Here is a 144,179-nt window from a genome sequence, read left to right as displayed (position 1 = left end):
TGAAAGATGGGGTTGGTCATTCCGAGGTTTATTTTTCAAGCTTCAAAGGACCATGAAAATGGGCTCAGGGAAAGAAAATACACAGAAGGGAAATCTAAAAGTGGTCTTAAATATAAAGTTATTAAAAATTGATTTTTATGGAGGCCAGAATTTTATCTTCTAATTTTATCTTGAAAAACTGACCTAAAGCAGAAGGAAATACCAACTGTAAACCTTCCGTCTGAGCACCTTTCTGCAAACTTTCGAGAGGATCTACTGGCAGCATCTACCTTCACAGACGTCAGTGGCCATTTCACAATGCATCAGCTGGGTGCATTACAGTCTAGATGACTGGGGGAAGGATGGCATGCATGTGGCTTTTTTTACGTTCTTTTTTTATTGAAGTATAGGTGATTTACAGTGTTGTATTAATTTCTGTTGTACCACAAAGCGACTCCCTTACACCTATATATACATTCTTTTATATATTCTTTTCCATTATGGTTTATCCCAGGACATTAAATATAGTTCTCTGTGCTATACAATAGGACCTTGTTGTCCATCCATTTTATATGTAATAGTTTGCATCTACTAACCCCAGACTCCCACTCCATCCCTCCCCCACCCCTCTCCCCCTTGGCAACCACAAGTCTGTTCTCTATGTCTGTGAGTCTGTTTCTTCTTCGTAGGTAGGTTCGTTTGTGTCATATTTTACATTCCACAGATAAGTGTTATCATATGGTATTTGTCCTTCTCTGTCTGTCTGACTTACTTCACTTAGTGTGATAATCTCTGTGTCCATCCATGTTGCTTCAAATGGCATTATTTCACTCTCTTTTACTGCTGAGTAGTATTCAGTGCGTGTGTTTTTAAGGGAGCAAGTGATCCCAGCCCAAAAGGCATCAGCCTAAGTCTTCTCAGGGATTTTTCCCCCCAGAGAAGTTGTTCTTTGCTCTACTAACTGCTTCACCCTCATCTACCAGACCGTCCCATGGATATTATAACTTCCTCTGGACCCTCCCATCAGCTGTGCTTTCTGTCTCCACTTTTCACGCAGGTCATTTCCAAAACTAAGCTGAAGTCTCTTACCATCCCCATGATTGCAGGATCCAGAGGAAGACTCTACTCCAGCAGGAGATGGCGTTCTAGGCAGGTCTCATCCTATCCTTCTTCCTCTTCCTCCCATTCTTCCCCACTTCCTCCATCATTCTCCCCTCTCTCCCTCCATCCAGCCCTCCACTCTACGAACCCAAATTCCCACACAACTTATGTTGTTCCCTGAGAACCAGTCGTAAAGAAGCTACAGGATGAAGTGGCAGTTAAGACAAGATACTCTGACAACTTAGCATTTTACCCCAAATTCTTACAGCTGTTGGGGGTACCAACAGCTTGTGAATAAAATGAATTTTTTATAGACCCTCTCAAGATTTTCCTCATTCTGTTAGCTGTGTGACTGACCACCAGGCACCAAGAAATGGGAGACCCCATTTGTAAGCAGCATTGGAAAGTTTGGGCTCTTGTAGAGTTCTGCACAGTACCCAAGGCTGAAATGCCAGGATGGGCTCTCATCAAGTTCACTTTTCTCTCTCCACACCCCCTTACCTGGGATGATAAGGAAGACGGGTTAAGACTTCATTGGGCTGGTGTTTGAGTGGATCCGCTTGTTTTTAACATGTTACGGAGTGCTCTCAAAGAAGCAGGCAAAAAAGTTCCTCACTCTCTACTAAGCTTGCTAGTTACCGTTGGAATCAACATGCAAAGCAACAAACCACTGAAAAGACACGACCAAATCTGAGCATCACTAATTCTGAGCAATGAAGATGCCATTGTCATCTGTCCGAGGGGTAGGATAGTCCCAGCTAAATCTGGGGTTTATTCCCCACCTGCCTACAAGGGCATCAGAGCCACTCAGGTAATTTCTAGAGAATGTCAATACAATCAATCGATTCAGTCAAATTTTGAACAAAAATTTATCAGTCCAACTAGGCAGCATGTAGATCAAGGGAGAAAACAAGGTCTTCTCTTTTTTAATTACCAGTTTTCACAATAATTGAACATACTTTGATCTTTATTTTATCTCTTCTGTTTGAATGAATGAAATAAAAGTTATCAGAGATTATTCCATGCTAGATGAAATAAGTTTCACCTATTATTCCATGCTGAGAATAAGTTTCCTAATTCAATCTTTAAGATCAGATCAAATCATATTACGGCCTATCTCCCTATAATCTATCTCTATATAACCCAATGATCAAAACCCCTACTTTTCTATATGTTATATTTATAGCTGTGTAACTATATGTTTGTATACAACTATTTGAGCATGGAGAAAAATTAAGATACATTCTAGGTTGTAAACATTGGTTGGGGTATGATTTGGGAGAAAAAGAGGCAGAGAGAAGGATTTGTGAGTCGAGCAAAAAGACAAAAGAAAAAATGAGCTCACAAAATATTAACGTATGTGATATCATCCCATTCATATAATTTTAAAGTTTTTAATTCAATTTTTTTTAATGTGTATAATTTTAAAATGAAACAATAATGCAAAGGAAATTTTTAAGGAGAGAGACTATGGCCCTTCTATATTTGGGTAAAATTCTTGTGTTCCCCCCGCACCCCCTATTCCTGCCATCACAGAACTTGTAGGACTGAATCATGATTGCTTCTCCACTTGCCTCGAGAACTTCTCAGTGTGTCAGTAACATGAGGGTAGGGGCTGTATTATATCGTTCCCCCACAAACAGGCACGATTCCTGGCATACGGTAACAGATGCTCAACCGATTCTGTGACTGAATGAATGATTGACAAGGTACCCATGGGCAATGGATCCTCTAACACACCATGAGGAGACAGGTGGGTTATCCCACTTAACTTAAAAAAGGCAGGAGAATGATGTCACAGAAAGATTGTGAATTCTAAGAGTGCACCACAGATCAGTAACATAACATACAAATCTGAACATTTTTTTTCTTTCCACCAAATTTGGAGTGATTTTTCCCCTTTTTTATTGAAGTATAGTTGCTTTATGGAAAAAATGTAATATTTTTCCCTTTTCTAATTTCAGATCTGATGGAGATATTACTGTCCTGCTTTAAGAAGCAAATGACTTGATAATGCAAACATGAGCAAAAAGTCCACATCACTTCGCTTTGGACCAGTTAAACTTACTCGTCTTTTCCCCCTTAGTACCGCCATTGTCTGGTGTCATAAAAAAACTCAGAGGTGAACTCTTCCTCTGAACATAGAGTAAGAAGTCAAATTTTCTATTTCATGCCACCATTCCTAACTTCATCATTCAGGGCTTAGGCACTAACCTTAATACAGATGAGAAAAGAATTGTAGTAGCCCTCCTTCATTTAAAAGAACTTGCTGAAATAGACTCACAGACATAGAAAACAAACTCCTTTTTACCAAAGGGGATGGGAAGGAGATAAACTTGGAGTTTGGGATTCACATATACACGCTACTATATATAAAGTAGGTAAACAACAAGGACCTACTGTGTAGCACAGGGAACTATACTCAATATCTTGTAAAAACCTACAATGGAAAAAAGAATAGATAGGTAGATAGATCGATAGATAGATAGATGATAGATAGATAAATAGATGTATAACTGAATCACTTTTCTGTACGCTTGAAACTAACACAAATTGTAAATTAACTATACTTCAATTTAAAAAAAGAAAAAAAGAACTTCTGCCAAATTGTAATCATCTCTCAATATTGGTTGTGGGTGTCTATTTAATGAGAACCTCCTTATAATTTTTTTAGCACATTGTTAATTCACAAGAATTTATATCATTAAGGTCATTGAACTCTGTTATTTCCTATCAGCTATTAAAGAGAATGCTAATAATTTAAATTACTCCATGATCCTGCAAAAAGAAACAAAAAAAGTTGATGTTGTATCTCATTTCATTATATTTTCATTCTTTTGCCTTTTTAAAAACTGGACATCTTTATCTTCCATTAATTTTTTCAAGTTTTCAGTTGTTGAATTTTTCTGTGTAAAAAGTTACCATTTGATTGGGAAAAAAACTTTCAAGTTAAACGAAAAAATTTCCCAAAACATTCATGATATTGTTTTATTTCATGCCATAATTATTTAAAAGGTGATATTTATACCTCCACTCCCCTGGTCATCTTCCCTCTGTCAGGAAGTGAATGCAACATCATAAACACAGTTCACAGAAGCAAATATGTTTAGCTGTGTCAGATTCCATTGCTTTCCAGAGAGCTTCAGACGAGGAACATAAAAAAAGGCGACAATTTCAGAAGCCACTAAAATTTTATACTTAGCTTTGTGAGTAGGATTAACACATTTTAGCAAAACTCCATAAGAAATGCTGGCTGCTCTGCTGTGTGTCTGTCACAGCCACGAAAACTCCCAATATGTCGGCCTTCCTCATAAAGAGTAAGTATATTGTAAAACCGTTTACAGCCACTATAAAAATGTTTTGACTATTTTACCGAACTACCTGAGCAGGACACATGAAACTAGTTAAGGGGGAAAAAAAAAAAGATTCGCCTTTCCAGTCAAGCTTTCTAGAATTCAGGGGAGGGTGGAGAAGAGGAAAGGCCGTTTGCTATTAAAGTGGCATGAGCATCGTGTCTGCTATCACGTCTCATCAGAACGGAGTCTCCGTGGTGGTGGGCATTGTGGAGTGTATGCAGACATTAAACTATAATGCTGTACACCTGAACTTGATATAGTAAAAACATTTTTTATGTCTCTTTGCTTCTCATGGTTTATTTCCAACAGCAACTATAAGGGATCCAGCTCCTGGCTCCCATCTGAGAGAAGCCAAACATTTTACTGAGATGGTGTCCACACTACTATCTCTCGAAAGGAATGTGGAAGCCAACACTCCATATAGGACACTTCCAGGGATGTTCTAACCACATCCTGAGCCTTAAGAAGGTGTCCCTTTCTCCAGAGGATGCAGCCCCTTGGAGCAGTCGCCGAAGCTCAGCCCCTCTCCAGCCCCGACAGCCGAGCACCCTCGTGAGCATCTGGCCGACCTTGGCCTCGCACATTTCCAGCCTTATACAGCTCCTCCTATGCCTTTTCTATCCCATACGCTTGTGTGTTTACCAAACAGACTCTATTCTTTGTGCCAACCAGGAATCCAGAAGCCAGTTCTTATTTCATGTATATGGACTGAGAGCCAGTATATACGAGTGGACAATGTCCAGACCATATATAAAAAGAGAGCTGCAGCAACCAGCCCCGGACACCAGCCTGCCATCTGTAAGACAGACTCATAAGAAGTCAGATTGGGGCTTCCCTGGTGGCACAGTGGTTGAGAGTCCGCTTGCCGAAGCGGGGGACGCGGGTTCGTGTCCCGGTCCGGGAAGACCCCTCATGCCGCAGGGTGGCTGGGCCCGTGAGCCATGGCCGCTGAGCCTGCGCGTCCGGAGCCTGTGCTCCGCAACGGGAGGGGCCACAACAGTGAGAGGCCCGCGTACCGCAAAAAAAAAAAAGAAGGAAGGAAAAAGAGGGAGAGAGAGAGAGGAAGGAAGAAGGAGGGAGCAAAAAGAGAAAAAGAAAGGAGGGAAGGAAGGAAGACTTTATATCAGTTCTATTTTCTATATAAACCCTCCTCTCTTTCGGGTACCATTTCTGTTCACACGTACCTAATAACTCTGCAGTCAGATTACAGTGTGTATAAATTGCTCTTATTGAACCAAATGTGCCTACTTCCCCCAAATCAGCAGGATATCAACCCTTTTTCTCAGCACAGCAGAGGGTCAGATGTATTTGGTTTGAAACCCGACTCCACCTAGTGCTCAGCTTCTGAACTCCCTGAACCCTCACTTTGGCATCTGTGGTCACATGAGAACAGCGACCCCCACTCAGAGGGCCATTAGTGTATGATTAAATGAAACAAGTAGGTAAAATTCTGGCATATAAAGGGCAGTCGATATGTGTTCATTTCTTTCTCCACTCTGATTTTCTCACTTGATGTAGGCTTCTAAGGTCAGAATCCAGTAGCCCTGGTGGTGCAGGTCCTGCCTCACTGCAGGCGTCCAGTCACACAAATTAATGATAATGTTTCCTCTAGAGGAGCTCAAAGCTTAAAAGCTTTGATATTTTTGATCAACACCTCCAAAACAGGAAGCTACATTTTTAGGCAAATCCACCTCCGAGGATGAGGTGAGGCTACCTGACCTCCGAGAGGAAAGCTTGGCTCAGGGCTGTAGTCTTAGAAGCCCACTTCTCCCTGTGGACTTGATGTGTCGCCCCCCTTCCTTCCTCCCCTACTCCTCTCTCCGTGTGGGGACAAAGGCGACCCAGACACAGCTGGACAGATACAAGCCTCCGAAAGAGCTCAGCATTCCAGGGAGCTAAAGGACAGTAAAAGCAAAAATACTGCCCGAGGTGAGGATAACAGCGAAGGGCTGTCAGGGCATGAAATAGGCTGTGCGTGTGATTTCCAGAGAAGAGAGCCCAGAGGCTCAAAGAACAGCTTCTCTGACCTCGCCCCTCTCCTGGAGGACCTGCCGCCTCCCGGCTTTATTTACAGTGGCTGCCAGCAAAGGAAAGGATGAAAAATGGTTTAGGCAGTTTGGGGGGTGGGAAGGGAACGTGTGAGGAGGCAGAAGAGAGCGGAGAGAGAGTAACAGTGGAGAGAAAAGGAATTAAACTTTCATTAAATCAGAGAAGGGGGAGCTCTACTAGAAAACCATTTAAGTGAGGCCACGAAGGCTCCAGAGAGAAGCTTGAAGTTAGTCTGAGCAGGCAGTTCACCCGGCGTCCTTTCCAAATTCTCTGTCCATAGAATTAGCTCAGCGAGGCAGAAGGACCGAGGGCTCGAAGGAGGCGTGATCACAGGTCAGTGAACGCTGGCATCAGTCTCTCTGACATTTGCACACCTGGGAGCAGAGCTGCAAATATGCGAGCAGCCTTCTTAGAACCCTGAAGAAGTGCACTGTGAAATCTATCCGCTTCCATCCTGAGCACGGCCTTCCTGCCACTCTACCCGCAAGAGGGGTGCGTGCAGCTCAGAGCCCACCCATCTGGCTCAGGTTAAGCGGACTGCATCTTCAGATGCTCCCCAGGAAGTGATACGTGTGGGAGGCTCGGGAGGCGGAGACAGCAAACCGTTTCACTCGGATTCTGAGCGACACTTGTCTTTTGAGTGGACCCTGCAGGGAAAGTGACCCTGAAGTTGTCAAGGCAATGCCGAGCGAAGCCGGAGACTCACTAACCTCCAGAAACCCTAGGCAAGGCCCTGCATCGCCTTTTGAAGTCTGCCTTGACCCGATAGAGTTGAATCTTCCCTCTTCTGTGTTCCCATACCCTGTAATCCATACCCCAATTATATCATAGATCACGTTTATTATAACCTGTAGATTTGCATATCTGTCTGCCCAATAGACTGTGAGCCTCTCAAAGGCAAGGCGTATGCCTCGTTCAATGTTTTACCTCTAGAGTTTAGCACAGTGCCTGATACGTTACAGATAGTCAGTAAATGTCTGGTGTATAAATGAATTAAATCCAACAAATTCTAAAAGAGAGAGCCTCTTCCTCAATCGGTCCCCACTGATGCCAAAAGTGATAGGACTGGGCTTCCCTGGTGGCACAGTGGTTGGGAGTCCGCCTGCCGATGCAGGGGACACGGGTTCGTGCCCCGGTCTGGGAAGATCCCACATGCCGCGGAGCACCTGGGCCCGTGAGCCATGGCCACTGGGCCTGCGCGTCCAGAGCCTGTGCTCCACGGCGGGAGAGGCCACAGCAGTGAGAGGCCCGCGTACCGCAAAAAAAAAAAAAAAAAGTGACAGGACTGAAGAGGCCAATAATTAATCCACCTTTATATTTCCACTTTATATCTTTCGTTATACTTATTAAAGGCTCCCAACGTAATTTTTAAAAGTAAACTACAAATAGCAACAACTTTTGCAAAAGAGGTAGCAGATTTTTTTCACTTAAATTTATTTGTGCAGCTCCCCAAAGCAGCTGGGATTCCTAGAACTTAAATCAAGAATCCCAGTGTAGGAAGATGGGTGAAATAAGTGAAGGAGAGTAAGAGGTACAAACTTCCAGTTATAAAATAAATAAGTCACGGGGATGTAATGTACAGCATAAGAAATACAGTCAATAATATTGTAGTAACTTTGTATGGTGACAGAGGCTAACTAGATTTATCGCGGTGATTATTTTGTAATGTATAAAAATATTGAATCACTGTGTTGTACACCTGAAGCTAGTATAATATTGTAAGTCAATTATACTTCAATTTTTTTTAATTCCAAAATAATTTTCAAATCCGATAGTCCCTACTAATTTTCTAAGGCTGGTCTTAAAACTACAGAGTCCTGGGTTCCGCTCCAGCCTCACTGCGTTAGAATTGACAAGAGAAGGGTTTAGGAATCTACACGTTTTTAAAAAGACCAGCTGGCAGGGTCATTGTTAGGATCAGATGCGAAGCTATGAAAAAAGTGATAACGTGCTGGAAAAGTGCCTCAACCCTAATCATCCAGCTTATTCAGAAATACACCTTCCTTTGGCTCCAAGAGAGCATAATCTCTCCAAGCTGAGACTAAATGGGCATTTCAGTGCCTAGCAATACAGTCGGGAATCCCCCCCAAAACTTGCAAATGGAATGGTTTCCCAGTAGGCAACACAGGAGCCATGTGTGGGGTTGTAAATCTCATTAACACAGAACAGGGACAGCTGAAGAAGGCCAGTGAGAGGTCCCACCCTTCTAGAACCTTCCCGGGGCCTCATGAGCACCACCTGCCAAGCTGAGAAGTGAAGGACCAACTCTGCCATGGTGGAAAGTGCAGCATCTGTGCACCTGCAGACGTGGGAGAAAGGGGAGAGGTCCTTTCCGTGTTCTCTTTCCACAAACTGGTCACCTTAGACACAGTTCTAACTGCGAATCACCCAGTTCATTATTTCACTTAGTCTGGTTGGAGAAAATGTAAAACACGGTGCTCATGCTTCTCTCTTTGGGTTTCAACTGCATTACATATAAATGGTTGATATTGTGAAATTAATCCCTCCATCCTTCGTTCTCTGTGCAGCTCTCCACAGGCTGTGTCAATTGCTTGCTCCTAGGTTTGCCTGCTTACGGCTGACACCCTGTCACGTTGTGTGGGTTCTTCTGTAATGGCACCAGACGTTCCGGTTCTGAGAAAGTTGTTTTCATGGAACAGTCAGAGCTGCACTGGCAGCTGGAGGGACCAGCAGAGCTCAGCACAGCAAGGGCGACATTGCACGGGACCAGAATGTCTCAGGGAGGGATAAAGGTAACTTGCAGACAGAGATTCTAACAAGGTTAGTGTGTGAAGAATAATTTTTTTTTTTTTTTTTTTTTTTTTTGCTGTGCACGGGCCTCTCACTGTTGTGGCCTCTCCCGTTGCGGAACACAGGCTCCGGACGCACAAGCTCAGTGGCCATGGCTCATGGGCCCAGCCGCTCTGCGGAATGTGGGATCTTCCTGGACCGGGGCACGAACCCATGTCCCCTGCATCGGCAGGTGGACTCTCAACCACTGCGCCACCAGGGAAGCCCTGAAGAATAATTTTATAGTGACTAGGCTTGCCAGATTCAGCAAATAAAAATACAGGGCACCCAGTGGAATTTGAATTTCTTTTTAAAAAAATTATTTATTTATTTGGCTGCACCGGGCACACAGGATCTTCATTGCCACGTACGGGATCTTTAGTTATGGCATGTGAGATCTACTTCCCTGACCAGGGTTCAAACCCGGGCCTCCTGCATTAGGAGCACGGAGTCTAAGCCACTGGACCACCAGAGAAGTCCCAAAATTTGAACTTCTGATAAACATGTAAATATTTAGCTTGAGTATGCTCCAAGCCATATTTGGAACAGACTTATACTAAAAATTTATTTGTCTGCATTTTATCTGGACCATCACGATAGTAACAGTGAGCTCTCGTTATTTCTTTTCCTGGCGATTCTCAGGCTTGGCCACCCATTAAAAAAAAAACTAAAGAAATTTGAAAAATCTTGATGCCAGACCAATAAAACAGAAGAATCCTTAGAGGTGGGACCCAGGCTTCTGTGTTTTTAAAACTTCCCATGGGACCACTGTCAGACTTTTGGTTTTTAGCTAAAGAAACTGTAAGAGGGATAGACTAATCATTGCTGAGAGTTGTGTTTTGTTTTGTTTGTTTTGTTTTGCAAGCTTTCTTGAATTGGGATCAAGTTTGAGCATCTCATCGAATTCCATCTTACCAGGAAGGTATGAGCTACGATGTCTTCAATAAATAAACACTGATCGAGCACGGCGCATGGCACTAGAGAAGCAGAAATGGACAAGACACGGTTCCTGCCATCCTGTAGTGGACTTTTATCAAAAATCTTCCCAGGGAAAACTCTTTCCTTCCAAGGAAGAGTAAGGAAGTTCAGAATGGAATCTGAAGCATGATAGAATGATGTCCCCATGTATTTTTGGACACTTGATTTATGATAGAGATGACACGGAAGAGCAGCGAGAAAGAAAAAGAAGGAAAGAAAGAGAGAGAGAGAAAGAGAGAGACAGAGAGAGAGAAAGAGGGAACAGAACAGAAACTGTCACTTATACACCAAAATCCAGCACTCCTCCCTTCAGTCTGGACTGGAATGGCCTCAAAGGAAAAGGGAAGCAGGGATTGTGCAAGGAAAAGAGAAGAGAAATAAGTACCTCTTGCTGTCTCTGTGTCTAAGGAGGCAGACGCAGCTGATCCCTGAAAAACACCCCGATGTAAGTTACTGCTTAGCTGGGGAGCAGCCATTTCTAGAAATGGTCCTAACTCTCTCAGACACTGGAGTAACCCTTCCTGAATGATTGCTTCTCTGCGCTAATGTTGCCTTCACAGCCTGCAAAAGTGCAGCTTCCGAGAAGCTCTCACTTAACTAGGGCTCTTATGGGAAGTACGCCCCAACTCAAGTTACACTAATATGTATAGGGTTCTTGTGTAGCAGCTACTCACATGATAGGCTCTCAGAGGTTGTGGTCAGACAGACACACACCCTCAAATATCTCCTTGCGTCTAGCAGATGCCTCAAATTAGACTTCATTTCTCCAGCTGAAGGTTTGGTCAATTCCGCTCAAGTTTAATGCCATATTCGAGAGTAACATTTTTAGCCTAACATTTTAGCCTAAAATTAGCCGAACGTTTAGCCTGTATTTCTCACCAAGAATCATGGAGATGAAAGTGTTCCTAGAAATTACACTTCCTAGTTCAACCCTTTTATTGTATAAACGAGGATGTTGAAGCCCAAAGAGGTGACAGGGTTTCCCTGACACCTACCCCAGGACCAACTTGTAACCAACCCAGCACCAGTCTCCTGATTCCCTCCCACGGCTTTTTCTACTGTGAATGTCTTGGCTTCCGTGTAAATAAATTTAATGAGATATTTCCTAAGAGCAGAGTGAGGGAGATGGCAAGTAAGTGGGTATTGGATTCCTGAAATAGGTAGAGAGTCACAGAGAAAATGAGTAGACCCAATTCACGAATTTTGCCTAGGGCTAGACCTTTATACATTTAATATATGATCATAGTAATAATAGATCCACTCAGTCGTTCTTTTCTTCCAAGGGACTAAATTCGCCAGTTCTTTTCGATGGTCAGATAGGAATGATATTTGAGGGCAATGACATTCCATATACATCATGCCCTTGACGTCCCAGGGTGCATCTTCCTTGAGGGTTTTAATTCTTTAGCTGACTTCTAGTCTACTCCTGATTCTCACACCAATGACTTACACCCAAGAGTGTATATCTATTATAATTGCTACCTAAAGAGAATAAGAATTACAGATAAGTAATTTTCTTTTTCTAATCTAACCCCCTGGAGGCATTTTAGCAGCTAATACGGGTGATGACAGGCATTTCTGCTATAATTTATACAATTTCATTTTTCTTAATCATGGGTTTTAGTTCTCTTACGTCACCCACTTGAAATGGAAGCAGATTTTTTTTTGTCACTGCTTTTACATGTGTAGTCTCTCTTGCAAAGTGCTTAAAATGTCCACACGATTATGAGACATTTGGATTAGCATCATTTCTGAGAAAGCTTTCCTCTAATTACTTGCAAATCCTCTTAAAACAATTTATAAGGCATGAATTTAGGTGCTTCCATGGGACACCATATTTTCAGTATTTAAGAATACATGAGAAAAGTTACTAAGTGGGCCTAACGGTCCACTTATAAACCGCTATTTGCCTTGGCAAAGAAATTGGTGATTAAGAATGTATGTTTAACGTAATTTGTGTGGTACAACATAGAAGAGAATTTAGGGAATGCCTGGTGTGGGTTTGAATAATTCATTTTTGTGGTTCTCATATCTAGCACAATGCCTGATGCATAGAAAGATGTCAGTAAGTATTGATAATTTGCATGTAATATAATTAAGTGGTCATCAAATAAGGTAGGATTCTGATCATACCCTTAACCTTCACACCCACTCCTTCAAAGCCAATTCAGTTCAGTCAGCCTGACAAATCCAAGACAAGTTAGTGTTCTCCAGTCAAGAGAGTCCAGACCTGCTACAGCCCAGGATCATCCGAGACCTAGAACTGGGGACGGCAGCACCATTAATGGGTCATGAGATCAATTTAGTAGCTCAGCAAACAGGATTTTGTTGGCGTGGAATGCGATAGCATAGAACGGAATAGGACAGATTGCATCTCACTCTGGTAAGAGAAAGTACTGGTTTGTAAAACTGATTCCCTGGATACAATGGAGCTAGGTTATGTTGTAAAAGTATTTCTTCCTGTGGTTCAAAACAAGTTGAAAGCCACTGTTGTAAGTTGAATGGAAGCACCTGAAAAGATTAGCCCACATCCTAATCCCTAGAACCTGTGAATGCTACGTTATTTGGAGAAAGGGTCTTTGCAGAGATAATCAAGGTGAGAATCTCAAGATGAGGGCATCATTCTGGATTATACTTGTGGACCCAAAATCCAATGACAACTGTCCTTATAAGAGAAAGGCCAAAGGAGATTTGAGACAGAATCAAGAGGCGGAGTCAGTGCGACCATGGAGGCAGAGACTGGAGTGATGTGGCCACAAGTCAGTGAACACCGGGAGCCGCTAGAAGGGGAAGGAATGGATTCTCCCTGGAGACTCTGCAGGGAGCAGGGCCCAGCCGACACATCGATTGCAGACTTCCGGCCTCCAGAACTGTGACAGAATAATTTCTGTTATTTTAAGCTGCCCAGTTGGTGGTAAGTTGTTAACAGCAGGCCACAGGAAACTAATACAGCCGTTGATCTAAAAGACGCAAAGCCCTGGGTTTTTTCAACAACTCTAGAGCCAGCCCTGTCCCATCCCAGTCTACACAGAAACCCCAAAGTTACCCAGAGAATTAAGTTCATTCTTTGGTTACCCAAAACTCACCAATAGGGCTTCCCTGGTGGCGCAGTGGTTGAGAGTCCGCCTGCCGATGCAGGGGACACGGGTTCGTGCCCCGGTCAGGGAAGATCCCACAGGCCGCGGAGCGGCTGAGCCCGTAAGCCATGGCCGCTGAGCCTGCGCGTCCGGAGCCTGTGCTCCTCAACGGGAGAGGCCGCAACAGTGAGAGGCCTGCGTACCGCAAAAAAAAAAGAACTCACCAGTATATTTTTTTAAGCCATGGCCCTTTATGAGAAACATAAAAATTCAAGCCCCCACCATCTGATCTAGCCCAAGGGTGGGAAAAAGAACCATATACAATCACAGTCACCAAAGCCAAATAAAGACAACCGTTAGCCTGCTTGTTTCAGACAAGGAAATTGTATCAAGCTTAATTTTCTGTACAGTAGGTGTTTTGTTTAATTTTCCTAATATAAATTTATAATAATAGCTATGCTTTTTCAAACTTAAAGAATGTATTAGAAAATCACTATTTTTCTCTCCCTAGTCACTAGAGCCAGAAACGGAATTTGTCAAGAATGAGGAAAGATGGCTCCTTTAATAACAATATAATTCTTACTCCCCCTATACTCTTTCCAAGATTGGCCAAAAGAAGCGTTATTTCTAGGAATGTCTGGATATCAATCACCATAGGGCATGCTATCCACTGTTGATCTCACCCGTGGGCCCTGAGCAACTGTAAGATATCCAAGCTCTATGGTACATACTTTAATTGGAGCATGATAAAATGGAATTATAAGTGTTTATGATGAATCCATTTTTGTATCAGCGGTAATTAGCGCTGTGAACTGCCAAGGACCTACCCTAGTTGTAAGCTCCTGGCTTTCTTTGGATCTTTCCCAGATTTACATGAGGACTGCAGTGCATGTCGTTTCGAGGAACCAACACCTACTTGAAAGACGCAGGAGGCAAGACAGTCCAAATGTCATTCGTTCACTTAGTCATCACTCTCTTTCCATCGCCTTGTTAATGACTCTTTGCACTAGTTAGGACACCTAGCATAATGTTCTGTACATAGTAGTCACTGCATAAACATATCAAACCCAATTGAATTATATATTCTGAGATGATAGTACGAACTAAATATTAGGGATAATTATCAAGTGGGGGAAAAATAGAAGTGGATGTAAGATTAATTATGGCAAAACCATCAACCAGCTCACTGCATGTCTGGCTAGCGTGCTCTTTTCCCCTTATATCTAAGAGAAAAATCGAGATAAACAAGATTTTCAAACCATCATAGGCCTCCCTTAATAATAGGTTGGTTGAACTTCAAAGCCTCTCACCGACCCTAATCCCTCCATCCCCAGCAAGCCATGGCAAATTGAAACTCACTGAGACTCTGAGGCCTCATAGAGACAAACCACCCTCCATCAGGGAAATGTCACCGCTGGTGGCTTGTTCTCCTCATACTCGTGACACTGTCTGTAAAAGTGATTTGTGGACATTAGGATGGCTGTAAAGACGACATGAGAAACCCTTAGGAGTGAACTAAGACAAAGAGGAGGAGAGGGGGCTGGTAAGAGCTAAGGAGTTAGTAGGGGCAAGGGACAGTCACTCTAGGCCAGGAGGAAGCCACCTTCCCAGATGGCAGATATGAGTGAAACCATTTTTTAAATTACTACTCTTTTGACTTTTTAGACAAATAGCAGGAGATAGAACAGTGCAAAGTTACAGGAACAGACAGCCCTGAATTTGAAGATTGTACCCTGGATTCAAAGATTAAAGATGAACTCGAACCTTGAACAGGTGAATTCATTTCTCTAAGCCTCAGTTTTCCTTTCTGTGAACTTAAGACCACTGAGCTTCAGGTTGTTATTATTATTCATTGAGCTAATGTCTGTAATATGCTTAGCACAGTCATTGACACTGCACTTGACAAAGCATTTGTAAATGCAACCCCGTTCTTAGATATCCTGGGTTCAGTCTATCCTAGTGGCATCTAGGAAAAGTTGTATTATTAAGTTTTATCTGGACACAAATCAGCACATTTCTTCAGTGAGGATAAAGTGGCTAAACCGTACTTTCTCCAGCCCAGCCGACACACTGCCACCAGCTTCCTGAGCAAAGAGCTCTAACACTGCCTCTCTTCAGCTCAAAACATTCTCAGGGCTTCCCTGGTGGCGCAGTGGTTGAGAGTCCGCCTTGACGATGCAGGGGACACGGGTTCGTGCCCCGGTCCGGGAAGATCCCACGTGCCGCGGAGCGGCTGGGCCCGTGAGCCATGGCCGCTGAGCCTGCGCATCCGGAGCCTGTGCTCCTCAACGGGAGAGGCCCCAACAGTGAGAGGCCCGTGTACCGCAAAAAAAAAAAAAAAGAATTCTCAGAGTCCCTCACCCCTACCCTCCTTCACCCTCCCCCTCCTCATTGCATTAGAATTTCATTCAAGACAACATGGCAGGCTGGAGAAAGTGTCCCTCGGCTTAAATGTCAGTCCTGCCACTTAGTAAGAGGCCATCTCTAGCAAGTTCCTTAAGTTCTCACTACCTCAGTTTCCCCATCTGTAGAAAAGGAACAATAACACTTTACAAAAAGGGAAAATAACACTTATTTGGGGACAGCTGTTTCAGGGATTAAAAACTAGGACATCCTCAAAAGCAACTATCAACACCTGATCTAAAGCAAGCACTGGATGAATTTTCACCCTTTTGCTCTGTTCCAGCTTCACTCCGCATCACCCGCCTTCCATCCCACTTTCCACTCAGACTGAGGGCTCCGCTTCAACCTCTCATCACCTCTCCTTGGCTTTGCTTGCAGGATGCATTCTGCCTGGAGTACCCTTTTCCGTTCCTAAATATCCACATCCTGCCCGTTCCTCAAAACTCAAGTTAAACACCATCTTTCCCACAAAGGCTTGCCTCTACCCAGAAGAAATAATCATCTCCCCTCTGAGCTTCCTGGACGGTGGCCTTTGGCCTTATTGAAAACCTTCACATTGTCTTAACGATCATTGCTCTCAGTTCAATCACCCCAGTCTCTAAGGGCAAAGTATCATCTGCATCTTCTTCCTGGGCACACCTCAAGTGCTCGAAAACTATTTGTTGAATGAATGAATCAATCAAAAATTATGTGCATAGAAAGAAAAATTTATATGAAATATCTATGCTTAATTGATAAATGAGAAAGTGGGATGGGCTATCTTCACGGAAGCAAAGATTCTGCCTTCCACTTTCTTTGTGTGTGTGATTAAAAGAATTGCATGTGTTTACAAGCAAGTTTAAGAAGGTTCCCAATGCCTGCCTTGAATATTCCCAATAGTTTACGACCTCTCATTTCCTGTAAAACAGCAAATGAATTTAACTGTGCAACTTTCCAGCGTTTGACAGCTTTGGGGCTTTGTGTAAGAGAAATCAAAGCAATCAGTTATTTCATTAATTCAACAGTGGAAAATGTCAAAATATCACCTGTCTTTGCATACACTAGTGAATTGAATGAATTTTTCTCTTCTAATGTGTTCGGGGGTCACATAAACAACACTTCAAACCCAACTAAATATCCAGCTTTCTGAAAATTTATCTCTATGATTTCCTTAAATTTGGGGGGGTTTTATAATTTTTAAAAAATCTTTAGCATTTAAAAAATGAATAAATGTGACTATATCAAAGTTGTGAGTCAAAAATAATACTTTTGCGTCTCCCTCCCACCCTCCCTATCCCACCCCTCTAAGTGGTCACAGAGGAGATATGGGGATATATGTATATTTATAGCTGATTCACTTTGTTATAAAGCAGAAACTAACACACCATTGTAAAGCAATTATACTCCAATAAAGATGTTTAAAAAAAAGAAAGAAAGAAAAGTAATAATAATACTTTTTCTGGGACTTCCCTGGTGGTCCAGTGGTTAGGACTCTGTGCTTCCACTGCAGGGGGGGGCGTGGATTCAATCCCTGGTCAGGGAACTAAGATTCCCACAAGCCTCACAGTGTGGCCAAAAAAACATGAATGAATTTGCAGAATTTTTAGTAAGTGGAATCATGGGAATTAAGGAAAGTAAGCACTATAAGAATCAAAATGAACAGACCATTCTATGAAGAAAAGCCAGAATCAAGTTTTAAAGAATGTGACATGGGAGCGTGGAGCACTGTGGAAATGTTTTTCATGTGATTGTGGCGGTGGTTACATGAATTTATTGATATGTTAAAATTCATAGAGCAATCACCGAAAAGGAGTCAGTAAATTTTTTTTTTTCAGCAGCGCAGAGCCCATGTTTCATTTAATTATTTCTGTCTTTGTTCATTTTCTCTCAGTTTTGGAACTCACATCCTAGGCTCTCCACTGGCCACTAGAGTGATACTTGTCCTTTTTTTTTTTTTTTTTTTTTGCGGTACGCGGGCCTCTGACTGTTGTGGCCTCTCCCGTTGCGGAGCACAGGCTCCGGACGCACAGGCTCAGCGGCCACGGCTCACGGGCCCAGCCGCTCCGCGGCATGTGGGATCTTCCCAGACCGGAGCACGAACCCGTGTCCCCTGCATAGGCAGGTGGACTCTCAACCACTGCGCCACCAGGGAAGCTCTGATACTTGTACTTTTAGAGGTTGAGAAAAATAGCTAATATCCATCTTCGAGTGCTAAACAAACACTGAACAACATCTTTAAGCAACTGAAAGAACGTTCCTCTAAATTAAGCACCTTATAAAGACATTCCACTCTTGGTCTGTCCTGGTTCCACTACTGATCTCTTCCAAGTTTTCAGAGAAGTGAGCACCCAATAAACATTAACCACCAGACAAAGACAAGCATCTCTCTGTTCCAGAATACGCCTCTCGTTAGCTCTCCCTAGGATATAATCAGACCTACATTTAATATACCTGTAACAATAGCAAAGCACCTCCAGGTTATGATGTGAAAAGTATAAGTCAGAAATCATTCCAGCTTTATTTATTATGCTGTCATTTACTGTCGTGTGGTAAAGCCCAAAGAATCTAATTCCCTTTGCTACTGGGATTGTAGCAGCATGTCTTTTTTATGCAGATTTCATCTTTGAAAGATGCTTAAGTAGGCTCTCATTGTTACCCGGTGTCACTGATCTGGTCTCCCCACTGAGTTCTCACATGAGAAAAAGTGAATTCAACCCAAGATGTCTTACTGTGACCTTGTCATCTCTTTTGGTGTCTGTCTGAGATAAATTGAAATACAGTGTTTTTTATGTGAATCTGTTTACATCTATCCTTTATTACATACATTTTTAAACTTATTTGTGTTATTCACATGTTGACATCAGTGCCATGCCAGACCATATGAGGCAAAGGAAAACTTAATAACACTGATCCTGTTTAAAATTTTGATATTTTGTTCATCATGGATTTTTTGGCATTAATTCAAATTTTTTAAGATATTGCCTTAGAACATTATTTATCTTAATTACTGAGTGTTTTGGCAGCTCCGTACATTTGCAGCTGAAGAGAATGCCTCTCTCACCTCAACCTCGTCCCAGTACAAAAAATTTAAATGGAAAGTAATGGAACCACCTTAAGAAAAAATTCACAAGACTGAAAAATGTAACTTATTGATTCTGCCATTCAGAATTGTGTTTTGCCAATTGTATTCATTTCCTAAGGCTGCCGTTACAAAGTATTACAACCTAAGTGGCTTAAAAACAACAGAAATCTGGAGGCCGGGAGTCTGAAATCAAGGTGTCGTCATCACCTCGCTCTCTCTGAAGGCACTGGAGAGCGAGTCCTTCCTTGTCTTTTCCTGGCTTCTAGTGGGGCCGGCAATCTTGAGCATTCCTGGGCCTGCAGCTGCATCATTTCACTTTCTGCCTCTATCATCACGTGGCTTCTCCCTCCGTGTCTTCCCGACATCTTCTTAGAAGGACACCAGGCCTATTAAGGTCCTACCCTTCCCCAGTATGACCTCATCTTACTGAGCCAGTGGGGCTTAAGCCTTCAACACATCTTTCTGGAGGATGTAATTCAACTCCTAATACCAACCAAAACAGGTGATAACTCTTCTTGGAAGAGTTGGCCTGCCCGCATATCAAGTTGCTTGCATGGGATTGGTGTGGGGTATGGCCATGTGTTGTGACAAAGAAAGGTCTCTCTAGCCACCTGATGACCCCACCCTGCTCTCTCCATCACCCAATACCTTCCCTTCAGAGCCCTCCTACTCACGTACTCCTCCTCTGCTCTTACCTGTTGCCTGTTAACACCTGTCCCCTCTCACTCTGTGCTTACCTCCAGCACAGCTTCCTAATCCCCTGCCTCTTCTCAGTTCCACTCCATATCCATCTGCCCCATGGATGAAGAGCCTGTGGCCTCAATAGCCCATCAGTCTTTGACCAGCTCCATCCTGTTCTCATTCAGTTCATCTGAGCCTCCTATTCAACTCATCTGCCTAAACTTTGCTAAAGTTGGGTTGCGGAAAACTCATGTGAGATTCTCATGCCTTATATCCATCTTCTGATGGCTTATTTTCCTACTTCCATGGGGAAAATTTCCAAAACTCCTAATGCGAGCTACCGTCAGACTCAAGATTCCATGAGGGATGAGGGGAGCAGGAAAAGAGAGAGGGTTAAGACTTAGAAACTCAGCATTTGCCCATCAACCCCACACCCTGGCTTTCCATTCTTCCCGGACAGCCACCACCTTTGAGCAGTAAACCATTTGTTTAATCACTTCGCTTTTTCCTGACTGCTAGCAATGAAATGCTGCACTCTCTAAAATAATTTCCTGACTATTTGCTAAGATTCATCTCTGACATTTCATTAAATATGATCATTTAACTGTACAAGTACAAATGCATTTTTAATTTAGCTTACTGCAGATATTACAGATGTGGGGAAATGAATTCACATTGCTCTAGGACAAATATATCATTCACACATGCATGCGACAAAAGAACAAATTATTAAAAATTACTGAAACTTCCACGAAGATTTATATTTAACTTTCCCATTTTCAACCTCTGTGTGACTGTGAAAACAGATAGCATGTCACTCTGTCAGCCATGATTCTATGAAGAATGTGTGGGTGATCCCATAAGGATCTCCATCAATAGCCTTGTCTCTGTCATTGACACTCTGTGGTAGGAAAAGAGCTGCAGACGGTTTCAAGTGCAAAGTTAGGAGGTTAGCAGTCTTATCACTGAAGCAGTAGGTAATGTGCCTGCCCTACAAAAGCCAAACAGCAATAGGATGTGTGTCTTCTCTGCCATGTGCCGTAAAGCCCGTCATAACAAATGCCAAAGTTTTATTTAATAGGAAAGTGCTCAGATGTGAACTGACATTCTTGAATGTCTTCCTGGGATCTGTTGTCATTGAATTCAAAGCTGACTGACTGAGGAAAGAGCGAGCTTGGTTTGGGGCCTTGAGCTATGAAATCAAGAACTTACGAGTCATGAGCTAACACTTACTATCTCATAGGGTGTCAGGTGTTCCCACAGAATGTCCTTTTATTACTGTGGAAAGAAATAGGCTCCTTTTCAAAAATCTTTATGATATGTTTTAGACAGAGGACAAAAGCAATATAATAGAGGTTTGAAGCAGTTACCTAGAAGAAAATGTATCCCCAAAGTGGCAGTGAGAAGCTTGTTATTTCCAGATATCAAGAAACTAAAAGAATTCAAATATCCTTCACATTTAAGACACCAATATAATAAAAATAGTAGTGTCCAAGACATCTACTAATTACTTTCCAAGTCATCTACTAGTGATAAGATTTGAGGTTTGGATGGGACCTTGGACATCATGTGGATTATACCGAATTTAGTTAGTGTACAAACAAGAAAAAAGAAGCTCAAATAATTCGCATAGACACATACGAAATTGGTGGCCAAACCCAAACTAAAAGCCAGGGCACCCAATTTCTGGTCATCACGTGGTCCTCAAGGAATTTCTAAAGGCCAGGTAGGCAGGGAATGTAAGCCTCCCCGCTATAAGGATATTAGCCAGCTGAGCAATTAGCCATCAGCTGAATGACCTGCGGCTCATCTGCCCACATGGGCAGGGATACGAAGGGTTAAGTGACCATAGGGCATTAGAGGAATTTGCTTCATCAGACCTGTGGGAAAAAAAAAATCTAACCTCACAGACCTCCGCACTCCCAGTTTAAGCACTCTGTTAGCTGATGTCTCTGATGGTTAATTTTAAGTGTCGATTTGACTTTGGGGCATCCAATATGCCATGGGGTGTCCAAATATTCGGTCAAACATTATTCCGGGTGTGTCTGTGAATGTGTTTCCGATGAGATTAACATTTGATTCAGTAGACTGAGTAGAGCAGGTTGCCCTCTCTGATGTGGGTGGGTCTCATCCAATCAGGTGGCAGCCTGAATAGACAAAAAGGTTGACCCTCCTCTGAGTTACAGGGAATTCCTCCCGCCTGGCTGCCTTTGAACCAAGACATTGGCTTTTTTCTGCCTTCAGACTCAAAGTGAAATATGGGCTCTTCCTTCAGTCTCAGCCTAGAACTTCATCATTGGCTCTCCTGCATCTCCAGCTTGGCAATGGCAGATTTTAGGACTTATTCCTATAATCCCATGAGCCAATCCCTTATTTTAGGACTTATTCCTATAATCCCATGAGCCAATTCCTATGATCCCATGAGCCAATCCCACTCTTTCTCTATGGAAATGCATCCCATTGTTTCTGTCTCTCTGGAGAAACAACAGTGTCCCTGTAATCTTTTTTTTTTTAATATTTATTTATTTATTTGGCTGTGCCGGTCTTTAGTTGCAGCATGCGGGATCTTTAGTTACAGCATGCAGAATCTTTAGTTGTGACATGTGAGATCTATTTCCCTGACCAGGGATCGAACCTGGGCCCCCTGCATTGGGAGTGTGGAGTCTTAGCCACTAGACCACCAGGGGAGAACCCTGGCATCTTTAAATTTCACATCTTTTATAATTGCTTTTTTTTTTAACATCTTTATTGGAGTATAATTGCTTTACAATGGTTTGTTAGTTTCTGCGTTATAATTGCTTTTTTTAAATTTCCAACGCAGGAGAAACTTTAACTCAGGCAAACATTGTAGACACCCAAAGCCCAAAAGCGGTTTCAGAAATAGAAGACTTGCATGCCAGAGTTATTGGATGATGGTTCTAAAATTGATGCCACATAAATATCACACAAAAAAATCTTCTCACTGTGTCATAATAAGAAGGCTGTCATTTCCAGGCTCAGTTTACCGTGAAGCTGACCATCGCAATCATCTTCTTTTCCCAACAGAGGTGGTTTTGAAATATCACAGTGAGTGATCACACCACTTGCAGGATGCCTGGCACTGCCTCGGTCATTCACATTTCGTTTGGACTTTCTCTCTTCTGATGAACCAAAAGTCCTTCTCCCTCACCAAGCTGTGAAGGGGGATGTTTCTAGGCACAGTGTGTTAAAATACAATTGGGGAGAGGTGGTGGCCCCCAAGTTCTCTTACTTTTGAGTGGTGGCAGCATTGCCTAGATGCGTGATGAAGCAATTAGTCCAGCCAATAAGTGCTCTAATTCCTGTGATCCAGGCTTGTAAAATCCCACCATTTACAAGCATTATTATTCTGCTTACAAGTGATGGCACTGAGTGAGGCTATATGCCTGTGAGAACTCTGCTCGTCCACAGTGAGGGGGAAAGGCTCGCGTACCGCAAAAAAAACAAAAAAAGAGGTAACTATTTTCTTTTCAGGAAAGAAAAATAATAATGACAATAATAATAATAATAAATAATCCAATTCCAATTTGCATCTCAGTTTTCCTCAAATCTTTTTTTTTCATTGAAGCAGAGTTGATTGACAATATTGTGTTAGCTTCTGGTGTACAGCAAAGGGATTCATTTATATATACATATAGATTTTCTTTTTCAGATTCTTTTCCATTATAGGTTATTAAAGGCATTGACTCTAGTTCCCTGTGCTATACAATATGACCTTGTTGTTTAGGTAAAAGGTAACAATTAAATGCTGTTGCTGGGCCACAAATAAGAGATGTGCCCACTGAGTTCTACAGTGTGTTGGTACTTATGATAGACAGAAATCATCAGGAGAAGAAAAAATTTTCACTTACCCCAATCAAGTCAAATACCTTGTCATGTATCCACGGCTACATTTGATCACCAAAGAAATGACTGGCCCAGTCTTCTCATGACTGTTGTCCAGGAATCAGCCAAACAAAATAATCCTACTTTCATAAAAATTACTAAGATAATTTTTCTTTTTTTTTTTTGCGGTATGGGGGCCTCTCACTGTTGTGGCCTCTCCCGTTGTGGAGCACAGGCTCCGGACGCGCAGGCTCAGCGGCCATGGCTTATGGGCCCAGCCGCTCCACGGCACGTGGGATCTTCCCGGACCGGGGCACGAACCCGTGTCCCCTGCATCGGCAGGCGGACTCTCAACCACTGCGCCACCAGGGAAGCCCCCTACTAAGATAATTTTAATACAGGTGTTAGTACAGCTGAAATACCCTATAACGAGCAAGACATCTGTTTTCCTTTTCTAAAGTAATTCCTAATATAGTGTCCCAACTCTTCCCTAATTCTCTCTCTGACAAACCGGAGGAGGGGGTAAAAACGTTCTCCTGACCTGCTCTGGAAGAGGCACACAGCATTTGTAGCTTTCCTTCACTTCTCATATTTTTTTAAGAAGTGTTATATGTAATAGCAACGTTTCAATTATTTTTGCAATCCAAGCTCTTATTTATTCTTCACCCAAAAGTTCATATTTTAGTTTATCATACGTGTGAATCTTAGTTGCCTTAAGTTGAATGACTTAGAGAGGCAAGACCGTGTACATTTAATTCCATTTTTATGGTATTCTCATGCCACTTCACATACACACAGGTACCTAATGGCAGTGGAAACAGGGAGGATGCTGGTGAAGATGATGTTGATGAAGATGATGATGAGGACGATGAGGATGAGGATGGTGGGGATGAAAATGCTGACAAGGTTCACGGTGATGAATGATCAATTCTTCCTCTCCAGCATCTTCCACAAGACATTTTTCTATGGCCTTCAAAGGTCTTTCCTCCTCGGTGACACCAAGTTTCTCTAAAAGGCTTTAACTGGCCCTTCAGGATGATTTGGGATGAAAGAAAAGGAGAAGTTTTCCATAGCTCAGAAAAACTCTTGCATTATCGCAAGGAAGTTTGGCAATCAAACATCAGGTGGGGTAAAGGAGAAATTGCAAAAGAAAGATAAATCGTAACAAGCCTCAGATGACCTCCTCTGAGTAGAAGGACTGTTAAAATAGAACAGAGACATAAAGGTAAGAAGGTTAGGTTTTGCCAGTAAGTGTTCGAAACTTGAGTGTATCTGCGGAGATGCTGACGACACCGTCCGACAACAATGCTCTTGGCCTGAGAAGGCAGGGCTGGGCTACCTCTTCCCATCAGGCTGGTCAGAGCTGATTAGCCATGACAGGCAGCTCTGAATAATTGCTCTAATTGCTTCAGTGAGCCCTTTACCTCGTCCTAAGAAAGGAATCATGCCTCAGCCAGCTTCAGAGGCCAGACACCCCTAACCTGACATCTCTAACAAAGATGCGTTTATTTCCATGGAAGCATCATTTGATGTTGTTCGTCAGAAGCAGAGATGCGAGAGTTCAACCGAGACCTCAAAGTTGGCCGTAGGTAAGGGCCTTGTTAAATGGCTCGGGAGTTTGTATTTGCAGGTTGACTTGGTGTGATGAACAGTTAGTGGAGACTGCTAATCCCAAGAAGGGCAAACATATGTCACCCTGAATTGGGTTGTGGATTCCACTCTCCCGGAGAGCAGGAGATAATGAGTGCAGTGTGTCATCAAAACTTTTCATGTCAACTGTAGAACACATTCTCTCTAAATAGGAAACTGTCAGATCCGCTTAAAGCCGTGAGTGACAGGGACCTCTTTCCAGCCTATACCTTCTCATTGGAGATGCCAACTTACTTTAGACGGCTAAGTGGTGAGAGGCTTCACTTGAGCCTTGGTCTCCTATGCATTTGTTTGTTTTGCTACAAAATGAAACATAAATGATAAAACTTCTCAACCCTTGAGGAAATTTTCTGTGGCCTTCCCTAATACTTGAGCATTTTTACCTCACTACTCAGATAATTTCTACAGAAGACAAAATAATTTATTCTGAGTCTAAGCGATGCGTTACCCTAACTGTCCATCTAATGGCAAGGAATTTTCATGGAAGGAAGCATTGCATAAAAATCTCTATAATGTGTTAGAGACTACGGGCGCTCAAAGAGGTCAATCAAAGTAATCTTTTTGGGTAATGAGATCACCCGTCCATTCACCAATGTGCAGACTTCTCTTTATTATGGAATTTAGCATATCTTGTTCGAGATAATTATTTTTGTACCAGTGCCACCACATGAATTTGAGGTCCAAGAGGGCTGGAACCAGTTTGCTCACTGTATAATCCTAGTGCCTATCCTAGTACCTGGCAATCAGTTAAATTAACAATTAACTAAAGTTGTGCTTTTGAACTCATTTTCTTATTATATTGATACCATTCCTTTATTCTTTTTTATTCTCTTTCTTTCTCCCTTCCTTTCTTCCATTCTTCATCCATTCTATTGCATTTACTATGAAGCTAACGTAAGATTTTCCTTGAGTGTGTCAGAGAAAAAAAGTGAAAGAGGATGGATATTTATTGAGGGACTTACTATATGTTTGGTGGGTGCTAATTTTTTTCCACACAGTATCTCATTCAGCACTCACAAAAAATACTGAGAGGCAGCTAATATTATCCCAGTTGAGGAACTGGGGCTCAAAAAAGTAGGGACTTTCCCCTATGCCTACTCAAACTCCAAATTGCATAAGCTTTTCCCTGTACCAAACTGTGAGAAAAAAATAGGAAAGTTGTTCAACTGGAGTAAGGTAGAATATCTTCTAAAAATGTTTCAAAACTTCACCTTGATGCCAACCAACCTGAGAATTGAGTACAAGCTGATCACACACCCTGCAGTCCCCTCCCTCACACTGCCTTTAAAAACCTTCCCTGTATATATATAACTGAATCAATTTGCTGTTCACCTGAAACTAACACAATGTTGTTCATCAACTATATTCCAATATGAAATAAAAAGTTAAACAAACCAACCTTCCCTGAACCCTCCTACACTGTTGGTGGGAATGTAAATTGGTGCAGTCACTATGGAAAACAGTATGCAGTTTCCTCAGAAAACTAAAAACAGAATTACCATGTGATCCAGCAATCCCAGTCCTGGGCATATAACCAGACAAAACTATAATCAAAAAGATACATGGGGCTTCCCTGGTGGCACAGTGGTTGAGAGTCCGCCTGCTGATGCAGGGGACACGGGTTCATGCCCCGGTCCGGGAAGATCCCACATGCCGCGGAGCAGCTGGGCCCATGAGCCATGGCTGCTGGGCCTGCATGTCTGGAGCCTGTGCTCTGCAGCAGGAGAGGCCGCAGCAGTGAGAGGCCCGCATACCACAAAAAAAAAAAAAAAAAAGATACATGCACCCCAATGTTCATTGCAGCAAGATTTACAATAGCCAAGACATGGAAACAGCCTAAATGTCCATTGACGGATGAATGGATAAAGAAGATGTGGTATACATATTCAATGGAATATTACTAAGCCATAAAAAAGAATGAAATAATGCCATTTGCAGCAACATGGATGGATCTAGACATTATCATACTAAGTGAAGTAAGTCAGACAGAGAAAGACAAATACCACATGACATCACTTATATGTGGAATCTAAAACAAAACACAAATGAACATATCTACGAAAGAGAAACAGATGGAAAGAAAACACTCCCCAGAAGGGTGTTAGCAAAGGGAAGTGAGGGCAGGGTGAACCTTAATTTGAATCTTGTTTTAGAGAACAGACTTGTGATTGCCACGGGGTGGTGGGGGTGAGGAAGGGAAGGATTGGGAGTTTGGGTTAGCAGATGCAAAGTAGTAACAAAAAAACCCCCAAACCTTCCCTCAAAGCCATAAGGGAGTTTGGGTCTTTTGAGCATGAGCTGCCCATTCTCCTTGCATGGCTCCCTACAGTAAACGCTGTACTCTCCTTTATCACAACCTGGTGTCAGTAGATTGGCTTTGCTCTGTGTCCAGCAAACGGACCCAAATCCAGGTTGGGTAACACTTGCACGGGGCTGTGTGTTCACTGTGGCCGGCATGACAAGATTGCTTCCCATTTGAACGTGGTCAGGTCTCAGATCCCACTGGAGCATTTGGTTGACAATCTGACAGTTATCTCAAGAAAAGGACATTAAAAAACATAAATTGACATGAAGTAATTGCATTTTTTCTTCAGCACAGAAAGACTGCCTGGAAACCCCCTGCAGCTGCAAGACACAAAAGTAACATGAGCTTGTGCTTCTACATAAACCAATACCTTTTCATCGGGATTTTACTCCAGTCAGTGCCCAGTGCTCTGACTTCCACGCTGTGTCACGTGGGGAATGCACAATGTCATAAGCCACTCCAACAGGGAATCTGATGAATTGATTGCAAGATATTCTGCCTTTTGAAGGAAGCAGTTGGCTGTATTCATCTATGGATGAGAACCCTAGGCAAATTCCATTAACGTTCGAAATGATATTAATGTACCTTCTGTGCATACGTTGAGTGGTTAAAGCTGATTGAGTTCAGCAAGAAGCTAGAAAGTTTGGACCCTCACTTATAATTCATATGCCATGACTGTGCAGGGTTTTCATTTTTTATTTTTTTTATGTATACACCCAGTATTCATAAACTGCTTCAAATAGATTGGCAATAATAAATAAATAAACAAATAAATTAAATATCTAAAAATTTGGAAAGTGGAAAGCAAGCTTTCTAGGGAAAACATGCTTCTCTATGATATGGGAAAGTTGATTCTTTGGGGGCATTAGTTAGTAGCTTTCCATTTCATACTTAACTATAAACCTCCCTCTAAAGAACTTAAAGAAACCATTCAATCTCCCTTATAAATCTAGGTAATTATAAGTAACATGTAGCAGTAAATGTCATTCCTCTAATTTACTTGTTTACTTACTGGGACTAGTGATGTTTGTAGGAAAGACAACTAAGCCTTTCTCCTTAGCATAAAGAATCATCATCCAAAATCCTCTTTTCTGATTCTTTCAGCATCAAATGTTTCGGCCTCTTTTGTGTCCGCCTTCTCTATTTTTCTGATCAAAGTACCAGTTGTGCAGACCTTGTTTTATAAACTTACATTTACTGCTATCATAGGAACTACACCCATATCACATGATCAAAGCCCATTTCTTTAGCTGCTACTTCCTTCAATAGCTATTCCATCAGCATTCTAGAGACAAAACAACACAGCATGTTACTAGGAATAAACTAGATAACTAATGAGAACCTACTGTATAGCACAGGAAACTCTACTCAATGCTCTGTGGTGACCTACATGGAAAGGAAATCCAAAAAAGAGGGGATATATGTATACGTATAGCTGTTTCACTTTGCTGTAAAGTAGAAACTAACACAACATTGTAATGCAACTATATATGTAATGCAACTCCAATAAAAATTAATTTTAAAAATTAAAATAAAATAAATTTAGAAAAACAGCATAGCATGAGGATGCATGCAAAGGAACAAAAGAGCACGAAATATCAATAAGAAGGAAGCATTTTATAATCACTACCGAGAACCAACTCATATAAGATAGTAATGAATAACATGCAGGGAATTTTAACTAACAGGCCTCCAGAGCATACACTCATACAAGTAGATGCCAGGATCTGAATATTACAGCTCCTTAAATAGGACAAATATATTGATACATGCTACTTAAAAAAAAAAAAAAAAAGATTTTGTTTGCTTGAGTTTTGCAGACTTTTACTGAACTTTCTGTTCAGTGTCACGAAATGTCATAATTGTGTCCTCCAAGCTCCTGTAAACTGGATTCAGTGATTCCCACTCACATCTTGCACAGAACTTGTAATCAGATCAGCTCAAGTTGATAAGCATCTTAAAGCTAATTGTCCAGGTGCTAAATTCATCTCCATCTATTTATTGCAAAGCAATGAGTTAATGCATCTTGTTGGGGGATCCTTAACATGTCTCCCACTGAGCTTGATGAGGTTGAGATAAAAAGTTGGAGAAGGGAGAGAGATGGGGCCAAATACAAGAAGAGATCTGAGAGGGAAGTTCCCGGGGACAGATCTCTGTCTGGAGAAAGCCATCTCTCCTTTTTCTCCTGGCTGCCTTCTTATCCTCAGTTTTCTTATGTTACCTAAAAGCCTGGGAAGCATCCGTTTCCACACAGAAATCACTTGGATGCCGAAAAACCAAATTAATTACTGTTTTCAGGTTTTCCATTTCTATGGAAAGTTGAGATATTTTTAAATCCCATGTTTGGTATAATATTATTTTATGACATAATAGACACATTCATCAGACCAGGTTATGCTGGGTAACAAACTGTCCCCCAACCTCAGTGTCTTAAAGTATCACATGTGCCTTCTGATCATTTCTATTGTCCAAAACATGTCACATGAACATGGGGAAATTATGATTTCACCCCCAGAACGGCTGTGCATATTTGTGTATAATAATAAGATCTACCACAGTGATGGACCACTTGATAAAATTTTAAATGTATGTGTTTTAATCTTTAAGTTGAGATTTTTTGGTATCATAATTTATTTTTAATGGAGTGTGGGTACGAAAGAGTCCATAGAATATACTGAATTTCTCATTAAGTTAAAATAGAATATATGCCTTTGAGAGAAAATTTTAGTGTATATTACCGATTTCTATTTTTTAACAACAACAAAAAAAGCAAGTCTGCATAATGATCTTGGATGCCCACTTATGGCATAAAAAAAGGATTTTGCTGTGCTAGTCGTATCTTTCTTCTAACAAATACCTGGATGACTGTAATAGACCCCTCTGAGCCATCCTCTGCAGCACAGCTGAGTCACCTGCTCAAAAGGCAATCTAACTGGATCATTCCTCTGCTTACAAACTTCCGGTGGCTTCCCATTGACCGGCTGCAGTTACCATGGTTACTGTGGTTTCTCCAGCCCATCTGATGTGGTCCCAGCTTCCTCCTCAGCCTCATCTTTTGATGCTTCCAGCTCCACCTAAGCACACCTTACCCCTACCTTTAGTTTCTCGAATAAGCCTGCCACTGGGCCCCTCACATGCTGTTCCTCGTCTGAAACACACACTCCTCTTTTCCACCCCCAACTCTCAAAACCCTCTCTGCCTTGGCCTGGCCGACTCCTTCCTACACATCCTTCAGGTTGTAGTTTGAGAGAAACTTTTCACAGGAAGCCTTTCTCAGGAACCGGAGACTAGGTTCAGAGCCTCTGGTTTACATACCTCTAGCACTCGGTAATAAGTGCTCTCCCACCGCACTTAATACACTTTAGGCTAATTGCTTGTTTAATTGTTCAGCTCCTTCAACAGACTCTTAGGTGAAAGTACTGACAGAACCAATGGCCCATGCAGGTCTGGGGTCAGTTCAAAGAGATCTCAGAATTCAGGGACCACAGCATCCCCCAGCAGGCCCTGGGAGGATGCCCGAGACCCATGCGGGACCTACCATACTTCAGCAGATCCCTCTCAAGGTAAAAAGTGACCAAGGAGTGGACATCTCAGCTCCCAAGAGGATTCATGAGCGTTTCCCTTCATTCACATGCCATCCTGAGCAGAGTGAGTGGGAGGAAGTCTGTCAAAGGTCACTGTCTGAAGGGCCGTACCATCTTGGCCTTCTTCATATATACCCCCAGCACCAAGCACAGACCTGGGGCGTGGTCCTCAGTAACTCTTTGTTAAATGACTGACCCTATGAATAAATATCAGGTGACAGGGCTTCCCTGGTGGTGCAGTGTTTGGGAGTCCGCCTGCCGATGCAGGGGACACAGGTTCATGCCCCGGTCCAGGAAGATCCCACATGCCGCGGAGCGGCTGGGCCCGTGAGCCATGGTCGCTGAGCCTGCGCGTCCGGAGCCTGTGCTCCGCAACGGGAGAGGCCACAACAGTGAGAGGCCCGCATACTGCAAAAAAAAAAAAAAAAATCAGGTGACAATTGTTAAACCCCTATGAAATACGCAGGGCACATATCATTTGGCCAATGAGGAAGCTGAGCATGAAAGAAGTTAAGGGATTGCCCCAAAGTCACAAAGGACAAAAATACAGGGGCTCCTGGTTACTCCTGCAAACCAATTCTGTCCAGCTGGGTGCCTCTCTTAACAGACTGAATGTTTATATCCTCACAAAATTCTTATGCTGAAGCTCTAACCCCCCACTGTGATGGTATTTAGAGGTGGGGCCCTTGGGAGAAAATTAGGTTTAGATGAGATCATGAGAGTGGCGTTCCCATGATAGAATTAATGACCAGAACTAACTCTCTCTCTCCATCTCTCTGTCTGTCTGTCTGTCTCTCTCTCTCTCTCTCTTTCTCTCCCTGCCATGTGAGATGACAAGTAGGCAGCATTTTCCAAGCCAGGAAAAGGACCCTCCTTACCAGAAAGTAACCAAACCTACAGCATTTAGACTTCCCAGCCTCCAGAACTGTGAAAAATAAATGTCTGTTGTTTAAGCCACCCCGCTATGGTATTTCGTTATAGCAGCCTGAGCTAACTAATACAGGCTTCAAGTTTACCTTTAATTTACTTGAGTTGTTTATCACCACGTGATATAGCACCATATTTCATAGAATCTAAAACATTATCAATTGGCAACATGCACCTGTATTTTGTGTGTATCACTAAGGGGAAAACTACTTCCAATTCCACTGGGACACAATGCTTCCTTATCACATACAAAATAATTTTTTGCTCATTAACAGAGCTTTTTTAGACAGAATTAGGCATAGATTTCATCACGGATCCTCTTTGCCCAAATATTTTTAATAAGTGAAATAAATCAGTTAAGATTTTCCTAAAACTGGGACTTCCCTGGTGGCACAGTGGTTAAGAATCTGCTTGCCAATGCAGGGGACATGGGTTCGAGCCCTGGTCCGGGAAGATCCCACATGCCGCAGAGCAACTAAGCCCATGCACCACAACTGCTGAGCCTGCACTCTAGAGCCCACGAGCCACAACTACTGAAGCCTGTGCTCCACAACAAGAGAAGCCACCACTGTGAGAAGCCTGCGCACTGCAATGAAGAGTAGCCCCCGCTCACCGCAGCGAGAGAAACCTTGCATGCAGCAATGAAGACCCAACACAGCCAAAACAAAAATGAAAACAAAAGAGAAAAAAAAGAAGAGTTACAGTGAACTGATTTTTCTTACTTTTATTTATCTGTACTTTCTAAATTTTTAACATGACATTATTATGTCATTAATTTTATAATAAAAGTATAATATCTGCACATTTGCTTTCTTTTTATGTAGTCAAAGGCTAAAGCTATCCATACTGCAGAGGAAAAGCCAAATAATTCAATTATTTTTGCATTAACCCTATTTTCAATAATTTAACTTTTAAAGTGTCTTGATATAAGGTTTCTTAAAAATGCTATCTACAGCCTGAGGATCCATGGAAGGAGACCACATTAAGGTACTTTGGGATTCACCAAAATCTCTCTCTGCAGCCGAGACCTGGGCCCTGGCTCTTGTGGGCTTGGGCAGACTTTGTTCTCCCAGGCTCCGTGGTCTTCAGGGAGGCTCCCTGGACATCCCCAAATTCTCTATCATCTCATGGTTCTGAAGAGGGGAACTACAGGCCATCAGTGAGTCTATCCCATGTTATTCAAAAATGCATAAGGAAGCTAAGGAAATTGGGGGATATATTTCAGTCAAATAAATCAGCATCCCAGACTGCTCAACTTCAATCTAGACCAGGGAGGGGGTGGAAGGGGTGTTATGGGCTGAATCATGTCCCCCTCCAAATCACATGTCAAAGTCCTAACCCCCAGAGCCTCCGAATGTGACTGCATTTGGAGGTAGGATCTTTAAAGGTGATTAAATTAAAATGAGGCCTTTAGGGTGGGTCCTAATCCAATCTGACTAATGTCCTTATAAGAAAAGGAAATTTAGACATAAAGGCAGACACCAGGGATGCACACATGCACAGAGGGATGGCCGTGTGAGGACACAGGGAGAAGACAACTGTCTACAAGCTGAGGAGGAGAGAAGTCTCAGAAGGAAGCAGTCCTGCCGACACCTTCCGACACCTTGATCTTGAACTCCCAGCCTCCAGAACTGTGAGAAAGTAAATTTCTGTTGCTTAAGGAACCCAGTCTGATATTCTGTTATGGCAGCCGGAGCAGACCAATGCAGGGGGTACACAGTAAGTGACCCCATGTCAGCAGGACTCTTCTTTTAACACTTTATTTTTTGTTTGTTTTTAGCAACTTTATGCACTTTTATGACTCCAGACAAACTGCTTTGTATGTACATATATGGTTTTTAATTGAAGTATAGTTGATTTGCAATGTTTCTTGTTAATACAACCTTAAGCTCAGGAAGTTTCATCTGTGGCCTCTGAGAGCCTGTGCATGACAGCAAGTGGTGGCGTAAGTGCCTTCTACCTACGGATGGTTCCAAGGTTCTTTTTTAGCTCTTACTCTTAACCTTCCCCCCCCATACCACACCTCCAGGATTTGCTAAAACTTTGTGACCAAGAGACTGATTTGAAATCTCAAGTCCAGCTGGGACTCTGCGATGGCCCGAACAGATCAAGAGTAGGCATAGAAAAGGATACAGGGAATAGGAGGTCTAGAAAATAGCCCACCCAATTAATCCCATTTATAGATACTGTAATTCTAAGTTAGTTGTACCTAAGAAAATGAAAGTGAAAGCTTATAGCACTGGAAAAAGAAACTGACAGATTATTAGCCTGACACTCACCATTTGCGAAACAGAGATAATAGATTCATTATCTCGAGTCCCGCCCTGCCCCCATCCTTAACAGTGTGGGTTTGATTGCCCTCTTGCCTACAGGTAATTCTCCATCAAAATTAAATCTGTCAGCTAGTTCTCAATTTTATAAACTACACAGGCAGGGGGAGAGAGGAGGCTGGGCGGAGGCTGGCGCTGGGTCTGAGGGAGGTTGTCTTTCCCCAGGCTACCAGGACGCTAATCCAAAGTCCCTCTGAACCAAGGATTTGGAAATACGCTTACATTCACGGTCCCATAGTGACATCAGCTGGTCAGTTCCCAAACAACAGCCTAGCCAGGGAGGAACGGGCCCGAAAACAGTCATCTACAGCCAAGAATCACTGGGTAAATGTATTTTTTAAGCAGCTGCACAATAGCTAGATTTTCAAAGTGTCTTTTACAATGATTCTTCCAAATATGTAATATCGATAGCTGACGGTAAGTACAAATTTAGAAGTAAGCTTTCAGAAATGGGAGTTTAAAACCTTCCAGTGGCAACAAGTACGATAATCAACCCAAATAAAGTATATGAATTTTGTAGATCATGAATGGATTTTAATTTTGAAATATAAGGTCGAAACCAAACACAGTTTGAGATGGATTCTCAGACAATATTAAGATGTAAAGTGACTTTTTTTGGAGAGTTACAGTTATGCCAATTAGCCCGGGCCCAGCATGAAGTACAAGAAGATTAACAATTCAGGAGAGTGGGCATAAGAAAGTACAGTCAAGTCTATGTCAGTTAGACCTCTTTTGTTGGGTCACCAGAAGGAGGGCTTTGGGTAGGGATTTCAGCATGGTGCTCATAATTCCGTAACCCTGTGGTTTGCACTTTCTTTTAACAATACAGGAGATTGTGTGGTTGAAGCCAAACAAGAATGCAGGTATAGAAGATTGAGAAGAGGGTGAAGAAGGCTCTGAGCATCATGCCTCTACTTCACAGTGGGGAGCAGAGCAGAGATGAAGAAGTGTTCTTGGGATCCACAGAGCACAGTTTGAAAGCAACTGTCTATAACCTAATGGTCTTCTGGAGAGGAGAAATCGGAGGACCAAATATTAAACGAGATAATCTAGACACTCGGGAAACGATTTCTTTCTTAATTCAAGGTAAACTCATTTTAAAGCTAAAGGAAATATTAATATATTGGTAAAGAAAGAATAAGAAGGTTGATTAAAACTGAAGAAGCCTTAAAAATTTAGATATTAGAATTAGATATTGGCTGTTGGAATGTATGATCACAAAAACACAACCAATTACTCAATATTTCAAGTTGATTTGCTCACGTAGAGAAGCTCTTATGTGTAACTACTGCCCACAATAACAAAGATTTCTTACTCATTATCCATATCAGCTGTAGGTCAGCAGTTGTTCTATGTGCCTTGTTCGTTCAGATTCAGGCTGAAGAAATGCCCCATGTCTGGGGCACAGTAATCCTGTGGCAAAGAAAAGAGCTAAGACCAAACCATTCAATGGCTCTTGAAGCTTCCGCTCACATTTCACTGACCAAAATAAGTCAAACGTCCACCCCTGACATCAGTGGGGTAGAGAAGTATAATCCTCATGTAGGGAGGCACTGCAAGCCACATGGCTACAGACAGGGCTGAATAATGCTCTTATAGAAAGGGCAGAAAACAACCAGGGACAATAATACAATCAACCAGTCCACTAAACTCCCAGTGACTAGCACAATGTCTTGTACAAAGTAGATGCTCGATAAATGATTAAAATAGTTTGTGAAATGACAATGTTGGCCATGAATTCACATTAAATGTAGATCAGTCCATCTGTTCTGCTGCAGAGTTTTTCTTCCTTAGAGTGTTAACACAGTGATTTCCACTTTGCTACCGTAAATATCCTATTAAGAATGAATCTCACCAACATCATGTTGAGCCAAAAAAGCCCAGATGCCAAAAAATACTAACAGGCGAATGCATAAAGAAATTGTGGTGCCTCCATCCAGAGAACAACTACCAGCACTAAAAAGGAATGACCTAGTGATACACACAACAGCATGGGCGAGTCTCAAAATAATTATGGGGAATGAAAGACAAAAAAAAGAGTACATTCTGTATGATTCCATTTATAGAAAATTCTAGGAAATGCAAAGTAATCCATGGTGACAGAAAGTGGTGGCCTAGGGAGAGGAGAGGTAGGGTTGGGGGAGAGGGTAGGTAAGGGAACTTTGAAGGCGATGAACATGTTAATTATCTTGATTGTGGTGATGGTTTCATGGGTGTATTCATCTGTCAAAACCCATCAAATTGTACACTCCAAATATATGCAATCTACCGTATGTCAATTATGCCTCAATAAAGCATACAAAGTACTTTTTAAGGCATGCTTACCGGGCTTCCCTGGTGGTGCGGTGGTTAAGAATCCGCCTGCCAATGCAGGGGGCACGGGTTCGAACCCTGGTCCCGGAAGATCCCACATGCCGCAGAGCAATTAAGCTCATGTGCCACAACTACTGAGCCTGCGCTCTAGAGTCTGTGAGCCACAACTACTGAGCCCGTGTGCTGCTACTACTGAAGCCCATTCACCCTAGAGCCCGTGCTCTGCAACAAGAGAAGCCACCGCAATGAGAAGCCCGCACTGCAACGAAGAGTAACCCCCACTCGCCACAACTAGAGAGAGCCCACGCACAGCAAAGGAGACCCAATGTAGCCAAAAATACGTAAATAAAATAAATAAATTTATTTTTTTTAAAAAGCGTGCTTACCTCATGATTTATATGAAGTTCAACAACAGGCAAAACCAATCTCTGGTGGTTACTCTTAGGCTAGGCGCTGACTGGAAAGATTACAAAGGATTCAGGTGATGTTACCTTGAGCTGGATGCAAGTCAGAGTTACACAGGTGTGTTCTATTGATGAAATTTCACTGAGATGTATGTTTATGCCAGATGAGCTTTTCTGTAGGCAAGTGATATTGCAATAAAAAGTTTTTAAATATGCCACTATTTTTAAAATACATACTGATCATCTTAACAGTATTAAAGAAAGCCATCCTCATAAACAATTTATGACAGAAAAATAACAGTTATGTGATTGCCTTATTTATCACCTCCTTTGGAAATTCGAGGGCTGTGAGTGGATTTTTGTCCTGCAAGTCTCCATGACTGAGGACAGACCACAGAGACTAGAGACTCGTAGACTGTAGACCCTGGGAGGGAGCAGTTACAGGGACAATGGGGGCAAGTGTCAACACAGTCACCACGAGACCAGTGTCTGTCCCCAAAAATGTGCCAATGCTGACACTTCTGCTCTCTTTTGTGTCCCTAATTCTAATCACTCTTACCTTCATTGTCATCTTAGGCAGGGATGCAGGGAGATGCCAGGTATACACACAAGGGGTTCACGTGTACCCAAGAGCAAGCCAGCTATGCCAAAGCCCCACTGATGGGATAACACAATTGCAGACAGCTGAGCGAAGATAAGAAATGAAAAGACATTTTTATGAACCTATATTTTTCACTATGTAATATATTTTTTAAAAAAGAAAACCTTATTCCCATTGACCGATTACTTTAATGAATAAATATAATGTGCTGTCAATGGTTGGACGGTTGAAGTGGATTATATTTCCCTTGCTGGCAAGCATGGTCTTAAATAAAAACGAATTGAAGTTTCAACAACCCTCTGCCTCCCAAAAAAGAGAGAAAATCAGTCTGAGTTTCAAATGACTTTGATCTTTGTGTTTATTGTATAGATTACTACCTGGTCCCTATGAATGTCCCTATGGATAAAAACAAAACCAAGTGTCTCCAATTGTGTGTTTAAGTAATTTTAAAAGACAAATTTTCAAAATGCCATTGATCTATGGTAAAAACTAGTACTCTCTTCTCATGCATAAAACTTTAAGATTCCCCACTAAGCTCCATCTAATCAAAGAAAAATGAAAATAACCATAACCACTTATGATCACTATTTAAAATGTGAAAAAAAAAGGAGACAAAAAGAACGAACTGAAAATCGAATTCCACATCAAACAGCCACTCTACCCCGTGCTGTGCTACAAACTACATAGATAGATAAAGACCTGATTTGGGTACGAGAAAGTGGGGTGCTGCCCTAACTAAATCCTAGAACATATGCCAGTTTTCAGGACAGAGTGTTGGTAGAAGGCCTGAGGGCCTTCGAGAGACTGTTGGCAGAACCCTAATGATGGCCCCCAGGAGGCTGTTGGTGAGCTTAAAGGAAAAGAAAAATGTTCTAGGAAACTAGAGGAAAGGGGATCATTGTGATGCCATAGCCGAAAATGTAGTAACACTCTCGTTGTGGGAATGTGGAAATAGAAAATGCACTTCTGAAAGGGATAATCTAGCTAAGGAGACTTCCAAGCATAGTATGGAAGGTGCCACCGGCCTCTATTTGCTGCTACAGTAAAGGTGAGTAGAGAAATAAACTCAATAAACTAAAGAACTGCTAGATATAAAGGAACCAGGGCTTGCTAGGCTCAAAAATAAAACTTTCTCATTCCCAGCCTTTCCAGGTAGCAAACAGTGCTAAGATTAAGAAATACCTTTCGGACGAAGATCAAATCCAAAGTATGTCAGGAAAATATGGTCTAAAAATGAAGCCAAAGGTGTGATTGTAAAAGCTTTTGTTAAGATCTCAGAAGGCAGCACCCATTTCAAAAAGAAAAAAAAAGTCTAAGGGTCTTAAAACCACTGTTCCTTGGCTGCTTTCCAGGGAATCTAAGCTGCAGAAGGGTTTATTCAAGAGATTTCAATTCACCGAAAAACCTGTGAATTTTTAAAGTTACATTAGATTGAATTGAGAGCATAGACGGTACAACATGAAATGATGCCTTCAAATGCTCAAATTTCTATGGTTAGAAACCAGATAGAGAAATTATTCAAACGCTTCAAACATGGGCCACATTTTAGGGAAAAGGAAGGGTATTCAGAGGGTGGAGCAAAGAGCCGCAGTGAATCTTTCCCAGGCGTTCGAATTGAGCCCTAATCATGGAACTGCCAACACATGCCCAGCTGGACTTTGGAATTGTTACAAACCTGTAACTGCTGTGTGCCTTCACCTGTTTTGAACAGAAATGTCTAAAATGGTTATCCCATGCCTATCCCATCGTTGGGTGTTGGCTAAGTGGGGTCCAGATAACTTAGTTCACAGGTCTTTCTGTCAAAAGGAACAGTTCTCAATGAGTTGTTCCAGAAGAATAATGTTCAAACATCCTCATCTTCACCTGGACCAGATTTAAATGACAGGATACTGGACACTGACTTGGAGCCTAGTGTCATAATGGGATGATGCTTCCAGGCAAGTATAGTTTCCACGTAGGAAGGACTTGCATTGCTGTGACCAGAATGCAATCTGTGGAGACTCCAGCAGATTGCATTTTCCAAAAATAACTGCAGCAATAGTTTTAGTCCCACATGGTCTTCAGAACCTTGCAACTACTCTTCAAGAGGTAGAGTCTATTTCCCCTGCCCTTGAATTGGGGCAGCCTTGATCAATAGAATGTGATGAAAGTGATACTGTGAGACTTCCAAGGCTTGGTAATTTTAGAAGGAAATTTTTCAAAATATCATTGATCTGTATGAAAGCTACAACTCTCTTCTGATTCATTGTAGAAACGAAATGTCATGCAGTGGAATTTCCAAAGTGGATTCTGCTTTTGACAAACACTCGTAACCAATATCATAGTTTCCTGATAAAAGGGAAAGACTCAGTTGGCAAGTGATTTTTTTCCTTTTGCCCTTCTTCCTACCTGGAATGCAGATGCAATGGAGATATGGCAGCCACCTTTCAACCATGAAGACAAGGGCAACATGTTGGAATAACAGAACAGGAAAACAGAAAGAGCCTGGGCTTTTGGAGGCATGGTAGGGTGGCTATGTACTTCCATCAGCTGCTTGCAGACAGACTTCTTCTTATATGAGAGACTGAAATCCTGAAGAGAAATGGGCTGGTTGCAAGATGATAAATAGTCACTACTTTGCTGCCTTAGTTTTAGGGGATACTTGAGAGAGGGTGAGTCTATGTTGAACCAGAGAGAGAATGCCCTCCCTCCAAAGGGAGCAGCAGCTACTCAACTCCAGATATGTGTCCCCAAGCAGGAAAGGATGTTGAGTGTTGCCAGATTTTCCTGTTCTTAAAGGAAAGCCAGAAATCTGGATTTCTATGTAAAATTTCTTGATTTTAAATGTCGGCAACTAATTCAAGTTTTTGAAGCTGTGTAGTTCAACATCGTGCTGGATAAACAAACACATCTATAGACTGAGGAAGATTCACTGGCTGCAAATTTGTGGCCCTGTCGTTTCAACTACACAGCTTACACTAGGATGAAAGTTTGGCCTTAGGAAATGGATAATTGTATTTGCTTTATCAACGACTCATCGAAAAAAAATGGAGAATAAAGACGTGTAGTGGCCAACCTGGTGAGCATTGAACTTGGAGCCCTGGTATCTCCCTTGAACTACTCCCTGGAATTAGCGATGCAAAGCCAAAATGTACTGTCTTCCTGGAGCCCTTCCCCCTGGAATGGTGTTCTAGACTGAATAACTCAGACTCGGGGAAATATGCTGGTCAGAAGAGAAGGACCAATCTCAGTGACTATAGGATGGAGTTTTCTGGAAGGTCGACGGACAGACACATCATGGAAGTTTAAAAAAGAGGGGCACCTTTGCGAAATTGTATAAATGTGCAGATGGAAGAAATGAGATGAAGATCTGGGAATATCCATGAGGGTACCCTGAGCATCCTTCTGGGATAGGGACCAGTTCTTGAACTAAATGAAACAGTCAAATTTGGAACATAATTTGAGGCTTCTTTCTCTTGTAATTCCCTGTAGTTGCCTTGACCCTTTAGGAGATGTATAAGAAAACAAAGGAAGCGGGCAGAAATGAATGTGGAGCCTCTCAGTGCCAGGAGGCGGCCGCTGTCTTCAGGGGGCGTGCAGTGTCCCCTCCCGGCTCCCTGGACTGGAGTGACGTTGTCCATGGGAGCTCCTATCTGTGCACAGCAGTCACCTGCAAAGTCCCCAGCAGCTGGTCAGCCAAAATGCCACTGCCCAGGTAAAAAAATAAATCTTTACCCCTCCACAGGCACAAGGAGAACAAGGGACACTTATCAAGGCATCATAACCAGCAGAGAAATGAATAATAGTTGTCCACACCAAAGCTGGCAGAGGAGATGAAGAGGGTCAGTGGCCAAGAGGACAGCTCAGGAGGGGCACACATCAAAATCTTCTCTTTCAATTTATACGGAGAGACTGGCCCTTCAAGACAGGGAGGCTTAGCGTTACCTATAAAATGGAATCGTGGGACCTCGGGCATTATCCAGTCCATCAGTTTCTACATCCATTTTTCACAGTAGCACTTCTCTTCAAAAGAAATTGTATAATTGTTGAAGCTGGGTGACTATGAATAGGGATTTATTATATTATTCTCTCTGCCTGTGTGTATGTTTGAAATTTTCCTTATGAACTCCTTTTAAAGAAAGAGTGCATTGAAATTTAAAATACGAAACAAATTGAATGCATGCAGTTTAAACACCACCAAATTATTCTGTCAATATTCTGCGTACTTGCTAAGAACCATTTCCTAGGAATTGTTGGCAGATGATCCGTCATTGCTTAAATACCTACGATGACAAGGAGCACACTCACTTGGGACAGAGTTGGATGGCTCTGCTTGTGAGAAATAATGTTGAAATTGATCCAAAATTGGACCCCTTATAACTTCAAATGAGAATCGGACAATTCCTCCACTAACAAAGTATATTTATCCTTTTTGTTTTATTCAGTGTGGTTTCAAATAATCCCCCCCAAACTGACACAGTTCGGTATTCAGTATCACAGCCTTATATGCTACAAAGTCTGCTAGAGAGCTGCTAAGGGCTATGTTTTTCCATCCTCTGGGTTCAAAAAGATGTGAGCAAAATACTTAAGTAAAATTAAGATACCTACAGGCAAAACCTGACAAAGTGTTTCACACTGTGTTGCATAATAGATTGAGATTCTTTTTTTTAATATCATGGCACTCCATATCTTCACCTACCTGTCAGCTCCACATCATTTGTTATTAATTTAACACCAGAGAGCCTGGAAAGAGCTTCAAGCTAGTGAGAGCACACAAATCAGGAGCAAAGACAGCAAACCTCCTTGGAGGTTCTTGTTCACAAACTAACGGAGTTTAAAAAATGCCCCTCAATTTGGAGGATGCTTGATATGAAATCAAACGAAGTAGAAACATGAGCTTCAGTTGCCTAATTTAAACCAAAAACTGAGAATAATACATGGGCAGCCAGGTCATCTATGGAATTCCAAGCAGCACTGGAGGAGAAATTCTTCTCTTTCTGATTTTCTTTAGCATGTCAATTGCATGGACCTATTCCCAGCATCCTCTGATTCTAAGACAGGGACGTCCACGGGCATCTCAACAGGATGAGTCGGAGGAAAACATGTGTCTGGTTTGCGGACTGATTTTTACAGCAGTGCTTCCTCACTAAGAACCTCATCTGGCTTTCCACTGAAGCTTTGTATAAAACATGCTCGTCCTATATTAATCAAAGTCCAGTCTCAGGTGAGTCATCTTCATTCCGATACATGTCCAAATGCCATCACAAAAGAGTTAAAGCAAAATGACACTTGAGTGTCAAGTGCATGAAGAAGACGTTCCTCTACTAAATTTCCTAATCAAATCCCATCTACTTAGGCCGGTGTGCATATATACCCATATCTGTCAAAAGCCAAGGAAAAAATCCAAAGAATGACACTGACTGTAATGTGACAGCGACTAACTAGATGCTCATCAAACTTGTTTCCTCTTCTTCCAGTAGCAACCAGGATGCTTGCAGGAAACAGAATCCAACTCTGATGATTCAAGAGACTTTAAATGAAAGGACTATTTACAGAGGCATGGAAAGGATTGAGAAAACGCAAAAGGGTTGCTGAGGCATGCAGGAACTAGCAAGAAGAGAAAAGTATGACAGCCCCGAGCTTACCAAGGACTCTCAGATAACACAGGCTGTCTTCTGATTACCCCACAAATACGAGATGGACTCCCTCTCAATTAACAGGTTGGCTGTCTCAACGGATGCCACGTCTTCAGGCACCAAGAGAACTTGAAAGAAAGTCTGTTACCCACACACAAGGGACTCTGGGGAGAGAAGAATAGCTTCAAGCCCATCTGCAATGGCAAGAGCAAAGAGCAGAGCGTGAGTCTGGTCTTCATCATGCCTGGGGGCTAGAAGAGGGTTCCCATGGCCAGGCTGGGATTGCGAGTTTCAAACTTCCTTTTAGTTTTAAGAGCTCAGGAGGTGTATGGGGTTTTCTTTGGTAAAGTACCAGATTTCAGGGGTGGAGAGCGGCAGTGGTGGAAGCCTAAATGCTATCAACTGTCTAACATCAAAAACAGAGAACAGACTCGTGGTTGCCAAGGGGGTGGGGGAGGGCTGGACTGGGAGTTTGGGGGTGATGCAAACTATTACATATAGAACAGATAAACAACAAGGTCCTACTGTAGAGCACAGGGAACTATATTCCATACCCTGGGATAAACCGTCATGGAAAAGAATATAAAAAAGAATTATATATGTGTATAACTGAGTCCCTTTGCTGTACAGCAGAAATTAACACAACATTTTAAATCAACTATACTTCAATTAAAAAAATTTTGTATACATCAAAAACAGGGTTAGTTTGTATTGCACAGCCAAATAAAGGAAGGGAACAAGGTATAAAAACTCCAAACTCAGGAATTCCCTGGCTGGCCATTGATTAGGACTCTGCGCTTCCACTGCCGGGGGCACAGGTTCTATCTTTGGTCTGGTTGGGGAGCTAAGATCCCACAAGACATGCAGCAATGACTGATAAATCCTCCAATAACGAGGACGATGAGGAGGCGGATGCAATGAGATGATAAATGGCCACTTTCTGAGCCCAAAGCTGGTGGTTCAGGAAATCGGTGAACGAGGGATTGGGGGACTGGGGCGAGGAAGTGATTCTTCCTTTAGTAAATTTTTCCTTCTAGTAGTTTTCTGAGTCATTTTCATTCGCACAGACCTACCCAGCAGGCATGGATTCTCTGCTTTGGGGATTTTCACATTTGCTTTAAGGAAGAATGCTACCACGTCCTCGCAGTGTGCATGTTGGTCTCGGTGACCCATTGACCAGCATCATGTTCATTTTCTCATTCAGCCAATGAAGTGGTCAAGGGCCCACTCTGTTCGGTCTCTCGTGCCAAGTGCTGATGACTCAGTAATAAACAGGACGCCGTCCACATCCTCAGCAAATGCTTGCAATGGGCACAGAGGGAGAAGAAGGCAGTTTCAATACAGTGGAGCACTTCTTATGCAAGGAGCATTCCCAAGGCTGCTGGGAGAGCCCAGGCTCAGCCCCAAGAGAGGACCTGGGGTGGGGCGGGGTGTCTGGGGAAGGAGCATAAGAGATACTATAGTGAATTCAGTGCAGACACGTTGAGTTTGAGGCGCCTCAAAGACTTTGGAGAAAAGCCTTTTTTTTTTTTTTTTTTGCGGTACACGGGCCTCTCACTGTTGCGTCCTCTCCCGTTGCGGAGCACAGGCTCCGGACACGCAGGCCCAGCGGCCATGGCTCACGGGCCCAGCCACTCCGCGGCATGTGGGATCCTCCCAGACCGGGGCACGAACCCGCGTCCCCTGCATCGGCAGGCGGACTCTCAACCACTGCACCACCAGGGAGGCCCAAGACTTTTTTTTTAAAGTGAAGTATAGTTGATTTACAATGTTCTGTTAGTTTCTGGTGTAGAGCAAAGTGATTCAGTTATACATATATATACATGCTTTTTCATATTCTTTTCCATTATAGCTTATTATAAGATTATTCAATATAGTTCCCTGTGCTGTACACTAGGACCTTGTTGTTTCTGTTTTATGTGCAGTGGTGTGTATCTGTTAAGCCCAAACTCCTAATTTATCCCTCTCCTTGCCCCATCCCCTTGGTAACCATAAGTTTGTCTTCTGTGTCTGTGAGTCTATTTCTGTTTTGTAAATAAGTTCATTTGTATCATTTTTTTAGATTCCACATATAGGTGATATCATCTGATATTTATTTGTCTTTCTCTGTCCAACTTACTTCACTTAATATGACAATTTTTTTTTTTTTTTTTGGCCATTCCAGGAGGCTTAGTTCCCCAACCAGGGATTGAAACCGGGCCCTAGCTGTGGAAATGCTGAGTCCTAACCACTAGACTGCCAGGGAGTTCCCCTAGTAGGATAATCTTGAGGTCCATCTTTGTTGCTGCAAACGGCATTACTTAATTCTTTTTTATTATGGCTGAGTAATATTCCATTGTATATATGCACCACATCTTCTTTACCCATTCCTCTGTCGATGGACATTTACGTTGCTCCCATGTCCTGGTTATTGTAAATAGTGCTGCTGTAAACATTGGGGTGAATGTAGCTTTTCAAATTAGAGTTTTCTCTGGGTATATGCCCAGGAGTGGAATTGCTAGATCATATGGTAACTCTATTTTTAGTTTTTTAAGGAACCTCCATACTCTTCTCCATGGTGGCTGCACCAATTTACATTCCCACCAGCAGGGTAGGAGGCTTCCCTTGGAGCAAAGACTTCTTAACGCAGCTGACAAGACTCCTTCTGGGCTTCCCTGGTGGCACAGTGGTTAAGAATCCGCCTGCCAATGCAGGCGACGTGGGTTCGAGCCCTGGTCCGGGAAGATCCCACGTGCCACAGAGCAACTAAGCCTGTGCGCCACAACTACTGAGCCTGTGCTCTAGAGCCCGCACACCTAGAGCCAGTGCTCCGCAACAAGAGAAGCCACTGCAACGGGAAGCCCGCGCACCGCAACTAGAGAAAGCCCTCACGAAGCAATGAAGACCCAATGCAGCCAAAAATAAAAATAAATTAATTAAAAAAAAAAAAAGACTCCTTCTGATCCAGCACCTACTTGCTTGCCCAGCTTCCCTCTCCCCTACTGACCCGGGACAGTTCCTGCAAGAATCGCGTTCTCCTCAATTTACAGCCTCTGTATGTGCAATCCCCACCCCAACCCCACCCCCAGAACTCTCCACTTCCATTCCATCTCACCCTTCACCTGAAAAACACCTTTTCCTCCCTCTGGTCTCAGCTCAGACACCTTGACCCCCCAGGGAACCTTCCCTGACCTTCCCCAGTTCTCTGTGCTCCTGCCCTTCTCTCTGCTTCCTGCTCTTTGCCTCTCACATGATTCTAATGGTCTGTTTTCAAGCTTCCTCCCTCCAGACACCCTACACCTGAGGGATCATTTGTCCATGTGACCCTACCGCTTAATTCAGTGCCTGGTTCATAATAATGACTTAAAGAACCCTTGGGATAAATGCAGGACAAATGTAGATATGAGAGGTACCTGCAACAAAGAAATCAAAGCACGCATTGCACATGTATCATCTTATTTAGCACGCGGTTGATGGCAATGAAACCTGGGTTTAAAATCCCAACATCTTCTTCTAAAATAAAGTTCCCCTAGAACCGAACATTTGCAGATAGGCGCTGCTGAGAGCAATCTGATACAATCACGGTTTCTGGCATATGCGGCTCATTTTAACAGATGCTGATATGACATACAGAAAGCTGTCAGGCCTGCTCCAGAAAAGAAAATCAGCTGGTTTGTGTTCCACTTGACAAATTAATTTCCTTTGACATTTAATTTGTATCCCCAGGTACTGTGGATTTAAAACTTGACTAGGACAACAGCAGATTAGAGAAGTGTTCCATTTGACAAAATCAAATCATCAAGTTATTTTTATTATGAGCAAGGAGGTCTTCGCATGGATATTTCCAAGTCAAATATGCAGATCATCTAAAAATACGCATATTGACTATTGTAAGTAAAATACAACATTTCTCCTCATTCTTATGCCTAATATTGAGTGAAGGAAATACAGCATGTGTCAGCTCACCATAAAAACAGGGAAAGGAGGACTTCCCTGGTGGCGCAGTGGTTGAGAGTCCGCCTGCCGATGCAGGGGACACGGGTTCGTGCCCCGGTCTGGGAAGATCCCACATGCCACGGAGCAGCTGGGTCCGTGAGCCATGGCCGCTGGGCCTGCGCGTCCGGAGCCTGTGCTCCGCAACGGGAGAGGCCACAACAGTGAGAGGCCCGCGTACTGCAAAAAAAATAAAAATAAAAAATAAAGTACCAATTGTGGGCTTCCCTGGTGGCGCAGTGGTTGAGAGTCCGCCTGCCAATGCAGGGGATAACGGGTTCGAGCCCTGGTCTGGGAAGATCCCACATGCCGCGGAGCACCTGGGCCCGTGAGCCACAACTACTGAGCCTGCGCGTCTGGAGCCTGTGCTCCGCAACAAGAGAGGCTACGACAGTGAGAGGCCTGCGCACCACGATGAAGAGTGGCCCCCGCTTGCCACAACTATAGAAAGCCCTCGCACAGATATGAAGACCCGACACAGCCAAAAATAAATAAATAAATACATAAATTTATTTTAAAAAATAAAAAACAAATAAAGTACCATTTGTATTGTTTTGGATGTGCTCGTGTAAACAACGTAATGTGAATTTTGCTTTGTTAGCCAATTCGAAAACTCTTTTCTTTTTATAGGTCAGTTAAACCCATATATATTTATTAATATAATCGATATACTTGGCCTCAGCTCTGTCATATTGATTTTATGTTATATAAATTATATACACTCATGAAGATTACAGTAATCCACTTACGTGGTCTGTTTTTTTTTTTTTTGCTTGAGTGGTCTCTTCCCCTCGGCGTTTAGGAAAGTTAGTATTTTTGTTCTAAGGTTAGCTTTATATAATAACTCTAATCCCCTCTTCTTTGGGATGCTGCCTATCAGTTACCATTTATGAACAATATTAGAGTTCGCTAGTAATCTTTTATTTCACCTTCTCCCCTGCTCTTCCAGCATCTACATGGAAACCACAGCTTTTTTTCTTCTAATTAATACCAGTAAGGCAATCACAAGCTGTTTTCATTTCCATGTGCTCTTTACACAACATTGTAAATCAACTGTACTTCAAAAAAAGAAGAAGAAGAAGTGAGTAATGCTCGGAAAGACACCGCGCATGGAGATGCCCTCTTTGAGGGAATAGCTGGTAGCCAAGGCAACCAACTTCCAAAGGCAACAGTGAGAGAGACGCAGTTTCCCAATGATTTTAAGGTCATGTTCCTGATGCAGAAGTGGCATTGGTGCTGGTAGCAGCAGTGGCTGCAGAAAAATCTAATTTCTTATGTTTGTAGCAATACTTTGTAGCCATGACATCAGCGGTAGAAGTTTCCTCATCAGGCCACTTCTCCAGCTTGGTTTTGGAGAAACCTAGCTTTGAGATTGTTCCTGTAGGCTTCCTAACATTATTGTGAGCTTCCTAATATCCTTTAAATTAATCAGAGTAGATACTGTCCTTTGCATCCAAAAGCCCTGACTGATAACTGGAGGCCACACATCTCCCATCGTTGTGAAGGACTGAATGAAATAACTTATGCTTAAAGAACCTAACACACAATAGTGCTCAGCAAGCACTAGTTTCCTTCTGGATTCCCTATAGAGGAGAATAATGTACACAGAGGCAGCCAAGCTAGATCTTGTCCAAGTTTCTGAAATAGATTTGCATTCATGAAAGATATATTCAGTTACCTTTGTCTGGACACTGAATGTCAAAGCCTCACATGTTTCTTGGAATCTTTTTAGTCTGTAAAATCAGAGAGCAAAGGTAATAAGCTTTACACGCAGGACTGGCTATATAAGTCATTGGGCCCAGTGCAAAAAGACAAGGCAGGGCCCCTTTTTAAAAGCTATTAAGAGTTTCAAGATGGAGACAGCAGAGTGTTATACCAAGCACAGGGTCCTTCTAAGCATGCCCTTGAAAGCAGCCCTGTCTACGTGTACTTCTCATCCTCTTTCTCATACGTTAGTATTAAGACTAGAGAGTATGACAGGAACATCTAGACCCCCCCTCTCTATGGCCACCCCCACAGTCTGTTCAAACAAGCAAGCATTTTATCTATACACCACAGGTGGCCACAATAAAAGGCCCTTCCAGCCAACAGTACAAAACTGCATTACTAGCACAGTTACATTACAAATTTACAATGACAAAATTACATTAGTGATACAAAAATACCTATTCACTTTCAGGCAAAAGTCTCGAAGTATTGAAAAAACTGGATGTCAACACCAAAAGGAACCAGAGAGGATATCGAATCCAAGCCCATTGTTTTATACTTGGGGAAACTGAGTCCCAAGGGGGTTAACTGCCTTCCCAGAATGACACAACTGGTTCATGCTAATCAGAAACCAGAATGCCTGACTCCTGAAATCTGGTTTAAATTTGCCCCTTTTTATGTGACACCACCTGCTTTCCTTTTCAGCTCAGAAGCACTGCAGTGGTCAACCAGTTTTATTCCCCAGTCATGCACATCCACAACAAAAGGAGGAATACCAGGGAAGAAAAGGAAATTCAAGGTTTAAAAACCTTCAAGGCTCGCCCCCCGCACACCAACTGTCTCGACAGGCCATGCTCTGACATTAATTCTTTTCTGAAGAATGGAGTAATCCTCTCCCCTTCTCCACCCCACTCTGGGAGACCTTGAAGCCTGATCTACGGTAGCAAGACACATGCACTAGAGAAACTCTTGCATACGTACACAGGAGCCTGATCAAGGATCTTACGGCAGCAGTGACGTAAGGGCAAGAAATTGGAAACAACCTAAATATCCATCAAGAGGATGACGGATGGTGAAACCATTACAGCTCTTGTCTGAAGTGCTGAGTAGCAGCTAAAAAGAATGAGGTGTGTAAGTGGCATGAAAGAAGTCTCCAACACATTATTGAGTAAAAGGAAATTGCCAAACGATACATAGGGTATGAAAAAAATCAAGGAGACACCTGAGGTACCATATACATGTGTGTACATGCCCAGTAAAAGGTCTTGAAAAATCCACTCCAAACTCACTGCAGGGGTTGCCAGTAGCATACAGAATGGGATCGTGGAGAGTCTGATGGTCATAATTTCAAGCCTCAACTTGAAAATGCCGGGTTCAATCCTGCCTCTAGGCTTTCACACTGGCTGTTCCTCCTGCCTTGGGACACTCTTCCCTGGGGTTTTTGCATGGCTGGCGAGTTCTCTGTTAGGTTCCTGCTCAGTTTTCCCCTCCTCAGAGGTGTTCACTGATGCCCTGTCTAAAGCAACCATCCCCAGGCTCTGGGTGAGGGATGGAGAGAGACTTTTCATTGTATACTGTTTTGTGCCCTTGAATTTCAAATCAAGTGAACTTCTCACCCATTCAAGAAATAAATAACAATGTAAAAACCTTCAGGACTTGAAGGGAAGAAATAAACTTATAACTACTGTAAAACAAACAACTTTCTTTTAAATTACAAAATCTATCTATAATATTTCAAATCGAAGTGCATAAATTAAAAAGTGATATTCCACCCATATATCCAATCTTACTCTCCCAGAGTTATCACTTTTACCATTGGGTGCATGTCTTTTCTGATACTTTATACTGGAATTCAAATCAAATCTCAGGTTAGGTGATTTAGGTCAAGGCTTATCTTAAATATAATGCCTATTGGAATTAGATAACTGTACAGATGTTTTTAAATATTTTATTGCAAGCAAAACGTGTAAATAGATGAGTGAATTCTCTCAGAGGACTGGCCTTTTTGGAAGGAGTGAAATAGTTATTCAACTCTCTGTATAAGGAAAATAAACAGATAATTAATGCACAATAATCCACTTATACTGGAATATCCTTTGTCTTTTGTTTATGTCGACTTGGCCAAATTTTCTTTTCTTTACATTTATGTCTGCTGCCATAATTAACTCTTGAAGTATTTTAGGGTAGGAAAGGTGTCACACAGTGACAGCATTCCCCACTAAACTATATCTCTGACTTAGTGATGAACTACCTTGTGTTTCCTTTCCATTTCTCTCAGACTAATACACACGTTGTTTTTTCATTCTTCAATGTGGAAATCATTTTTCATAAAACTTTTGGAAATATTCTAAGTTCAACATATACTACCCATTTTATACTTTGAAGATGTTAGAATATCTTAGGGAGAAAGCGTTTTGTGCATTGTTTATTTATATACCAAAAGCTACATAAATTGTATCACTATCACACACAAATTAAACATAAATATACATAAAACACATAAATATATCTACATAAATTATATCGCCATTATATCTTTTGGTATTGCAAATAAAGATCATTAAAACTAGTAATGGCTGAATGGGCTATACAAATTACTTGACACTATCTAACACACCCAGTGTTCTTTGATAATCTTTAAATTCAGAATTCTACTGCTAGTCCTGAGCTGGAGCGCTGAGGTTTGCTAGTTCCTTCTCCAGCTGTCACACCTCCCCCGACCCGCCTTCGGCCCCGCCCCTCACTTAGCCCCGCCTCTGCGCACAGGCGCACCTTCCACGCCCCCCTCCGTTCAGCCAGTAGCCGCTGACGTTTGTGAGAGTAGAACGTCCCTCTCAGCCAATGCAGGAGACCCTTGCTGACCTGGTCCCACCCCTGCCGAGAGCTCGGCCGGAAGATGGCGGCGGCCGCTGAGTTGACGCTGCTGGAGAAGTGTCTGGGGCTCAGTAAAGGCAACAAGTACAGCGCTCAGGGCGAGCGTCAGGTGAGAAGCTGAGGCAGCGCGGAGGGGGAGAGGTGGACGGAAGCGCGGCCTGCTGAGCCGGGGTGGGACCGGGCCGGCGGGCGGAGGCGGCGGAGCGAGGATGCCGCGCGTCTTCTCACCACAACGTGTCTGCGCCGCCGGCTCTCCTCCTGCGGCCCTGGCTCCCGGAGGGAGGAGGGGGCACCTGCTCCTCTCGGGCTTGGCCTGAACTTTTCCTCCCGCGAAGTTGTCATCATCATCCCATTCTGGGAAAGCAAGGGGGTCCTCAGAGAGCCCTCGGGTAGACCGAGCTGGAGGCCCCGCGTGTGCGTTCAGTGACAGCATTTGCTGTAACAGTACTTTTCATTCAGAATTACGCAGCGACTGCGGAGAGCAAACGGCGTGCCGAGTACACCGTGTTAGGCCGGGGGATACGGAGGTGGTCGAGGCGGACATGCCCCTCCCCTCAGGAAGCTTGATTTTTAGCTAGGTGGACAAGCATTGCAGCTGTGTTAGTTACAGTACTGAAAAGTGCTGCATTGCAGCGTAGACGTTTGAGAGATCACGTAGTGAGTCCTGGCGCAATCTGGGAGATTCGGTTTTTCTGAGGCCTTGTGAGGTCAAGTTCAGTGTGCAGCGTGCAGAGATCGAGGGGGGAAGTTCCGCGATTGGAGATTGCCTGGTGGGGTGTAGGGACTCAGATTTCTGAGGGCTTTGAAGGACGTTTGTGTTTTATTAGGTGGGTGGTTGCGGTGGAGGAATCAATGTATCAGAGGAAAATGTAGGAAGACAACTTTGGATTATGTACGTTTTTTGCCCCTTTGAGATTTTTTTCTAAATGATACTTGGTTTTTGTTGTGACTTTTTCTGTTCCTCATTTGGTCCATCTTAAAATCTTGTCTCCAGAGCAGTCGTATTGTAGTTTTTACACGTCAGTTAGATTGACGTCTGGAAAGGATAACATGACTTGCCTGAGACCAGCCCACTGATGGGTGCAGAGTAGGCACTGCAGCCAGAGTGGCCAGCTTGTGCTTTTGCCTCTGTACTCCTGCTGATTCCTCCCCTTCTGCCCCTACTCCCTGGTTTGGTTTCTGTTTTTCGGGGATGTTGCCAAACATGAGTCTTGCCTTCAGAGAGCTTATGATCCAGTATGAGAAGTAGTCATCGACAGTTCATGTTAATCAGAACAGAAGAGCTGCTAAATGGAGGAGAGCGTTGTTGAGGAGGTGGAAGAGAAAGTTAATCCTGACTCTAAAAATGAGTTTGTAAACTATGTGAAAAGCTGGTGTTTGAAGTGTGTAAGACCAGTAAATTACGAAAGATGGGGTAATTGGGGGTAACAAGTAGAGCAATACGGTGGATGGTGCAATGCAAAGTAAATCCTGAGTTGTAGCTCGAGGCCCAATTGTGAGGGCTGTGGAGTTCAGAGTGTGGTTTCTTATTTTATTTTAATTAAACCTTTGTTCTCCTTTTTCTTTCTTTTTTTTAAAGCAGAGGACAGCTATTGAAGGTTTTCGTTGATGTGTTTGGGGAAAGGGATGAGGATATATGGTAAGATTTATTCATTTTGGGGGGAAGACAACTGACAGCAATAGCCAGTGATAAGGCATCGCTGCAATATTATCGATAATAAAAATTTGAAAACAATCCAGGAATCCAGCTCTAGGAGAATGGTTATTAAATTATGTACATCAGCACATGGGAACATTATTTATGTAGCCATTGAAAGTGATCACTTTGAAGACCATGGAACCGTAGGTGAATGTGAAGTGGTGTGTGTCCCGTGACTGCAGCTGCATGAGGTTTGTCTACTTAGGCTGCGTAAAGGAAGGAGAATGAACTTTCCAGCCAAATGTACTTTACTGAAACCCTGACTCTGCCGTTACAAACCTGGTGACCTTGGTTCTTTATCTGTAAACTAAGGAGGAAATTACTTACCTGTCTTAAGAGATACAATGATTAGATGAGAAAGTAACCGGAAATTTTTTGAGTTCCTGTGATGGGATTGTGGATAATTTGTTTTTCAAAATAATTTTCTAGAATTGTCATTTTACCCCCACAGTCAGCAGTTGTGAGTCCTTTTCTTTCCTCTTTCTTTCTCTCTTTTTTCCCTTTCTCCCTCTCCCTCTTTTTTCTCCCTCCCTTCCTTCCTTCCCTTCCGTCTTTCTTTCCTCCCTCCTTCCCTCCTTCCCCTCCTCCCCCCACCCTTTCTCTCTCTCCCCCTTCCTTCCTTCCTTCCTTCCACCCTTCCTTCCTCCCTCCCTTCCCCTACCTAAAAGCACACGCATCTCAGTGAGTTACCATAAAATGAGTTGCCATAAAATGCACACAAACACAGTCAAGGAATGGAACACTGGCAGCATCCCCAGTGAGTTGCTATTGTTTTCTTTTAATGCGTTTTTTTAAAGGAGGTTATTGGTGATCTTAGAAGTAATGGTTTCATTTGAGGGTGAAGGCAAAAGTCAGAGTTCAAGGAGCTAAGTAATGAATGGAAAGTAGCTGGTGAGGAAGTGGAAAGCTGAGACTACCTCTGGTTGCTTCCTTTACCGTTTAGGAGGTAACCTTTGAATCTGTATCCATAAAATGTTAATCTCCCCGTATACTTCACATGGTCATATTGACCTAGATGTAAGTGTGAAAGGGCCCTCAACAGTGAAAATCGCCATCCGAGTTCAGTATGCTATTTGAACTGAACAGATGGCTGAAGAGAGCAGCCGTCTTCCAGGGGAAATATTCTCTTTTGGTTTCCTGAGGTCCTTTAGATTGTATACTTGTTTATAATTGATCAGTCTCCCCATTGGTGATACTTTCCATTTTCTTTTAAATTTCTCAAAATGCTTCGCTTAGTTGCGCATCAAGAACATTTAAATTAATTAGCAATTTCTTATAATCTGAGCCTTCGGATTGCTGTTACAGTAGGGGAAACTTAGAAAGTAGGATTGTTTTTCAGGTGATTACCTGAAGCCCATACTTTATTATTAGACTTTTATAATCAGTGACCTCACTCTAAATGACGCCAAAATTGATGAATATGCAATCCATGGCAAGGAAATCACCATCGCAGTCCACACCTAGTTAATGAGATAACTATTTATATTAGATCACATATCACTTAAACCAGGATAGAACTCATTTGGTGGTTCTAGCTGTATCAACATGAATTCAGTGTTCACTATAACTGTTTCTTACTTTTGTTATTACAGAAGTTGGGTTTATTTAAGCATGTTCATTCACCTTGCTAAATAAGGTATGGGTAATCTTGATCAAAATTAATGTGGTATTATTAGGATTTCCATTTTCTCTTTTTGTACATATGTAGTTATAAATTATACAGAAGCATCATTACTAATTTTTGCAATGTTATTACCCGTTTCATAGCATCAAGCATCTATTATCAAATGTAAATTATGTAACTCTTATTTTCCTGACTCATTTGTAGGTAATTTAATTATCTTAAGGGTATTTGAAAAGACAGTTTGGGAATTAGCGATTACTTAGAACTTACAGTCGTGATGGTATTTGTTTTTAAAATTTATCTGAAGAATTTTTTTTCTTTTTAAGATTCCAGTTCTTCAGACGAACAATGGTCCAAGTCTAACGGGATTGACTACCATAGCAGCTCACCTAGTCCAGCAGGCCAACAAGGAATATTTGCTGGGGAGCACCGCGGAGGAAAAAGCAGTGGTTCAACAGTGGTTAGAATACAGGGTAACTCAAGTAGATGGACACTCCAGTAAAGACGACATCCGCACTGTTCTGAAGGTATCGCCACGTCTCTTTATAGGCTGAAATGTGTGAACTCTTAATAACAGGATGTCTCTTCCCTGAGATTCAGTAACTGAAGTTGTTGGCTTTCTTTACTTGTTTCCTTCTGCCTCATGTTAGTCTGTACAAACTAACAAGGAGCTACCTTGTTACATAGGTACCTCCTTGCCTGGAACAGCCTCTGCCAGCCCCTCAGCTCACAAACCCCTTCCTCAGCTCGTCCTTGGCTACTCTCTCTCAGACAGATGCACTTCCTTGTTCTCAATGCTTTTCTTTCCTAACACAGCACCCTGTGCTTTTCCTTTGCAGCACTAATCATAGTTAATAATAATAGCTTTGTATGATTTTTTAATGTGATGGCTTAATATTCATTTCCCCCACTCTGCAGTCCTGATTCCCTAACCAGTAAAGTACTTTCTTAAAGCCAAGGGGGAATCAAAGTTTTGGGCGTTGTAGTTTGTAAAAATCTGTCCATTTGATCTGAGAAAGCCCACATTTCCCGCCTTTGAGACTGATTGCTTTGGGATTTGTATTTTCTTTCTAAAGAGGTCAAGTTAGAATTAAAGAATCTATTGATATAAAATATAAACCAAATATGGCTCCAGAATCACTAAGAATAAAAAATCTTTATAAATAAAATTATTTTTGTTAATTATATAAAAATAAAGCATTGTTTTTTTTTTTGTTTGTTTTTAAGCTTAAAATTTGAAGGAACCTTAGAGATCACCCAGACAACCACATGTCATTGTAGGAATCCCTTCTGTTTCCTAATTTTATTCCAATTATAATATAAATTGGTAATATAAGTTGTACAAGAAGATCTTATGGTACTGAAAGTTTTTCATTTATCATTCTGGGAGAAATGGTTTAAACTGTATTCCTGACAGATACCATCAATAGAACTGGTAGAAAATAAATTTCAGGTCTCTTTCCTTTATAGGTCTGTCCTGATCAACTACTCTTTTTTAATATCCACGAGTGGCAGCATTCCCAAAGGGAAGCAAACATGTCTTCCCTCTAAGTGAATGGGAGCTTTCAGGCAAATAAAAAGTAAATACAACTCTCTCTTACAGTTTTCCAAAAGAAAGCGTTAGTAGTAAAGTATTTAATTCTGAAGTATTTCATTGAAATTGAGTGTGTAAGTTCAAAAGTCGTATTCAGAGATTTGGTATTAGGAGCTTAGAAGTATAAAACATTGTGTCTGGGATATGTCAGTATTATTATCTGAAATCTCAACTGGGAGAATCCAGCTGGCGATATGACCATCTTTGAAATGTACAAGGCACTGGATGATTTGGGTGGTCGCCCTTGCTCTGCCACTGTTTGCTCATCTGTCCCTACAGTGATGAGTAGGATACGGTCCTAGGGGCTGATGATACAGTGACCCACTAGGCACAGCCCCTGCCCTTACAGAACTCAGACCAGTGGGGGAGACAGATGTGTGTGTGATTTGGGGCTAGATGAGAAAGGGTTGTTTACTGTTTTACTTTGCTTTTTGCTATTTCATGATAGTGTTTTTATTTTAAAGGCAGTATCTGTTGTAGAACTTTAAGAAATATAAGTAAGCAAATAAGAGAAATTTCAAACATTTGTAGTCCCACCATCGAGCGAGAACTGTTAGCAACACTTATGTTTGGTCCTCAGGTAGTGGATTGTTGACTCCCTTTCGTGTTCTTCACATGCTTTTTCTTTTCTCATATATATATGTGTGTTGTATTTTAAAAACGGGCCACTCTTGGACACTGTAACTTGTTTTTTTTTGTTCACTGACAGTATGTCGGGAGCATCTTTTCAAGTCCGTAAATACTCGCTTACACGGTCTCTGATAACCTGTTAGTACTCCGTCACATAGCTGTGCCAAGATTTAGTCTGTCCTCACGTAGTGTTGGATTGTTGCTGAATATTTTCACACATTCCCATTGGTTTCCTTAGGCAAATCCCTACAAGGGAAGTGGTTGGGCCAAAGCTGTATATGTCTAAGGCTATGTTGCTCCTCTGCCTTCCAGAAAAGTGTATTGACAGTGGCTTCTTCCACAAAACCCTTGCTGCCCTGGATGTTACCCCTTTTCCTTCTTTACCACCCCAGTTTCATAACCAGAACAAACCAAAAAGTGATCTCTTTGTTTACTTTGCACTTTTTTCCTTGACATGTTAATGCTGTGGCATTGTTTTCATAATGCTTATGAGCATCTTCATTATTTTTAAAAATTTGCTTACATGTATTCTTTGCCTGTTTTCATACTGGGCTACTTCCATTTTTATTACTTATTTTTTAAAATTTTCCTACGAAGGATATTGTGAAAGGATTTCATTTACTTGCAAAAGTTCCATTTCAGAGTTAAAACCACAATGGCTCATAATTAAGGTGTAATTTCAGAAAGCAGGCATTATGATACACTAAAATTTGGATCTAGATGGAGGATATATAGTTGTTTATTATACTGCTTTTTCAATATTATTAGAAGGTTTAATAATAGGTAATTAAGAGGAAAAAGAAAAATCAGGTGGAACTCTATAGAGGGAAATATTTTTTAAAGTTTGGCAATGGCATCAGAAAGACTTGTTTAAAAAAAATGTAATGAACATCAGACGTTAGTTCTGTTCCCTGAATATTTTGAATGTGTGAAATTCTGTTTTGAATTTCAGAATTCAATGTCTGAAAAATTTCTGAATTTCTGAAAAATCAGAATTTAATTTCTGAAAATTTTGATTTAGATCACTAATCAGAAAGATATTACCTATTCAAAGTTTTTGAAACTCCATTTCAAAGTGTTTATAACTAAAGAGTATAACCTTAAAAGAGTCTTTATAACTAAAATATAGATATGGATTCTATTTTAAGAATATATATACTATACAAAGCAGTGTTGAATTATTGTTTCAGACCTTTTTAAAAATGCTTAACATTAATTGTAGATATATTTATTTTATTCTTATGCTTTATTAAACTTGTTTCATTTGAAGACATTTGAAGAAAAACCATCTCCATTAAGCAGATTATTATAGAGTTTAAGTGGTAGCCTGTAATATACCAGTGTATTTTACCCTCTCTACCCAATTTTATTTTGATTCTTATGCATTTGCTTCCCTGTTTATGTCCGTGTTCCTTTATGTCATCGTCTGTACCACCCCTAACAGTCCCATATTCAAATACCGTTTTGAAAATTACTGTCTTTAAGTGAAGGCATGGGCAAACTCAAAGAGATCAGATTCAATTCAGCAAACATTTACTGATTACTGAACCACTATGTGCCAAGCATTTGGCATATGATTTGAGAATCAAAACAGACTTCTCTCTCTACAGCTTAAGAAATTTTTCTAGAATGAATGCTGTTGACCTCTGGGGCAGTGTTTTATAACTAGTCTTTAGAGGAGCCTGTGAGAATATCTGATATTTATAAATCTTTCTCTGAAGGTGAGATGAATCTTTTGTCTCCTTTCATGTGAATGTAATTTAATGTAAATTCCTGTGCTGCTAAACTACATGTTAATTTCGAGAGGGACCAAAAATATGTATATAATATATTTTCTTTTGTCTAGATTTTTTCTTTTCTCAGGAAACTAATTGATTTTATTTATGCTGGTCTATCAGACAATACTTCTGATTTAGATTAGGATCCTTTAAATTTTTTATTTAATTTTTTTAACAGGTACTTAAATTTTTTTTTCCTTCAAAAGTGCCTCTGAGCTGTTTAGGGAGCTCAGTGCTTAACCTTTTAAAAATTGATGGTCATTGTCTGAGGAACAAATGACAGAGAACTTTCTGTAGCTTTAAATAGTGTTTAAAATTGGAGTCTTTAGGGTGTTAGAAAAACTAGATATCCAACTGCAAAAGAACGAAACTGGACTCTTACCTTACACAATATTTAAAAATTAACTCAAAGTGGATCCAAGTCCTAAACATAAGACCAAAAACTGTAGAACTCTTAGAAGAAAACCTGGGGGGAAGGCTTCAGGTCATTTGATTTGGCACCGATTTCTTGGGTATAACACCAAAAGCACAGGCATCAAAAGTAAAAATAGATAAATTGGCCTTCATCGAAATGTGAGGCTTCTTTGCATCAGCAGAAAAAATCAACAGAGTGAAAAGGCAACCCATGGAATGGGAGAGAAATATTTGCAAATCATATATCTGGTAATATCCAGAATATATTAAGAACTACAACTCAACAACAAATAAGAACCCAGTTAAAAATGAACAAAGGACTCAGGTAGACATTTCTCCAGAGAAGATATACGAAGCTAATAAGCATATGAAAAGATGCTCAACATCACTAATCATTAGGGAAATGTAAATCAAAACCACAATGAGACACCACCTCATATCCATTAGGTTGACTACTACCAAAAATAAACACCAAAATAGCAAGTATTGGTGAGGATGCGCAGAAATTGGAAAACTTGTACACTGTTGGTGGGAATGTAAAATGGTGCAGCTGCTATGAAAAACAGTATGGCGATTCATCAAAAGAGTTAAAATAAAATCATATTTACCATATGATCCAATAATTCCACTTACGGAAATACACCCAAAAGAATTCACACTAGGTCTCAAAGAGATATTTGTACACCCATGTTCATGCCAGTGTTATTCACAGTAGCAGTTAGGTGGAATCAACCCAAGTGTCTGCTGACAGATGAATGGATGAATAAAATGTGGTCTATACATACAGTGGAATGTTATTCAGCCTTAAGGAAATTCTGACACATTTTACAACATGGATGAACCTTGAGGATATCATGCTCAGTGAAATAAGCCAGACACAAAAGCACAAATAGTATATGATTCTACTTATATACAATGTATAAAATAGTCAAATCCATAGAAACAGAAAGCAGAATGGTGATTGCCAGGGCCTGGGGGATGAGGGAAAGGGGGAGTTGTTTAATAAGTACAGAGCTTTAGTTTTCTGAGATGAAAAAATTCTGAAGATTGATTGCACCACAGTGTGAATACCCTTAACACTTACTGCATTATGCACCTAAAAATGGTTACGGTGGTAAATTAAAATTTGATTAATTTTACGTGTTACATGTATTTACCTCAATTAAAAGTTAAAAATATACATATATTAAAATGCAACAATAATTACAATAATTATTAACAACATTAATTTAATTAATATTAATAAATAATTAATATGATCAATATTACCATTAATAGCATTGATATATTAACATAATTGATATTGATTATACTTATTGTAATTAATAATTATATTATAGTTATTATAATTATAATAAATTATAATTCTCTTAAAACATAAGAATTGTTGGGCTTCCCTGGTGGCACGGTGGTTAAGAATCCACCTGCCGATGCAGGGGACACAGGTTTGAGCCCTGGTCTGGGAAGATCCCACATGCCACAGAGCAACTAAGCCCATGCGCCACAACTACTGAGCCTGCGCTCTAGAGCCCGTGAGCCACAACTACTGAGCCCGTGTGCCACAACTACTGAAGCCGGTGCGCCTAGAGCCCATGCTCCACAACCTCAATGAGAAGCCCGCACACTGCAGCTAGAGAAAGCCCGCACGAAGCAGTGAAGACCCAACGCAGCCAAAAATAAATAAATAAAATAAATTTTTTAAAAAAATAGGAATTGTTGAGGAGCTTTTTATATTTTAATGGAAAAAATAAATCCAACATGAGCATGATTTACAAAATGCTCCCCCACAAAAAAATTGGAGTCTTTGAAATGATCAGAGATGGCTGTGAATATCATTTTCTAATGTTTTCTTATTTCTTTAAAATAAGGCTAATAATATTTACCTTATTTTTAAAAATGAGTTGATTGTTATGGGATTTGTGATTTTGAGTGAATTCAAATCTATTATTGTCAAAGATTAAATTTATTAAATTAAATGTCAGTATTGTGTTTTCTAATAGCCTTCTAAATGTTTCAAGTCAAATGTATAGTTAACTTTATTATTACTGTTTTTTAAATTAATATTTTTAATTTTTTTCCCCTAGGATCTTAATTCATATCTTGAAGATAAAGTCTACCTTACAGGATATAACTTCACATTAGCAGATATCCTCTTATACTATGGACTTCATCGCTTTATTGTGAGTATTTGAATAGTTATTGGTGTTTTTGCCTGTGATGTTCAGAATGATTTGTTTTGTCTTGAATTTAAATCAAGTTTGAATTTTCAACTTATCACATGAAAGTGAAAGGAATTATTTTTATACAAGGTACCTTATGCAAATGTTCCTTCCATGCATCCATCACACATAGGAGCTTCCTGTTCCTTGACCTGCTTGATTCCTGTTCTTGTTCCTGTTTTTCTTTGGGGCTCCTTCTCTTGCCACCCTTTGTACTCGCTTGTCATCCTCACCTGGACCCCACCATCCCCTTTCTGCTCCAGCTCTACACCTCGATTTCAGTACTGCACCTTCTGTGCCATCTCTTACCCTAGCTCTTAATCTTACTCCCTAGTTCCATCATTATCCGAAGTAACTCAATTCCTTCCCTCTTTCCAAACCTGTACATTTTCTTCCCCATCCAGCCTAGATCGCCTTTGTGTAACTCAAATCCCCAACTCTTGGTCAGTCCAAATATGAGCCTTCAGTCCTATCTCCTGGCTGAGCTATATCGGAGAAATCACACACAAGCTGTCATTAAGAAGATGAGCATTTCTCCCCTCTAATTAAAAAAAAGATGACAAGGAAGTGTAACTCTTGCACACCAACGTGTATATTTACCTTCTTCCCTCTCTGGCTTATATAGGTCATGCGATAGGGAAAGGAAATACTCGGAGAAGGAGGGAGCTTGTGTGGAATTTCTTTGCCAGCAGAGTGGACAGGGTCCTAATGCACAGCACTTGTAGCACTGGCTGCCAAGCTGTTTCACTGTGAGTCTAGGTGCCCACAAGGGCGTATGGTTTTCAAGCAGGTTAGAAGAGTTTCATTCAATGCTGCGTGTGAAAACTAGACTTCCAGGGAGTTCCCTGGTGGCCTAGTGGTTAGGATTCCAGGCTTTCACTGCCGTGGTCCGGGTTCAATCCCTGGTGAGGAAACTAAGATCCCATAAGCCACGCAGCTCAGCCAAAAAAAGTAAATAAAATAAAACTTAAAAAAAAACCAGGCTTCTGTTAACAATATTCAGTGATCTCTGCCTATTTATATTCCCTATTTTGACATGTATATCCTTTTTATATTTAGTGATTACAGTATTATGATTGAGTATCTCATGCTTATTGTTTTCCAAACAAAATTGAGTGAAATGATACGTAAATCACTGTTCACCGTCCCTTTGGGTTCATAAAATGAGGCCATAACCAAAGCAGCTCTCCCACCCTGGTCCACATGCAGGCACATTATGTCAGAGAAGTAAACACCTTCTCAGGGAACGGGCCTCACAGACGAGGCCTGTGCTGTGACAGCGTTGCCCTGCGGTGTTAAATGACATTCCTGTTGAGTGAGGTGTAAATATACCCAGGTGAGAAAAAAAGTGATTACTAGGTGTTGAGTTCGGGCAGAGTAGGCTTCCTGCTTGTGTTCATCAGACAGTTCTAGCGCTTTGTTTGCCATGGCAGTGCATTTATTTTTGCCCTCATACGTTTCTTCATTTACTTATTCACGTTATTAAATACTTAATATGTAGTCAGCACGATCAGCGCAGTATACAAAACAGCAGTCAGGGAACCTTGATGGCATCAAATAGTCCTGCTGTGTTTTGTTTCAGTGTGAGCCCGATTTTAGCGGTGGCTGATACTCTGAGATCTGGTCCATCTTAATTCCCTCTGAGCAATATTACATTGTTCTTCCTTTGTTAAACTGCCAGTTACTGTGGCCGTTTATTATCACCCCTGTGACTCATTGCTTTCTTAAAGTGATTTCTTCAGTAGATAGCAGTCCCTACGAACAGGCTGTTACTCAAGATTATTAAAATCCTTTGTAAATATGTGCTGCTTGACTATAAGATTGTTATCAATGAGATACATTTGTTTCCAAGTTCGGAGCACCAGTGGAGGTGTCATTCTTTTAGAAAGAAAGGAAAAGTAAAAAGAGCTGCAGCACAGTCCAGGAACGCAGGCCATAAAGAATGTCCCAGAGGCAGCATGGTGCCAGTTGGAAAGGTAGCAGACCAGCATTTCACCCTGGTCTGGAATGGGTCACTCAAAGAGTTTCTCACATGTCTTCATGGAAAATTAGTGACTAAGAATGTTATCTGTTTGGCTTTAAAGTTCAGACTAGTTGTAGAGTGCCAGTATAAATAAGAAGGAGTGATTAGGTAGAAGAGCCAAGCACCACTGTAGACTCGCTGGCATTCTGACCAGTAAGAAGCAGGAAATGGTAACTAGAACAATCGCATCGTGTTTCCTGTTGTAAAAAAAAAAAGAAGAAGAAAAAAAAAATAGTCAATTAGAAAGGAATGATGGAAAACCAGTTTTAAGTAAAATATTTGATGGGGATCCCATCCCAAAAGTTCTAAAAAAATGTAAGTTTGGTGAGGGTAAAATCTTTCTGTTTGTTTGTTTCTGTTTACAGTATGTTCAGAAATAGAATGTCTACCAAAAAAGTAGTGGCGGTAACAAAGCGAGGTCAGTCATAATTTTCTCAGACTCGAGGGGCAAGCTCCAAAGTTTAAACCAGAAGGTTAAGCATAACCTGATCCGTCTGAAAAAGTGCTGCATTTCTAGCAAAATGTTCTGAGGGAAAATGAACAAATTTACATTGTCTAAACTAGATCATCTAGTTAAAAATTATTGGAATAAATTAGGAAATGTTAGAAGAAACTTTAGAAGTTCCTGAAATAACAGTTATTTTGTGCTGTGGGTCTGTTGTAATCCTTACACTAGAGACCAAAAAAGTGAAATTTTTAAGTTGGAGAATATCGATTTTGCCATGTGTTGTAGTTTGTTGCTGTTGTTAAAATCTTCAGTGATAGGCCTGGTGGCAGCATATGCTAGGCCCGGTGATACCAAATGCTGTTCTGAAGTGTAAATAGTAAATAGACACTGCCCTTTTTCCCTGTGTCAAAATCTGAGTGAACAACTTGAACGTAGATCAAACAAGCATCAGTACTTTATTGTTTGGAAATGCTTTCTTGGTGCATTTTAATTCATTCTGAAAAATAACATCTCACAAAATGGCTGAGTAGAGACTTTTTAAAATGAAAGAGTTCTGAAATTAGTCAAATTTGTAAGCAGTCAGATTGGATTCATCATGTATTTCAACAGCTGACATGAAATCAAGTTGCAGTAATACTTGCTACTTTTTGCTTTAACTGTCAGTAAAGAGGTTTGTTGAAGTTGGTTTTGAATTTTATTTACGTATGTAAATATGTATGTATGTATTTATGTATGAAGGGAGGGAAGGAAGGAGGAAGGAAGGAAGGAAAACTCACCCCCATTTCCTGTTAGAGTTGCAGCTATGTTTACTAGTAGTTGAACTTTTTAAAAATCTTGTATTTTCTTTAGAAGTCAGTGGTGAAGTTCACCTATGGTAAAGATTTAGAAAAAGAACAAAAAGTTAGCTCTTTTACAAAATGTGTTTTACCTTTTGAAATATGGACTGATATTCGGTTTATTCCGCAATTGTTGTTTAAGTGCCTTCTATGTACAGTACAAGATAGTTAGGAATAATATGATTCTTTACATGTGAAACCATGAATTCTCTTTTAATAAAAAGTAACTTTTACACTAAAAAAAAGACTTTCTTGACCAATTTTCTTGACTATTGTGTTAATTTTTTTTTTTTTCCTCGATGCGCGGGCCTCCCACTGTTGTGGCCTCTCCCGTTGCGGAGCACAGGCTCCGGACGCGCAGGCTCAGCGGCCATGGCTCATGGGCTCAGCCGCTCCGCGGCATGTGGGATCTTCCCAGACCAGGGCACGAACCCGTGTCCCCTGCATCGGCAGGCGGACTCTCAACCACTGCGCCACTGTGTTAATTTTTTGGTCTGCTTGCCATGGTCTAACTGTGTTATAGGTGAACAGTTATAGTCACATGTTTCTGATAACTGGCTGCAGCCCTCCACCCCCTTAAACAAGATGAGTGTATTTTTGTAATTTGCTGTAGCAGCTTGCTGTGTAGGATTTAGACCAGAAACTTAAATTTTACATAACAGTAGCAGTGAGACCCCCCTGCTAGTAAACTGGTCCAACAGAGATAGACATTTGACACCAAAGATGTTAACAGATCAGATGTTGATACAGTTGTATCCTAATGTCATAAAGGAAAAAAGGAAGGCAGGATGACTTCTATCACTTTCTCTTTTTAGACTGCATTATAGTAAATGTGAAATGAAAATACAAGTTCAATTAAACATTTATTGAGAAAATGCTATATGTCTCCCTTTTAATTTTATTGCTAATAATATTTTACATTCTGTAATAATTATTAGATACCAGAGTGATTTGTCCTTCAGTGTTGTTGACCTGGTGACTTAGCAGAGTGTTTGCCTGTAGGCACAAGTATATGCTAAATTCTGAACAGCCATCGGGCATCCATCACTATAAGTGCCTTCCAGCAAGCAGACTGCCAATGGGTTTGAAGTACGTGAGGGTGACTGAGATTTTTGGTGTGCGTGAACATTCCTTGTCAGTTTTAGGGAGACTTGCAATATGTTAAACAAATGAATTAACAACAGGAGAAGGAACTACACTAATCTTACCTGGTCCGTGGCCGTCCTACTGGCTTCTCCTTACCTGACACCTCTTCATGATTCTAATCCAAGATTTGGCTCAAAGAAAAGGCTTCAAGTCACCTACTTTGGGATCTGAGCCCAGTGAAATGATAGGCACCCACTATTTTGATTGCATCTTTCCCTAACCAAATCTCTGGGCATCCTTGTAGCTTGACAGTAAATTCTGTGAACTACTACATCCTCTAAAGATTGAGTGCAGTTTTATTGCAAACAGAATTCAGAAGGTCTGTTGTTCATCTGAGACATACACCCCAGAAACAGCCCTTCCTTCTTGTATTAAGCAGTAACCCCCTAACATTAAATGAGTCAGTGTCTTCTTCAGTAAAATTTTCCCCTAGAGTTTAGTAGAAAGAAGCAGTTGTCTACACATACATATACACCAGCCATCTACAAATATATATATATATATATATATATATATGTATTTGAGTTTACATTGTATTCCCTTGTTAAGTATGTTAGATGCCAATAAACCTTTCTTATTTTAGGTTTGCGAAAAATATTGGAGAAAGAACCATGTCTTAGTCTCTCAGAAGCTATTCTCTTCCTTTCTTGTATTTTCCTTTACAATAAAGTAAAAAAACAAACTTTAGTCCTCCAGGTCCTGTGTTAATGTAAATTTTTCATTTGTTGAAAACTTCAGATTTCGCCCCTAAGCACATCTGGTTTTGAACTGAACATGAAATCATTAAACAAATGGTGGGCTCGTCCAAGTGGCTGAAGTGGTTCACTCCTATCTGAATATGTTGGCTTTGAGAACTGTGGGGGTTTTTTCCCCCCAATTTCTATCTCCTACTCAAATGGTATTAATAGTTGCACTTATGTAATGTCTGTGTTGTGTGTGTGTTTTTAATCTCTACTTAGGTTGACCTGACAGTTCAAGAAAAGGAGAAATATCTTAACGTGTCTCGCTGGTTTTGTCACATTCAGCATTATCCAGGCATCAGGCAACATCTGTCTAGTGTTGTCTTCATCAAGAACAGACTGTATACTAATTCCCACTAGAAGCCATCTGCGCTGTACAGAAGAGTGATTAAGATATTTTAAATGGAAAGTGTATTCTGGACCAGAGGACTGACATGAATTGATAGGCAGCCATTCTTTATTCATTGAAGTTGGTAGAATTTTTAAAGTATAAACTTGTGTCCCAACATTTTATTTGTTCTTTAGTTGAAATTTTGCAGTTTTTTTAATGTAAAACTTCAAGTGCTGTCAAAACTTGAGATCAAGGTATCAATTATCTTATTTTTAGAAATGAAATTTATTTTAATAAAAGTTGCAAATCAGTGGCTTAATCTTAAAAACAAATAGTCATTCTGATGGTTGACAATATTTGGCTATTTACTGACCTCTTTCATCTTATAAATTAATTTTCCCCTTCTGAATATTTATAGTAGTTTGTTTTTTAAGAACTAGGGTAAATTGTGCCAAGGAGACAAAAAAGGGAAGACAGATGGATTTGTTTTCAAATATTTATGTGAGCCAGTAAACGTGGTTGAAAAATTGAAAAAGTCATTTTTTTGTTTGTTTCTTTCCTGTTGTCGGTATTCATTGAGGTGAAACTACTGCACTGCCCTAGAGGGAAGTGGAATAAAACACATTCCCTTGAATTCATGGTTCTTTTGTTGTCTTTGGGCTCATTGGAATATGCAGTAGCTAAAAAGCAATGGGAAATTCCCACTATCCCACTAATTTCGGACTTGGTAACTACTAGATTTTTCTAAACTAAAACCAACATAGAAAGGCTGCTGTTGACATTCTGTGTAAAGAACGAAGACTCATACTGTATTAAAACAAACCTATACAGTTTATAACTCTTAGTGGCTGAGTAAATAAATAATCAATGATTGAGAGCTAAAGAGCTTATATTTACAAATAATAGGAAAAATTGTCTTTGAACACTTCACTGTTAATGCTGTGCAACATTTTGGTGCTAACTCTGAGTCTCAGTAGAGTACAATTCAAAGCTCAAGTGCAAAGAGCAGAGACTTGGGAAGGGTCCATCCCTTTGGCCCAGTCCTGCTTTGATCACATACTAGCTGAATGCATGACCTAAAACAAATCAGTTAACCAATTTTCTTAATCTCTAAACATAAAAATAAAATGTAAAAGTAAAGATAACTCTAAATGTTGAGGATTTGTGGAGACAAACAAGCCTAACATACAGCCCATGGCTGTCAGTAAAGGTTTCTCTTTGTAAGAGGCCCCCCACTCCCGCTTTTGTTCTTCACGTTACTGAGTCAAGAGATTTAATAGGCCAAGGGTATTGAGTATATTGTGATAGATCAAGACAATTTTTACAGGATTGGATTTCACAATTCATTGCTATTGGGAGCATTTTTAATTTTTACAAAGTAGCCTTTATATTAGAAACTCTGAACTTGTGTTTGCATGTTCAGAGACTAAAGGGCTCAAGTTCCCCTTGGGAGTTAGTACGTGTGCCACAGAGGCAGGCCCAGTCTGACTTCTCATGCATGCCGCTGCCCCAGCTGGCTCTGCTGTAAGGCTTCCACCTTAAAGTCCACTGCTGCAAATTACTCCTTCCCCTAACACTTCTCTGGTCTCCCCTAGACCGGGGAGGTAAGCAGGATAGACAGGATAGGCAAGAGATGGGCTAGCCAGTCCTTCCGTCCCAGCCATTTCACTCTTTTCCTTCAGTGTAGGTCAGCTGTGAGGAAGCGGGGGACAGAGGATACCGGATACCTCTTTGCCAAATGTATCCTCTTCCCACTTCCACATGGTGAGTCTTTTTTTTTTTTTGGCCACGCCCCGTGGCTTGCTGGATCTTAGTTCCCTGACCAGGGATTGAACCCGGGCCCACGGCAGTGAAAGTGCCATGTCCTAACCACTGGACCACCAGGGAAGTCCCCCTTGTGAATCTCATATCTGCTAGTCAGTCCTTCATTGCAGAGCATATCATTGCTTCCATAGGTTATCACCTACTACGTGCCAGGATGATCTTGGAAGATGCAGGGGTGGCAGAAAGAGAAAATCCTGGCTCCCGTAGGCAAAGGTTAGATAAGGTTAGATGTTCTCAGCGTCTAAATCGAAACAGTTCATTTCCCCTTAGAAAGGCTGCAGGGCGTCCTGGGTCATTTCCATCAGGTACTTCTCTACCTGAAATGCCCTTTCTTTCTCACTTGATGACCTCTTCAGTATTCAACTTTGTCGTGTCCTGGAAGTCAAGTCCACGCTGACCAACCCATCTCCCCCTGCCTCCCATCTGGCACTGACGTCATTGTGCTATTTTTGATCACTAGTCTCTTCCACCAGATGTTTAATTCCTTGGGAGCAGAGACTGTCTTTTCGCAGCTGTCCAAACAATAACTGACACATAACAGTAAATGCTCGATGTGTGTTGAAAGAATGTAGTATTAAGTGCATTTTGAGCTAACCAAGAAAAGTGTAAGTGTGAATTGCAATTAGGTACAGATGTATAGCAGAAAAACCACATAACATTAAACTGGGTTGTTTCTTACGTGAAAGAAGACAGTCCACAGTTGGTATTAGGCATCTAGCTGCTTTCCACTTGAAGGAACTTTCCGGGAAGCCCTATTCAGCAAAATCTATTTACATGTCTTTGGCCATCCCAGCTGGGAGAAAGGCCAGAAGTGGAGTCCTTTAGCACACACATTGCCAGCCAGAACAAAACTTGTGCTATGAATGAGGAAGAAGAAAGAAAGGATACAGCTAGGTAGGCAGCTAGCTATCTCTATCACGGTAAGTAGTGTTTAAGTGGGAAAATACTTTCTGAATGCTAAATAATCCAGTTGTAAAATAATTTTTGTGAGTAAATTGTTGACGTTCCATGGATCATCAGTTTGCAAAGAATTCGAATACCATAGAATAAATACTTTTCACTGATCACGGTTTTCAAGGTTCACAAGCTATTTTAGGATCCTGCAATACTGAGTTATGAGGATCTGTGAATGCACTTTTAATAACAGCGCTAACAGCTAAACACTTCTTGAGCGTTCAGTATGTGTTCGGCACCACTCTAAGTGTTTTAAGTGAATTCACTCCTTTAATTCTTATCCCCTTTTGCCAGATAATGAAACTGAGGCACAGATTGGTTAAGGAACTTCCCCGGGTCACAGCCAGTATCCAGGGGTTGGGATTCAGTCGAGTGCCTGGCTCAAACTCAGTCTGTAAGCACCAGTGTGCCTGGCAACTTCTGCTTAACCAACTTGTGAAATTCGTTTTTGCCAACCTTAGAAAAAGCTGCCCTAGGCATTGGATAAAACAAAAGTGTACATAACTTTGAGAATAAATTAGATGTTTCCACAATTCTGGATATACTAAAAATGCCTGACTCGTACACTTTAAATGGGTAAATTTTGTGATATGTGAATTATAGCTTAATAAAGCAGGCTCTTGCTGTTGTTTTTGGCTGCACCACGTGGCATGTGGGATCTTAGTTCCCCAACCAGGGATCCAACCCACGCCCCTGCATTGGAAGCGCAGAGTCTTAACCACTGGACCGCAAAGGAAGTCCTAAAGCAGCTTGCTTGCTTGCTTGCTTCCTTCCTTCCTTCCTTTCTCGCTCTCTCCCTCCCTCCCTCCCTCCCTCTCTCTCTCTCTCTCTCTCTCTTTCTTTCTTTCTTTTTCTTTCTTTCTTTTTGAGTCAAATACATTAGCCTTACCGTATATTAATTACGAGACCTTGGATAAGTCACTGCATGTGAAATTCCTCTTATGAAACAGAGGTGAAGATGACTGATCTCATTTAATTTGCAATAAGAAGGTATAAAAATTACCTAGCACAGTGCCTGGCACACAGAAAGTGATCAGTGAAGGACGAACTGCTATGGAAGATTGTAGAATCATAACCCACAATTTTGTAAAGTCAAATTCTTAACTAATCCATAAGCCTCTTCCCACCGGCCATCTCTGAGGCACCTGCTCAACAAGATCAGATAAGATAACTAGGCAGAGCATCTTGTGGTTTTAATATTTAGTTGTTTATTTACTTTGGCTGCGCCAGTCTTAGTTGCATCATGCAGGATCTAGTTCCCTGATCAGGGATTGAACCCGGGCCCTCTGCATCGGGAGCATGGAGTCTTACCCACTGGACCGCCAGGGAAGTACCCATCTTGTGATTTTGGTAAAACATGAATCCATTGTATTACTCACCAGCTTAAAAATCTCTGGTCCTCACATCTTTCAAGCCATTGAAAAAAGGGCGCATACTATTTTTCTTTTTTTTTTTTTTCCCTAAAAGATCAACGAAACTCCTCTAAAATAAAGTGTATGCCATTCCTTCTGAAAAGCAGATGCCCCTTTTCACCATTTCCTTTCTGTAATTCCCAGAAGCCTAGAGCACTCATCATTCAATAATCCCTCTAGGGCTTCCCTGGTGGCGCAGTGGTTAAGAATCCGCCTGCCAATGCAGGGGACACGGGTTCGAGCCCTGGTCTGGGAATATCCCACATGCCGTAGAGCAACTAGGCCCATGTGCCACAACTAGTGGGGCCCACGTGCCTAGAGCCCGTGCTCCTCAACAAGAGAAGCCACTGCAGTGAGAAACCCACTCGCTACAACTAGAGAAAGCCCACGCACAGCAACAAAGACCCAATACAGCCAAAAATAAAATAAATTTTAAAAAAATTAATAAATTTAATAATCCCTCTACATTCAATATCTTGTAGTAACCTATAATGAAAAAGAATATATGTGTATGTATAACTGAATCACTTTGTTGTACACCAGAATCTAACACAACATGGTAAATCAACTACACTTCAATTTTTAAAAAAATAGCCCTCAAATATTTCTTTAGCACCTACTGTGTGTCGACAGTCGACTAGGCCCTGTGGACAACACAGGTACACACTTGCCCTCATAGGGTTTCCAATCCAATGGTCTGTAAACAGATTCCTGAAACAGCTGGTAAAGCATCCTTGGGAAGGCAACCAGCTGCTCAGCATTCTTTGAAAGTAAATAAAAATAATCAGATACCATTTACTGAGTGTCTACTGTGTCTGGGCTCTGTACCAGACACTTTACAACCTTCACATTATCTCATGTTACTCTAGGAGGTAGGGCAGAGGCAGAGACTAACCCACATGCTGACCACCCAGTTAGACCATGGCTGGAGTGAATGGGAACTGTACAACTGCAGAACTGGAGGACATCACCCATCACCATTTTATGCACTGGGGTTTGATTTGACGGCCGTGACTAGGTACTGGCCCTGTCTCCCTACGCCCTGTGCAACGTTCAAGAACAGGTCAAAAATTCCAAGTAGGGAAGGATCATTCTTCAGTCGAGGATCCACAAATTTTCCACTAATTACAATAAATAATGGTTTTAAACCAAATAGAGGGGAATTCCCCAGGGTCCAGTGGTTAGGACACTGCAGTGGAGGGCCTGGGTTCAATCCCTGGTTGGGGAACTAAGATCCCACAAGCCACGGCGCTGCCCCCAAAATAAAAATCAATAAGTAAACAAACCAAATAGAAATAATAGAACTGGAAGCAGTATCAAAAGGCCATTTGTGGGACTTCCCTGGTGGCCCAGTGGTTAAGACTGCACACTTCCAGTGCAGGGGGTGTGGGTTCGATCCCTGGTCAGGGAACTAGGTCCCGCATGCATGCCGCAACTAAGACCCAGCACAGCCAAATAAATAAATATTAAAAAAAAAAAAAAGGCCGTTTGTCTTTCGGCCCACTTATACCCAAAGCATCCAAGATGTCACGAAGTGATTTGTGGAGTTCCGTCACAAGATGGTAGAAAAAGTGACCTAACTTAAACTCTCCTCCATCCCCATCCAGATTCAGCATAACATTACTGCATGGAGGTTTTTAACAGATGTGTGGGCAAGCTCATTTTTACTCCCTGTTAAGCATATAGGTCCCCCATTGGCTCCCCCAAGTTAAACCTGAATCTGTAGTCACCACAGTCTGTAATGGGCACATTAAGTTTACCGCAGGGACCAAGGTAGGAAGGTAGGAGTGGAGAGAATGGGCAGATCACCCGCTGCTGGTGCGTCGTGTGAGAGCCCTGCTAAAAGTCCTTCCAGCATAGCTTCAAGACGTGTTGATAAAAATTTAAGCAGAGATATTGTTAGGAAAGAATAGAACTCTATTGCAATCAGGTACACGGACATCACACCAAGAGATAAAATACACAACCCTTGACGAGGAGTCAAATTAGAATGATTGTGAAGTACAGCTTTTTCATTTATGTATGTTTTTTTCTATCATTTCACTTCATTCCTTTAAAAAAAAAGTCAGATGTTACACAAACTTTAATATTAATCTAGCTTTGGCAGAGATGTGGCGGTTCTGTGGATTTGAGAGTTTAGCTTTTTAGCTCCAGAGAGCGATATTTCTTCTTTCTGTCCATAATGAGATAACCTGCTTCTACCCATTACCAGGGCACTAAATTTGAAATTCGCCATACACCTGAGTAGGCTCCTACATATCTGGCCATCTTAATTTTAGTCTGGATTTATTGCAGCTGAATTACATTCCCAACTCTTCCTGGAGCTCTGGGTGAATTTTATTGAAAAAGCAGTGGGGAGAAATTTGCTATCATATATCGCTCTTGCTGGCCAGAGCTTTTCGATACACAAGGGGCTCTATCTGCTCCATGTCTTGTATGCTGGATTTATAACACTGAAGCCCAGCTCTAGGGTTACATACAGGCATATCAGAGATGAGATGGGGAATTTGATTTTGTAATAATGATTACTTGTTGCTGGAGCCCATATTCCTGCAGGCTCTTCCTTTATTCTCCCTGCCGCCGATGAATAAAACTAATTCCAACTGCTACCTTATCTAGCAAAACTCATCTTTCACTTACGAGAGAGGCCAAAAGAAGGGAGACAGGAAGTCAGGAGAATTTGAAATGCTGGCCATTTTTGCTATTATGTCTCAAGGGTTTCTTCTTCCATTATCGTGATTCCTTCAGGAATATTTTCATCTTTTAAACTTTCGTTTCTTTGTGGGGAGAATGAAAGCGTCACATGTCTTCCAGCCTGGCGAGTTCATTTGATGGCTCATCTGTGCTGTCTGTTCCACTTCAGAGAGGCTGGGTCCCTAGGGCTAGCCAGTTGTATTAGAGATCCTGCGGACTTGGCTTGCCATTTCTGCTAAGGGTCATCGGTCCTCGCGGTCTTGCCATGGATAATTTTTGCCTTCCCGAACATCATCTGCTTGAGAAATTTGTGCCTGGCAGGCCTGTCTGTCCAAGTTAAGCTTGAAATACAGTAGCCACACAACTAACCTGACAAAGCATCGCTCTACACAGCAAGGCCCCAGGCCTGCTTTGACCAAGACCACAAACTTCCAGCCATCTGATTACAAATTCCAGAGTTTCTTTGGTGCAGTCCATGAACCAGTCTGTTCATGCAACGTGGGTTATCCTTCCTCCACTGCCCCAGTTTTCCCAATCTCCTGCAACACACACACACACACACACACACACACACACAGATACACACACACCCTTATCTTAAAAACCCTTAGAAATGCTTCACCCTCTGATTGACCTTACCAGTTCCTGACTGTTCGGCACTTGACTTGAACCCTGAGACTTAGATGAAAGAAATGTAGAGCTGACTGTCATTGTCTGAAGTTTGAGGCATGTGTGACAGACATTACATGAAAGCAGTGGTTCTCAGACTTGAGCATGAGTGGTAATCACCTGAGGCTTCTCAAAACAGAGATTGCTGGGTCCCCGTTGGAGTTTCTGATTCAAGAGGTCTGGTGTGGTGACCCCACCATGAGAACCGTTATACTACACCTGTCCGAAGCTTGGGTGACGATCAGACACAGAGCAGCTGCGCTCATCCAAAAACTCTTGCTCCTGTCTTTTTGCGTAGCTAAGTCCAGTTTTCTGGAGGTGGGCCTCGCCTGGTGATGGAGCATCCTGAGTTCTGATTGGTTGGCTCTGTCCCAGGAGTTTCTCTCTGTAGCAGCTCTCGCGGGAAAGCACTGCATGTTCTCCAAGTGATGGAGCTACACTGGAAGCAGCTCTAAGAAGCATCAAGCAGGATTCAGTCCAAGAAGGATCAGTCCAGGACTGTAAAGTCGTTGCCTAGTCTCTGCCAATGCCAATACCCAGCGCGTTATTTCATACCACACAGCCTCTGGGCTTAGCATGCCAGAGGCATTTCCAAAACTTCATATGATTAACACACAGTAATATTGAGTATTTTACCCCAAAAAACTGTCTAATCTTTTCCCCTCCTTTATTTTCATCAGTTTCTTCCATTTTTAATTTTTTAACCCACTTCAAAAATAGGTTAGACAGGGCTTCCCTGGTGGGGCAGTGGTTGAGAGTCTGCCTGCCGATGCAGGGGACACGGGTTCGTGCCCTGGTCCGGGAAGATCCCACATGCCGCGGAGCGGCTGGGCCCGTGAGCCATGGCCGCTGAGCCTGTGAGTCCGGAGCCTGTGCTCCGCAACGGGAGAGGCCACAACAGTGAGAGGCCCGCGAACCGCAAAAAAAAAAAAAAAAAAAAAAATAGGTTAGACAAAAAAGGATAAACAGTAACGCCAATAGAAAATATTCAGAGGAAATCTCATGAAGTGGATTTGATAAAAAGCAAAATAAATTTAGGAGCGCACTCCCTCAGCTATGCTTATCCTTCATGGGCTTATACTAAGAAATGAGTTTTAATTTTGTTCTCAAGAGGCATGTAATTAAATACACATTTTATTTTTATTTTCTAACTTTTATAAGGTTCAATAAGGAGTTAGCAAATAATTTACCCTGAAGTCAGAAATTTACGTCTTCTAAATTAGCATTATTTCCATGTTTTAGATGCCTTAACTCTCAAGAAGCACAATAATTGGCAAAATCCCTTTACCGTTCCATGGTTTAGAAGTGTCTGATACTGAGAGTCTCTAAAAAGGGATCAAGCATAGAGCGCTGTGCAGGGGAGAAGAGCTACTCTTAAGACAGGAGAAGTGCTTTGTGTATGATCCCATTTAGGTGATGTTTTTGAAATGACAACGATTTAGAAATGGAGGGTACATCATAGGTTGCCAGGGGATGGCGTAGGGCAGGGAGGAATGTAAGTGTGGGTACAAAAAGGTGCCAAGGGGGATCTTTGTGGCTCTGGAGCTGTGCAATATCTTGACTGTGCTGACAGGTACCTAAACCCACACATGTGATAAAATTATATAGGACATAATACACACACACAATGAGTACAGGTAAAACTAGGGAAATCTAAATAAGATTGATGGACTGTATCAATGTCAATATCTTGGTTATGATATTCACATTTACAAAATGTTACCAGTGGAGGGAAATCAGGCAAAGTGTATGACGAATCTCTGTATTATGTCTTACAACTGTATGAGAATCTACAATTATCTCAATAAAAGTTTTATTTAAATAATACAGGAAACGTCTTATCAATCCAGAGACAACTAGAGATAACACAAGCCCTTCAGGGAGATTCCACGGGTCAAAGAGCAAGGACACAGAGCAGCCCGGACCCCAGCCCAAGGTATCTGTCAGGAGGGCTCTGCCACTGGAACTTTTCTTTCAGTTGCTCTTTGCTGTCTGAGCTGCAGTTGAAAGATTTGTGTAAAAGAGGAGAAAGAAACAGAGGTGTACTCTGGACCTGACCATCCCAGAGAACAACGCAACACAGTACTGGGCGGAAGAAAACAATCAAACAGCTGGAACGTGTATCTACAGGCTGTAAGCAACAGAATTGCAGGAAAGTCATTGCATAGGGATTTAATATTGTCCCCTCTGGTAGATGTCGCCTCCGTGAGGGGAGGAAAAGGCTGGGTCAGCGCTATATCCCAGCCCTTAGCACTGTGCTGGGCACACGGAAAGTGCTCAATCCATATTTGTTAAACGTGTTTGAATGAGGAAATGAAAAGGCCAGTTAGAGGTAGTATGGCTTCCCTCTTCCTTCTCTCCAGATCACCCTCCCCTACTTTCTCTTTATCCACCACCTACACTTAAACACGTACGCAGGGACCAGGTTGTTTCTGCCCCAAACCAGCTGGGCATTTAGCCTCTCTATGCCTCAGCCTCGTCACCTGTCAAATGAGGAGAATAATAATGCTACCAACTTCAGAGGACTGCCATGAGCCCTAGCTGGGTCAGCACGTACAGAGCACTTACAACATTAGCTGGCCTGTCATAAGTGCCACGTAAGTGTTTGTTCAATTGCAGCAAGTTCTGACACTGACTCCCGGAGTTAGCCCAGACCTCATAGACTCCAGAAGGCTCCACAGCTCTGGCGGTTCCCAGGCCACCTGAGCTTCTGGCCAGCTGTCTACAAATGTCAGGAGGTCTCACTTTACCCTTTCAGGTTCAATAATTCACTAGAATGACTCACAGAGCTAAGGAAAGTGCTGTGCTTATGATTACAATTTTATTGTAAATGATACAAGTCAAGACCAGCCTAATGAATAGATGCGTAGGGTGAGGTCTGGGAGGGTCCCAAACGCTAAGCTTCTGGGTCCTCATGTTTGCCTCACCCTCTTGGCACATTGAAGTATGGCTACCAACCGGGAAGGTCACCCGGGCTGTCCGGAAGGTTTTTACTGGGGTTGCACTGTGAAGACATGGTTGATGTATCATTGCCTGAATGACTGAACTCAATCCCCAGCCCGCTCTCCTCGCCAGAAGTCAAGCTGATATTACATGGCTCAAAGCCTCAACCCTTTAATCACGTGGTGGTCTTTCATGCATGGCCAGCCCCCATCCTGGAACCATCCAGGGACCCACGTGAGTGAGCGCTTTAGCATAACTTCCGGCCCACCAAGAATAACAAAGCCACTCCCCTCACTTGGGAAATTCCAAGGATTTAGAGGTTATCTTCCAGGAACCAGGGATACGGATCAGCCAAGTTCTTTATTATACAACAAAAATAAAGTAGATTCAATTCATTGAACAGGCAGAAGGGGCAAGGAAAACATTCCAGGAAGTGGGTGTCTAAAAAGGAAGAGGCAGGGCTTCCCTGGTGGCGCAGTGATTGAAAGTCCGCCTGCCGATGCAGGGGACAAGGGTTCGTGCCCGGGTCCGGGAAGATCCCACATGCCGCGGAGCGGCTGGGCCCGTGAGCCATGGCCGCTGAGCCTGCGCGTCCAGAGGCTGTGCTCCGCAACGCGAGAGGCCACAACGGTGAGAGGCCCAAGTCCCGCAAAAAAAAAAAAGAAAGAGGCAGAAATAATGTCTGGCACAGTCATGACACAGTGGAGAGACCACATCGCCACCCCACCCCACCCCCAGCTGATGGAGCTCTGCTGTTTTAGAAGCACCAGCCTTGAAGTCCATAGACCAGGGCTCTGACCATGGTTCTGCTATTTGATAACTATGGTACCATGTTGTGGGAGTACATTTACAGATCATTGTAAGCCATGTGAAATCCTTTCTATAAGAGGATATAAGAAATCCTCTATAAGAGGATTTCTATAATTCACACACACACACCTACCTTAGTGGATTAAAACAACAAAAATTTATTATTTCTCATAGTGAAAATGCACAATTCAGATTGGGACGTGGAACCCACTGTCTTTTTTTTTTGTGTGTGTGGTACGCGGGCCTCTCACTGTTGTGGCCTCTCCCGTTGCGGAGCACAGGCTCCGGACGCGCAGGCTCAGCGGCCATGGCTCACGGGACCCAGCCGCTCCGCAGTACCTGGGATCCTCCCGGACCGGGTCACGAACCCGCATCCTCTGCGTGGGCCGGCGGACTCTAAACCACTGCGCCACCGGGGACGCCCGAACCCACTGTCTTTTAATTGAAATCACACACCTGGTCTCAGGACTTAATGAAGCTCAGGTTCTTTATGTCTCAGCATAGAAAGAATTCAGTGAGAGACAAAGTGATAGGTAAGAAATGAATTTATTTAGTGAGATACACATTCCATAGAATGCGGGCTGTCTCAAACGGCTAGAGTGGCCCTGGGAGAAACACATTTCACAGACAGTGTGGGCCATCTCAGAAGTCGAGAGGCCCCAAAATATGGGGTAGTTAGTTTTTATGGGCTGGGTAATTTCATAGGCTAATGAGTGGGAGGACTATTCCAACTATTTTGGGGAAGGGGCGGGGATTTCCAGGACTTGGGCCACCGCCCACTTTTTGGTCTTTTATAGTCAGCCTCAGAACTGTCATGGCGCTGGTGCGTGTGTCATTTAGCTGATGTATTACAATGAGCGTATAATGAGACTCAAGGTCCCCTGGAAGTCGAATCTTCCGCCATCTTTGACCTAATGGTTTCTAGCCAGTTTTCGTCATATCCTCAGTGGCTATGTCATTCTTTTTTTTTTTTTTGCGGTACGCAGTCCTCTCACTGTTGTGGCCTCTCTTGTTGCGGAGCACAGGCTCCGGACACGCAGGCTCAGCGGCCATAGCTCTCGGGCCCAGCCGCTCCGCGGCATATGGGATCTTCCCGGACCAAGGCAGGAACCCATGTCCCCTGCATCGGCAGGCGGACTCTCAACCACTGCGCCACCAGGGAAGCCTTATGTCCTTCTTTTAGAGGTTGTGCCCTAACCCCTTCCCTCCTGTTTCCATAACACTGTGGGTTGATTAGGCAGTTTTCTGGCTTCATGTGGTGGTATCCACTCCACTGCAGTTCATGGGACTGCGTTCAGCTGGCTGATGGCTGGGCTGAAAGACCCAAGAAGGCCTCCCTCACACTTGGCTGCTACGGGGCCTCCGTTCTCACCTATAAAGCCTCTCTACAGGGGATGTCTCATCTTCCCGTGCTTCTCCACAGCACGGCCTCTCCCCAGCAGGACAGCCTAGACTTCCTGACAGGAGCAAAAGCAGAAACTGCCAGGTGACTTAAGGCCCACCATGTTCTACCCATCAAAGCAAGTCACAAGGTCAGTTCAGACTCCAGGGGAGGGGAAACAAACTCCGTCTCTTGATGGGCAGCAAGGGAGGAAACATGGCAGCCATCTTAGAGACTCTCCCACATTCTCTGATCTTCAGCTTCTGTATCTGAAAATGGGTATTTTAATATTTATCCTAACTAGAATAATGAGAAGATGGTATGTTATGTGTGATGACATTTTATAAATTGTAAAGCGCCAAACACGTGCAAGACATTATAGTGGTGGCAAATAAAGGTGAATTGGGAGAAAGAGCAGATTATACAGGGCTTTAAAAGGAGATAGAGGAGGTTATTGAAATAGTATTTATTGAGCATTTGCTGTGCCAAGCACTGTTCTAAGTACTTTACAGGTATTAACTTCTTTAATCATCACTTTATAATATGGATATCTTATTGCTATTCTGTAGAAAAGGAACATCAGGCAAGTGGCACAGTCAGAATTTGAACCCAGTTCTGTCTGATTCCAAAGTCTTAACTACTGCACCTGGAATTTGTAAGGCCAGCAGGTCCGGGGAAGGGCCCAGGAAGCCAGACGGAACCCCCGCCAAAGTGGCTGATGCAACCGACACCTGACATTGCCACACCACTCGGCCCCGGTCTTCCCGCTCCCCGAGGGGCAGAACCAACGGCTCTGAGGCTGATGCAACCGACACCTGACATTGCCACAACACCCGAGAGATTACCAAAAAAGGGCTGCTTCACACAGCAAGACCTCCCCTGTGTCCACCCCTATACATTTTGTTAGCGCCCGCACCCTGGGCGCGACTTCTCTGGCCCCTTTCTCTCGGACCAGTGAACCTCGCCCTGGAGCGTTCCCAAATAAAGCTTGTTTAAGCTCTCCTCCGTTTTTGGTGCCGTTCCTTACAGAATTCTTATATCATAATCAACTGGCAATTGGGTACGGGGAGGTAGCAGCTACCCCAGAACTACTGAAACAGAATCTGGGGAGGCAGAACCCAGAATCTGCAATTTTAACAGCCATGTTAATGTGGGGGGACTATCAATCTCACTGTACTAGAGGGAGCCTGAAGCCGAATCTGGCTTCTGTACCCCGACACCAAATTAAATCTTGGAGACTGAGTTTTGGGTGAAGTAGAAGAGAATAGCTTTATTGCTTTGCCAGGCAAAGGAGGCCACAGCAGACTCCTGCTCTCAGAACTGTGTTTCCCAATCTAGAGGGGATAGTGAGAAGTTTTATAGTAATGATTCAAAGAGGGCGTGATCAGCTCGTGGACATTCTTCTGATTGGTTGGTGGGGAAGTAAGTGGGAGTCAGCATCGTCAACCTACTGGTTCTAACCGGTCTGGGGTCACCGTGCTTATTATGGTTAATTTCTCCCACCTGGTAGGGGTTTCAGTATCTGAAAATATATTGTTATGTATCCCTGCCCCAAGGCTGCACTATTTTTTTTTTTTTTTTTTTTGGCCACACTGCGTGGCTTGCAGGATCTTAGTTCCCAGACCAGGGGAACCTGGGATTGAACCCCAGGCCACTGAAGTGAAAGCACCGAGTCCTATCCACTGGACCATTAAGGAACTTCTAACACTACTGTTTCTTTTCACTGTTCCTCCCTTGTCTCCGCATCCCCGCCCTTCCCTAATTAGCAACTGTTTGAACCTGCTAGTTGGAACTCCGGGAAGGTCATGGAGGCTGAATGAAGCCTATTTTCTGTAATCGAGTAATGAGGGACACAGAATTTTGTGCCCAGGAGCCCCACAGTGTCCTGTTCAGTATCAAGTCTTCCCAGGTTTTTCAGTAGTTCAAAGAAACTAAGCTTAGAGAAGATTTAGTCTGGCAGATGCAGAAGAAAACTTGAATACGAAAAGTGCCTAGAAGTGGGAGGATAATGAGGGGCTTTAAAAATAATTACGTTTTCTAGAGGTTAATGCCAAAGCGAGGGAAATAAAAGGTTAGAAGCCGGACCCAATAACATGCAATTAACCAAGTTCACATTCTACTTATGAATTCATCTATTTTATGCCTCTTTGTTATTCCTGTGCTAGAAAACCCCAAGTTCCATCTTCACCGCACCCCACATGACTTACACAACATTTCAGGTCTGAAGACAAAATATACCTCCTCTGGGAAGTCGTTCCTGGCCACCTCCTGCCCCCAGGTGTCCCACACATGTGCTGCACTTAACTCCATCCTATCATATACAAGGCCCTAGACTGTAAATGTTGGTGACTGAGAGACCCTTGAGGGTAAAGACAGTGCAGGAAGAGAGGAGGGAGAAGGGAGAGATTAAGAGATGACTCTTAGAAAGAACCGCTGGGTGAACACAGGAGATGAAGGAGTCACTGAAAAGTTGCACCGTCTGTCGTTTGAACAGGCACAAATATTAACGCAAGTTCATGTGCCCGACGAAACGTCCGCGTTTGGAGCAGAGAAAGGTTTATTGCAAGGCCATGCAAGGAGACAAGGTGGCTCATGTCCTAAAAAGCCTCCTGCACTCTGAAGGGTTTCGGCAAAGCATCTTTAAAGGCCAAGGGCAAGGTGGGGGGAGAGGTCTGCAGAATATGCGATCAGATCGTGCACAATACTCTGGCTGTTGATGAAGGAACAGGGTGGTGTCACAGGTGTTAACTTTATCAGTCCTTAGGCTCCGGGAGGCCTGGGGCTACGTGCTCATAGTCATCAAGTAGTTAACATCTTCCATTTGGTGGGGGTGGGTTCACATCTTCGAAACACCTCAGGAAAATTTCATCAATTACTATTATCTAGGTACTTCCGAGAGGAGCTAAAGCAGAGGCTATGGGGGAAGGCCTGTGCCAGGAAGGGAATGACAACTTGTTGAGAATACAAGATCAACTCTAAGGAGTTTACCAAACAGTAGCACTAGATACAAATGTCAGCACCAGATTTGTCTCTTCATGGCTACGAATCAAAGCAGCCTAGCAAATTATGGTCCCTTCCATAATTACATGCATTTATTTTATCTTAGCCCCTATAACAACTGGTTGAGATTTTGTAAATACAAATGCTAAGAACAGACATTTTTGCTCTTTACATGGGCATGAATGAGTCTGAGAGGTGATTTGGGCAAATTAATCTCTAATCCTGTTTCTTCTTTTGTTAGAAAGAAATGACAAAACTGTTTCCCGCAGTTGCCATGATAAGCAAATGTGGCAAAGCACGCACGTCAACAACCTCCATTAAATACTGGTGGCAGGTAATAATATAGATAATGTATTTACACCACTATTATTCATATTCATCTATGACTAGATCCCCTCTCCGCCAACCTCTCTAAACCACGATAAATTCCAGCAGGTTTAGGGAGGAATAAATTTAGCTCTAACTTTCAAACACCTTCCTATTCCGGCAGCATCTGCCCTAACCCAGCATGGCGGCACCGGCTTCTTCAAGCTCACATCCCTGGCTACACCATAGTGGCTTTATAGGAACCGGCCGCTGGGTAGACTCAGCTTCCCCGATGCTCTTTGATGACGCCTAAACCCCGCGCGGGGAAAGCGGACTGTGTAGGTTTGCGCAGGCGCAGCGCGGCCGCGGGTGGGCGGAGCTGGCCGGGATGAGCGGCGGAGGGACGGAGACCCCCGTGGTTTGTGAGGCCGCCTCGGGCGGCGGCGGCGTCAGCGGCAAGAAGAAGGACTCGCTGGGGACCGCGGGCTCGCCAGCCCACCTCATTATCAAGGGTACGGAGTACTAGGGTTCTCGGCCCGGTAGTCCCAGCGCAGCCCCACCTCCCAGGCAGCGTCCTCTGACCCGGGGCCGAGCCCCAGGTCGACCCCCGGCTCCCGGGCAGCCTGGCGTTTGCGGTGGGTGGGTGGGGGAGGGGTCTGCGCATTGGCGCCTGTTTCCCCGCGCCAGGTGCCTCCCAGTAACAGCAAATCGCCCTAGCCCCTCCTGCTTCCTCGTAGAAGCCGCTGCCGAGAGCCGTCGGGCTGCCCTCTCCCCTCCCCCAGCCCGGGACCCTGCGTGGAGCTGCCGTAGACGCGGGCTCGCGACCCACGTGTGATGCCCTGAGCTTGGGAGTCGGGAAGAGCCCGCGCACCCAGGCAGGCCGCTTAGGAGGTGTGTGCCTAGGTCGTTCGCTCTGACCCTGTCTGCTCCTGGGTCGTGCAAGGTGGAAACGAGAGAACATGAAGGCATCTTAAAACACGAAAGGCCCCCAACACGTGTACCGATGTCCACTCGTCCCGTCTGCTTTGAGCTGGGAGAAGGTTACAACCTAGTTACAGCCCTTATTCTCACAGAACCTGAAATGGTTTGATTCTCCAAACTCTCAACAACTGTTTCGTGCAGGAAGATCTTTGCCAGTTAAATACCGCACCGCCTCATCTCCGTCCTCTCTTAACCCCTCGCTTCTGTCGGCAGCCCTACCGTCTTGCAGTGTTGAAGCCCTTGTAGGATTCCGGCGCCCCTCAGCGCTGCCCAGGGAATGGCATCCTCGTGTTCATGCCTATTGTATTTTAACCGTATCTGTCAGGTTTGTGTAGAATTCAGGGTGTCTCACATCTAGTTAGTAGTGTGGGCGTAGTGCATGGGTGTTAGCCCTTAATTATAATTGTTTATATGTGCAATCTTAGTGAACTATTACTTAAATTTTTTTTTAATTACGGTAAAATACATGGAATATAAAGTTTCCCTTAATCATATTTTAGCGTACAATTCAGTGGCATTGGTACGTTTCACGTTGTTGTGAAACCGTCACCACCATCCAGCTCCATAACTATTTCATCTTCCCAGACTGAAGCTGTGTACCCATTGAACACGGACTCCCCAGTCTCCCCTTTCCCCTGCCCCAGCCCCTGGCAGCCACCATTTTGCTTTCTGTTTCTGAATGTGGCTACTTTAGGTACTTCATATAAGTAAAATCGTGCATGTGGCAGAATTTCCTTCCTTTTTAAAGCTGAATATGATTCAAATATTTCATTGTATACACACACACACACACACACACACACATTTTGGGTATACATTCACCCATGGATGGACACTTGGATTACTTCCCATTTTTGGCCCTTGTGAGCATGGATGTACAAATATCGAGTTCTTGCTTTCATTTGTTTTGGATACGTACCCACAGCTGAATTGCTGGATCAAATGATAAATCTGTTTGTAACTTTGTGAGCAGCCGCTCTACTGTTTTCCGTAGTGGCTGAACCGTTTTACATTCTCACCAACAGTTCACAGGTGTTCCCATTTCTCCACAACCTAAACAATACTTGTTATTTTCTGTTTCTTTGGTAGTGGCCTTTCTAATGGGTGTGAGGTAGTATCTTGTAGTTTTTTTTTTTTTTTTAATATTTATTTATTTATTTTGGCTGCGCCAGGTCTTAGTTGCGGCACATGGGATCTAGTTCCCTGACCAGGGATCGAACCCGGGCCCCCTGCCCTGGGAGCTCGGTGTCTTACCCACTGGACCCCCAGGGAAGTCCCAGTAACTTGTAGTTTTGATTTGCATTTCCCTAAGGTTAATGATGTTGAACATCTTTTTATGTGCCTACTAGACGTTTGTAAATCTTATTTGGAGGAATGTCTATTCAGGTCCTTTGCCCATTTTTAAATCAGGTAGTGTGTTTTGTTGTTGTTGAATTATAGCAGGTCTTTTTCTATTCTGGATATTAGCCACTTTACAGCCATGATTTGCATATATTTTCTCCCATTCCATGGGTTGCCTTTTTACTCTATTGATTTTGTCCTTTGATGCACAGAAGTTTGTGATTTTGATGTAGTACTTTTTTTTTTATTGAAGTACGGTTGATTTACAATATATTAGTTTCAGATGTAGTACTTTCTTTAAAAGAAGGTAATTCAAAGGAAGTTTTTCAGGTTAATTCAAAATTGAGTTATAATTGAAAATATGTCTAGAACCTCCTTGGGTTTTTTTGTGGAACGATTTACTATTTTCAGTATGAAAATCTGTTTTTAGTTCATCTTACTTGAAGACTATCGATTGTGAAAATATACGTGTCGAGTTTTATTGCCAGGGTCTAGGGAGAGGGAAATATATAAATAAATGATTTCAATACTTAGGCCCCAGGTCTTTGAGGTTTTCTGGGCTGTGGTTGGCTGTTAGGAGACGGGGAGCTTCCCGGGGCATGGAGTGTCTGACCTGAGTCTTGAAGAATAAAGGGTTAGTAGTTGAGAAAAGCGGGCAAGGATATTTTGGACTTAGTTTGGAAGAGCATGAGCAAAGGTGTGGAGGCCTGAGTCAGCACGGCATGTTTGGGAAACTACACGTGGGAATCAGACCGAAGAAGAATTCTTGCCTTTTAAGGAGATTGGACTTCTTGTTGAATGTTCCATATTGTTATGGAACAACAATAAGTACAAGAGTCATGTGGTTAGATCTGTGTTTTAAATAGAGCACTCAGGCAGGTACAGTGGGTCCTCATCTTGCAGGGTGCCCATTTGTGAACTTGCCTACTTTATAAAGTGAATTTGTAACTGCAGAATCAGAGAATACAAAGGGCCTACTGTCCTGCAGATAAGCAGAATTGACTGTACATGGAGTGGGTTGAAGAGGGGTGTGACTCACTCTGTTGAAACAGTCCAAGACAAGCAAGGATGGAACAGAAGGGATGGATTTGAGAAGCAGTGAGGTGACAATGGTGACGATGTGGGTGTTATCAGAAAAATTTACTCTGCAGTAAATTGTTCCTTATGGGCAAAGAGATCCACATACTACATTAAAGGTCTGCAAATTCAGGGCCAGAACTTCATTAGATAATGAGAGATCTGCAGTTTACTGTGTTTTTTCTTGTCTCATAGTCTGTTGAAGTGCTTATTTCTGTCTTTTGTGTGAAGAGATTGTCTAACTCCCACGTTAGAGTATGCACTTTGGAGAACAAAGGATTATATCTTTTGTCTTGTTAACAAACAACAAAAGAGTGCTTTGCCTGTAGCCCGGCTAGGATTGAGTTTATGTGGAAATATGTGGCTTACCTTTACATTATTAAACTGAGAGAATTTGTTTGTAATCCTTGGGATACCTGCAACTCTGAATTATTATAATGTGTTTGTTTTGTTGTTATAATGTTATTACAAAACCAGCTTAATTTCTGTGGTCGTGTGTGTTTCAGAATCTTTTTTCCCCTCATCTCCACATCTTAAGTTCTGGAGTGCAGTCAGGGTTTCAGAAGTGGTGATTATCCACTTCTGAACAGAATTGAATTCTCCAAAGACTAAGAAAATTCCCATTACATCAGGCCACAGACGCAGGTATCCCAAGATCAATGTAATGGCTTCTCAGTCATATAGAAAAATGTATGTTAACCCTTTGTGGATGATACAAACAATTTGATCTCTTACTCACTGGAGTAGAGAGGAAATTTCAGGACAATATGGTATGTGGTATGAGAGCAGAATATACCTCGGGATGACTCACCAAAAACAGTTAAAATTCAGAACTTTTTTTCCTTAATTATGACTTATAGTGACTTACAATGAACACTCACCACCATATTAATAAACACACATGAAGAGCCCCATCGTGCCCTTTGCTCTCATTGCACGGCCCTCCCTCCTCTAAGGTAACTGCTGTCTTGAATTTGGTGTTTATCGTTCTCGTGCATTTCTTTATAGCTTTATGGCTTCTGTATATGTCCCAACAGGAAGTGATTTTGCATATTTTGAAAGTTTATATAAATGGCTTTATCCTTCTGAAAGTTGCTTTTTTGCTTAACATTTTATTTATGGGATTTTTCCTTGTTAATAAATGTAACCCCACTGTATTCATTTTCACTCACTGATTTGTAATATCCATCCTATGAGTATGTTAAGTCGTTCCCCCTTTTTTTTTTTGACATTATATTCATGCTGTAGTAAACATTATGCATTTCTCTTTCCTTTGTTTAAGAGTTTTTCTAGGGCACATACTTGGGCATGAAATTGCTAGGTATACGTCTTCAACTTTATTAGATATCGCCAAATTGCTCTCAAAAGTACTTTACCAATTTACTGATTGGATAATCCATAGTCTGAACTGGATTTTAACCTTCATACGTTTATGGGGACAGGAAGAGTAAAACAAGCTAGAGATTGTGCCACTTAGCGTGGATTGACCGTGAGTTTCATTTTGTCTTTACAGATCTCGGAGAAATTCATTCAAGGCTGTTAGATCACAGACCAGTTATCCAAGGTGAAACCCGTTATTTTGTGAAAGAATTTGAAGTGAGTATTTGAAACCTATTTTGTAAAAAGACTGCCCTAATTGTTAGTGTGTTAATATACGGAAGGGAAATTCCCTAGTTTTAAAATCTATGATTTCTGTTCATGTGTTCATAAAATGTACAAAGCATTCAGAGGCATTGACATGAATGGAGGGAGCACGAGAGTAGGCAGCAGGTGCCTTGGGCTCCAGTTCTGGTGCCTGCTCTGGGGTGTTTACTGTCTGTTGAACTCAGGTTTTCAGGTATAAAATGAGATATAATGAAAAAAATGATTTTACAGATGAATGGGTCAGTTTTGCAGACCCATTTTCTATATTTTTTTTTTCTCATTTGGGGCAGCAGCATCTACTGAAAGCACTCAAGTTAGAACGTGAGAATCGCCCTTGGCTATTCCCTCCCCTTTAGGTTACATTCAATGATCAAGCCTTCCAAATGCTACCTAACAAATCTCTGTCCATTCTGATTGGTATGCCTGCTTTATCAACCCAGTCAAATCCAGTCTTCACCCTGCTGCCAGAGCGCTCTGACATTAACTTTTTCAAAACCTTTGATATCATTTTCTGTCTACAGGACAAAGCCCAGCATCCTTCTATGACCCGGCTCCTATCTTTCTAGCTTTACCGTCTCCCACCCCACCTCGTGTGCTATGTCCCAACAGTCCTGATGCACTAGCCTGCCATTCTGTTTCGTTTGACTGTGATTTTGCACATGTATAATTGGTTCACTGTGCGTTGAATAGTAACATCCCAAGCTCCTGTTGGGTAGATGGTAAATGACGTTACACAAGCAGTTTTGTGATTTTGTGGAAGTTGGGGTTTTCTTTTTCTTTCTTTTTTGGCCTCGCGGCTTGCAGGATCTTAGTTCCCCGACCCGTGATTGAACCCCCTGGCAGTGAGAGCACCAAGTCCTAACCATTGGACCGTCAGAGAATTCCTGGGGTTTTATTTTCAAATGAGACTCCAACCAAGCAGGAAGTCTAAACCTGCTAAAAGGAGAGAACCTTTCCATAAACACTTTAAAAGTACAGAAAGCCTGTGGTACAGAGCACTCAAAAGAGAAACAGAGCTGCAGCATTAGACACCATTTCTGGGTTCAAGAGACTTAAAATCTGCGTAATATCTGCTTCATGGAGTTATTGTGACGATTAAAGGTGTGTGTATCTTAGAATATTTTCTGGTACCTAGGAATAACTGTTAGTTATCTTTGTCATCATTACTATTGCTGTTGTAGAGTAAGAATAATTATCCCCCACACAGAAAATTAACCATAGACTATTCCCTTATCATGCTATGTAAAGATTATTAACAATTGAATAGTGAGAATAAAGTAGTGGGAATAAAGTCTGGGCACAGCACGCTGGGTACTCTGCTCACGGTCTGACATGGTTAAAATCAAGGAGCTGTCCAGGCGCCATTCTTATTTGGTGTTCAGGGTCCTCTTTCTGACTTGCAGGATTTTGGCAGGACTCAGTTCCTTGCCCAGGTAGACGAAGTTCCCATTTCCTTGCTTGCTGTCGGCCGGGGCCGCTCTCAGCTCCTAGAGGCCACCCATATTCCCTGCCACACGGCCCCTTCCTTCTTCAAAGACATAAGTGAAGTCTGCCTTTCATGCTTTAAACCTCTCTTACCGAGAAGAGTCCCATCCCTGTTAAGGACTCACCTGACGGAGTCAGGCCCTCTAGGGATAATCTCCTTTTCTTAAAGTCAGCTGATTTGGGGCTTTAAGTAAACCTGCAGAATATCTATACAGCAGCACCTCGGTTAGGGTTTGACTGAATAACTGAGAGGTGTGTATATCCTAGGGGTGGTGCTCTCAGGGACCATCTTGAATTCTGCCTTCCATGAGCTCTTATTACTACCTATATTTTCCTTACTTTTTGCTTAGTTATTGCCCGTTGTCCTTCCTAGAATATAGACACTTACCTTTCTTATGCTCTGTTGTGTTCAAAGTGCCTGAAAGAATGTCTTGTGCATTGTAGGGTAGGTACTTAATATGATTCAAAAGCACAATTAACAGAGCTTGGCCTAAGACCTGGCTTTTCCAACATCCTTTCATAAGTCATCTTTTTTTTTTGGCCAATCTGGTTAATTTGAAATGCTAAATAGCTTTTATTTTTAAAAAGTTTGTAAATGTATCTCTAAAGGCCTACTTTATATTAAAAGAAGCATAGAATTTTGGAATTAAGATGGCTTCTCTAATCTAACCCCACCCCCCCCACCCCCCCTTCACTGAGCCCAGAGATGGAAAGAAATGTGTGGAAGGTCACACAGCTGATTAGTGGCTGAGTGCTCATTAGATAATGTAGGTGGTTCCTGTGAAAGGGCTGTACAAGCAAGACTGAGTCTTGAATGGATGATGAAAGAAGTGTTATTTCATTTATGCTGCGGAATATGTTATATTGAAGAGCTCACTCCCTTTTGAAGCCAACACCTCTGTTAACTGGGGCCGAGAGAAGACGGGCATGTGCTTGAGAGGAGAGCAGTTACCTGGGTTCCGCGTTGTTCAGCCCTCCAGGGTCTCTTTGGAGACAGGGCTGTGCTGAAGCATAAAAGAACATGGGCCTTGGAGCTGGACCTGTGACGTATCTGGGCTCAAATCCTGGTATCCCTCTTCCTAGCTGTGATTATTTGCTTTATTAAGGCCTAGTTTCCTCTTTCTTAAAACGGGAACAATAATACATACTGCAGAGTTTTTGTGAGGATTAAGTAATGTATCATTGTTTAAATTCCGTGGTATGTCGATGTTAGGCAGGTGTTGGTAACTGTTATTATTAAGAGAAAGATGGGAGCAAGTAAAATCAAATTAAAATTGTATTCAGAATTCGCAATGCTTTGCGTTTTGGTTCCGTTTTTGATATCTTTAGGGAAAACAGCGATTTGTTAAGCAAGTGGTATAGACATCTCAGGAAAATGTTTACTAAAGAATAAAATTTTCACACTGGGTATGACAGATGTAAGCTTATTATAGAAAGTGAAACAAAATGTCTTCAGCACTTATTTTGTGTGAGACCTCATGTGAGGAACCAGTGCTGTATCCCTGAGTAAGACAGACGGGCCCAGCCTTTATGCAGCAGGGTAGGCTCATGTAGTCACTGAAGAATGGTCTCTGAAGGGCTCAAAAATATTTCATCAGCTGTGTTTGCGCTCTCTCCAGCTAATTGGTCACATGACTCCTCTTCTAGAAAAGTACTTGATGCCGTCCTTTCACGCAGTCACCTCCCCAGTCCGTCTTTTTTAGTGTCTCCTGGAAGCTTTCCTGTATGTCAGGCTCGGGTACCTTTTCTGTCTGTTACACACTAACCTTTCCCCTCAAATTATGAGAGAAAAGCTGAAAGCATTTTAGAGATTTAGATTTGAATAGATATGTGCATGACTTACCATTCTTTTCTATCTTGGCCCAAATAAAAACATCCTCTATTTACTAAAAGTGGTCTTTCCCCAGCGTCACACGGCTGGACCGGAGGAACGGGGAGGCAAGAGCTGTCAGGGCTTCCTACAAGTTTTGTCTTTTTTTTAAAAATTGAAGTACAGTTGATTTACAATGTTTCAGGTGTACAGCAGAGTGATTCAGTTATATATATACACGCATACTCATACATATATATGTATATTCTTTTTTAGATTCTTTTCCATTACAGGTTATTACATGATATTGTATATGGTTCCATGTGCCACACAGTAGGTCCTTAAGTTTTGTCTTCTCTAGGTCACTTAAATGTGGTTCACTTGAAGAAAAACTGGCTAGCATTTAAAAGGAAACTCGTGGGGCTTCCCTGGTGGCGCAGTGGTTGAGAGTCCGCCTGCCGATGCAGGGGACACGGGTTCGTGCCCCGGTCCGGGAAGATCCCACATGCCACGGAGCGGCTGGGCCCGTGAGCCATGGCCGCTGAGCCTGCGCGTCCGGAGCCTGTGCTCCGCAACGGGAGAGGCCACAACAGTGAGAGGCCCGCGTACCGCAAAAAAAAAAAAAAAGGAAACTCGTTTATAGTTTATATATTTTTAAAAGTTAACACACACGGCAACGATAATCCTTTTCTTTATAAAATTTCCTTTCTAAAAGAAGGCAATAAGTGCCACAGGGTGGCAGCATTACTTAAATTATCGACCTTCTATTATAATATTTTAAGCTCTCTTTTTGTGATTGTTAGTATTTCAGGACAGTTGACTCTCCTGCTCCCAACTGCACACAGCTCTTTTATTCCCCCCGATTCCAGTAAATACTATGAACAGAGATCCCGGCAGGGCCCCTCCAGTGAGCCTGTCTGGTTGTGTCAGCGAGTAAAGGCATGATCTTCTGCACTGTTATCTTTCCAGCTGCAGAGACGCTGGGGCCTCTCTCGTGTGGGACAGAGGGGAGGCCGTGCAGGTCAGCGTTTATGAAATGCTTAGGGGCTGTGCAGTCCTGCACGAACTCATCTTCAGCAAACTTCAGTCTCTGACTGCTTTATTGACTGGTTCCTGAATACCTTGGTGTATCATAAGGAAGGTGTTTGGTCACTAGTGACAGACACCTGAGGAGAGTGGCTTTCCTAAGTGCTTACTTTCCTCTCATGGCAGCCAGAGCCTGGGGCAGGTGTGGCAGCCCTAGGACGTCAGCTCTTCCTCCAGCTTTTCCTTCTTCCTCACTGCCGTGGTGCCCTCACCCCAGGCTCACGCTCACAGGGTAGCTGTGGGAGCCCAGCCATGGCGTGTGCACTTCATGCAGCAGAAAGGACGGCAGGGGGGGCAACGGCTAGCTGTGTCTGTTACGCCAGGTTTACCACCACGTGGTATTTGGGTGTGGAGAGGAGGGGGATGGATCCAGAGCTGTCTGTCACACCGGATACGCAAAAATAGATACGAAACAGTCTCTACCTTCAGGAATTTACAGTCTGCGGAGAACAAATTGTAATGGTGAAATTATTATGATAAAATAAGCACAAAGTGATTGAAATCTCAGAAGCGGAGATAACTCCCAGCTGAGCTGGGAGGGAAATCTTCAGAAGCGGGGCTGTTACTTGAACTGAAAAAGAAAAATAGGTGTTAGAGAAATAGGGAAAAAATGGAGGAAATGTTGATTAAAATTGAGGCAAAAAAATTTGTTAAAATAAGTACAGTAGTTATAGGAGGTGTGAGGGTTCTTACTGCTGCGTCTGAATGTGAGTTGTACTGATAAAAAGGTAAAGTCCCAGGCTTCCCTGGTGGCGCAGTGGTTGAGAGTCCACCTGCCGATGCAGGGGACACGGGTTCGTGCTCCGGTCCGGGAGGATCCCACATGCCGCGGAGCGGCTGGGCCCGTGAGCCATGGCCGCTGAGCCTGCGCGTCCGGAGCCTGTGCTCCGCAACGGGAGAGGCCGCAACAGTGAGAGGCCCGCATACCGGAAGAAAAAAAAAAGATAAAGTCTCTTAAAAGGCAGGACAGACAAGAATTTCATTTGACATCTGATCTCATTTTTGTTAGGTTGTAAGAGTAGCTGTCAGAGTATTAAATATCAGGAAGAAGTCGATCCCACATGGCATGTAATAGGTTCACGTATGTATGATAACGGTTTTAAAACTTGTGAGAAAAGAAACTTGTGGGACTGACCATTTTGTGATGGAAAGAAAATTTTAAATATTACATCGGCCTCTCATTTCCTCTCTGATACTGTTGTTACATCTTTAATGTAAATATTACAGTGACTGTACTAACATTATGAACAATTGCTAACATTCTGAAGCATTTAGTGCCAGGCACTGTCTTGAAGCACATTACCTGAGCACTTGTTATTAATTTCAACTTGAGAAAAATTAACTGTATATGTAATTTTATGGGGTGTTATACATCAGAAACCAAGCTTCATTGGTGCTGTGCTTTGCTCTGAGAATTTTCACCCCAGAAATAATATTCATATAACAAATAAACAGATGTTGGTTTATAGTCTTCCTTTTTTTTTTTTTTTTTTTTTTTTTTGCGGTACGCGGGCCTCTCACTGCTGTGGCCTCTCCCGTTGCGGAGCACAGGCTCCGGACACGCAAGCTCAGTGGCCTTGGCTCACGGGCCCAGCCGCTCCACGGCATGTGGGATCTTCCCGGACCCGGGCATGAATCCGTGTCCCCTGCATTGGCAGGCGGACTCTCAACCACTGCTCCACCAGGGAAGCCCTATAGTCTTCCTTTTGTAGTAGGTGTCAACCGTATACCTTAGCCAAAAATATCAGCATAAAAACAAGCACATACCAGATGGGCCTATTTGTTGTTTCAATTAATTATTGTCATTAATGGGCTGTTAGAGAGGTGACAGTACAAATTCACTTACTATAACGTGTAATTTAAGGCTAAACAATGGCTATAAGGGAGAGAGCCAACCAGGTCACATGCGGTGGCTCTGTCTTCTGCCCGTGTAGATACAGCCTATCAGAAAACGGAAGGAGAGGGGAGGGCATATGAAAAGGAGACTGTCCTCAGTTGTTGCCTTATCAGTATTAACTGGGAGGGAAAGGATGCTATTGCAGATTAGATTTTGAGGGAGAGGGAAAGGCTAGAGACAGAAGAGGTGACCACCTAATACTAATCTTGCTTAGAGTAGGGAACCAACAGACAGTAGCCAGAGTGGAGACCGGGTTATTGTAAGAAGTGTTAGTGTAAACATAACCATGAGAACAAAAACGCCAACTTTTTAAAATACTGAAAGAGATACCCAAAAGAGAGAACAAATAGACCGCGTGACCACATAGAGAAAGATTATATACGTTGTGGGTGTGTGTGTGTTAATCAGCGTGACTCAAAGTGAAATAAGAAAAGTCTGTATATCATGTTTCTGTTTAAGAAGGAGTTGAAATATATTTATACATAATGTGTATATACACACACATATATGTTTATATACGCATCTGTGTATACATACACATACCTATGTATACATGTGGATGTATATCCTTATAGTTAAGACAATGGCAGGATAAAAATAATTAAAGAGTGTTAGAGGGAATAGGATACAAAAGGTAGTGATAGAAGCTAGACTTTCTTGAATATATATATTTTTAGATGTAGTTTGGGAGCCATGTAAATATTTTACATAATTTAAAAGAGAATTAAATTTTAAGGAGCAATCCCTAAAAATCAAGTAACATGTAAAAAAAGCAAACCTATTTTCCTAGAAGGTGGCATTGCCACGCAGAGAAATTCTTCCAGGTAACTTTAAAACGCAGTAATTTGACTGTGTACATTTCTAGTGGAATACCCTTCAGAACAGAAAGTTAAAAAAAAAACAACCTGAAATTATTTTCAGTAATTTTGTTAATTCTGGCACTGGTATTGTTATTTCATTGACTTGGTGATAAAGCAAATGAGTAACTCTGTTGGTATTTTGAGAATTGAAAAAGAAACATAAAGACAGGAGGGTAATTAAAAATCCTGTAGTCCCGAATTTAAGCGTTTTTTTTTTTTAAATAAATTTATTTATTTATTTATTTTTGGCTGTGTTGGGTCTTTGTTGTGGTGCGCGGCTTCCTCTTGTTGTGGTAAGAAGGGGCTTCTCTTCGTTGCGGTGCGCGGGCTCTAGGCGCGCAGTCTCAGTAGTTGTGGCTCGCGGGCTCTAGAGCGCAGGCTCAGTAGTTGTGGCGCATGGCCTTAGTTGCTCCGTGGCATGTGGGATCTTCCCAGACCAGGGCTCGAACCCGTGTCCCCTGCATTGGCAGGCGGATTCTTAACCACTGAGCCACGAAGGAAGTCCCCTGAATTTAAGTTTGATTATGAATGTGAACTTTAGATGTTTCTTTTCTTTTCACAAAAATACCTATTTCCTAGCCTTGTCCACTCAAAGGGCTAGAAATGATGACTGACCCTTAGTGCTCAGTCTCTAAATACCAGTGGTGTTTAGAGACCTGCTGATTCCAAGTCTGGGTCAGGAAATGGACAAGAAGAGCCTGGAGCATTAGGTCGAACTAGAAAGCAAAGAAGCTACTAAGGAGCACTGGGGTTTGGACTGAAGCATTCCAGAGCCAAGGTAAATAGGCTCTCCCTGGAAATAGGATGATTTCAGCATCAGGGAGGACGAATACTGCAATGGGTTAAAAACTTCAGATATTCCTGTGAGTCATAGGAATGCGTGGAAACATACAAAAAAGAAACCTTTAGCAGCTTTAGGAAACCAAACCATTATTTTTGAAACTGGTGAATAAAGAGAAATAATCAAATGTTTTATTCTGCCTTTCATATGAGCATATCTCAGAGTAACCAAATAGTTGTCGAGGGGAAATTTCTCTTTATGGAAGTATTCCTGCTGATAAATGAATACGGAATGTTACCAGCATCCTGTTGAAAGTGCACAGAAATATTCCTTTTTTTTAAAAATTTTATTTTACTTTTCTTATACAGCAGGTTCTTATTAGCTATCTATTTTATACATATTAGTGTACATACGTCAATCCCAATCTCCCAATTCATCACACAACCGCACACACACACCCTCCCCACTTTCCCCCCTTGATGTCCATACGTTTGTTCTCTACATCTGTGTCTCAGTTTCTCCCTTGCAAACTGGTCCATTTGTACCATTTTTCTAGATTCCACATATAAGCGTTAATAAACGATATTTGTTTTTTCTCTTTCTGACTTACTTCACTCTGTATGACAGACTATAGGTCCATCCAGGTCTCTACAAATGACTCAGTTTCGTTCCTTTTTATGGCTGAGTAATATTCCACTGTATATATGTACCACATCTTCTTTATCCATTCGTCTGTCGATGGGCATTTAGGTTGCGTCCATGACCTGGCTATTGTAAATAGTGCTGCAGTGAACATTGGGGTGCATGTGTCTTTTTGAATTATGGTTTTCTCAGGGTATATGCCCAGTAGTGGGATTGCTGGGTTGTATGGTAGTTCTATTTTTAGTTTTTTAAGGAGCCTCCATACTCCATAGTGGCTGTATCAATTTATGTTCCCACGAACAGTGCAAGAGGGTTCCCTTTTCTCCACACCCTCTCCAGCGTTTGCTGTTTGTAGATTTTCTGATGATGCCCATTCTAACTGGTGTGAGGTGATACCTCATTGTAATTTTGATTTGCATTTCTCTAATAACTAGTGATGTTGAGCAGCTTTTCATGTGCTTCTGGGCCATCTGTATGTCTTCTTTGGAGAAATGTCTGTTTAGGTCTTCTGCCCATTTTTGCATTGGGTTGTTTGTTTTTTTAGTATACAGCTGCATGAGCCGGTTTTATATTTTGGAGAGTAATCCTTTGTCTGTTGATTCGTTTGCAAATATTTTCTCCCATTCTGAGGGTTGTCTTTTCGTCTTGTTTATAGTTTCCTTTGCTGTGCAAAAGCTTTGAAGTTTCAGTAGGTCCCATTTGTTTATTTTTGTTTTTATTTCCATTATTCTAGGAAGTGGGTCAAAAAATATCTTGCTGTGATTTGTGTCAAAGAGTGTTCTTCGTATGTTTTCCTCTAAGAGTTTTATAGTGTCCAGTCTTACATTTAGGTCCCTAATCCGTTTTGAGTTTATTTTTGTGTATGGTGTTAGGGAGTGTTTCAATTTCATTCTTTTACATGTAGCTGTCCAGTTTTCCCAGCACCACTTATTGAAGAGACTGTCTTTTCTCCAGTGTATATCCTTGCCTCCTTTGTCATAGATTAGTTGACCATAGGTGCATGGGTTTATCTCTGCGCTTTGTATCTTGTTCCATTGATCTATGTTTCTGTTTTTGTGCCACTACCATACTGTCTTGATTACTGTAGCTTTGTAGTATAGTCTGAAGTCAGGTAGTCTGATTCCTCCAGCTCTGTTTTTTTCCCTCAAGACTCCTTTGGCTATTTGGAGTCTTTTGTGTCTCCATACAAATTTTAAGATTTTTTTGTTCTAGTTCTGTAAAAAATGCCATTAGTAATTTGATAGGGGTTGCATTGAATCTGTAGATTGCTTTGGGTAGTATAGTCATTTTCACAATATTGATTCTTCCAATCCAAGAACATGGTATATCTCTCCATCTGTTGGTATCATCTTTAATTTCTTTCATCAGTGTTTTATAGTTTTCTGCATACAGGTCTTTTGTCTCCTTAGATAGGTTTATTCCTAGGTATTTTATTCTTTTTGTTGCAGTGGTAAATGGGAGTGTTTCCTTAATTTCTCTCTCAGATTTTTCATCATTAGTGTATAGGAATGCAGGAGATTTCTGTGCATTAATTTTGTATCCTGCAACTTTACCAAATTCATTGATTAGCTCTAGTATTTTTCTGGTAGCATCTTTAGGATTCTCTATGTATAGTATCATGTCATCTGCAAACAGTGACAGTTTTACTTTTCTTCTTTTCCAATTTGTATTTCTTTTATTTCTTTTTCTTCTCTGATTGCCGTGGGTAGGACTTCCAAAACTATGTTGAATAGTAATGGTGAGAGTGGACATCTTGTCTTGTTCATGATCTTAGAGGAAATGCTTTTAGTTTTTCTCCATTTGCTGTGGGTTTGTTCTATATGGCCTTTATTATGTTGATGTAGGTTCCCTCTGTGCCCACTTTCTGGAGAGTTTTTATCATAAATAGGTGTTGAATTTTGTCAAAAGCTTTTTCTGCATCTATTGAGATGATCATATGGTTTTTATTCTTCAGTTTGTTAATATGGTGTATCAAATTGATTTGCATATGTTGAAGAATCCTTGCATCCCTGGGATACATCCCTCTTGATCATGGTGTATGATCCTTTTAATGTGTTGTTGGATTCTGTTTGCTAGTATTTTGTTGAGGATTTTTGCATCTGTAGTCATAAGTGATATTGGTCTCCAATTTTCTTTTTTTTTGTAATGTCTGGTTTGGGTATCAGGGTGATGGTGGCCTCATAGAACGAGTTTGGGAGTGTTCCTTCCTCTGCAATTTTTTGGAAGAGTTTGAGAAGGATGGGTGTTATTAGCTCTTCTCTAAATGTTTGATAGAATTCACCTGTGAAGCCATCTGGTCCTGGACTTTTGTTTGTTGGAAGATTTTTAATCACAGTTTCAATTTCATTACTTGTGATTGGTCTCTTCATATTTTCAATTTCTTCCTGGTTCAGTCTTGGAAGGTTATACCTTTCTAAGAATTTGTCCATTTTTTCCAGGTTGTCCATTTTATTGGCATAGAGTTGCTTGTAGTAGTCTCTTATGATGCTTTGTATTTCTGCAGTGTCTGTTGTAACTTTTCTTTTTTCATTTCTAATTTTATTGATTTGAGTCCTCTCCCTCTTTTTCTTGATGAGTCTGGGTAATGGCTTATCAATTTTGTTTGTCTTCTCAAAGAACCAGCTTTTAGTTTTCTTGATCTTTGCTACTGTTTTCTTTGTTTCTATTTCATTTATTTCTGCTCCGATCTTTATGATTTCTTTCCTTCTGCTACGTTTGGGTTTTGTTTATTCTTCTTTCTCTAGTTCCTTTAGGTGTCAGGTTAGATTGTTTATTTGAGATTTTTCTTGTTTCTTGAGGTAGGCTTGTATAGCTATAAACTTCCCTCTTAGAACTGCTTTTGCTGCATCCCATAGGTTTTGGATCATTGTGTTTTCATTGTCATTTGTCTCTAGGTATTTTTTGATTTCCTCTTTGATTTCTTCAGTGATCTCTTGGTTATTTAGTAACGTATTGCTTAGCCTCCATGTGTTTGTGTTTTTTACGTTTTTTCCCCTGTAATTCATTTCTAGTCTCATAGCATTGTGGTCAGAAAAGATGCTTGATATGATATCAGTTCTCCTAAATTTACTGAGGTTTGATTTGTGACCCAAGATGTGATCTATCCTGGGGAATGTTCTGTGTGTACTTGAGAAGAAAGTGTAATGCGTTGTTTTTGGATGGAATGTCCTATAAATATCAATTAAATCTATCTGGTCTAGTGTGTCATTTAAAGCTTGGTTTCCTTATTAATTTTCTGTCTGGATGACCTGTCCATTGGTGTAAGTGAGGTGTTAAAGTCCCTCTATTATTGTGTTACTGTCGATATCCTCTTTTATAGCTGTTAGCATTTACCTTATGTTTTGAGGTGCTCCTCCTATGTTGGGTGCATATATATTTATAATTGTCCTATCTTCTTCTTGGATTGATCGCTTGATCATTATATAGTGTCCTTCCTTGTCTCTTGTAACATTCTTTATTTTAAAGTCTATTTTATCTGATACGAGTATTGCTACTACAGCTTTCTTTTGATTTCCATTTGCATGGAATATCTTTTCCATCCCCTCACTTTCAGTCTGTATGTGTCCCTAGGTCTGAAGTGGGTCTATTGTAGACAGTATATATGTGGGTCTTGTTTTTCTATCCATTCAGCAAGCCTGTGTCTTTTGGTTGGAGCACTTAATCCATTCATATTTAAGGTAATTATCGATATGTATGTTCCTATTACTATTTTCTTATTTGTTTTGGGTTTGTTTTTTGTAGGTCATTTTCTTCTCTTGTGTCTCTAGAGAAGTTCCTTTAGCAGTTGTTGTAGAGCTGGTTACGTGGTGCTGAATTCTCTTAGCTTTTGCTTGTCTGTAGAGCTTTTGATTTCTCCGTTGAATCTGAATTAGATCCTTGCCAGGTAGAGTAATCTTGGTTGTAGGTTCTTCCCTTTCATCACTTTAAATATATTGTGCCACCCCCTTCTGGCTTGTAGAGTTTCTGCTGAGAAATCAGCTGTTAACAATATGGGAGTTTCCTTGTATGTTATTTGTTGTTTTTCCCTTGTTGCTTTTAATAATTTTTCTTTGTCTTTAATTTTTGTCTATTTGATTACTGTGTGTCTTGGCGTGTTTCCCCTTGGGTTTATATTGCCTGGGACTCTGAGTTTCCTGGACTTGGGTGGCTATTTCCTTTCTCATGTTAGGGAAGGTTTCGACTGTTATCTCTTCATATATTTTCTCGGGTCCTTTCGCTCTCTCCTCTCCTTCTGGGACCCATATAATGCCAATGTTGGTGCATTTAATATTGTCCCAGAGGTCTCTTAGGCTGTCTTCATTTCTTTTCATTCTCTTTATTTTGCTCCACATCCGTGAATTCCAGCATTCTGTCTTCCAGGTCACTTATCCTTTCTTCTGCCTCAGTTATTCTGCTCTTGATTCCATCTAGTGTGTTTTTCATTTCAGTTACTGTATTGTTCATCTCTGTTTTTTAATTCTTCTAGTTGTTTGTTCTTTAATTCTTCTAGGTCTTTGTTAAACATTTCTTGCGTCTTCTCGATCTTTGCCTCCATTCTATTTCCGAGGTCCTGGATCATCTTCACTGTCATTATTCTGAATTCTTTTTCTGGAAGGTTGCCTATCTCCACTTCATTTAGTTGTTTTTCTGGGGTTTATCTTGTTCCTTCATGTGGTACAAAGTCCTCTGCCTTTTCATTTTGTCTATCTTTCTATGAATGTGGTTTTTGTTCCACAAGATGCAGAATTGTAGTTCTCCTTGCTTCTGCTGTCTGCCCTCTGGTGGATGAGGCTATCTAAGAGGTTTGTGCAAGCTTCCTCATGGGAGGGAGTGGTGGTGGGTAGAGCTGGGTGTTGCTCTGGTGGGCAGAGCTCAGTAAAACTTTAATCCACTTGTCTGCTGATGGGTGGGGCTGGGTTCCCTCTCTGTTGGTTGTTTGGCCTGAGGTGACCCAGCACTGGAGCCTACCCAGGGTCTTTGGTGGTGCTAATGGCAGATTCTGGGAGGGGTCACGCCAAGGGGATTACTTCCAAGAACTTCTGCTGCCAGTTTGCTTGTCCCCACAGTGAGCCACAGCCACCCCCTCTGCAGGAGACCTTCCAACACTAGCAGGTAGGTTTGGTTCAGTTTCCTGTGGGGTCACTACTTCTGGATCCTGATGCGTACACTACTTTGTGTGTGCCCTCCAAGAGTGGAGTCTCTGTTTCCCCCAGTCCTGTCGAACTACTGCAATCAAATCCCACTAGCCTTCAAAGTCTGATTCTCTGGGAATTTCTCCTTCTGTTGCCGGACTCCCAGGTTGGGAAGCCTGATGTGGGACTCAGAACCTTCACTCCTTTGGGTGGACTTCTGTGGTATAAGTGTTCTCCAGTTTGTTAGTCACCCACTGAGTGGTCATGGGATTTGATTTTATTGTGATTGCGCCCCTCATACCATCTCATTGCGGCTTCTCCTTTGTCTTTGGATGTGGGGTATCTTTTTTGGTGAGTTCCAGTGTCTTCCTGTTGATGACTGTTCAGCTGTTAGTTGTGATTCCGGTGCTCTCGCAGGAGGGAGCGAGCACACGTCCTTCTGCTCTGCCATCTTGAACCAATCTCTACCTCTGAAATATGCTTGCAAACAATTTAACAAAACAAACCGTGAATCTGATCAACTCTCTAGTTCTAACTACTAATTTACAGGAGAGAGAAGAGACAAAAGGATATCTTAAATCACACCATTAGGATTCATTCAGTTAAAAAACAGATTGTGGGAAACTGTGCAGAACAGATGACTCGCTTTTTTTCAATAAGTTGCAAGGTGGACAAAAAATGGAAGGGAAATCTATAGATTAAAAAGAATTTAGGAAACATATTAACCGGTTGCAGTGTATGAATCTTATTTAGATTTTGGTCTAAACGAACTGGGGTATAGAAGGAAACATTGGGATATTTGAGGTAATGTGAGTACTTCGTTGATATTTAGTATTGAAGAATTATTGTTGAGAGAGAGTGAGTGGGCGGGTTGGGGCAAGGGGAGGAGGATATGGGGGAGGGGAAGGGCGCTGTGATTTCATTTTTTTTTTATTTTTTATTTTTAAAGAGGAATCCTTGTTTTTTAAACGTAGATGTTGAAATATTGCTTTAAAAGAATCTAGGATTGTGGGTAGGGGGCTGTACGGAGTGTTACAGGGGGAACAAAGTCAGCCACAAGTTGAAGCTTGGTGATGAGTACATGAGGATTCATTCTTTCATTCTCTCTCAACTTTTGTATAAGTTTAAAATTTTTTATTATGGAAAAATTCGAGTAAAAATCTGACCACAGCTGCTCATAAGAATGGTTCAAAACAAAACCCCCAGTAACTAACATTATTTCCTTACAATCAAGTTTACCACCCTTTCTGAAGTAAACTTTTCGTCTTGTATTATTTTAAGATTTACAGTAAAGTTACTAAGGTAGTACAGAGGTCTCCTATACGTCTCACCCCCCCTTGTTTTGTTTTGTTTGTTTGTTTGTTTAGGTTGCATTGGGTCTTTGTTGCTGCGTGTGGGCTTTCTCTAGTTGCGGTGAGCGGGGGCTACTCTTCATTGTGGTGTGAGGGCTTTTCATTGCAGTGGCTTCTCTTGCTGTTGAGTACGGGCTCTAGGTGCACGGGTTTCAGTAGTTGTGGCTCGCGGTCTCTAGAGCGCAGGCTCAGTAGTTGTGGCGCATGGGCTTAGTTGCTCCACGGCATGTGGGATCTTCCTGGACCAGGGCTCGAACGTGTCCCCTGCATTGGCAGGTGGATTCTTAACCACTGCGCCACCAGGGAAGTCCCCTCCCGTTGTTAATGTTTTACATTAATTACTATACTACATTGGTAAAAACTGAGAAAGTGACATTGATACATTACTGCTAATGAAGCACCAGACTTTATTTGGATTTCACCGGTTTCTCCATTGCAGTCCTCTTCCTGCTCCGGGATGTAATCCAGGGCACCACACTGCATTTAATTGTCATGTCTGTCTAGTCCTCTTTGGTCTGTGACAGTTTCTCAGTCTTTCCTTGTTTTTCTTGATCTTGACAGTCTTGAGTCCTGGGCAGTATCCTGTAGAATGTCCCCCAATCTGGGTTTGTCTGCTGTTCTTCCTAAGATTATACTGGGTTTCTGGGCTTTGGGAAAGAGTACCAGAGAGGTTAAAGTGCCTTTCTTGTCACATTACATTGGGAGGTGCGTGCTGTCACCATGACATCACTGATGAGGTCACCTTCATTGACTCCACTGTAAAGTTAATATTTTTCTCATTCCCTGCTCTATTCTTTGGAAGCAGGTCACTAAGTCTAGCCCACCCAAGTGGAAGGGTGGTTTAAGCTCAGCTTTCTGAAGGGGGGATGGGCTGGGGGTCCCCAAGACCACCCCCAGGTTCATTGGTTACTCACAGGACTCAGCATGTGGTTGTACTGGTGGCTGAACTCTATTATGGCAAAAGGATGCAGAGCAAAATCAGCAAAGGGAACAGGTGCATGGGGAGGCTCTATAGGAAGCCAGGCAGAAACTTCCAGGGGTGCCCCCAGCAGTGAGTTGTGACAACACGCATGAAATAGTGTCTCCCAGGGAAGCTCGTCTGAACCTGGGGGTCCATGGTTCTTATTGGGGACTGGACAAGTAGGCACACTGCCTAGCGTGTATCAAAATTCCAGACTCCCAGAAGGAAAGAGGTGTCTTACACCTCCATGGGAGCTGTTTTCTGGTCAAGTTCCCAGCCCCCAGCCGAAGGCCAACCTTGCAGGCAGGCCTTTGTAAGGAGGAGGTCTCAGGCACGCAGTGTTAACTCTTTTCTGTACAGGGAAGTTCCCACATACTATTACTTTTACAACACATTTTTAGTTGAGAAATCTGGAATCAGATGAAAAATACAGAGCATAATAATAGAAGCTTTATGATGGTAAGAACAACAAAATCAAATTTAAAACCAGATCATTTCTTTCTTTGCCACAGTTGAAATACATGGAGTCTAGGTCTTTTCCTGTTCTTTTAGTATTTCTCATGCCCATTTTTTTTTTTTTTTTTTGCGGTATGCGGGCCTGTCGTGGCCTCTCCCGTTGCGGAGAACAGGCTCTGGACGCGCAGGCTCAGCGGCCATGGCTCACGGGCCCAGCCGCTCCGCGGCATGTGGGATCCTCCCGGACCGGGGCACGAACCCGTGTCCCCTGCATCGGCAGGCGGACTCTCAACCACTGCGCCACCAGGGAAGCCCCCCTCATGCCCATTTTTAAACATAGGTATAAAAATATTACATTGCAACTTGTGAAGCATTTCGTAATTCAAAAAAATGCCTCCAGGTTGTGACCTCATTTATTGCCAAATAATTAGAAGAAGGCTGGGTAAATTTCAGTAGTAGGTAATAAGATAACCAAAACCTGGGTGGAAATCCCAGAAAGTAATTACTAAGATTTAAGACACAATATGTACTAGCTGTTTACTTTCTTTTAATAGGAAAAACGTGGTCTTCGAGAAATGCGAGTTCTTGAAAACTTGAAGAATATGATCCATGAGACAAATGAACATACTCTTCCCGCGTGCAGGGAGGCCATGCACGACAGCTTGAACCACGTTCTCCAGAGACGTAAGCCGGAGGTTTTCTCATATTGCTTTATTTCAGATGCATGCGCTGCCGAAATGGATGTCCTTGAGTATCTGCTGAGAGATGGAGAGAGAATTCTTAAGCGGGAGCCAGGAGAGGGAAGTCACAGATAAGGTGCTTATGCAGCCGTTAGTGTGTGTTGCCCTTGATGCTAAGAGCATTAATCTCCAAGGCAAGATGGGTGCACAAGATAATCCTTCTAGGATGTAAGACAATCGAAACATTTTTTACCTTAAAAAAAAAACTTATTCATAAGAAAAAGTTTGATGCCCAGTAATTAGGATATGAAATGAAGCTTCTTTTTCAAACAGGATACTAGAGTTTTTAACTAAAAAAAAAAAAAAAAAAAAATGTCAAAAACGTTTATGTTTTATCACTTTTTTCATTAAGCAAAATATTTTAACATGGAGAGATGTTTCCTTAAAAGGATATTTATTAAACATATTAAACTATAAAATAAAAGGAGTTTTATTAGTAACTGAGTTTAAAATTAGAGATGTATCAGAAACTCAGCGCTTCTCGGATCCATATTGACACTGTTCAGTTTGTCCAAGGACAAATGATGCTGGTAGATAACGATGGAGGGCAACATGAAACAATATCATTCTGGGGAGAAACTAGCGAAACTGGAGGGTAATGTAATGTCCTGTGAGGGAAGGTAGCAGGGGGGCTTGGTTAATGACTGAGTTATGTAAGTGTATGTGTGCAAGTCCAGGTTAGCCTGGGTCCTCTGATGCTCAGAGGAGCTTGGAGAGGACAGACCTCCCACAATCACAGTTGGTTTCTTTGAGTAGAAGAGCAAAGAGTCTAGAATTGACTTCAGGCTTTGCCTGGTAACTGCAAACACACCCTTGTTCGTTCAACCATCACTTCCTTAACCTTGACAAGCTTTCTAGTCATTACAGTAAAAGTGAAACTCAAATTATTATTGATAGAAATGCTTATGTTTACTTTCGAGATGTACTTATAACTTTCCTTGTACACACTTTGAGTATATAAAAAATATTGGATAAAACTTAGTAAGAAAAAGGAAACTGTGAATGGTTGTTTTGACTTGTTTTGTTCTTGGGCCAAAGCTATTTCTGATGTGAGGCCTCATGCTAAAAGTATAGTCTTCACAATGAAATAGAAAAGTTTTACAGGTAACAGGGAATCCAGACTGTAAATGTATTCTGCTAAAAGAAAGAATTAAAGCACACAGAATGTGAAGTAATAATGAAAGTTTTAACCTCTGAGGACTACCTTATTGTTAGCATTAGAGACATGCGGTGGCTTTGGAGTTAATTTTGTTGCTAGAAGCAGGAATGGCTTCCTCAGTAGGCTCCAGCCTAAGTATTTCCTGGTAGCTATTATCATGAGCCTAACGGGGATAATGGAGATAATTATCTGATTTTAGAGCCAATGTAGTTTTAAAAATTGGCCTGGGCCCAGCTGTTGTTCCTGCAGGATTTCATGTTTAAAAACTTTACATTTTGAGCCATGGTGCTGGCTTGCTTATAAAAGTGAGTTTATCTAGGCAGTATACTCTGATCTAACTAATACTTTACAAGGTTAGTGACAGTTGAGTTTTGTTTTGTGCCTGTTAGTAGATCTGTCTCATTTACCTCTTCTCTGCATGTTTGAGGGCTGAGCTGGGAGTGTGTTGGCTGAGAATCTTAGAACTCGGTGGTGTGGATCTTAAGCTATTGGTCGATCGTTGTGCACAAAACTGAGCAACAGTGGAGCATTAAGGGGGGGACGTCTCGGCTTGTTTGGATGGAGACGGTTACAGAATCCTAGCTGAGTGTCTTAGCATTGGATGAGCAGAGGCTTCAGAACCAAAACTCACCTGTGGTTCCTTAAAAAACACAAAAAGTAAGTGAGAGCTCTAGGAGGGTACATAAGAGTAACCCGTAAAGTACGTTTTTCTCATCCTAGCGTCTATGTTCTACTTATTATTTATTTCATAGACTCGTAAACTTCACCATGTTTGTTGTCTCAAGATCTTGCTTAGCATTGAGGACCCAGCCTTTGATTTTAGAGGCTAAGAAGGACAGAAAGCCTTTAGGTTATTCCTCATTTAAATTAACTAAGTTTTAAGAGCAGTGACTTTATTTTTTATTATTTAAACAAAAGGATATATGCCTAAGTAATAAGAAAGTAGAAATAAAGAAGAAAATAAGAAAGAAAAAGAAGCAAGAAATCACTTTAATTGCCTCAAGATAACCATTGCTTTTTAGCTTTGGTGAATATCATTCCCGACATCTCTCTTTTTTTTTTTTTTTTTTTTTGAGGTACGCGGGCCTCTCACTGTTGTGGCCTCTCCCGTTGTGAAGCACAGGCTCCAGATGCATAGGCTCAGTGGCCATGGCTCACGGGCCCAGCCGCTTCGCGGCATGTGGGATCTTCCCGGACCGGGGCACAAACCCGCGTCCCCTGCATCGGCAGGGGGACTGTCAACCACTGCGCCACCAGGGAAGCCCTGGAAGGTGGATTCTTTACCTCTGGACCACCAGGGAAGTCCCAGTCCATTTTCTTTTTCTCATTTTTTGGGGGTTGGAGTGGTTATGGTGAGGTGAGGAGTCTCAGTTCTTTATAGACTCTGTGTTCCTATTCTTGGCCACCACTTTTTAAAAATATATTTATTTATTTATTTATTTTTGGCTGCGTTGGGTCATCATTGCTGCGTGCAGGCTTTCTCTAGGTGCGGCGAGCGGGGGCTACTCTTCGTTGTGGTGCACGGGCTTCTCATTTCGGTGGCTTCTTGTGGAGCACGGGCTCTAGGTGCGCGGGGCTTCAGTAGTTGTGGCTCGCAGGCTCAGTAGTTGTGGCTCGCAGGCTGTAGAGCACAGGCTCAGTAGTTGTGGCACACAAGCTTAGTTGCTCCACAGCATGTGGGATCTTCCCAGATCAGGACTGGAACTCGTGTCCCCTGCATTGGCAGGTGGATTCTTAACCACTGCACCACCAGGGAAGTCCTTGGCCACCACTTTTCAAAGTTTAAATATAATTATATAATTCCTCATTGTTCAGTAAATGATGGATTTTTTTTTTACCTTTTTAAAAAACTAAATTTATTTTATAAGGTACTTAGGGGGCTAAGTTTGTCTGATTTTGCTTCACTCTCCCTCTGTAGCTAGAAAACTTTAAGAACTCATTATGACGTAAAATACTAATTTTTAATAGCACTTGCCTAGTTAGATTTTTTACCTGTATTTTCCTCATTGACCATCTTAACTGTGTAAAGTAAATATTTATCACCCTCTTCCCAACACATTTATAGTTGAGGAAACTGAAAGTGTTTTAACATCCATGGTTCTCCCTAATAGTTGGAGGAACCGCCATGCAGACTTAGTGCTTCTGCTGCCAGAGCTCAAGCTCTTTGAACTTCAGAATGACGCTTCTGCGGAACAGGTCATAAGGAGAGTCCGCCTTTTCTCCTGGATTCTCTCCTACAGCACAGGCTCCTCCTTCTCAGTCTGCTTTGTTAGTTTCCACTTCTCTCCTTGACTTTTGACATTGGGGTGCCCTACGGCTTGGTTCTGGGACATCTTTTCCGTCTGTACACACTATTTGTTCATTGAAATGAATGAATGAGAATTCAGCCAACATCTGCTCCTAATACCAAACCAGAGCTACTTTCTTAGGTGTGTATTTGCGGTTTACACATACACACTGTGACACAATGAATTTGTTTCTCTTTTATGTGAGGACACAGGGACACTGCTAGCTGTTGCATGTCACAATTACTGTGTGTGGTGCTAATCTCCTCAAGTAATCTTTTGGTTTAGAGAAAATAATTTGATGAATTCCTAACTCCTTAAAGTCAGTATAGCCTCCTGGGACACTGAGACAGCTGGGGAAGTGGCTTCCTGCTGAGTCAGGAATGACCAATACGTGGTATAGAAGTGATAGGGTTAGATAAATGGCCCTTTTCCTCTTGGAGTCTCTACTTGTGAAGAAAGGGGAAGAAAGGGTAGTTAGGTAATTTTCTTAGATTTTAGAAGAGCAGATTTCATTAAATTCAGAAAGCAAACCTTTTTTATCATGTGGATAAAGAATGAAAAATTTCAGGGACTGAAATTTCTAAAAATGGATATTCTAAGTACAAAGATAATCCTGATAAGGAACTAAAGTGTGCCTTTGTCTGATGTGTTCTAATTAAATTTTTAAAGTATATAACAAATGACAAAATATAAATGTCATAGTCCTGTAACTCTTCTTTTAGATAAATCCCAGAATGATCTGAAAATGATGAAGCACCCAAAGGCCACAAAGCGGGTTTTTTAAGAGTTATGTTCAGAGCCAAGAAAAAAAAAATACAGGAAATGATAGAACCACCACTTGGGAGAGATGATGTAATATTAATATACCACAGAAAGAAGGCAGAGCTCATCAACTCCTATTTTGTTGTGTTTTCAACTTTTCTATTAGAACAAACAATGATTGGGGACCTTAATTTTTAGTACTAAAGTGTTATCTTTGATGTGACTAAAATGAATTGTTACTGATAAAAACATGACTTTTTAAAAGCTGAACCCTCCCCTTTGTCATACCCTCTCAGGGAGGGGCCTAACATTTTTCTGAAAGAGAAGTCACAGCCCCTGCCCTGTATGGAACTTTGAACTTGGGGCTGGGTTGAGTGGGGTAGAAAGGCATAATTGTGAAACAACTGGGTAAAATTGTTTAAGCAAATGCAAGATAAAGTGGTAGGATATACACATACCTAGTTAAAGAATTTCAAATAAGAGAAAATCCTTATAGGTAAAGGATTCAACTGGAGGGCTTTATGAAGGCACTAAACCTTGAACTGGGCTTTTGAAACATGGAAACATTTTAATTAGAGGAAAGGAATAAGGAAAGCACTTTCAGTAGGGAGAGGACAGTGCATAGAATAATAGCAACAGTCACATTTCTTGACTGCTTACCATGTGTGAAGAACTGCTCTGAGTGGCTTTTATTATTAATCTTTCAATTATTTTTAAGCATACTACGTACTGCATTATCTCATCCTTTTCTCATGTCCATTCTGAAGCCCTCTTATTAGTTGTTACGTTCATTTTACAAATGAGGAACTAAGGTTCTGAGAGATTAGGAGCAGCAGCAGTAGCACCTGGCACATAGCAAACACTCAGTAAATACCTGACAGACGGCTGCATGAACGAGCGAGCACACAAGCCCAAGGGCAGTCACACGCGTAACTAAAGTTCAACTCAAGGTTTGACTGAGGAAGGCTGACTCTTAGCCCACACACCAACCAGCGAAGTAAGTGAAAACGTTTGTGTACAGAAATAAAATGGATCCGGTAAAGGAAGAGGCTTGAACAACTGATGGATTAAAACCAGTTTCATTGTTGAGATTATAAGAGAGGTAGAGCCCTGAAGGCAAGAGCCGAGTCTTAGGGTCAGGGGTCTGATTTTAAGTCCTGCTTTCTGTGCCTGTTAGTCATATTACCTCCTTGAGTGACGTTTCACTGCGTTTGTGCCTCAGTTTTTTACAGATGACAAAAATCTGTAAAATGGGATAGTGATACTCACTTAGTAGGAAAGTGGAATTAAGAGGAGTAATACATGGAAAGTACTTAGCACACTTCTTGGCACATAGTAATACTCAGCAAATAACTACAATAATTATTACTAGCAATTTTAAGTCATTACAAAAGGGAAATGACTTAAAAGAAAGCAGCCCAGAGAAACCTGAATCTGGCAGTGGCAGCCAGGATGAATTAGAAGAGGTGAGAAGAATAGTAGAAAGTCGTCGAAGCATTCTGGGTATCAAGTCCTGCCTGCAAGAGAGCAGGGGTACCAGTGAGGAAGGGGCAGGGGAAGTTAATGAATCAGAGAGACTCTGTAAAGTCTACATCCATCAGAATGGAATGATACATTTATCAGGTGTTTTATATCTTTTTAGAGAATTCTGAGGTCATTGATGACAACTTGTCATTGGAATTAGTACTGAATGCCCTTGGCTTGCAGCTCAAAGCTCACAAATGATAGTGGTTCTCATTATGACATCCTGAATACTTTTTTTTCCCCTTTTAGCCACCCTACCATGACCAAAATAATACCAGCTTTTTTTGCATAGTTTCTTGAGATCTAAAACAGTCCAAGTGTTGTTTTTTGTTTTTGTTTTTGTTTTAATCCAGGTAAGTTTCTCCTTGAACAAGGGCTGCTGATTGAAAACCCACTCTGTTTTATTTCAGTGCAAGCAGCTACGGACTCGGTCTGTAGGCTCCAACAGAGGGAACAGGAGCGAAACAAGGTAAAAGTGGACCATTTGGGTAATGGAGGCTGTAACTCCAGGGCTTTTATTATCATATTATTAGCAGTTGCTTTTGATTTTAAAAAATTCTCTGAATTTGTTTTCTCTTGTGCAGTGATTTTAAAAGATTAAAAAATGGCTAATTCATTGAAGGTGTGTTGAGGAGGTATGGTCACATAATTGCACGATCTGTATTTTTATAATTCAAATTGCAGACCTTTTTTTCTCCTTTTCAACTTTTCCCTGAAAGTGGTATTTGTCTCTTAGAGGAGAAAGAATAGGACTGTTACATGGAACAAAAAATACCCACCAGGTTGGAAATATAAATCTTCAGGCCTGAGGCCTTGAGTATATCATGTATATTTCTTCTAGAAAAGGAGGCATTCATGCCTGTGGATGGGTTCTTTAATGAATAGTCATAAGAGTGTGTGAATCACTTGCTGGGTAGTGCTTTGCTTATTTGAATTATATCTTAACTAAATTCAGATGTGGAAAAACAGCACAAGAATTTAAGTTCCTGTAATAATTTGGTGTTTTAACTTACAGTTTTCATGAAGTATTTTTATAACTTTATTGTTCTAAACTAGTGGGGATACACTTGTTAAGAAATGGTGAGTCACTCTGAAAATATGCCTTTTTGTGTGTTTATATCAGCAAGTGTTACTATCTCCATTTGTCCTTAACGTGTGGTTTATCCATAATAATGGTACCGATCTGGCACTGTAAAAAAGAAATACGGACCTTGCCCAAGTTTAAATTTCTCCACCCTTTGCTCAACTCTTAATGTTGATATAAATTTAAAAACTCAACAATCTGATGGATCAAGCCTTACTGAAAAGACAGTTAAGCCAGGTGGGAAGGCTGCCCGAGAGGAACAGGATCCCAGCGGGCCAGGTTGGGAAACAGGGCTGTTGCGAGACCACTGATAACATGGCAGGGCAGAGCCGTGGGCAGGGAAGTTGGTGTCGGGGTGCAGTGCTTGCACAGTGTCCGGAGAGCACGGTGGGGATAGCCGTGGGGGCGTCAGTGTGCCATGCCCAGCTGGACAGCAGATTTTTTTTTAGTCTCTACTTGGCTAGGTGCCACTGAGGGTGAAAGATTTTAATTTAAGTTTAAGGCAGCTCATACATGTAGGAGCTAAAAGTCTAGGAGTCCCAAACCACTAACGCGAATATAATGTAGGATAAAGTAAGGGCTGTGATAGTTACAAAGAACTTTGCACGATCTTGGCAAAAACTGTAATTTACTAGGAAGATAGTGACATCCGAGCCCAACCTTGATCAGTGAGTAGGAATTCGAGTGATAGAAGATGGGAAGAAAGATACTGTAGGATAAAGGATATAGTGGAAGCAAAGGCAAAAGATGGGAGAAGTCGGTGGTCTCACGGAGCTGGTAGGTAGACTGTCTAGATGGATGTTTCCAGAGAAGAATGTAGAGAATCAAGCATTCAACGTTAAGCAATTTGTTGTGGAAGCACCAGGAACATTCCTGTGTTTGAGAATCAGAAAGACTTTTTCTGATAGAACACTGGCTGTGCTGGCTGTTACTGGCTGTAACTTATGCAGTTCTCTTGGCTTTCAAAATAAAAATGAAAAAGGGGTGTTTTTTATGTGAATGTGCACTCACATGATATTGGTCTTTATTTCTAAGACATTCTCAGGGCAGTTATGATTCTGATAAAATGGCAATCCCTGTCATTCTTAAGCAGAACTAAACTAACATTAAATTATAATTGGCATAGATGGTTCCTCTTGTCACTTTGAACTTTTTTCATGTTTGGTGTATTAACTGTATGTAAGTAGGAAAATTACCAGATTGGGTAAAAAATACCTGGTGTCTTCTATTTCTGGTACTTGCCTTTATTAGCTAACTGTGTGCCCTTGGACAAGTCCTTGAGCTTCAAAGCAAATACTTGTTCTACTTACCTGATAGATTGATGTTCTACTTACCTGATATATTGTGTTATATAATTTATGTGAAATAGCTTTACTTTCCAAATGTCAGGTGGCTTTTTTTCCCCTACCACCTCGATCGTTTGTTTAAGATGCAGGCAATCACTCTGGATAAGAGCCCTGCTGTGGTCTGTAGGGTTGGTGAAGCACTTGATTTTCTAAATTGAAAGATACTGTCCCTTGGTTTAAAAAAAAATGGCCTCAAGAAATAATAAAGCCCTTGGGGTATTTTGGTCTTAAATATATTTCTTCCAGGTACTATCTCAGAGAATGTTATTGAACTTTTTTTAATGGAATACACATTAAAAATCAGTATTTTAGAATATATTGAAATGTAGTCTTTATTTCTTTTATTAGTGCGTGTCTAGTTAGCGGAACATTGGAAATAGGGATCCTTAAGGTCTTTCTTTTTTTCTGAAGTGCCATATCTGATTTCGCCAAAACTTGGTGTGGCGGAGGCTTCAGACGACGTACATATGACAGACTACATACATATGACAGACTACATACATATGACAGACTACATACATATGACAGAGAGGCAAAGCTAACTACTCCTCTAGCAAAGGTGCACAAAGCAAAATTGACCTCTAGCTGCAGTTTACAATCTAATGTTGGTTGTTGCCTCGGTTATTCTATTGGCTACATTTTGTGTATTTGAATGGCTCTCAGAACAAAGAAAGATGGGAGTAGTAATGGAATACAGTAGACTGTTGCCATTAATCATTCTTTTATGTCAAGACAATTTGTGGAATTCTGTGGGAAGTAAGTTATGATAAACGTCATTCATCCAAATCATACTTCCCACAATTGATATCTAAAAGTACATTCAGAAGGACAATAAATGCACATTCCCCAGTTATTTGACATATGTCTTAAAAACTGGTAACTAATACAAGCTGCATATTGGGCACTAGCAGTAAGAGTAGTGAAATGAAAATACAATTGGCTTATAAAATTCACTGACTTAAATAAGCTGTCAAAGGCAGATGATGAGCTGATTAATATCTGTCACTGGTTTAAACTTAGGTTCATGCACAGGCATCAACTATTGAAGTTCTGTTCATCCAGACTAGAGATAATAATAAAGTAAACATGAATCCTTTGATTCATCTTGTCCACAAATATTTATTAAATTTAGTTTTCCCTCTGTATGATTTTTTTTTATGAGAGCAGTGAGATAGCATGATTTATACATTTTTTCTTGATAGAGTTTGAAAATATAGGGTAATAGATCAGTGCAATCGGCCCTCTGCATCCGCTGGTTCTGCATCCGTGGATTCAACCAAAATATTTAAAATGTATATTTTTTAAATTCCAGGAAGTTCCAAAAAGGAAAACTTGAATTTGCCACATGCTGGCAGCTGTTTCCAAAGCAGTTACACTGTATTTATATAGCATTTATATGTATTAGGTATTATAAGTAATCTAGAGATGATTTAAAGTATATGGGAGGATTTACAGGTTATATGCAAATACTACACCATTTTATAAGGGACTTGAGCATCCGTGGATTTTGATATCCATAGTGGGGGGGCGGTCCTGGAACCAAAACCCCAGGGATACCACGGGATGACTGTACATAATATTCTAAATATTTTAAATAATTACTGGCAGTTGTTATTCTGGTACTTCTTATTGATGTAAATACTTTTTCATTTATCCTTGTAAGGCATATGTAAAATTAAAGGCACATGTATTGCTGACAGATGTTCCAAAGAACCTTTTAGACATTAGTTGCTTTATTCAGAGTTTTCCCTTAGACCAGGGTTTTTCAGCCTCTGCGCTGTTGGCGTTTTGGAGCAGATAAATCTTCGTGTGGAGTCTTTCCTGCATGTTGTAGGCTGTTTAGCAGCATCCTTGGCCCCTACCCACTAGATGCCAGTATCACCACCCCCAACCTGTGTTGTGATAACCAAAAACCTGGGGGACAGGAGCCTCAAAATCACCCCCCACTGAGAATTACCGACTTAGACTAATGCGTGCAAAAATGTGTTTTTATTATGTATCCATGAGTTGATTTATGGACCTGGTCCTAGACACAGTTTGCCTTCAGGATTGACTTTTCTTCAAATGTATCTCCAATGGGACATAAGTAAGCTGGGTTATTACTACTGTTTCTTTCTGTTGTAGAAAGAGACAAAAACCATTACAGCTAATTATTTTTGGTACACAGCTATAGCTCATTAATAAACTTTCTCTTTATTTTCTTTTAAAGTTGGCATTTTCTTTTTTATCTTGGGAAAACAAATGTATCCACTCCTTTGAGTATGCAATTGATTTCATTTAGGAAGAACCCTCTGAAACTTGATTTGAATTATTTTTATTGTGATAAAATACACAGATATGTCATTTGGGGAAGTATTAAACATAATAAGTCTGGAAGAGATTCATAAAAGTCACATTTCACAATGAACTCTAGAAACTGTAATACTGTCTTTATTTCTTTGGAAACCATTTTAGTGGCTCCCAGTGTCCACAGTGTAAAAATTTTAACTACAGAGTGAAACATACAAATTTAAGTAAAAAAAAAAAGTAATGTAGAATGATAGATTTGAACTAATTCAGGTTTTATTTCTGCAGTTGCTGTGCTGGATCATTTTTTATTTTTTTTAGTTTTATTTTTTGACTGTGTCGTGTCTTCATTGCTGCGCGTGGGCTTTCTCTAGTTGTGGTGAGCGGGGGCTACTCTTCATTGCAGTGCATGGGCTTCTCATTGTGGTCGCTCCTCTTGTTGTGGAGCCAAGCTCTAGGCACGCTGGCTTCAGTAGTTGCGGCGCATGGGCTCAGTAGTTGTGGCTCGCGGGCTTAGTTGCTCCTTGGCATGTGGGATCTTCCCAGACCAGGGATTGAACCAGTGTCGTCTGCATTGGCAGGTGGACTCTTAATCACTGTGCCACTGGGGAAGTGCTGGATCATTTTTTAAATGCAAGGACATTTAGTAATTCAGGGATTAGAGGGGCTGAGCATCTAAAGAAAGCTGACATGATTCTGAACTGTTAGGAATTTACTTTTGGAAATGAACGTGTGTAGCTGACTCACTTTGTTCAGGACTGGCTCTGTAACTGGAAGTCCTTTAAATTAACTTCAAGGTTTATTAAAGGATAAACAATGAAAATGTGTTAATTTGAAACTTATGTATTACTAAACTTCAACAGTAACCTCAATAATCGTTTAGAACGCAGACCAAAGAAGGATTTGGGGGTTAAGAGTATTTTATCACTGACATTACTCAGTATATTGCCAGCACCTGGTGGTAATAAAAACCAGTCTTTCAGTTGTGTGTGTCATCGGTTTAAATTCTGTTCAGACAGTGCACCCCCTTGTTGCTTGCACCTAGGGCAGAGCTCTCCCACCCTCGTGCTGTTGGTATGCCATTAGTACATATTGTATCGTTATTGAAAAAAGAAAGCTGCAGACCATCATGTGTCGTATGACTACATTTTGTTGTAATTAAGTAAATAGGTTTGTATGAACAAAGGAAAAAGCGTAAGTGTACCCATCAAACTAGTAATAATACTAGGAAAAAGGAAACAAGGGACAGGATTTGTATGTGTATGTTGGGGGGGGAACTGTCCCTTTATATTCTTGTATTTGAATTTGTTTCTAAGATCTGTGATACTTCTTTAATAAAAATTAAGGGAAAATGCTAATATGAGGAATTACTGAGCCTTAAGTGTTTATACTTTCTATTTTGATAGATTTTTGCAAATTGCTCACCAGAGACCCTAATTACTGCCACCACCATGAATATCGAGTTTTAAACGTATAATTTAGTATGTACTCTTTTGGTAGCTGCTAGAAATTTAACTGCTAACCGTAATTACCTATTACAGGTAATTTTAAGCTTTAAATGGTAAGTAGTTCCATTATTATGTTGTGTTCCTTCTGTTAGTCTTGTGTGAATCTGTTGCACATAACGATAGTTAGATATGATCGTTATTTTTCAAACGCATTTCAACTGTAGAGGAATCCTTTCAGACTAAATCTGACGTAGAGCCCCCTATATTGAACGTGAAAGCCGAATTACTGTGCACAGGCGATGACGGTCTGCGGTTAGCTCACTGTTTATGAAAGACTGTTCCTTATTTCTGAGAGTTCTTTTTAGTTGTAAACAGACTCATTGGCATGTTAGGCTAAATCTTTGGCGTTTATAACTTGCTCTGCGTGAACTGGAGGCGCGCTGCCCTTAGGACGGGCTTGGTTCTCGAGGAGGTGGCGCCTTTGCTGCTTCAGATCAAGGAGCAGTTCAGCTCCTTGTTGTTCTGTTCTGGTGAGGTTACCGCTGCCCAGACTGTATTTCCTGACATTTTGAATAGATTTGCTCTGAGGTAACCTTCACTCCTGTTGGCTTAAATAGTTTTTAACTTGCTTCTGGGTGATGATATGTGAGATATAGCTAACTCGGGATTTTTCTGCTGTTATATACAATGAAACCTCACGTGTCTAGAAGTCTTAGAACACAAATCATTCCATATAGCCAGGTCAACCACAAAGCTGAGATTTTTATCATCTTGAAGCATAGTACTTTTATCACTTTAACTATTTTGGATGGAAATCTTTAAAAATATATTCCACACTTTTCTGGTTTTTATAAAAAGTTTATTAAATGTTACAGGTTAATTTTCTTTATGAATTAGGAATTACTGAGAATGTAAAATTTTATGCTGTGGTGAAAATGGTGATGTCCTTAGGGAATTAGAGAGAAAAACGTGTTTCTCTATTTCAGATGCCCTCAGATACCGTCTGTTTCTAAGTTTCTGTATCTGTCTTCTTTTTTGTAAGGCTGATGCCTATCATTTCTTTCTATCTCATTTATCAGCATTTTCTTTAATTTGACTTTTAATATGGTATAGCTTTAAAAAACAGTTAACTAACCTGGTTAGAATTGTGTGTAAGGTAGGGCAAATAAATTCAGAATCAGAGTTTTTCATGAATACTGCAGTATTTTTAAATGGACTTTGTGTTATGTTATTTTGGGCTGGTGTGTGTGTGTGTGTGTGTGTGTGTGTGTGTGTGCGCGCGCGTGCACGCGTGTGCGTTTTTTTTTTTTTTTGACCGCTTAAAGTTCTTACCATAAAGTTTTCAACTAAGTTTCAGGTAGATGTTATTTTCTGGTAGCTGACTTTTGTTTATAGGTAAAGATTACAGTGTTGTCAGTACAGGAATATACAAGCTACCCCTCCCTTTTTTTCCTTACTAATTGTGGAGAATGCAAGATTTCAAAGCAGTTATTGTTATTAAAGGTGGGAGACTGAGAAAGGATAGATAAAGTAGAGTGGCTTCCAGACCTTTTTTAAAAAATTTTCTCGAGGTATAGTTGATTTACAATGTTGTGTTTAATTTCTGCCTAAGCAAAGTGATTCAGTTATACATATACATATATATATATATATATATATTCTTTTTCCTATTCTTTTCCACTGTGGTTTCACAGCATATTGAATATAGTTCCCTGTGCTACACAGGACCTTGGTGTTTATCCAACACACACACACATGCGCGTGCGCGCGCGCGCGCGTTTGCATCTGCTAATCCCACACTCCCAATCATTCCTTCCCCTAACCCCCTTCCCCCTTGGCAACCACAAGTCTGCAGAACTCCTTGATATGAAAGCAAGACTAGATTTTCAACTCGGTTAGGGAATTGTCAGTCTTCACCTTCTTTTCACCTGGACTAGGAGGCCAAGCAGTGATATGTGTCATATGAAAAAGCTACTTGGATGTATATGTCTTTGGTAATAGTATTCTGAAGCTACAAAATAGAGAAACTGGTCTTTGGCAATGTCTTAATTAAAGTTTTGTCTTACAGCCAAATGATAAATGGTGGAATCACGGGAAGATTGAGTTGAGTATGGGATTGGGAGGCGAGAACTATTACTTTTATTCGAGTTGCCTTGTATTGTTTGAATTATAAAAATCTGTTGCTAAAATCAGATTATTAAAATTAAATATTTAAAACCCTAAATTGAGGATTAAAAAGTGGTTTGATCTGCCTTCTAGATGGATTGCTCATATCTGTATAATAATGCTTACCTTCTGTTAAGCACTGTAGACACTGAGCTAGGAACTTGACATGATACAGATTTATTTATGAATGTAAATATTCTTTTCCTCCTTTTAAAATTAAAATTTAACGTGGCCAGAGTCATGCAACTGGTAACAGGTGAACCAGAATTTGAAGCCAGGTTTATCCACTTCCCAAATCTTCATTTTTCTCTGTTGAGCTGTATGGCAACATGCTGCCTGGTGGGAAGTCGAACCTGGGCTGTTGCCTCATGGCACAGATCACAGGGTCAGCCAAGCTAATGACAGTGCTTCAATTAAAAAGAGAAGACTAATCTGTTAAACAACTTCTGAGCATGCAGGGTTAGTATCCTCTGTACTTATTAGAAATTAATTTTCAGCCAAAGCAAGGTATCATTTTGATGAAATTTATTTGCATTTTTCTTCTCTATGACTTTTCTCTTAAAATAAGTAGTTTTGTAAAAGTTCCATGAAAAGAATTTAATGAAATCTTCATGTTTTATTCATCTTTTGAAGAATTACCGTCCATGAGGCCGAAAGGTTAAGAAGAAATGTTTTGAATTTTGTTTAACCTGTTTCCCAAACTTACTGGATCAGCAAACCCCATCCTAACCCTCTCTCCCCACCACTGTACTGCCTGCTCAGATCACATGGGTCTGCGGGACATATTTTAGGGGAATGTTTCACTATAACTGAAACTTCAGATTCACTTCTAACCTCTCGCCTTGGTGCTGAGGAACTTTAGATCAGATTGGCAGAAAAAACTCTTGCAGTAGTTTTTTTTTTTTTGTCTTGCAGGAGACCTTTAGCCATCTATGTAAAACTTCCCTGGAAAGATCTGATTTGCACTTCGTGATAGAAAAGCCATAGGTTTGGGTGTCAGCAAGTCCTAAGTTTGAGTCTACAATGTAGTAGCTCAGTGACCATGGAGAAGTAAACTTAGTGTTCTTAAGCCTTAATTTCTTCATCTGTAAAATGAGAATCCTGTAACCTCAGAAGTAGATAAGATATACAAAACAACTAGCAGAAATACACCTTTCATAGATACTTAGAGCACCATGGCTTCTCCACCTTGCTTCTCATCATGGCCCAGATGAGAGAGAAGATAATGGGCGGCATTATGGGTGGCGGGAAAACACGGCTTCCATCTTTTTCCTGATAGCTCTCTCAGCATCTGAGTTACCAGTATTCTGAGTAACCAGGTGTCCTCCTGCTTTCATTAGAGCTCTGGGATTAGTAAGCCATTTGGTGCTATGTAGGTTTTGATGGTTTGCATCTGTCACAGTGCTTGCTTTTTAAACAGGACTTAGTCTGTGGCAAAACTTCTAGCCACATGTGTAGAATACTGAGGCAGAGATAGAAAGTTTTTTTTATACTGTCTTTTTGTATTTAGCTCTTTGTGGGTTGACCAAAAGTTTCGTTCAGGTTTTTCTGTAAGATGTTACGGGAAAATCCGAACGAACTTTTTGGCCAACCCAATACCTATTCAAAGATAATAACTTAAATTATATTAAATTTATGCCTTTTAATTTATATATTGTTTCATCTTTATTGTTGTGTTACTCAAAAGAAAAAATTTGTCCTCATATAGAAATATTAAGGGACATCTCAAGATGAACTTAGATATTCGACACAGATGCTTTTGCCGTTTATTTGCTTTAAGTTTTGGAACTGAACCAAGAGAGAGTTCTTGAGTTGTCTTCCAGTGATTAATAATCTGTGATTCTTTTAGTGTGGCCAAAAATATTTTATGTGAGACATGCATTTTAATTTCTTAAAATAACAATTCTTTTGGCATGTATTCTTTAAACTTAATTTTTAAATTATATGCGATTAAATGGAATTTGTGGAGAAATAGAGGTATGAAAATTTACCTGGATTATGTTTGATTCTGTCATTTAAAATACTAGACATTTTTGAAATTTCAGAAATGTGAATGCCCATGTTCGGGCATAGTAAGAGAAGCCTTAGATGTTTCTAATATGTCATGTTCTTGTTGGACATTAAAGCTATAAAGCAGTTTTGTCACTGTGACTTATAATCCGATTGTTACACTGTAGTGAGCAAATATCAAAATATTTGTCTCTCTGCATAGAAAAATAATTGTCTGCAAAACGTCCCATGACTTTCAAATTTTCTTTTCTCAGATGCGTAATGACCATTTAATAGCTAGTGAGAAACAGCATATAATGCAGTGGGAGGATTTCATGAAAGAACAACACAGCAAACAGGCTGAAGTGGACGAAGAGCACAGAACAGCCATGGAGAGGCTGAAAGAACAATACGCCGAGATGGAGAGGGGCCTGGCAAAATACCCAGCCTTTGGAGAACTTGAGCCATAACAGTGACAGACTGATGAGAAAATACTGCCTCCCCTCAGAAACCGCTCAGCCTCTGCCTCAAGTTGAGCAGTGTATTCAGTGTCACTCTTCTGCAGAAAAAAGAAACTGCTACCGGAGTCTTAGCTGTTTCCTAGAAGAAGAATGCCACATCTTCCCAGTTTTAATTTCCTGTATCTGCCTGTATCTCTAAATGGGGAGAAGTAGGAGGAAAATGGTATAAACACACTCTTTGTTAATGAGGATTGGTCTTAGTTTCCATTGATTATCTCGGAGAACTGTAAATACAGACTTCTTAGAAAAGTAATTTAATTCATTCTTATGCAGGGTTAATGTTACTTTATTATTGTGGCTCAGAAGGCCGATATGGTGGCTGCCAGTCAGAGCCTCCCTGGCTCTTGGAAGAGTGTGTACAGTGTTATTCCATGAGTAATGTACTGAGAAACAACTGTCTTGGGAGCAGAGACCACATTGAAGAGAGTCAAAACTTTGTCTCTGCTCTTCAAAGAGAGCCACGTTGGTCTCTGAATTGGCCTGTTAGGAGAAGTTGCAGATTTTGCATGGCAGCGTAATGCCGTGTTTCACTGGATGACAAGACATGCTTGTTAAGTTTGTGGCCTTCCAGCACTTCATATTTTCAGCTTTTAAAATGTGCTCACAAGGAAAAGCTTACCAAAAATAGAGTTGACTTTTAACCTTTCCAAGAACCATAATCTTGCCCATAGATTTACCTCATTTTTACGTGTGTTTTGCTGTGGGTAAGCTTTGTAAGATAAATAATGTCTATACATGTTTCAGCTGTTTAATGAGTAATCAGCAAAATCTGCCAGGGCGTCCCTCTGGAACCATATAAAGATTCTGGCTCTGAGTAAACCAGAAGTATTTGCCCACATGGCAAATGATCCATGTTAAATGTAAATCCTTTTTAGTGTTTAATGTCTGTTCTCATCAGCAGGTGTATTAAGATGAAACATGTACCAGTTCTGTCATCACTGTGATCTTTAAAAATCTGCATTTACCAATCTAATTGAGGAACTAAGTTGATTTTTTATTTGCCATAAACCAAGCAGAATTAAATGCAATAATTTCAAGAGATTTATGGCAAATGAATTTGAGGTATGGATAAATCTTTCAGGTCTTTTTTTTTTTTTTTATTGCTCTTCAGTAAAGAAAGGCACAAGAAAGAAAATACTCAACTCTTGTGTTATCTCAGTGTTGCTACTGCAGAAAAGTGACAATGCTTGCTTGTGTAAATTTATGGCTTGCTGTCAAAGCTTCATTCTTGGCTGCATGTTGAAAATGTGATTAAAGTTAATAGAGGAGATGAAATAAGTATTTGAGATTTCTTTCAGTAACACTGAACTTCTGCCAACTCCCTCTGTCCGCTACTGTAGGCTTGACAGGTTCATCCATCATCCTCCGGTACCTGGACGAAAAAGAGCACTTGCTGACATTCAGGCATGTTGGAATTTTCTTAATTCTCTTTCAGTGGATGGAAAAAGAAAACATACTTCCCAAAATATCCCACACATGAAAAGGGAGGGGAACCTTAAATGAAAATTCCTTTTGTACCATAGGCAGTTTTGGGAGAGCCATTAATTGCCAATGCACCATTGAACAGATGCTGGAACCAGGAGATCAGGACTTTGTGTGAGCAGGAATGGTTCCTCAACTTGTGCAAAGATTTCTGACAGTGTTTGTTCATCTCATATGAATAATAAATACTTTACCATATGAGTTTGTATATACTATAGGAGGATCTAAGAGACTGCTTAAACCAAAATGATTTAATGGACTTTTTGAGCTTTAAACATTGATACTAAATTCTTCCTTTGTGACTTTCTTAGCTGTTCAGTATAGCTTCTAAAAGAGAGGGTTGCTTTTCTTTCCCTTTACTATTTTTAGTAGTGAACACTTTCACTTATATTTCCCAGTTTTTAAATCACTTTTGATATGTGTTTTATTTATATATAGAAAGTAGCTTTAGTCGTTACATAACATACAGCGTTTCTGCTGCTGTGCTGTCAAGCAGAGAGAATATGGATTCTGTGTGCCTCACAGGATTAGTTTCTAATGATCAAACGAAATAATGTTTATCAACTTTAAGTGCTATAGAAATATTTGTTTTTAAATTCTAAGTATTTTTTATTTTTCATCATGATTTCTTTTTTGACTTATATATGTGGATTTTTTTTTCTATTTCCTAACATGTAGTTTTTTGCTTTTTTTTTAATTTGCGGTACGCGGGCGTCTCACAGCCGCGGCCTCTCCCGTCGCGGAGCGCAGGCTCCGGACGCGCAGGCCCAGCGGCCACGGCCCACGGGCCCAGCCGCTCCGCGGCACGCGGGACCCTCCCGGACCGGGGCACGAACCCGTGTCCCCTGCATCGGCAGGCGGACTCCCAACCACTGTGCCACCAGGGAAGCCCTAACATGTAGATTTTTAAGTTCTGTTCTTATTATTGATTTCTGCTTTTATTGGATTGTGGTCCAAGGATAGATTCATATAAGACTTGAGATGTTAAAATTTGTTGAGATTTGCCATCTTACCTAAAATATGCTAAGTTTTTGTAAATGTTGTGTTAGTGCTTTTAAGCACTACTTTTAAGTATACATACTTTTAAGTATGCATATTTTCCAACTGTTGGGTATTCATTAGACCAAACTTGTTAATTGTGTTGGTTAAATTGTCTGTTTTACTGTTCTTTTTTCTTCTACTTGATCTTCCAGATTCTGATATGTGTTAAAATTTCCTACTCTAGTGGATTTTCTGATTTCTCCCTGTAATTCTTTCAGTTTTTATTTCATATATTTTGAAGCTTTGTTATTAGGTACATACAAGTTTAGAATTATCTTCCAAGTTTAGAATTGAATCTTATATTTGTAGTCACAGCCTCTATTTCTAGTAATGTTTTTGTATCAGTTTATATTGCTTTAAAATCTGTTTCTAAAAGAGAGATTTATACAGCCCACACCAGCTGGTTAATAATTTGTAGGGTATATATTTCTTTATTCTTCTGTTGGACCTTTATATCATGTTTTCATGTGCCCCTTAAAAACTGTAACTAGATTTTTTTTTTCTTTCTATCTAATTATCTTTTAACTGGAGACTTTAATCCATTTTACATTTGTTGAAATTACTAATATATTAGGATTTATTTATACAGTAAGTCCACTACATATGAACCTTCAAGTTGCGAATTTTCAAAGATGCGAACGTGCATTCGCCTGTCCAATCACGTAAGCTAGTTCACGTGTCTTTCATACATTGAACACCTTGCTGTGCAACACGAGGAGCTTACTAATAAAGACCTGACAGAATTGGAGGCCCAGAGAAAGGACGAAGAGAGACAAGAAGAAGAAGAAGAACAGAAGAGATTCACAACACAGGAAATGACAAGGGGATTGTCTTTATTTGAGGAGGCACTGTTAGTTTTTGAGCACAGGACCCGAATGTAGAACGGTATACAAGGGTTGCAGCAGCCATTCAGAATGCGATCCAGTGCTACCGTGTCATCTGTGACAGCAAAAAAAAAAAAAGAGCTCCTACCCGGACATCACTGGATCGTTTTTACAGGAGGGTAGGTAGAATTGAATCCAGCAAGGAACCAGAACCTGTGCCATCAGTGTCAGGCATGAGTGAAATTGCAGCTTGCCCTCCATCTCCTATTGCTGACGATCCTTCAGCTCTACCATCTCCCACCTCCTCTCCCTCCTCCCGTCAGTAACTCTTCTTGCCTGTTCACTCGATGCCAGCCCCGGTATCCCAGCTGTTGTACTGTACTACTGTACTTTTCAAGATACTGTACTGTGAGATTAAAAATGTTTTCTTTATTTTTTGTGTTTGTTTTTTATGTATTATTTGTGTGAAAAGTATTGTAAACCTATTACAGTACAGTACTGTGTAGCTGATTGTGTTAATTGGGTACCTAGGCTAACTTTGTCAGACTTACAGACAAATTGGACTTAAAAATGCGCTCTCAGAATGGAACTTGTTCACATGTAGGGGATTTGCTGTACCATCTTACTGTGCTTTTTGTCCCACCATTTTGTTTCCTCACTGCCTTTGGGTTTTTTTTCTTTTCTTTTTCCACACTGAGTTTTGGTTTTGTTTTGTTTTACAATTTTCCTCTACTAGTTTGAAAGGTAAAACTCAATTTTTATAGTGCTTACCATGAAATTTAGTTTGCATAGTTAACAGAATCTAAAGTTTATGTCTTTACTCTTATTTGAATATTAGACTTCTGAACAAAGTGATTGCTTCCCCTTAACTAATAAGTGTCTAGAATTTTAGTTTTATCTCAGTTTAACTCCAAAAACAGTTATTTTTTACAGTCAGTATTTGCTTATTATCCTTGAAAGTTATCTGGGTATACAATTCTAGATAGACAGTTATTTTCTCTCAGTATTTAAAGATATTGTTCCACTGTCATCTTGCTTCCAGTGTTGCTACTGAAATGACACTTGTCAGTCTGATCAGTATTCCTTTGTAGATAATCTGTCTTCTCCTTCAGGTTATGTTTAAGTTCTTTATCTTTCGCATTCTACAATCAAATGTCATTATACTACAACATGTCTACTGTGGATTTCTTTTCATTGATCTATTCAGATTCACTGAGCTTCTTGAATCTGAGAATTAGTGCCTTTCATGAATTATGAGAAATTCTCAACTTTTACCTCTTTGAATATTGTACCTTTACATTCTTTGGATTCTCTCCTTTAGGAGATCAAGTTAGACTTAAGTGTTCCCATCTCACTCTGTTCTCCATATTGCTTTATCTCCATTTCATATTTTCTATCTCATTGTCTCTATGTGTTGAATTCTGGATGATTTGTTTAAATCTGTCTTCTCACTGTCTTTAACCTATTTAACCTATCAAGTTTTTAATTATGGGTATATTTTTTTCATTTCCAAAAGTGTTGTTTGGTTCTTCTTCAAACTTCCTTGGTCATTTGGTGTAGTTCCATTATTCCCTCTTTTTCTTTTCTTTGAACATATTAAATGTACTTATTTTGCATTCTGCATATGATGATTTCTGTATTTTTCTCCTTTTTTGTGAATCTGAATCTATAGTTTGTTGTTTGTTGTTTTGTCTGAAACAAGTTTATGGTGACTTGTTTTCTGATGTGATCAGTGAATTTTCATTGTGAGTTTACATTCCTCTGAACTTTCTTTTCGGGAATTTTTGGTATGTTTTATGTTTTTTGGTTTTTGGGTTTTTTTCCTAGCACCTCCATTTTGTTTCTTATGGCCCTCTAACCCTGGACCACTTCAAAGTCAGTTTTCACCTTGAGTTTCCCTCCACTCCTACCCTGTCACTCAGTGTGTGTGTGCTCACAGACACTTACTCACAGGCAGTGTGAATTTCTTCCTCAAATGTATGCCAGTGTCAGGCTGTGATAAGACATTCCTAGAGATTTTTTTCATCCTTCACAGCTCTACTTGGAATAAAGAAGAGAAACTTTAGGTGTTTTCCTAGTTCCCTCACTGAGAGTGCTGCCCTTTGGGGATTCACCAGTTGTACTGCAGTCCAGCTCAGTCCCTGTTGTGAGCTGAATTGTGTCCCCCAAAATTCATACGTTAAAGTCCTAACCAATGCGACTGTATTTGGAGACAAGGCCTATGAGGTAATTAAGGTTGAGTGGGGTCAGAAGGGTGGGGCCCTGATCTGATAGCACGGGTGTCCTTATAAGAAGAGGAAGAGACAGTAGAGCACCCTTTCTCCATGTGCACACAGAGAAAAGATCATATGGTCGCAGCAGAAAAGGTGGCCATCGGCAAACCAGGAAGAGAGGCCTAAACAGGATGGAATTTTCCAACACCTTGATCTTGGACTCCTTACCTCCTGAACTGTGAGAAGATAAATTTCTTTTGTGTAAGCAGCCCCATCTGTGGTGTTTTGTTACAGTGGCCCAAGCAGACTAACACAGTCCCAGACTGTGATTCCTGCCCCCATGCAGGCACAGGTCCTTAAAACTGGGGTTCTTCTAGGCCACAGGGATGGGGACCTAGGACAGTTATCAGTTCCAGAGCCAAATTATCCTGTAGAATTTCACTTTTTCCCGATCTGCCTTCAGTTGTTTTCATTAATTTTTGATGAACTTGGCCATGAATAAAAAATGAAGTTAACTAACACAACATTGTAAAGCAATTATACTCCAATAAGAAAAAAATAATAAAGTAAAAATAAATACAGTTAAAATTTTTTTCTAGCATTTTTGGTGTTCAGTAGCTATTGGAGATTTCTCTGTTCAGAAAGGTATGTTAGGTATATGTTGATTTTATTATATTCAAATTTCCCTCCCAAAAGACCTTGTCCATATTCTAGTATAAAGGATGATACCTTTTCTTTCAATCATTGTGCCTAATATTCAATATTTTCTATTTTGTTTTCTTATTATTATCTGTGAACTAATTTGATTGTTTCCATTATTTCTATTGGATTCTTTTTACTATTCATGAGCTAATAAAAGCAAATAGTATAGCAGTCTCATTTTGAACCTGTATAACTCTTATCTGTATATTTCATTTTATATTTCTTTTTTTTTTTTCTTTTTAGGACATTGTTGTATATAGTTTGTGAAAACATCCCAGGTCCCTATTATGAGTATGTAGATAGAAGTAGATTTGTGGTATTAAACCCAAGGTTTCATGAAAATGTGGAGGAATCACAAATGCCTCCAATATACATTGTGAATTCTCTTTTTTGTTTCTGTCACACATAGGCTTTCAATCTGAACACTTCCAGTCTCCGTAGAGGTATTATTTATGAGTGAAACTTTTGACTATAAGAGAAGTCAGTGTCATCTGCAAATAGAGTTTTACTTCTATGATATTGTTTATCATAGACTCCACTGAAGAAACTTACAACTAATAAATTCAGTAAACTTGCAGGATTCAAAATCAATATACAAGGACCTGCTGTGTTTCTATTCACTAACAATGAACGATTGAAAAGAGAAATTAAGAAAACAATGTCGTTTACAATTGCATCAAAAAGAGTAAAATACCTAGAAATAGAGGTGAAAGATTTGTACACCAAAAACTACAATATATTGATGAAAGATATTAAAGAAATAAATGGAAGATATTTCATGCTCATGGATTGGAAGGATTAATATTGTTAACATGTTCATACTACCCAAAACAATCTACAGATTTAGTGAAATCCCTATCAAAATTTCAATGGCATTTTTCACAGAAATAATACTGAAGTTTGGGACCACAAAAGAGCCCAAATAGCCAAAGCAATCTTGAGAAAGAAGAACAAAGCTGGAGGTGCTTCCTGATTTCAAACTATATTACTAAGCTACAGTAATCAAAACAGTATGGTATTGGCATAAAAACACATAGACCAATGGAACTGAGCCCAGAAATAAACTCATATGTATATGGTCAGTTAATTTATGACAGAGGAGCCAAGAATATACAGTGGGGAAAGGACAGTTTCTATAATAAATGGTGCTGGGAAAAGTGGACAGCCACATGGAAAGGTTGAAACGACACCTCCATCTTACACCATAAAACTAGTAGAAGAAAACATAGGGGGTGAGCTCCTTGACATTCGTCTTAGCAGTGATTTTTTGGTTATGAAACCAAAAGCAAAGGCAACAAAAGCAAAAATAAACAAGTGGGACTATAGCAAATAAAAAGCTTCTGCACAGCAAGGGAAACATCAACAAAATGAAAAGGTAACCTACAGAGTGGAAGAAAATATTTGCAAATTATATATGTAATAAGGGGTTAATATCCAAAAAATATAAAGAACTTGTATAACTGAATAGACACTTTTCCAAGGGAGGTAAACAAATGGCCAACAGGTACATGAAACATGCTCAACATCACTAAATATCAGGGAAATGCAAATCAAAACCATGATGAGATATCACCTCACCCCTGTTGGGATGACTGTCATCAAAAAGAAAAGAGATAGCAAGTACTGGTGAGGATGTAGAGAAAAAGGAGCCCTCATACACTGTTGGTGGGATTGTATTGGTGTAGCCTCTATGGAAAACATCGTGGAGGTTCCTCAAAAAAATTAAAACTATAACTGGTATATGATCTAGCAGTTTCACTTCTGAGTATATATCCAAAAGAAACAGTCACTCTCTGGAAGAGATCATCTGTACCCCCGTGTTCATTGCAGCATTATTTACAATAGCCAAGACATGGAAACAACCTAAGTGTCCATCAGTGGATGAATGGATAAAGAAGATGTGATGTGTGTATATATACACATACAATGGAATATTACTCAGCCACGAGAAAGAAGGAAACCCTGCCATTTGCAACAACATGGATGGACCTTGAAGGCATTATGCTAAGTGAAATCTGTCAGAGAAAGAGAAATACTAAATGATGTCACTTCTATTTAGAACCTAAAACAAACAAAAACCTCATAGAAACAACAGATTGGTGATTGCCAGCGGCAGGGGTGGGTGTGGGTAAAATGGGTTGGGGGGTGGTCAAAGGATACAAGATTTCAGTTATAAGTTCTGGGGATGTAATGTGCAGCATGGTGACTGTAGTTAACAATATTGTATATTTGAAAAGTACTAAGAGCGGATCTTAAAGTTCTCATCACAAGAAAAGAATTCTAGATCAAATTCTTGACTTTTATGAAATCGTCCATATTTTTTAAATTACAGTTCTTCAGAGAAACGATTTTGTAAATATTTTTAAGGCTTCTATAGTGAGTCCCTTAAAACAGAATTTGTAGAGAATCTGAATAGAAAGCCATAAGTTAAATTTTTTTTTTTTTTAATTTCATGTACTCTGAAATGCTTAAGCAGCTTTGGAGATGTATCTTTTTTAGAAAAATAGTTCATAAAATTACAGTGAGGTTATGATCACACACACAAACCTTATGCGGTCCATTGTATATTGAATAAATTTATTTTAAAATTAATTATATATCAAATAATTTATTAAGATGGAAACTACTTAATTTTACTAAGAAAAATGTTGACGCTAAAGAATTTGTTTTTTACTCGGGATCTAAAATTTGTAGCTAAAAACCAGCAGGTGTCACTGTGATAACAGATTTTTTTTTTTCCCCACTAAGCAGTTTTGTGTAGATGGGTGCATACCATCTGTGAACAAAAATGTGTAAGAAATAATGAAAGTGAGTTATATCCTGAGCAAAATTGTCAAAATTTAAGAAAGTATATATATAGTATCCCTGGAGGGTTAGGAGTACTTTTGAGAATTGTTATTTTTTCCTAACTTTCTTCATGTTTCATACGTACAGATTTATAAATTATATTATTGATGTGAAGGTATTATTAGCAGTAAAAGTACAGTAAAAACCCCTGGTGAGGCTTTGGACTTTATCCTGAAGTGTAGAATAGTACACAATTCATTAGGTTACATCTTGTGTAGCCAAAATAAAGTCAAGAAACAGCGCATTCCCCACAATGTTTTTAAATGGATTTGGAAAAAAACCTTGGTCCTTTCCTCCAAATTATAGTTTTATAACTTCCAAATTAATTTTTAGAGACAAAAATACGGTAATTGGTGGAAAATAATAGTAGGAATTAAAGAGCTGGTTGTCAGGGTATCTTTTTCCCACCAACTATGGACGCCAAAGTAGAATTTAATACACATTTATTCATCGAAGCATTGTGCTGTGTCTGGATTGTATTCCAAGAGAACTATAGTCAATAATAGCACTCCATCTTAATGGAATTTATGATCAGTTTTGCACATGTAATAACGAAATAGAAGAACCAGGACAATAGTATTACACAGTATCATATCAAAGACGATGCTCTACCAGGAAAACAGTTTATGATTAAGCGAATTCCTAGTAGGAACTATCTTTGTAAGTTATAATCAGAGAATCATTAGTAATAAAGATAAAACTTGAATTCAGTAGGATTTGGAGAGTGAGAAGAATGGCAGAATATCCGGTTCAGTTTAGTGCATTAAGCATTTATGAAGCACCTGTGGTCCAGCCACTTTGTATTCCTAGATAAATTGTAGGGATTTTTAAAAAATGCATAAAGCTCAGTTTCTGCCCTTGTTTATCAAAAAGACAAATGAAAATACTGGCAAGTTCATACAATAATTACTAGACTTCTTTGGTGTTGAAAATATCAGAGAAGACTGGAAATTGGAAAGTGCACTTGTTTGAGAGTCAAAAGACCTAAGTTTCAGTTATGCTTCCATCGCTAAATTTACATCACTTAGACAATTTTCACATCACTTCCAACTTTATTAATTTGTGCATAGCCTGTAGGTTAATGAGACTGTGTGGCACAATGACAGTGTGACAGGAAGGTTGCACTATAGACTCAGATGTGTGATTGATAGAGGAAATTGCTACCCTGCGCGTGGGTTTTTGAGAATGTGACCGAAAATAGCAATTCCTAGTCTAGACAGGGCAGGGATAGCGATGAAGATCTCAGTTTGGAATTTAAGATTGTGAGAATTTTTAACATCCATATATAGGTATGTCTATGCACTGTTTATATTTCTTATGACAACAAAATTTAGATAATCAGCCCTGTTGCTTTTTTATATATAATCATAATTGTTAGCCCAAGTGACTGAATTTTTTTGCTTTTGAGAACAGCATCACTATTAGGAAGATCAAAAAGATGTTAAGATATCTTTATCTTTTAGATAAATATTTTGCTTTTATACATTAGTGAGAAAATACTATGGGCTTTTATTAGGCAGCTAGGCCTATTTAAGGATTTCCCATTTCCTTTCCCAGAAGATTAAGTTATTCAAGGACAAAGAATGTGTTTTGTGCTGTTCTCTATCCCATGCTTAGAACATGTGCTGTGTGTTTAAAAAAAAAAAAAAAAAAGTTCTCTCCGTAGTATAAGGCTAGTAATGAGTTTGATTAAGTGAGGTTTGAATTACCCTTGCTATTTTTGTTACATTTGTGTCTCACAGTGGATGAATATGAAGGTAAAGCCTAGATGAACATGTTCTGTTATTTTTAGTCTACACCATCAGGTTTCTGGTCTGTCACCTAGCTTATAATATTTGCTATTTCTCTCAGGAAAGCTTTTAAGATAAACTATATACTGTGAAAGTAGAAAGTTGACATCTTTTGGAAAACACAGTGACTCCCAGTTACCAAATAGATACCTGTTTGGGAATGAATCTTCAGATAGAAACAATGGTGTACATAGTGATCAGGCTTTTCTAGCCACAAGGACTGTTGTGTCTCAAAGTATTATAGTACCAGCAGCAGGACCAGTGATGTAAGCTAGTAATCAGCCACTATATTGAAGGCCTTTTTTTTTTTTTTTTTTTGAGAGCTGTATTTAGAGTTTCAACTTGTGGGAGCTGGACTGCAGCTCTGGAAGCAGTATTGCCGGGTAGGAACGGGGTGTGTGGGGGGGGAAGAATCCATTCCTGAAGGGAGGCTTCTTTGGTAGAGGCCGAATCCTCCCTCATCCCCAGTTCCGGCCTCTCTCCAGTCTGCTTTCCTTGCTGTTGTTACACGTACTGCCTTGAAACAGAAAGTTCTCCATCCCACTTCCCAATGAAGTATCACCGTTTCTTATCTGGTGCTAAAGAGATGTTCAGGTTTTTTAAATGACTTGTTGAGATTAAGTAGTAGATGAGAGAAGAGAAGCATCCCTCTTCACCACCAACACACACACACGTTTTTAACGTACTTAGGTGACAGTGATAGTTCTTTAAACGCACCACCGGGTAAAAGGAACCTCCATTTGCAGATTCAGTGAGCTCCCATAACATTTTGTCCCTGGTCCTCTTAAGGTGGGACGTCCTGTGAGCCGACCAGTTGGCTGTGAGTTTGCTACCCATAGGCTTCCCCTGGGGCTGGAGAAGTGACAGGGGGCTGGGGGGAGCAGCCCCCAGGGTTTATTTTCATTTCTTTTCTTCTTTCTTGCCTGAACTGATCCCGCCATCCCAGACATGGGTTACCATGAAGTGAGTCAGTGCTGTTGGAGGTGCTGGGTCCCACTGGTGTCTTCACGCCGGAGAGGATGACAAAACGCCTTCCTCTTGTCCGTATCGGATACACGTGTTTGTGTGTATCTCTTGTATCGATTCTGGGTTTATTCTCTTATCATCTCATGGAGGTATTTCATTAGGGACACAGAGTAAGACAACACTTGAATCCTGGAATGTGTGGACATTCCTAATGTTAATCACCTGAAAAAGTGGTGATTCTTAGGACCAGGCAGGTGTGGAAACCTCTCTCTCCCCTCCTGTCCCCTCCCCCCACTGTTCATCTGGACTTTCGGAAGTCTAGGCACACTTGATAGCAGCCTTAGTGGGTAGGGGTTACAGATGACCTCTGCCTCGTATGGAGGTGGTCAGGGAGTCTTTGTAGGAGGGCCTGGGCCAGAGATGAGTGAGTTATGCTTTATAAACCAGATTATCTGGTTATATTTTGTGACTCTTAACATTTTGTGACCCCCAGTCTTTAGTGAAACCCTTTTTTTTTAATGTTCCAACATGATCTCCGCTGTGTGGAGGGAATTAAGGAAGGAGCTGACCCCCAGTCTCAAACATGCTTGGTGGTGACAGCAGGGAGAGGGGAGAGAGCCCCAAGGGGGAGGCGGGTGACGCACCTGTGAGGTCTGGTTTCCATTGCCCACCTAGATTCAATTTTAGTAAAGAAAAGGACAAGTTCCTTTTTAAGTGTTCGGAAAAGGAAAACTCAAGGCTACAGCAAGTGAAAAGTAAGAGGCAATATGCATAGTTGCTGCGGCCAGCGGACTGGCTGAGCCAAGTCTAGGTCCCCATCGTATCTTAAACACAAAACAAAACAAAACAAAACTTTGATTAATTGTGTACAGAAGAAAAATGCATGTTTCAAACATTAGTTATAATCAATTAAACTAGTTTTATTTCCATTTTTTAGAAGATGAAAAATAAAAAAAGATTATGCAAAATCCTTCATTTAACATATTACAAGCGTGTTAGAACTGCCTCCTAAACCCAGGACGCCCCCCATCCGCCAGGCTCCACATTTACCCTTTAACTGCTGCTCCGCCCATCTGCTCACATTTAAGCAGAATGCCTGGAAAGAACTTACCTTACCTTGTATTCTCCCCTGAGCCCATCCCAGCCCCTCCTTCAGTACCACTCCTCCACTGAAGCCCCTCTTACCGAGGTCACCAGAAGCCTCCGTCAGGCCAAATCCAGTGCTCGGTCCTCGGTTCATGTTACTCTATCAGCAGCTGACACAGTTGATCCCTCCCTCCTTCTAGAGACGCTGTCTTCACCTGGGTCCCTGACGGCCACACAGTCCTGCTTTGCCTTCTCCCCTCTGTGGGCCTCCTCTTCCAGGCTCTGATTGTTGCTGTGCCTCACAGATTTCCAGCCTGTTCTCTTCCCTGCAGCCCCGTCCCATGCTTTTCTCGACACCCAGTTTCTATCTCCAGCCCTGACTTTCGCCCTCATATATTCAGCTGCCCGATTAGCACCTCCACTTAGGTCTCTAGAATGTACGTCAGACTTCGGTGTCTGAAGAGACCTTGCTGCCCCTTCCTCTCAGACCTGCTCCCCCAGGCTTCCCAGCTCTGTGTACAGCACCACTGTTTATCCAGTTGCTCGGGTCAAAATCCAGGCATCAGTTCTCACCCCACGCCCCACATCCAATCCATCAGTTAGCAACTTGGCTCTGTCTTTGTTATCCCCGGTCTAACCACCAATTCTTACCACCTCCACGCCTGCAATGCTGGTCTCAGCCACCGCGGTGTTCTCCGTGCACCGCCGGTTCTTACCGTCTCCTTGCTCATCCTCTTGCTTCCCCCAGCCCTACCCAATCCATTTTCCACGCAGCAGCCATGGATCCTTTAGAAAGCGCGGAGCAGATCTTGTCACTCACCGACTTAAACCCTCTAATGACACCCTCTCCCGCTCAATAAAATCCAAGCCCCTTTGCATGGCCTGCGAGGTCCTGTTGCTGTCACGTTTCATCTCCCTCCCCATACACCTCGCTTAGTTCCATCTGGCCATGCTGGCTTTCTTGCTGATCTTCAAACACACCTGAGCTCATTTCCACCTGGGAGCCTTTGCCTGCCGTGCTCTTCCCTCAGATCCCACCGAGATTCCTTCCCTCTCTTTCCTTAGCTCTCTGTTCAAATGCTCCCTCCTCCAAGAGGCCTTCCCTGACCACTCAAGCCTTAAATAGCACCCTCCCATTGGTATTTAATGTTTCGCTGACTAGAACATAAGCCCATGAAGGCAGGAACCTTGTCTGCCTTATCCATTCTATATTCCCAGTACCTGGCATGTGGGACTTACTCATTGAATGGATGGATGGATGGATAGATGGATGGATAGATATGCTATAGTCTTTGAACCTGTATTTCTTTACACCTGATTTTTTTAAGGTATAATATGAAAGAACTGAGGTATTTCTTAAACTTAATTCTACATTTAGTAATGGATTTTAAAAAATCATTTAAAGATCCTTAAGCTTTTGAATGACAATGCTAGTCATTAGACATTCCATAGAAATAGTTTCCTCTTTATTGAAGTATCATATATAGCACTGCAGCATACTGTTCCAGGGAAAAATAAAATCTCTCTACAGAAACTACTGGAAACTAAAGTTGAATTATAATAGAACTATGGTGTTTCTATTAAAAATATTTAGACTCTAACCAGAAAATGTTTGGTGCTTCTCATTTCATTACCAAACCATCCAAATAATAATCTCTATGAAGAGGAGATAAGATCATTGTATCATAACTGAATCGGACAGAAGTGTCTGAGAACCACCAGAGGTTCCCAGAGGTGGGATACTTGAGGGGTAAGAGTGTCCACTACGAGTTCAAATTCCACCTCTGCTGCTTATTAACTGGGTGACCGTGGGCAAGTTACCTAACCTCTCTGTGCCTCGCTATCCGCATCTGTAAAATATGGGTAGTAAAAGTACCAAAACCTACCTAGTTTGTTCTGAGGATTAACTTCGTTAACTTACGTCATATATTTTAAACAGAGCCTGACGTATAAGTGCTGTATTTAACGTTTGCTTTTATAACAGTTGCATTATCATCACCATCTCTTCTAGATGTCCATTTAGGAACTTACTCTTTGTAATCCACCCATAGAAAGGTTGATAGGTCATGATCATAAGTAGCTTAAGCTTCTTAAAGAGAAGTCCATAGCAGCTCTCTCGTCTTGGAGCACTTAGCTAGATCAGACTGCTTTCTGTGATCCTAAAATACATATGAAAGCCAAAGAAATACTAGTTTTCTAAACCCTTAGATGGCACGTCCATACAGCTGGTACCACAAATGATGTCACATGTCAGGAAAACCAGCTAATGTATTCCACGGACTCATAGGTACTTCTCAGGATGAAATGTGTTTTACTTCTAGTTCCCAGGCTGGTCTTTGATTCAGACCCAAATGGGAGAAAAATCAAGCCTTCCAAATAGGTCTCTGCTGAACCCATTTTGATAGCACTTAATTTATTGGAGTTATTCATTTGCCACATTTAGTAGTAGTGGTGAAAGTCCTCATTTCTCAAAACAAGTTTTGCTTACACCCTTTCAAAAGCATGTTATTGGGATGTGGGTAGGTTGTCTGGGGCCAGTCTCTTATCTAGAGACCAGATTCAAAAAGTCTGAGTTCAGCGAAGTGACTTAGGCTGCACGCTCTTGTTCTGTTTAATAAGCATGTACGGGTCTGGCTGAAACACAGTGCTCTCCCCACTAGGAACAATGCCATACACATCATTTCCTGCAATAATGGAGTTGGAAGGCGATTATCTACTCACAAAACAGGCTGAAACAACAGTTCCTGATATTCTTCTCAAATACTTTAACTTCCCAAGGAATCCGGAAAAAATAATTCCATGAGACAGTATTGTGAATGAAGGTATGACATTTCAGTTTCCTTCACTGGAACCCAGTGACCAGCAGAAATGAATTACTACCCACTTGGCGTTACTGAGAGGGGCTCTGGCTGGGCGAGTTGTCTATCTTTGCTTTGGGACCCCTGTACTTGTGAGAGGATGGCCATGGGTTCCTTTTTGTCCATTTATGGGAACCATCCTAGAGATTACCTGCAGTTTCTGGAACTAATTTTATGACATTGTTTCCTTTTACTCCTAAAGAGAATTTGAGACTTCTGTTTCAGACTTTCTGGACAAGAAATGTATACTTTCTAGCAAGAATGAGGCTACATGTTTTATAGTTGTGTGAGAGCTTTTTAAACCCTGCGGCTCCTTTATCTTAAATACGGGATGGTAAATATTCATAATAAGAGCCTTCTTCTCTGTGACCCTTGACCATCCAGGCATCGCCCAGGTAGCCTAATGATGTGCATATGGCAGAAAGGAGTGATTAGGATGAAAGGTTTAGACACTGTCTTCTGGAATTTTCACGTGAAGGAAAACTTTGCAACAAACTGTTTCATCAGGGATGCACACATAGGTTTTCTTCACGTCCTGAGACGAAATTGGGCACAGTCATTTGGCTGCCAACGTACGATGCCAGTTGTAAAACTCTTTGAAAACTTCCAGGAGATTGCCTGCTTTGAATTTCATCTGAATATTTGACTTTGTGTTGACATACCCTCCCTACTAAATAAAAGGTATAATATATTGTGTGCAAGTGTCACTGGGAGGGACAGTCAGCAGAATGAAGAGAAACCTGAGACACTGTAATTACCCAGGGAGGTTATAGAAGCTGCGGAAGTTTGTCACAGAAACGTAGACTGTCTTCAGGCCGCTTGTTTGGGTTTCATAAATCTTCTCCCTGCCTGGAAGCTTAGGTATTGATTTAGTGTCTTTTCATTCAGATACATCAAGTCAAAGTGTTTGACATATTTCTCTAAGGAAACAGATAACTTTCTAAAACGTAGTACGAAATTGGCATTTAAAATTGTTTCTTTCTGATTGTATCAGAAATTGGCCAGTTCTTCAGAAATAGTGGAAATAGCTAACCTGAGACTTTCTTCCTTTAAGATGTCTTTCCCTTTAGCCCGGCCCTTACTTGACAGTGTAGCTGGCACCCTCCATCCGGCTCCTGAAGTCCACATGTCCACACTGTGGACTTGTCTCCTTTTGACTCCCACCAGCTCTGTTCAAGTCAAGAGACTCAAATTGAGAAACTGTAGGTGGAAGTGGGTCAGATTGTTTTGGTAAAAAGGTAACAGGTAAAACTCAGGGTCTAGCGAAGGGTCCAGGATGAAGCTAAGCCTGACAGGAGGACTTGGGCCCTCACGTGGTGATGGACGGGAAGCAGCCACGTGCAGTTCTGGGACGTGGTTAAGGTAGGCCCTGCGGGTGGAAAAGGGCCAGGCGAGGTCTTGGCACCCTCTTCCTTCTGTGGCGTCTGCTGGGCCGGATTTCAGTGGTCTTAGGCATAGTTCAGGAGCTTACGGAGAATAGACCGTGTCTGGAGCCTTAGGTCAGTTGCCTTGGCTGTTTGGCTCTAGTTCGTATCAGTGGAGTCGTTTCTGGCTTCTTATCTTGGCTCACTCCCAGGACTGGCTTAACACAATAGTTAGCCAATTCTATAAATCCCAGTTACCTTCATCGTCTTTCTAACGACCGCAGAGGGAAATCACCAGCTGTGAATAATCAGCACATGGATGGAACACTTAAATCCTAACAGCTGCGGTATATATCTAAGGATGGACGCTATTAATGTTTTCTAGTATCAACATGATTTCCTTGGTAATATAGCAGTTCAGTAAGATGTATCAGTTAAGTTCCAGTTTGTTCCTCATTTTCAATTCATTTTTACCCGTCGTGCTGGATAAACAATAGATTAAGAATCTGCATTTACCATGATACCGTTTTTATAAGCACTTTGAAATACAGAATGAAATTTTTCTAAAGCAAAATCTGTCTTAGACTGTATCCAGGGGCTGCATCGCTAATCCAGTCCACATTTATCTCATTCTTGCGATGTACTTTGCAGAGCAGGGGATGTAACTGAAGTATATGTGGCTGCTACTTACGAAAGACTTCAGGTGAAAAAACAAAAACTAACTTACATGGAATGGTTGGAAAACAATTTGAAACTAAATTTTAGACCTCTTGGGTTGTACAGGAGGAAGAGACCACGGTGGGCTGACACAGTTCATTCCATCTTTCAAGGACCCTTCATGGAAGAGGCAGGATGTAAAAGATGAGGGGAATGTCATTGGACAGAAAAGAAGAGAGAGAGAAACGTTTAGGAGCCTCTTTTGGACGCCAGGCTCTTTGATAGTAGCATCGTATACGTGATCTCATTAATCCTGCTGAGTAGACATTTATATCCCTGTTTATACATGAGAATATTAAGGATTAGAGAGGTTACATAGCTTGCTTAAGCTCATATAACTAGAGGGTTGCTAATGAGTAGCGGTTAAGGTTATTGACTCTGAATTGCAGGAATTTTTGAATTTGTATCCCATCCCGTCTGCCGACTGGCTATGCTTAATGTCTGAACTGCAGATTTTTTTCACCTGTAAACTGGGGACAATAACAACAGCTGCCTCATAGATTTAGTGTGATGAAAAAACTAATGAGACGAAGAACTTGGCGGTTTCTGACACACTGTACCTGCTCAATAAATGTTTTAAAAATATATAGAGAAAGAATGTGAGTGAGATTCATACCTACTCTTGTCTGACTCCAAAGCCTATATACCCTGTATTATGTGACCCTGCAGAGGGAGCAGGTAGAAAATTCCAGAGAGGAGAAGAAGTACAAGCAATGTGTCTGCTAAAGAAAGGTGAAGTCCTCTTCATGCCTGATGTGAGGTCGGGTTGGTGAAGTAATGGCACAGCGATGGGATAAATCGGGTGGACGCTGATTCTGGAGGACCTCAGAAGCTGGGCAGAGGGTTGAGGCTGGAGGCCACAGAGATCCCGAAGGCCGGCGAGCTGGCGGATGGGGCTGAGGGTGTGGCTCTCAGCAGTGTGGGTGGCGAGGGGGGCAGTTCTGGGACTCCGCTTGTGACGCCACCAAGGAAGGCGTGAGGTCACGTGGCCCCGCACTGGGGGAATAAAGAACAGGAAGGAGGGCCACGTGGCAGGATGCTGGCCCGGGTGTCACCACCTCGCACAGCTGGCAGCACAAATGGGGGGCGCTCAGTGCCGCCCTCCCTGCTGGGAGACCCCATCCTGCTGCCAGTGCCCTGGCCCTGGCGTCCCTGCTGTGGACCTGACCTCCCTGATGACCTCCCTGACCTCTCTGACCTCCCTGACCTTCTTCACCTACCTGACCTCTCTGACCTACCAACGCTACAGTCAGCTTTAACCAGAGATGATTTTGTCTTGATTAAGAGAAAAAGTCAACAGTGTTTTATTCTAGATAATCACAAAATTGAATGAATGAGAACAATATAGTACACCAGAGAGTCCCTAGAGTATAATCTTTTGCCTTCAGCAAGCTCACGTACTGTTTTGTTTTGTTTGTTTTGTTTTAAGCCTCACATTACTGTTTTAATGCCTACCTGTAATTTATGGAAGATTTAGTAAAGTGACTACACTGCTCAAAAGACCTGACATTTCTAATTTTACATCCCATTTTTTACATTTTCACCAGATAAGTTCAGTTTGAGTACAGTGATGCTCAGCCTTTCCTTAGCAGTGTAGCCGAGTGGTTCTACCTAATAGGTCTTACTACAAAGGTTAATATCTGAAGATAAAAAGAAATCAAACAATGTTTCCTGAGCAAATCCTTTGTTAATTAGACTAAAAGCTGGCATCTGTAGGCACAGGTATTGCTAACATATCAAAGGAGCCCAAGTCTTGCAAATTAATAACTATTGTATGTTCAGCCAGTGGTTGGAATGAAAACATATAAGAATTGTAGTAATAACAGTAATAATTATATCATGTTAGGAAAGAGTATATCCTAATGATTAAGAATATGGGATCCCGGGCTTCCCTGGTGGTGCAGTGGTTGAGAGTCCGCCTGCCGATGCAGGGGACACTGGTTCGTGCCCCGGTCCGGGAAGATCCACATGCCGCGGAGCGGCTGGGCCCGTGAGCCATGGCCGCTGAGCCTGCGCGTCCGGAGCCTGTGCTCCGCAACAGGAGAGGCCACAACAGTGAGAGGCCCGTGTACCGCAAAAAAAAAAAAAAAGAATATGGGATCCCCAGAGAGTCATGGGGTTGAGTCCTGACCTCACTCCTCTTTAGCTGAATAAACTTTGCATGTTGTATCATAAATCATAGTTTACAAAAAACCTTGCTCACATGTTTATTTATCTGAACCGGTCAGTTCTGGGAGGTAGGCAGGAAAGGGGTTAGTATTCACATCTGACGTAAGAACTGAAGTTCAAAAAGGCATTAAGTAACTTAACTGAAGTTAATTAATGGCAAATCCAAGACTCAAAATCTGGTGCTTTTTCCTCTACATCGTTCAGCTGCACAGACCAAAAACAAGACAGTGAAGGAGTCCCGACTTTCCTGAATATAAGAGCAGGTCCCTCAAAGTGAGAGAGTGGCATGGACATATATACACTACCAAACGTAAAATAGGTAGCTAGTGGGAAGCAGCCGCATAGCACAGGGAGATCAGCTCGGTGCTTTGTGTCCACCTAGAGGAGTGGGATAGAGAGGGTGGGAGGGAGACGCAAGAGGGAGGGGATATGGGAACATATGTATATGTATAGCTGATTCACTTTGTTATAAAGCAGAAACTAACACACCATTGTAAAGCAATTATACTCCAATAAAGATGTTAAAAAAAAAACAAAAACAGGTCCCTGATAGCAGTAGTTTCTGAGGGCCGGCCCACAGACAGTGATGATGCATGACAGCATTTTCCTGTCTGTGTCATTCAGACTTGAGGGCTGATGGTGAAGTGAGAAAATGTGGGGCAGAGTAGGGAGCTTTAAAGAGTTAAACTTATTCAATTTAAAGGACTGCCTTTTACTCTAAGGTTACATCTTTCCTACTTTTGGGTGTTAAAATAGTCTTATAAAATGATGACAGAACATAGTAATTTTTTTGTTGTTGTTAACATCTCTACTTGATGTAATAGAACTTTGGCAAAACCATATTGGTTGACAAACTTTGTTTTAGAAATTTTTTGAGTCCAGAATTTGAGAATCAATGCTCTAGCGTGATTGCATTATTTTATGTATTAAGAGTGTAAGTTTACAGTGTTATTTAGTTATCTACATTAAGCCATAAAATCAGGCACTTGCATTTTTATACACATTGAATTTTCTCTTTCTTTTTTATTGTCTAAGTCAGTGATTCTTAGCTTTTTTGGCAGCAGTCACAGACCACTTTGAGAATCTGATGAAAACTGTGGATTCCTCTCACTACCCCACCCTCAAAAAGCACACGCACAATTACCAGTACAAAGTAGTTTGCAAACTTGGCAGTACTGAAAATAAGGAGCCTCTAGGCGGCGCTAGTCTTTTTGATCATATATCCCATTCTGTTTTTTTCATCTTGTTTGTTTTGCTCTGTTAGGTATTAGGGCTTATACAGGGGACGCTGGTTTCACAAGAGACAGGGTAGGGCTTCCCTGGTGGCACAGTGGTTAAGAATCCACCTGCCAAGGCAGGGGACACGGGTTCAAGCCCTGGTCCAGGAAGATCCCACATGCCCCAGAGTAACTAAGCCTGTGCGCCATAACTACTGAGCCCGTGAGCCACAACTGCTGAAGCCCGTGTGCCTAAGCCCGTGCTCCACAACAAGAGAAGCTACCACAATGAGAAGCCCACGCACTGCAATGAAGAGTAGCCCCTGCTTGCTGCAACTAAAGAAAGCCCATGTGCAGCAATGAAGACCCAAAAATAAAAAAAATAAAATAAATAAATTTATATATAAATATATAAATTGATATAAAAAAAGAGATAGGGTAGAAGGCTCAGTGTCAGGACCCAGTGTTTATTTGGAGGTCCCTATATCTCGTGTGGTTTTTCAGGTAGAGCTGTCATTTGATGGAAGGTTGTAAATGTTGTTAGATGGTTTTGGCAAGGAAGTGGGGAGCAAGGGTTCTTATATATAGTCGTGATGGTATAAGTTGATGTAATTTCTTTGGAGGGCAATCTGGAAATATCTATCAGCATTTAAAGTGCACATACTTGTATGTGAAGACATGTATACCAAGGTCTTTGTTGGAGCTTTTCATATATGAGTAAACAACTGGAAACATACATATCCATCGGTATGAGACTGGTTATATAAATTATGTATTCAAACTGGAATACGATGCAGCCATGAAAAAGGATGAAGCAGCACTACTGATGATAAAATGGAATGCCCTCCAAAATATATTGTTATGTGAAAATGCATTTTAAAAGGAGGAAATGCACACACACATGGGTTTGGCTGTTTCTGGCGTTTACACAGCAGCTGGTAATAATGACTGGCTTGGAAGTGAGGCCTGGGGAGACAAGGGTCTGCAGTGGGAGAGATACTTACTTTTTCTATATATTGTGGTGCCTGGAT

The 144,179-nt window shown here is 41.3% G+C and overlaps 2 protein-coding genes and 1 non-coding gene across 11 annotated transcripts; 2 read left to right on the top strand and 1 right to left on the bottom strand.

Moving 5' to 3' along the window:
- The first annotated feature begins 51,569 nt into the window (after positions 1–51,569).
- Positions 51,570–80,770, top strand: EEF1E1 (eukaryotic translation elongation factor 1 epsilon 1). 9 transcript variants are annotated; one of them, XR_003437536.1, is made up of 6 exons: positions 51,570–51,709; positions 55,250–55,450; positions 61,424–61,519; positions 76,466–76,571; positions 79,780–79,920; positions 80,430–80,770. XR_003437536.1 is itself a non-coding variant. In XM_027128326.1 (5 exons), the coding sequence occupies exons 2-5, from the start codon at positions 53,237–53,239 to the stop codon at positions 67,109–67,111; spliced, it is 441 nt and encodes a 146-aa protein (XP_026984127.1). In that variant the 5' UTR covers positions 51,643–51,709; positions 53,183–53,236; the 3' UTR covers positions 67,112–67,716. The 9 variants fall into 9 exon arrangements, 4 of the variants coding, with proteins under 4 accessions (XP_026984130.1, XP_026984126.1, XP_026984127.1 ...); XR_003437535.1 differs by having other exon boundaries at positions 80,339–80,770; XR_003437537.1 differs by lacking the exon at positions 79,780–79,920 and having other exon boundaries at positions 80,339–80,770.
- Positions 68,897–68,969, bottom strand: TRNAE-UUC (transfer RNA glutamic acid (anticodon UUC)). The gene has a single exon. It is a non-coding gene; the product is annotated as a tRNA-Glu (tRNA).
- Positions 80,771–83,431: 2,661 nt separating the features above from the next.
- On the top strand, positions 83,432–123,142 carry BLOC1S5 (biogenesis of lysosomal organelles complex 1 subunit 5). Its single transcript, XM_027128324.1, has 5 exons — positions 83,432–83,587; positions 87,988–88,070; positions 105,114–105,243; positions 111,443–111,501; positions 121,627–123,142. Exons 1-5 carry the CDS (start codon positions 83,464–83,466, stop codon positions 121,819–121,821), a joined length of 591 nt encoding a protein of 196 aa, XP_026984125.1. The 5' UTR covers positions 83,432–83,463; the 3' UTR covers positions 121,822–123,142.
- The last annotated feature ends 21,037 nt before the right edge of the window (positions 123,143–144,179 follow it).

Source organism: Aethalodelphis obliquidens, unplaced genomic scaffold, assembly GCF_003676395.1.
Source record: "Aethalodelphis obliquidens isolate GAN/ISIS:26980383/991018 unplaced genomic scaffold, ASM367639v1 scaffold34, whole genome shotgun sequence".
In the NCBI taxonomy this organism is placed as follows: Eukaryota; Metazoa; Chordata; class Mammalia; order Artiodactyla; family Delphinidae; genus Aethalodelphis; species Aethalodelphis obliquidens.
Note: the sequence above shows the minus strand (reverse complement) of the source record. Positions and strands in the feature narration are given on the sequence as shown.

What these genes read in the sequence shown, in the direction of transcription:
- BLOC1S5 (XM_027128324.1), top strand. Translation starts at nt 83,464, where the DNA reads ATGAGCGGCGGAGGGACGGAGACCCCCGTGGTTTGTGAGGCCGCCTCG. An exon ending in ATTTTGTGAAAGAATTTGAA is followed by an intron (nt 88,071 to 105,113) that starts GTGAGTATTTGA and finishes TTCTTTTAATAG; the next exon opens with GAAAAACGTGGTCTTCGAGA. An exon ending in GGGAACAGGAGCGAAACAAG is followed by an intron (nt 111,502 to 121,626) that starts GTAAAAGTGGAC and finishes TTCTTTTCTCAG; the next exon opens with ATGCGTAATGACCATTTAAT.
- EEF1E1 (XM_027128325.1), top strand. Translation starts at nt 51,623, where the DNA reads ATGGCGGCGGCCGCTGAGTTGACGCTGCTGGAGAAGTGTCTGGGGCTC. An exon ending in GCGCTCAGGGCGAGCGTCAG is followed by an intron (nt 51,710 to 55,249) that starts GTGAGAAGCTGA and finishes TTTCTTTTTAAG; the next exon opens with ATTCCAGTTCTTCAGACGAA. An exon ending in ATGGACTTCATCGCTTTATT is followed by an intron (nt 61,520 to 66,970) that starts GTGAGTATTTGA and finishes ATCTCTACTTAG; the next exon opens with GTTGACCTGACAGTTCAAGA.